The 144179-nt window shown below is 43.3% G+C and overlaps 3 protein-coding genes and 1 non-coding gene across 6 annotated transcripts; 3 read left to right on the plus strand and 1 right to left on the minus strand.

Moving 5' to 3' along the window:
* The first annotated feature begins 3217 nt into the window (after positions 1–3217).
* Positions 3218–67526, plus strand: LOC147637733 (uncharacterized). Of its 3 annotated transcripts, none has more exons than XM_086799576.1 (4): positions 3218–4496; positions 18118–18351; positions 18459–19935; positions 66211–67526. In XM_086799576.1, the coding sequence occupies exons 2-4, from the start codon at positions 18276–18278 to the stop codon at positions 66830–66832; spliced, it is 2175 nt and encodes a 724-aa protein (XP_086655702.1). In that variant the 5' UTR covers positions 3218–4496; positions 18118–18275; the 3' UTR covers positions 66833–67526. The 3 variants fall into 3 exon arrangements, with proteins under 3 accessions (XP_086655702.1, XP_086655701.1, XP_086655703.1); XM_086799575.1 differs by having other exon boundaries at positions 3856–4496; positions 18436–19935; XM_086799577.1 differs by having other exon boundaries at positions 3856–4496; positions 18436–19935; positions 66257–66442.
* Positions 6130–7267, plus strand: LOC147637734 (uncharacterized). Its single transcript, XM_086798940.1, has one exon. It carries the CDS (start codon positions 6454–6456, stop codon positions 6916–6918), a length of 465 nt encoding a protein of 154 aa, XP_086655066.1. The 5' UTR covers positions 6130–6453; the 3' UTR covers positions 6919–7267.
* Positions 67527–73407: 5881 nt separating the features above from the next.
* Positions 73408–99952, minus strand: LOC147637735 (pentatricopeptide repeat-containing protein At3g57430, chloroplastic-like). Its single transcript, XM_086799578.1, has 2 exons — positions 99782–99952; positions 73408–76265 (listed from the first exon to the last, which is right to left on the minus strand). Exon 2 carries the CDS (start codon positions 76028–76030, stop codon positions 73880–73882), a length of 2151 nt encoding a protein of 716 aa, XP_086655704.1. The 5' UTR covers positions 76031–76265; positions 99782–99952; the 3' UTR covers positions 73408–73879.
* A 25870-nt stretch (positions 99953–125822) lies between these two features.
* TRNAE-UUC (transfer RNA glutamic acid (anticodon UUC)) lies at positions 125823–125896 on the plus strand. Its single transcript has one exon. It is a non-coding gene; the product is annotated as a tRNA-Glu (tRNA).
* Positions 125897–144179: the final 18283 nt, after the last annotated feature.

Here is a 144179-nt window from a genome sequence, read left to right on the forward strand (position 1 = left end):
ATTTGATGCCACAACCATTTGTAGTAAAATAGAGTGGAATCCCTTCCGATTAAAATAATTAGCATGGAATACCCTAGGAGCTATCACTGGAATATGACTTCCATCCACCGCATCGAAATGGTATGCCCTAAAATTCCTCAAATGTATTAGCCATTTTCTTCATCTTATGTGTGGAAGGCCACTTGATATAAGCATCATGCAACCTTGACACTTTCAAGGCATGGTAGAAATTAATGGTAATTGCCTGTGTAGATGTCGTGGATACACCATAGAGGTCTGCAACAACTTGCAAATTGGCTCCGGAAGCAAGCCTATTAAGTGCAAGGCTTGCATGCTTCTCTAAAGAAATAGCTTTACGGAGGCGTGTATCTCGCTTGCTCATGTGCGGACTAAGTTATCCAGAAATGAACTCAAACGTTGGCTTGCTCACTCGCAACCTAGCTTTGAACATGCAGCCTGAGTATGAGCTTATTAAAACTTGATCAGCATACCCCTATGGGCATGCATATGCCCAACATGCCCTATTCTCCTTGCACGACAATGTTTCTGTGCAACCAAGGCCTGAGCAACAGCAGTGTTGTTGTGCGCATGCAAATGTACCACCTTATTGTCTCCACCATGTGCATCACCTATAATTTGAACCATAAGTCTGAAGAAATTTGCACAAAGCAAAATGAACAAGAATAAGACTGCCTCAATATCTTCCATAGCCATCCAAAATAAGGCACAATTTTGATACGGAGTACATAACAAAAGCATTGATGAATAACATGTGGATGCAAATAAGATAAACAAGAATATAAACATCTAGTTTTTTTATTTTTGAGGTCGGAAGAAAAACTATCACATTAAGAAACCAACAAAAAACAAAGAAACCATGATCTCCACTAAAAAGGAACATCAAGTACTAAACTCTACAAAATGAGGAACCACTTCTTTAAAATGGCTTGCAAAATATCCATAAATCCTGCCATTGTGTTGCTGTAAGTATGCACCAGCGAGTTCAATGCAAACTCCCTTATAGCCTCTAATTCCTTCATGAATTCTAGCATGTCTTTGCTTGACATTGCCATATCTTTTATTGTATCCTCGTGACACTCTCTTTCTTTTGGCAAGAAGAGGATGGATGACATTGCATACCTGTGATGGCATGTCACTAGCATTTGTAGAAGCACTTTGAGTGCTTGTTGAAGCTCCTTCTTTGTCTCCCTCCACCCCATCCCTTGATGCATGGCTATAGCACTTTATATGTGCTCGGGCATGCATGTACTCATCAACAAGGTCATACCACTTGCACGTGGTTTGGTGATCATTTCCTAAAATGGAGTTGTGGTGGGCTTTGTCGCTTCGATAGTCTTTGTAGATGCATTGCCACTTCTTCCTACAACCCTTCGAGCCTTTATCGAAATTTGGATACATGTCAACCAATTGTGTCGCAACCTTCAACCACATGTCAACCCCTAACTTGGGTGGCTTCATGAATTCATCATTCATAGAGCCACGCAAATGCACTAGGCTGACTATTCAAGGATCTTTCCACATATCTTGCCTCGTCTTTGGTATCCTGTACTTCATCTTCCATGGAAGTTGTTTTGGTGGTTCTTCTTCTTCTTTTGGTTGCATTTTGGACCGGTTCAGACTCCTCTCCTTTGCCATCAGCCAAGACCTCTTTGCTCTTTTTTGCGTTTGTTTGCTTCCTTTTAGGTGGCTCTGTAGGAACCAAAGATGGGGATGGAACACCCAAGTTGGTTGGGCTTATGACACGATTTTGAGGTGTTGTAGGAAAAGGGTGAAATTGTGACAATGGGTAAGGGTGTGTAGTGGTGGGTATAGGTGGATGGAAAAGATATGGCGAGCTGTGGAGGGAACCATTCTAGAGGCTTTAGGTCTTGCAATGGGGGATGGAGTCATTGAGCCTCCATGGTTGAATGGATAAGAGGGTGGAGCCCAAGAGTGTTGTGAGGATTGAGTATCCATGACATTGGGTTGTTGGGGTTGGAACATTTCATGATACTCGTCAAAGGGTTGAGAAGATTGGTAGGAGTCCATTGGTGTTTTGGATTCGTGAGCATACACACCGAAGCAACAATGTAATAGATAAATTAAGGCAATGCAAAATATTATGAAACAGACCAACTCATGAATGTTGACCATGTATTAGCAAGTATATTAACAAATGCAAGGAGGAAGAGAGAGAGAGAGAGAGAGAGAGAGAGAGAGAGAGAGAGAGAGAGAGAGAGAGAGAGAGAGAGAGAGAGAGAGAGGATGAATGATTAAAGCACCAAATCAGCAAAGATAGATACACCAAATCAGTAAGGTACAACCTCTGGTTGGATCTAAAACCATGGATAGATACACCAAATCAGTAAGGTACAACCTCTGGTTAGATCTAAAACCATAGATAGATACACTATACTATGCCCAAGCTACAACATAGAATTGCTAGACCAAGGAGAAGTCAGTTAAGAAGGTTATTAAGAAGGTAAGTCTGAGCTTACGGAGGAGGCATAATGGAGGGGCTTTCATTTAGCTGTGGAGGAGGACGGGTCAAAAAGTGTAATTTCGGGAGTTGAGAAAGGTGGGTAAAGGAGGAAGGAAGGACATGGGGGCTTGGTAGGGGGAAAAAAAATTGTAGCAAAGCTGGCAGAAAGGGGGGGATGCAGACGAACCAACTCCTTTTTACAAAGTCCACACATGTCTCTCTCTCTCTCTCTCTCTCTCTCACACACACACACACACACACACACACACACACACACACACACACACACGCACGCGCACGACAGTGGTGACTGTACACAGACACAGACACAGACACACATGCTACATACCCTAGCCCTAGAGGGCTTGGGGGGGTTGAGGAAAGGTTGAAACCAAATGATGGCCATTGATCCCCAGCAAAGGGGGGCACTGTAGTAGATTACATATAAATGCATATGAGAAAGGGGTTGGAACTTGGCATGAATGTTGCAAGAAGGTAAAACACGAAGATGATGATGAAAGTGCGCACACACAAAGTACCCCAGCAGCATAGAAGAAGAAGATGTGTATGATGTTTGTAGCAGAAGCAAAGTGTACACTAATGATGAGAGAGTGTACACTAATGATGTGAGAGCTTAACAGTTTGCCTATAAAAAAAAGGGGGACAGAGAGCCCAAAAAGTAAAACTAAAAAATTAGATTGTATACACACATAGAGTACCCCAGCTTTGTTCCTTCTCTTAACATTTGTGAGCAGAGAGTATGGTGATCCAAGACTGGGAGGCTTGAGAGCTGTGTTGTATGTGAAGACAATATGCTTTCAGGGGGAGAGAAGCGCCATAACTTGCTACTGCAACCAACCGTAGCTCTTTGGAAGCAATGCAATGCTGTTCAATAGGAGGAAGACTCTGTGTGAAGATATGGAGATAACAAAGCTCAAAGAAAAGTTGTTCAGCTGTGGGTAGGAGCCTATGCGAAGGAGCCTCTGCATATATTGCCGGTTGCAAGCTTTTAGCATGGTGGGAGAAATGAAACGTTTTGCTACGCGTAAGGTAGTTGGTGGTGCGCTGGTTCGTGGTGGGCAAGCTGTAACGCCTGGACCTGGAAAGGTGGTTGTTGGGCCCTAGTGAGCAACATTGAGGGTTCATGGGCGTGGTTACTATCTGTAAAGCATTGTCAGATAGGCGGGTGTTTGATTGGTTGGGAAAAAACATTTTTGGTGGGCTTCCACCCAAGTGTGTAAACACCCTAAAACTATGATTGATTGGTTTGGAAAAAACATTTTTTTGTAGGGTTCCATCTGTGTAAACACCCTAAAACTATGGATAACAACAACTGAAACCTTCAAATTTCAGGCCAGCTCGTAAGAACCCCTGAACGAGCTGCCTGCGGTTGGCTGGGTGATCACCTGCCCCATGGTTTGCTGACTGCTCACGTTCCCTCTATTCAAGGGGCAAGACGTGCCGCCGTTCCCTTTCCACGGTTTTTTATTGGTAGATTGAGGGTATATTACATGCCTGCCTTAAGTCAGTGTTAAGAACACTGCCAAGGCAAGGTACAACGAGAGAAACAGCGAGGCACTGAGATCGGATGTGCTGAAAACGAAGCAGAAGAAGCGAGAGCTGCAGATAAGGAAGAAAAAGAAGGAGGAGGTGGAATGACGAAGACGATTAAGGCAGATGCAGAAGCAGGTTTACCTGTAAGGGTTAGGGTACGGAAACATGAAGACAACTGGATTGGAGAAGGAGGTTCACTTGCCAAGGTTAGGGTTTTGTGCAGACAGAAGGAGGAGGAGGAGGAGAGAGAGCAGAAACATAAAGACAACAGGATTGTTTTGGCCATGGTGCACTTGCTAACTATAGCTTCCAAGCCTCTTTTACCTTCCTCGCGTTGCTGGAAAGCTGCCATGGCTTCTTTTAGAGCCATTCAACGCTTCCTCTCTTCTTCTACTGAACCATTGCCGAACCTCGTCATGCAAGGATTACTGGCTGGCATGCCTGTTCTTCTTTGCCACAAGTAAGTGCTTCCCTTTGCACAAAGATAATGGGCATATTATACAAGGAAGAAGCACATGTCTTATTTCTCTGAGTTTTAAAGATTTTTCCAGATTCAAATATGATACCCTTACATTGTAGAATGATAAAATAGTAGAAGAGGTTTAACATCAAGTGATGAACGTCCTCATTGGTACATCCTTGGCATGGATTGGCTACGGGTTATAGTCATTATTCTATAGGACATGCATGGTAGGTCATGCATGTGTTAGTATTTTTGCTATTGGAAAGTAAAAAATCCCAGAAAAGTAGGGATAGCATAGTGCTTGGGGCTTATGAAACTGAGTGGGTGGCCACATAGCTAACTGTTGAGCGACCAATTCGTGGGTCTAAATCTATTTAGCAGTGGGTGGTGGGCTCTAAACCTCCCTTTTGTTTGTTGGGTGTGGTATGGGCATGGTGGTCTATGTGAGACTAATAGTGCTGTGAAAGTTCTAACAAAGAGAGATGTGCAACAGAAGACTTGCAAAGACAATCACACACAAGTAGAAGTGACCTTATCGTTGTGACATCTTCTTTTTGCTTTTCCAATCCTGAGTAGCCGTGATTATTCAAGAGGCCTTGAGATGCAGATTATTGATGATGCTGGGGTGCTCGACTATAGATCAAGGTTGATTCCGTACGCACGTACGGATCCGTACAGTACGGTACAGCCTTACGGTACGGTACAGTACCGTACTGTACGGATCCGTACGGGTTTTAAAAAATAATAATAATAAGTGGCGTGGCGTGGCGAAACGTGTGTGGCGACCATGCGCTTGCGGATAAGCGACCAGATTTTGGGCATTAGGCGACTAAATTTTGGGTCCATGTGAATACTTGCACAATCGTGTGTACCTGCAAAACTCTGCAGAGTAGCTTCTTCGCTCTTCTTCGCTCTCTCTCACGCCCAGGCTTCATCATGCCGCGCAAGACTAACCCGAACTGGGCAATCCACACCAATGTCCTGAGGGTTGTTAACACCCCTTCTCAGCAAGGGTCAGGTACTCGGCTATGGGCATGCAAGTATTGCGGGGAGCAGTACACTAGCACCATAACTCGCGTCATCAAGCACATGACAGGTATCGGGTGCATCAATCAATGTGGTCCATGTGATAAAATACCACAAGCTGTGAGGGACCAATTGATTGCGGAGAATTTTCCTGCAATGGGTGGTGCAAGCAGTGTTAGAGGTGGTGAAAGTACGCAAGATGCTCTCCATGATGCTTTTATTGGAGATGTTACAGGTTCAGGTACAGTAGATGAGGGTGAAAGTCTTTCGGCTTCAGCCCAATCCACCACAGGCAGGAAGAGGGCACGTATTGCTGATGATGAGGACCTCCTGCCACAAGATGCGAGAGGTACAGGGGAGGCATCAAAGCAATCCACTCTGCGTTCTTGTATCTCATCACAAGCTTGGGTAAAAGAGCGGCAAAGGGTGGCAGAAATGGAGATTTGTCGCACTCTACATGAGTGGTATTGGTGCTTCATTTGCGAGACCTGTGTCATTGAGGAAGGAAGCCATGAAATTCCCTTTGACATGGTGGCACTCTTATGGAAGGGTTGGTCTTCCAAACCTTTCACGAGTTGCTCTTCGTGTTCTATGTCAGGTAACTTGTAATTAATCTCTAAAGTATACTCTTCGGAAATGAAGATTGATGTTTTAGCATTGAAAGATTTACAAATTTGCTCGCATTGCACTCATTTTTGCACAGGATTGCTCAGCTGGAGCATGTGAGCGGAACTGGAGCTCATACTCCCTTATACACACTAAGATTCGGAATCGCCTTAGTACTTCTCAATTAGAGAAGTTGGTGTATTGCAGAGCTAACATGAGGCTCGTGCGAAGCTACCATCCTTTGGGGTCACCGAAGCAGGTATACATTGAAATTTGGACTCAATAAGAACTTAGAAGTAGAAATTTTTTTGTAGTTCAATGGATGTCCATTGTCCAATATGCAATTTGTGGCATGTTTAAACAAGTTGATCCAACACTACTCAAAATGGTAGATGAACCCAGCCCGGAGCTTGTGGATCGGCAGATTAGAGATGAGCAAGAGGAGATTTTGAGAGCTTTACATAGAGAGCTTGAGAGCGTGGATCGTTGTGTGACCCGCTCACGTGCACGATCTCTCAGCATTCCTCTACGCCCGGCAGCTCCAGATCCAGGCTCTGTGAGACGAGAGAGCATTCGCAGGGGAAAGCTTCCAGTTCGTCGCACCCAGCAGAGGCGTGCAAATGAGGCTGTCGAACTCATTCACACTCAGATTCCCGAGGCACATGATGAGGATGCACTGGAGCTTGTTGCTACTGAGCCAGAGTTCGATGAAGAGGGCAATGGTATCAATGATGGAGGCATGCTCTCTTTAGAAGACTCATCATCTTCATCTGATGATGAGATTTGAGACTCTTGCGTCTAGACTCTAGAGTCTAGACAACTGTGTAGTGTTTCATTGTTTTGCTTTTTGCACTTGTGGACCAGGACATGTGCTGGCAGCTGTAGACATGATATTTGTACTCTCTTTTATTATCTATGACTTTCATGGTTCTTGCTTATATCACTATGACTGTTTAATGTTAACATGAGGTATTGTGTAATGGGCTTGGTAACTGATAATTGATTTAAACTTTAAGTAATGAGGTTCAGTCTCTTTATTTTAAGTATTTTGGTTGCTATGTCTACAAAATATTCAGGTTTCTAGGACTGTTTACAAATGGTACGTACTGCTTACGTACCTTAAAATTTGTTCCGTACAGAAGTACATTCCGTACGTACTGATAGCGTACCGTACACTACGTACCTTACCACCTTGCTATAGATAGATTCATGTCAAGTTGTCCTGCTTTGCAAATCCTACAAAATTGTCATTGTAAAGCCACAGGCTAATAGACCCTGCGATTATGCAAAACATGGAAACACATAGACATTGGCATCTAGCTCACCACCCAGCCACTCCCGAGCATGGAGGCTAGTAGCATCCGAGACGTGTGAATACGGCATTTTTCCCAGCCCTCAAAAGGGGGTTTTATTTGGGTCTTGCTGCTGGCCGACAGCACCTTTTCTGGGCCGACCAGCAGTCCTCCCCTATATATAGCATTTGCCTCATCATTCCACATCCAGTACCACTTCAATGATCATATCTGGTACCACACCTGCTGGTTGTTTGCTGCTGGGGCCTGCACTACATCTGGTTCATCATTATCGCCTGTCAGCTCCAGCACATCAGCGTTTACATCAGTTCATGGGACAGCAGCCCTCTCTGCTACACAGTACAACACCTCTGTTTTATCATCAGCACATATCTTGGGACAGCAGCCCACTCTTTGCTACAGTACTTCATTGTTTTTCTTCTACAGTTTACCTTGGGACAGTAGCCCACTCTCTGCACACCATCTCACACCACTCGGGATGGCAGACCTCTCTGCTCCTCTCCATCCCTCAAGTATTGCAGCACCCTTGTCACCAGAGCTTGCACCACTTCCACCACTCAGGATGGCAGCCCGACAGCACCTTTTCTGGGCTGACCAACAGTCCTCCCCTATATGTAGCATTCGCCTCATCATTCCACATCCAGTACCACTTCATAGATCATATCTGGTACCACACCTACTTGTTGCTGTTGCTGGGGCTTGCACTATATTTGGTTCATCACTATCGCCTGTCAGCTCCAGCACATCAGTGTTTTACATCAGTTCATGGTACAGCAGCCCTCTCTGCTACATAGAGCTCGCCAGTGTTTTATCTCAGCTCATGGGACGGCCGCCCTCTCTGCTACATATAGCACCTCAGCGTTTTTATCTTCAATTCATGGGACAGCAGCGCTGTTTGCTACACAGTACAGCACCTCAACGTTTTATCATCAGTACATATCTTGGGACAGCAGCCCACTCTCTGCTACAGTACTTCATGGTTTTTCTTCTAGAGTTTACCTTGGAACAACAGCTCACTCTCTGCTGCAATTCATCATCGTTTTTCTTCTACAATTTACCTTGGGATAGCAGCCCAGTCTTTGCTCACCATCTCACACCACTTGTGGCAGGAGCCCTCTCTGCTCCTCTCCATCCCTCAGGTTTCGCAGCACCCTTGTCACTAGATCTTGCACCACTTCCACCACTCGGGATGGCAGCCCTCTCTGCTGCTCACCACCACTCAGGTAATGCAGCACCCTTGTCACTAGAGCTTGCACCACCACCACTCAAGACAGCAGTCCTCTCTGCTCTTCATCACCCCTGAGGTACAACAACACCCTTGTCACCAGAGCCTGCATCATTTCACCTTCCGCTGCCCTAAATAGAAGGGGCAACTGAACACGGAAAATCTAATCAATCATGAAATCTGAAAATACACATATGCATGCTAGATAAAACAAGATGGCAAAGCTGCATAGTACACCACACTAGGGGCCAGAAGATGGGCCCACTCCCTCTCCCCCCCTCCCCGCCCCCTCCCCCCCCTTATGGTTAGATTACGAAAAAGAAGTCTGCTGCCAATACAACTTTGCGGGTGCCGAGGATTCACCACTGGCTGCACCCATTTCTTCCAATACAATATGAAAACAAGAAAAACATCACAATATCTGAATTTGCTGACAATTTCAGCACAAGTGAGCGTTCCCGGCATCAAGCATATGCAGGACAACTATGGACAGCCCATGGCACTCCCATATCAGCCCGGGACAACTCAACATCATCATCTTCCTCCTGTCTGGCTCATAAAGCAAGTCGACCAGCCCTCAAAGGCTGTTTTCAGCAGTCGACCAGCCCTCAATAGCCACAGAAGAAAGCGACCAGCAGTTGTGCACGAGCCTGCAAACCTCCGGTCGGAAGGAAAACTGTCTAGAAGTCCACGACCAGCTCTTCCTCCCCGTTTTTAACCTCAAGCTGTAAATCCGCTGGCCAGCAGTGGAGAACATGCAGAAGGTGTCGGCCAGCTTCTCCCATGCATTTGGTGAACTTCAGTCACGATGGATGGCTGTAGAAACTTGTCAACAGGTTGAAAACCAGTCGACTAGCCCTTATGCACTCTTGAAAAGCATGCTCCTCCCTCCAATCTGGAGTTTCTTCAATAATAGAGGCTTCCCCCCTGAAAATAGCCCATACGTGTGCTTTTTTTGGTCCAGAAAGGGGCGCCTACATGAAGGGAGTCCAAATAATGTCCAGTGCCCAATCTTTGGCCGCCACGTGTATTAAATAAGTCCTGCTCAATGTGTACTCACTTATAAGTTGTCCGGTCACTTATAAGTGAGTGAGAACCTGCATCCATAATTATTAACATGTGAACTCGTAAAGCTGTAAATTGAGTTTTTGGGAATACTCACCACCTGAAAAACACATGTAGACCACCTGTCAGTCCCAAACAGGTGTGCACATACACGTCCACAGGGTGCCCAGGCGTCCCCGATCCCATGGACAACACAGGGAGAAATCTTCAGGCATTGTCCAGGCAAACAAGACAAGTCATCCAAAGATAAAATCAAAGTCATGCACACACATGAGTGCAATCATCTGCTCAGTTGTATCCAATAAAATGTCTAGGGCTCATGATCGTTCCGGAACCTTCCCAGAACATAAATACACAAGATCTCCAAGATAGCTAGTCCCAGAGACTTTCATCATGTCAGGCTCCATGGCCATACATGTACACCATGTCAGGCTCCACAAGCCACACATGTACTATCATGTCAGGCTACACCAGCCATACATGTACTGTCATGTCAAGCTCCATATGCCACACAGACACCCCATGTCAGGCTACACCAGCCATACATGTATGTCATGTTAGGCTCCACATGCCACACATGAATAGTAGAAAAATAGAAGTTGTAAGGAATTTTGTGACATTCCCCTCGGCTTCTAAGCAGTTGACCGCAAGTGAAATGCTTCCAAGTAGGCCTTCAGAAGTTCCGGATAATCCACAAATAATCCTCGTCCATCCATTTTGCATCCATAGCTGAATAGTTTTTAAACTTCACAAGATACCTGCGCACTAGCTTGTCACCTGCATGCTTATGCTCTTTATGAAAAACTATTTGCTCAGGTTGCAATACCTCCCCAAGTTCATCCACTTCAGGTGGATCTTCCAAAATTGGTTCCATAGGAGGTGGTCCCACATAAGGCCTTAACAAACTGACATGAAAGGCATTGTGGATTTTCCAGTGATCGGGCAATACCAATCTATATGCCACTTCATTTATTTTCTGCAAAATTTGGAATGGCCTGTAATACCTGTTTGAAAGCTTAGGAAACCGGCCTTCCTTACCTAGCTGCTTCTGAAGACGTGCTTTCTCAAACTTTAGTAATTTCCAATCACCTTCCTTGAAAACCACCTCTCGCCTGTGTTTGTCAGTTGCCTTTTTCTGCTTAGCTTGAGATCTTTCTATGGCTGTCCGAACTTGTGCAAATGCAATGCATGACACTCTTCCATAACCTTTTGGCGTAATTCACGCACTACACAAATATGATTCTGTATCATAAAAAACCTATCTCTAATCGAATAAGATGGGACAGTAGTACCATGATTCAAATCAGGCCAAATAAGCTGAAAATCTGTCCAAAGCATACATATCTAGCATCCCTGATGAGTCTTGGTCATAGAAACATGGGACGGGGAACGGGAACGGGGACGGGGCAAAAGGCCGTCCCGAGGACGGTGGAAAAAACGGCAATCTGAAAACGATTGTTTTTTTGCAAATTTTTTTTAACACACTTGATTTACACTTAGAAACCAAGACATTAAGCACAAAATTATAAACTGACCAGAGTTGCTCTAGGCAACTGCTACTGCAAGCCTGTGAGAGTACGCGCACAGCAAATTCCTGCAACTTTGGAGTTTCCGCACCATAATCCTCCCACCAAAGTGCAGACCCTACCTTGAAGCGGTCCGCCTGTGCATTTGCCAAACCAAAAGCCCCCCGCGTCTCTCTATAAATCTGCAATTGGTCCTTGATTGTGCGGCGATCCTCCTCACTAGTGTAAAGGCGATCCAAGGTTTGTCGAAGGCCTTTGCTCACCTCTTTGTCCTTGTGTTGCCCTTTGCCTTGAAACTCAGGATCAACAATGTAGGCAGCAGCATGGAGGGGAGAGTGGTAGGCTTGCCACCTTTTCAAACATAGGGATTTGACTTGTTTATAGTGAGGCTTGACTTTGAACATTGCTTTTAGCTTCTCTGTCATGTGATCCATTGCCTCGTACACTTTGCCAATGCATGGTTGAGTGGAATCCACTACCCTAAGGAGATCAATAATCGGTTGCACCATCTCCACAAGCGCCTTGGCCTCCTCCCACCATGCCGCATCATCCGCCCTTTCGCTGCAAAATTTGCCGACCGTCGTGGAAGCCTTTGAAGTGCGTGCAAACTCATCACTAAGGAAGAGTCCCCTCAATGCCCTGCTACATGTACACAAGCGGCCTAGCATGAGAAAGTTGAATGCAAACCTCGTCTCGGAATACTTAAGAAGAGAGAGGCTTGACTTCTTGGAAAACTCGTGCTGCACCCCTTGATGGTTGAGGACAAAGGTCACTATTTTGTTGGCACCCTTAATGACAGGTGCAACCCAATCCAAGGCCCCTATGTCTTTGATAAGGTTGTTGAGGCAATGGGCCATGCAAAAGCACACGGTGATGCGAGGATAAGTTGCTTGGAGAATTGTCCCCGCCGCCCTATTTGCCGGTTCTCCATCCGCACATATGGCAATGACATTCTCCGCCCCCACCGTCTCTCGTGTTGTTGCCCACTCCGCAGCAAGTATCTCGGCACTCTTCCCCGTCCCGGAAGCATCATGGGAGTCGACAAAGTATGTCTCCCCTCGTGAGTAGGCAACAACTCCATGGATGGAGCGCTTTCTAGTGTCACTCCACCCATCAACGACGAGGGTAACACCATTTTCAGCCCATTGCTCTTTCATGTGGTTGGCCGCCACCTCCACGCTTGCCTTCTCCTTGTCAAGGGGAGAGGTGCGGATGGTCTCCGAAGAGGGGGGAACATAAGAGGGTCCATACTCCGCTATCAATTTGCACATGGCCCGAAAGTATGGAGATCTATCCAAAACACCATATGCAAAACACAAACAAAATTCAGATTTTTACCATCATTTAGTCTTTTAAGTTTTAGTCTTTAGAGCATGATATTTGAATTTTGAATAGTACATGAGCATAGTGCCAAGGACTTACCGTGCCGCCCGAAATGCTATGTGGTCATGAAAGAAGAATCGTGCCACTGCCATGTCCACCTCCTCTTTCAATTGAGGGTTCCAATTCTCATCAAGAGTACTTTGGCGTCCCCGGGAAGCGGGTGCCTCTCTCGATGAACGAGGTACATGCGGGGTTGATGTCCTCACAAAGGATGTGGGGTCGACGGCCACTTGAGGATTGCGTTTTGCCAACTCGGCCGCCTCATAAACCACAAGCTTTTCAAGGAGCTCCTTCTTCTTCTCGGCCGAAACCTCCTTGCAAAATTGCACTTCGTTGCCGGGCTCATGCAAGAAGTGAGCACGCACTTTGTGGGCACCGCCGGTTCGCTTGTAGCCGCAAAGCTTACATACCCATGGTCTTGAACCACCCCCTTGACCGTATTGCGAGCACTCTACCTCATCCCACCAACTCCATCGATGTACGGCGGGCCTCCTTCTTCGTGATGGAGCGGGTGTTGAAGTGGTGGAGGCGGCGGCGGACCCGGGTTGAGGAGAGGAAGGGGTTTGAGAAGAGGATGCCATAGTGATAGAGCAGAGCTTGAGATGGATGGTAGAGCTTGAGAAAGAGTCAAGACGGAGAATCGGGATGGAGATGTTGGAGAAGGAGAGCTTGGACAATGGAGAGGGTGAGCTTGGAGAGGGAGAGCTTGGATGTTGGAGAAGGAGAGCTTGAAGAGGGTGAGCTTGGAGAGGGAGAGCTTGGATGTTGGAGAAGGAGAGCTTGGAGAGGGCTTGGAGAGGGAGAGCTTGAGCGTTGGGTCTTGGAGAGGGAGAGCTTGGAGAGGAGATGGCTTGAGGAGAGCATGGAGGTCTCTTATATAGAAGAAGAGGGGAGCCATGTGGGAGAGAGAGACTCAAGGAAGAAGCCTTGGAGCCTTGGAGAGGAGATAGCTTGAGCTTGGAGAGGGAGAGCTTGAGCCTTGGGTCTTGGAGAGGGAGAGCTTGGAGAGGAGATGGCTTGAGGAGAGCATGGAGGTCTCTTATATAGAAGAAGAGGGGAGCCATGTGGGAGAGAGAGACTCAAGGAAGAAGCCTTGGAGCCTTGGAGGAGTTGCGCATCACCAAACGGCTAGGACAGATAGCCGTTGGCGCCTCGCCAACGGTCAAAAACTGCCGCCAACGGTCAGTTTGATCGTCCCCATACGGACAGGGAACGCCGTTCCCGGAACGCGTTCCCGGCGTCCCCGTCCCGCAGTCAGGCAGCCGTCCCGCGGACGTCCCGCCCCCGTCCCACGCGTTCCTCGTCCCTAGGGTCCGTTCCCCCCGTCCCATGTCACTATGGTCTTGGTGGTAGGCGGTAGTTATGGCATGCCCTTGTGGCCTGCGTGACAAAGCATCCGCCACCAAATTCTTCTTGCTCGGGGTATGCAAAATCTGAAAATGAAACATGGACAAGAAGTTTGCTCACCTTAGATGCTTTTCCGAGAGTTTAGGTTGTGTAAGAAAGTGTCGTAAACTTTGGTGGTCTATTTTTACCATAAATTCAACCCCCAAAATATAATGCTTTCATGTTTGAAGGGCATGAATAACGGCTAACAACTCTTTCTCATAAACGTGCAAATACAATTCTGCATGTTGCAGGCGGCGGCTTTCAAAAGTCACTGCATGTCCCTCTTGGTTCAAAACAGTCCCCAAGCAATCTCCACATGCATCGCACTCGACCACAAAAGGCCTTTGCAAGTCTGGAATAATAAGAACTGGCCTTGATATGATGGCATCCTTTAACTTCTGAAAAGCTGTCTTTTCGGGTTCCGACCAACGGAATGCTGTTAGATCGTGTAACGGTGAAGCTAAGAAAGCAAAGTGTCGAATGAATCGACGATAGTACAAGCATAAACCAATAAAGCTCCTAACTTGATGCACATTCTGCAGTTCTGGCCAATCCTTGATTGCTTGAATCTTTGCGGGATCCATGCATACTCCATCCTTTGAAACAATATGCTCTAAATAGTGAATTTTTGACAAGAAGAATTCACTCTTCTTCCCATTGACCTTAGCTCTTCAAAAACAATGGCAAGATGTTCTTTATGTTCAACCTCACTCTTTGAGAAAATGATAATATCATCAAAGAAAGTTCTTGTGAACTTGCGGTGAGGTCTAAAAATTCTGTCCATCATTCTATTGAAAGTGGCAGAAGCATTCGTAAGTCCAAATGGCACAATCAAATACTCATATAATCCAAATGATGTTCGAAAAGCCGTTTTGTGCACATCTTGAGGTACCAATGCGACTGAAACAAGCAGCTCTCTCAAGTTTATCAAGAATATCATCGATTCGGGGAATCGGAAACCTGTTCTTGATAGTAATCTTGTTAAGGGTCCTATAATCAACACACATCCTGTATGTCCCATCCTTTTTCTGCACAAGTAAAACTGGAGAACAATAAGGTGAAGAACTTGGCCTTATCAACCCCTTCTCAAGTAAATCATTTACTTGAGTCATGATTTCCTCCTGTTGGGCAGCACTCACCCTATAAGGAGGTCGGTTAGGAGGAGAGCTCCTAGGGATTATGTCAATACAATGATCCTTTGGTCTCTCTGGAGGTAACTGTCTTGGAAGTGAATCGGCAAAACAATCAGCATATTTACTTAAGAAATCAATCTTATCTTGATCTACGGGAGCTACAGCATCATGCTCAACATTATTACGTACAAAGACCAAGTAAGAACAAGCTAATTTCTTTATTGCCTTTGAAATAGATATATAGCTTACAACAGGTATGGTACTCGCAGTAGTATCTGCATCAATACAAACTTCCCTACCCCTATGAGTAAACATAACTTTCTTTTCTTTGTGTAAAATCTTGGGATCCAAACGGTAATGCCAAGGCATCCCAAGTAACACATCACATCCTGTAAGTGGTGCCACGAGGAAGTCTTCATGATCCAAATATCCCTGAATCTGTATGCGAAGCTTCCCAATGATGGGAGTGACGGAAGAAACTGATCATAAAATTGCTCTTTGAAAGCACTCCATGTACGGGCAGTTGTCCTATCCAAAAGCTTTGCCATCCACCAATCACTTGCAGTCTCTTTAAGATGCATACCCACATACCTCGGCATACAGTTTATGCATACAGACGATGGCATTGTTATGCAGCAAACTAAGTACATAAAAAGTTTGCTAAAAAGGTTTCACATGGATGAATGTAAGTCCATTTCTACTCCGGTAGAACCAGGTGTACGGCTTACTATGCATGATATTGGAGAGCCTTTTGAGGCCGGCATTTACAGCCAGGCAGTGGGATGCCTCATTTACTTGTGTAACACGAGGCCAGACATATCTTTTGGGGTGTCTTTGTAAGGCAATTTCATGCACAGCCCAGGCACAAAGCATTGGCAAGCAGTCAAACGCATCTTTCGTTATCTTAAGGGTACCCTGGATCTTGGTTTGTTTTATCTCAGGGGGGGCAGCTTGCAGCTTTATGCATACAGTGATTCAGATTGGGCTGGTGATTATGATACCAGGCAATCCACTAGTAGGAATTGTTTTTTTCTTGGCAGTTCATGCATATCTTGGTTGAGTAAAAAGCAACCCACTGTTGCTACATCTACTTGTGAGACTGAGTACAGGGCAGTCTTTACAGCTACAGTAGATTGTGTATGGTTGAGGAGACTATTGGCTGATCTTCGTGAGTGTCAGCAGACACCCACCACCATTCTCACTGATAGCCAGAGTGCTATGGCCGTGGCACGAAATCCAGTATTTCATGCACGTACCAAGCACATAGAGATTCATTATCACTATGTCAGAGAGAGGCTACATGCAGGGGAGATCAGTTTATCTTATTGTCCTACACAGGATAATGTTGCAGATCTATTCACAAAGGTTTTACCTTGAGAAAAGTTTGAAGCTTTCCGCAAAGCTTTGGGCTTACTCTCATACAGAGAGTGATCTGCTACCTTGTACAGGTTCACACTTCCACTCTACAGGGGGGATTTATAGGCATATGCTCACTTATGGTAGTGCTATGTGTGAACAGGGCTTAACCAAGGGCACTTGTTCCCATGTGGTTTTTCCCCTTGGACATCAAGTGTGAAAGGACACTATAATATTTTGTACTTCTATATTATATGGATGTGGCACACATGCAAGGGTTGACTTGCATTTTGTGGATACCACACTTTTGGCTCTCTCTCTCTCTCTCTCTCTCTCTCTCTCTCTCTCTCTCATTTCTGTGTGTGAGTTTCTCTACCATGCACCTAACCCTAATGTGCAGGTTTGTGTGTGTGAGTGTGTGAGTCCAACACCCAACATTGTTCACACCCAAAGAGGGTGTTCACAGCAACTAATTCCAGAATACTCAACAGTACCAATGTGTTGTACTTGATGTACCAATTGCACCGGACGTCCTAAGTGCTGTACTAGCTGAACTGGATACCCCACGTATTGTATCAGCCTGTTGTACTTGCTGCACGAGCCTTTTGTACTGGATCATGTACTGGCTGTACCGTCTTCTTTATGGATGAGGTTATGTGGATTTTCTATCTTGATTATTATTTGGCATTTCCACCTTTGATTATTGGCAAATGTTGGCCTATGTGCATTGAGGGGAAGAATCAGGACCCTCATAGGATATTGGCGAGGTTTTATTAGAGCAGGATTTATGGATTCATTGTATAGGATTATGATGATATGGTATTGTATCTGGATAATTGATTTTGCCCGAATTCGGGAAAACCCTCAAAGCATACCTTTCGAGGGGGGTCGGTCCATTCCGACCCCCGTGTCGTGTCCATTGTGCAAGTTTACATTTTCAGCTTTGTGGATTGCGGTGAAGTAATTGTGGCCATGTTTCCATTTCTCAGGGGTGGTTTTGAGCTGTCTTATGGCTCGGTTGGTGAGTCTGCAACTACTTTTCATGTTGTCTTCATGTGTATGTGCGCGTGTCTTTGGTGCTTTGGATGGAGGTTGATTGTGGGTGGTTACAGGGTTGTATTTATGTGTTGTGATCATCTTACAATGCAGAAATGTGCGCCTGTCTTTGGTGCTTTGGATGGAGGTTGATTGTGGTTGGTTACAGGGTTGTATTTATGTGTTGTGATCATCTTACAATGCAGAATTACCAAGAATAATCAATTAATAGAAGGGCTTCAGTACAATGTGATGAACACCTTAAGCCTTTCAACTTCTTGCTTATTTACTGAGAATTTCAAGTAATTATAAGAGGTTCAGTTTAACATGATTAAGGGCTCAATTATTTGGGTTAGATTACTTGGCATGGACTTCAAATGGACATGTCTATGCTAAACTTACCTTTACTCTTATCTCTTGAGGCATGATGTTGTAAAATATGTATGTCATAGCTCAGGTTGTATGCTATGCATGATAAATTGATTTTGGTTTTTGTTACTTTTCCAAATTTTATGACACAGAACTCATATAGGCATGTTTTCTATCTTTGTGCTTTTTCAGTCAGAAATCCGTGGCCATCAAGAGTGCTGCACTGCTAGGAGCCATGGCTTTAAATTCTTACCAATCAGCGCTGCAAATTGTGAATGACAAGATGGTATTGAGGAGATTACTTAATCTCCTGTCCGAAATGGACACAGAAACCCTAATGGAGGCCTGTCATGCAGTTACAAATCTGGCCACTAGTGGACCAGGACAGACAGCCCTTTGTGATATTGGAGCAGTGGAAAAGCTATTGTAAGTATCACAGATTTAAGTTAAAAGATGCACGATGTTGATTGGCCATTTTTGAGGGGTCTTTCACACTAAGCCTCTAGACAGGCATTTGCTCTCTTTGATTGCAGGGTCTATTGCGAGCTCTTTTGGAATGGAAGAAATTAATAGATCAGATAATTGTGCTGGTGAATCACATGATCCAGGTCAAAATCAGCTTGTGCTGCTGTGTGAAATCTTGGAAACCCTGGATATTTTAACCTGCAACACCTTTTGCCAGAGTCTCGGAAGAATTTCAGTAGGGCTAAGGACTTCTATTTTGAAAAGTTTGCAAGTTCTGTGGAAAAGGTTGCGGGACCAAAGTCATCCACTGTTACACGGTGGTAGCATTCGTGTGCTTTCCAAGATGATAGTATGGCTTGCAATGGAGCAACAAGATTTTGAAGGTGTAGATGGTGGCTATAAAAAACTGGTCAACTGTTTATTTGGAATGGAGGTTGATTTTGAACATTTTTGGGATGAGCACTGGGAACGTTTGCCTTTTTTGATGGAAGAGGGTGTTCATGGGTGTGAAGTGCGGGCCAATTTATTTGGAAAAGCATGGCGTGCAGGAGGTGGTTCTTTTGTTTTGAAGGAACTTTTGACGAGATCTCTGGCTTGCCCTCTGTTCAGGTCTGATGAACTTGAAGCTTCACAAGTATACAAAGAGATAGAGGAGAAGCTTGGGAAACCACTGATCTTTGGGCAAGACATTAGGCTTGTGAAGTCTGCAGGTACAGAGCACAGCTCAATGCAAGCAGTTAAAGAAGAGGATTATCACAAGATTGCTTCAGGTGCAAGCACTAAGAAAGGCGTTTCCATGTACGCAGATGTTCAGACTTGTGTGGATGCATATGAGTTAGGGTATACTATTGCTTTAAGAGGTATGGAGTTTCGGTGCCCTCAGGTTGCTGCTATAACAGAAGCGTTGGCAATTTGCTTTGGACAGGTGACAGTGGGGGCAAATCTATACATGACACCCCCAGATGCTCAAGGTTTCAAAGCTCACCTCGACGATCACTGTGTGTTTGTCTGGCAGCTTACTGGATCCAAAGCCTGGAAAATATGGTCTCCAAAAAGTTCTCTCCCACGATTGTACTCACAATGCGGAAAACTTGAAAATGGTCATACAGGTGAGGAAGATTCATGGGGCATTTTGCTTAAAGAAGGGAGTGTGTTCTATATTCCAAGGGGTTTTCCTCATTCAGCCACTACCAAGATGCAAACACACGAACTTCAGAGGCCTCTACAGTCATGCTATGGATGTAGTAAAACTAGTGAAACATACACGGACAACAGTGGTGATTTAGGAAGAAGTTTACAAAGTGACACCACACTTAATGGGATTGTCATGAATGATGTGAAAAATGAAAGGGTTTTAACCAGCAAGGAATCTAAATGGCAGGTTGAGCTCTCGTCTGCTGTTGTGCTGGAAGGCACAGATGCAATAACATCTAGCAGTGGCAATCACATGAAGAAATGGAAGGATTGTAATGGGATAATAATTGGAAGTGATACAACCCAATCAATACATATCACATTTGGAGTGGAGGTTGAACCGCCTTTTGAGTAAGTAAACAGAATATTAGGTGCTTTTTACGCCTGGTTAAGGATATACCTGCATTGAGATCATAGTTTCAGAATATTGTACGTATAAAGTACTTTGTGTGCTCTTCTTTTTCCTGAAAGTTCTTTGTAGGCAAGTTTCTTTGTTATGAGGCATGTTGGGCTGGGTGCTCTTTTAGGATGGTCATATGACCTCATACGTTGGCATTTCTCTACCTACCAATATTACGTGTATTGATAATAGTAACAAGGCAGATGGGGAAGACAGTCAAGTTGTGTATTGGACTCTTCAACTGTATTGATGGGAAGCAAAACTTGCATTGTAACTTATCAGGCTGAGATGTGCCACATTGAAGAAAACACTCATCTTGCTGTGGTCTTGCTTGCAAAACTTCATGTGATCATCTAAGGTTATAACATGCTAAACCCCACAGGGGCAAGAGTTGTTGAGATCCAGGTCCTAGAGTGTTTCAACTATCCCTTGAACAGGCGTGCTAGAAGAGGTTCAATATGAAAAAACTAAAAAAAACTCTCAAGGGTAAGGGCTACTGAGTTCTGTACTCTATAACTGATATGGGCACTTGAATTTGCTTGCTGCATGCTTGGCAGGCAGCAAACTCCACAAGGGGCAAGTACTTCTCCTATGCTGATTTTTGTTCATTTACATAGAATTTCAGCAAGTCAGGTACTACTGAAATTGCTGTTTCATTCTGTCTATCCATCTATGGATGATAAGTGGAATTGTGCCCATTTCTCAAACAAAGCTTTCCAAAACAAGCCAGTGGTATTGAGATCTCGGTCCCCCCCATGGACTTTGCTTTGGCATACCATGATTCTTGAAGGCCATTGCCAAGAATATACATGCCATATGTTGATCTCTAATGGTCTTTTGAATTGAGTGGACTTGCTGAACTGTTTCACAACTGTCCACATAGCATCATTCCCATATGGTGTTCGAGGCAGCTCCATAGTGAAATTATGACAATGCCCTCCCATGAACAAGGCTAACATCTGCGTACATAGGCATCTATGTCCTTACGCATGCAAGGCCAAAAGTAGCATTTCTCTAAAACTTGTGTGGTGGCCATAATACTTGTGTTTTTGATTGTAAATTCAGCTTCTCAAAGATACTTCTTTTAGACCGTTGGGGCATGAATCACAGCCAAGAGTTCTTTTTCATACACTCCCATAGAAAGCTTTACAGCGTGCAAGCTTTTGCTTTCATAAGCAATTGCATGACTTTCCAGATTTAGAATAGCCCTTCTACAATCACATCATTTCACTGCAAATGGCCTATGCAAATGTGGAATGATGAGTACGAGCCTAGAGATGATCATATCTTTGAGTTTCTGAAAGGCATCTCTCCCAACTTTGTCCATCTAAACATTTCTTTTTTCTTGGTTAAGTCATGTATTGGGGAGGCAATGTGCAAAATGGCAGATAAACCATCTTTAGTAAGAGAAGGGATCGAGAAAGGTGTACACTTTTCAGCTCTTGCCATTCCTTGATTGCCTTGAACTTCTCACGATTCATTTGCACTTCATCCTTGGAAACAATGTGCCCCAAATAATGGATATCTAAGAGAAAGAACTCACACTTTTTGCGATTCATGTAAAGCTTATGCTTTTTGAGTTCTTCAAACATTGTGGCTAGATGTACCCTATGTTTTTCTTTTGCCTTAGAGAATACAAGAATATCATCAAAGAAAGTAGTAAACTGTGATTTTGGAAGATAGATCTCTTATATAGTAAATGTTGCTAATGCATTTGTTAGTCCAAAAGGCATTACTAGGTGTTCATACAACCTTGATATCCACTCTTAAGATCAATGTGACTAAAACAAGTCGGAACCATGAAGCTTATTCAAGATATTTTCAATCCTTAGTATGGAAATTGATTCTTGATGGGTAATCTTGCTGAGCGTTGTATGCTCTACTCACATACGGTAAGATCCATCCTTTTTTTTTTTCTGCACGAGGGCGAGGAGCTTGTCCCTTCTCTAATAACTCATTTACTTGAGTCATAATCTCTTCTTGTGGCTAGCACTCACTAGTTATGGTGGCCAGTTTGGTGGAGAGCTGTCCAAAATGAGATTCATTGGATGATCCTCAAGTCTCTCAGGTAGTAGCTCTCCTGGCAAGGCTTCCACACAACAATCTTTTTACATTTGCAATGAATTGAGTCTATCCTTAGTTAAGTTATCCACATGTAGATTTTTATCCTCTACATTATCACGGACAAAACCAAGCACGAGCAAAGGAATTTTTCAATCTTTTATCCATAGTTGTTGGTATACAGTTGTATAATATGGTACGGTACGATACTTTACGGGAATTCACTATACCGTATGAAATTTTGGAATACAATACCATAAAGTATAGTTTTTTTAAAAGAAACACTTGTAAATTTATAGATTATCAATTTGAAAGGATGGAGAGCTCAGAGGTTGTTACAAAGCCAAAATTCCATTAGAAACAAGTTATAAACAAAAGTACAGAGGGAGAGAGAATGCGTGGAGACTTGGAGTTGGGCACCTTGCAAGTGCCAAGGCCCAAGAGAGGAGAGCTTGAGAGCAATGAGAGCTTGAGCTTGAGAGGCTAGAGCTATGAAAGTTTGAGCTTAAGGGCTTGAAACTTGTGATGGAGAGAAGGTTGGAGGAGAGCTTTTTAAAGGGAGGCCAAAGAGTCCAAGGCACCCACCCAAGGCCAAGGCACAAGCCCCATAACAATCAAAAACAGCCATAAGAGCCATTTAAAAAAAAAGGAAAAAAACAGTCAAAACAACAATGATCAAAAAATTGGTGGGAAAATGTCGATGTTTTGTACCGTACGGTATCGTGCGATATCATATGGTACCGTACGACTGTGTCACATGGCGTATGACAACAACTATGCCCTTATCAATCTATACATGACTTACAATTGGTATGGTATTACCATGAGTGCCATCATCGATCACATGCTCTTGGCTTCTATGCATAGAAGTTACTGTTGCATGCAGAGAAGCTTTATTGCTAAATCCACAGCCCTAAGTTTGATTAAGAACAAGATGCTGATTAATGAAATGATTAAGACAAAGGAGAGAAGAGAGACAGAGTTGGTGTTAGGGTTTTATTTGTATTATGGTACAAAAAGACACGAGGTTTGTCCTTTTCCTCTCCAACGTGCTTTGCAAAGGCTTCATAATCTTGGGCAGCCTTCTTCTTGGTAGCTAGAACCTGTTGTATGTCGGGATCTTTGAGAATGGCTTGAAGCTCATCTATTTCTTCTCGACTATGCCATCTGTGGCGCCTTAAGGTTTCCATCTCTAAAAGTTCCTCGTGGGCATTCTCTTGATTCCTTCCACGGTCTGGTGTGGAACTAATGTGGCTTATTGAGCTTCTAGCCATTGAGATTTAACCAAGCTAATGGTCAAGTTTCCAAGATTGGACTGTCTTCCAACACAAGAATGGAAGCCAGGCAGAATACACTTGCTCTTTGCCAGGGTTGGGAAGAAGTCGTGAGCTTGGGGCTGTGTGCTCCCCCCCCCCCCCCCCATCGCTTTGCATTTTGCTGGTGCCTCCTCCCCTTCCTTGTATCCTTTTCCCCAGCACCCCTCTCCCTCGTTGCAAGCCCCTTCTGCGCCTCCTCCCCCCCGCTATCCCGCTTGCTGCCTCCTTTCTCCCCTCTTTCCGCCAGCGTCCCCCTGACCCACATACGCCCACCCCCTGCAGCTCGATACCCCCCCCCCCCCGCGGCCCCTTTCAGCGCTTCCTCCTCCTCTCTCTCGCTACCCCCATGCTTGAGCCCTGTGCTCGTCTGCCTCCGCCAACGTGCGTCTTCATTCAGCAGCGCCTTCAGCTCTTGGGCATTTATCATTTGGCAAGTCTCGACCTCTTTTGGTCTTCACCCTTACGAGGATTCCATGGCAGCCGCTCCGTCATCCCTGACTAAGGCCGCTGAAACTTGCTTATCTTTCTCTGAAGTGGACCTTCAGCTTCTCGCTACAACTGTTGCATCCCTAGTGGCCTCCACTGTGGTATGCAAGTAGTCGCTCTGCGTATGGACAACTCAGAGATCTTCTTCAGGCTAGCCTCCTTGGTGGGCCTGCAAAGATCAAAGTACTCTGCATGGGAGGAGTTGATCGTGGCACTCAGGGGACAGGACCCTTGGCATCTCCTAGAGTTTGGGCACAGCCTTAAGAGCCTGTGCTTCTGTTACGAATAATAATATTGACTATTTATGTTCAGTGACCCAAGTGTGAGTAAAGAATAAATTGGTCGTAAGTGAATCCAACCAACTGTGACATGTGTGACACATGTAAGAAATGTGTGAGTTTGATTGTGAATGAATCCGATCAACTCCTCTGATTAATTCTTGTGAGAGTAACCTAGTGTGATATAAGAATTAAGAGTGAGTCTGATTCTTCAGAGAGTGACCCAAGTTGGTTGTGAGTGAATCTGACGAGGTGTGACAGGTGTGAGACGTGTGGTGTGAGTTTGATCAACCCTATGAATATGTGCGACACATATGAAGACATTGTGAGTGAATCCAATGTGGAAGTTTAATTGTGAGTGAATCTGATCAACTCTAAGACGTGTGTGATGTGTGAGTTTGATTGTGAGTGAATCCGATCAACTCTGTGACACGTGTGATGCATGTGAGGACATGGTGAGTGAATCCAATGTGGAGTGAAATTGATTAATTATGTGTGATGCATGGTATGTGTGAAGCATGGTAGTGAATGATTTCCTTTTGTCAGAATTATTTTTGTGAGTGATTCCAAAGTAATTGTGATCTAATATTGTGATCTACTATTGTGATTTCAAAGTAATTGTGATCTAATATTGTGGACTATGTTGAGCATAGATCATGAGTTTGGAACAACCAAGGTGGACATTGGACGAGATTATCTAGCCGAGTATGTGTGTGCTAAATATTTGATTTTGTATGGTTTGGCCCATTGTATATATGTTGGGCAAGGTTTATTTTTAATGAGGTACTTTAAAAAAGCATTGGACTAAGGTTAAATTTTGTAAAAAGTTCAATTTTGGTAAAGCTATGCTATTTATGGCTCCAAGGGCTAAATTTATGATAATATGATTTAAATACCACGTGTGGGAGTGGAGCCACACACGTCGGGGGGGAGATTACACCCAATCTTGTGTTCTTTGATTTTTATGCTCTAGAGTTATGCTATGGTGTTTATGGTTTATTTCTTTTATTATTCAATTTGTGGAATATTCAGATCTCCATGTATCATGGTCTTGTACTAATAGCTTCTCGCAGTCTGAGAGGAGCAGCACCGGTCCCAACCTCTCTCGACTTGACAGGTTTTATGTGGATGAGTGGGCTTGCGGTCGTGGGGGTATGATCGGCGTCTTGGCGGGCATTACTTTTTCTGATCACATTCCAGTCATTTTGTCCTTAGAGGACTTCTAGAGATAGGACAACCATGCGAGCACTAGGATTCCAGATAGCCTCATATAGAACTCCAAGCTTTGCAGTAGAATAGAGTAGATATGGGTGGGATTGGATTTTATTTTAGGCTTTGCCGTGTGCACTTTGGATGTGGGCCTTGGTGAGATCATTAGGTTTTTGCAAGAGGCAGCATAAAGAAGATTGGAGGGATTTCGCGAGAAGAAGAGTCCGAGGAGGGATTTCGCGAGCAGAAGAGTCCGAGGAGGGGTCTTGCTTCTCTCTAGTTGCTTCGGGAGAGTTCCCGTGATAGCCCGTGTTTTGAAAGTCAGCTTGTTGTCGCCCGTATGGAGATCAAATCCATCGAGGAGAGGGGGATGGAGTACAAGTATCATGCTGGAGCTTCCTTTTGGATGTGGGTGATAGAGTCGTAGGAGACTTCTTTGAGATAGCAGGTCCCCACAGGTGGGGAGATGGTATTCGTAGGTTGCGTGGCCAGGATGGAGCCATTGTTTCAGACCCCCCATGTGAGAGCCATCGCCATTGATTTTTTTTCGATCTCTCCTCACGGGTGCCCCATTATCCCCACATGTGATGGATGCGTGCAAGAGGAGTTGGCGGAGGCATTGATAGGGTTGATTGGAGCTTTTTGGAGGGCACGATGCGCCGGATGGGGTTCCCAGTGGAGTGGATCCGTGGTGTTTCAGAACTCTGCTCAGCTTTCACAGTCAGGTTCTCATTTAGGGAGCTTGAGGCGACAGATTTCCTCTCGCTCGGTGCGGTAGGACTGTCCTCTGGTACCTTACCTTTTCCTATTCGTTGTGCTGAGGTCATGAGCAATTTCTCTTAGCTGAGGAGATGGGGCTCCAGGGATTGCGTCTCTTCCTTCGTTTTCAAGAGGAGTTGTTGGACTCAGAGTTTGTAGATGACACAGCAGCATACCTATCAGGAGACGTGGAGAATCTCCAGAGATTTGCTAAGGCGATCGAGATCTTTTGTCGCGCATCAGGAGCGCAGATCAACTGGAACAAGTCATGTGGTTTCTGGATAGGCGTTGCACCACCCCGACTTGGTGCCCAGTTGAGGCTTTCCAGTGGATCCTGAGGGGCACTCCAATCTGCTATCTTGAATGCCTGGTGGGCATTGATATCTCTTTGGAGCAGCAGCTCACTCCTCTTCTTCTGAGCTTTCGGAAGAAGCGTTTGTACTAGAGTTTTGTGAGGCGTCTCCTTAGCTGGTCGAGTGGTGGTGGCGAACCAGGTCCTTCTTGCCACCATGTGGTATGTTACTTCTTGTTGGGCCTTCTCTCGAGCATGCATTGGTCAAGTACAACGGTTGATCCGGAACTTCTTGTGGGCCGGCAGAGGCCTGGCCGGGCCAAGGTGGCATGAAGAGTGATCATTCAGCCATGACACAGAGGGAGCCTAGGCATCATTGACCCCGCTATTCGGAGCTCCGCCTTGCTGGGCAAGCTAATTATTAGACGACTCCTTCCCGGTGGGGAGCCTTGGAAGGACTTCCTCTTGGCCCGGATTTCAACTCGTATCCTGAGCCTAGGGGGTCCCTGGCCATAGAATACCAAATGGCTCTTCACAAAGATGCGGGCTCGCAGATTTATGTAAGCGTCCCATACAATGTGGTATGCTTAACAATTAATATTCTCTTCTATTTTCGATGGTTATTCCACACTTAAAATATATTAATAACAAAACTAACTCCAAACAACTCATTGCTGAAATTAGTAACAACACATGTGCATAAGATAGCAATACATATTGGAAGTAAAGTTGAGAGATATATGATGGAGCTAGATTGAGGGTTGAAGATGGGCAACCCCCCCAAGATGGGAATTTATTTCTACTCAATCCAAGTACTTAAGGATTGAGTTCAGTTACAATCAACTTGAGAGTGAAGAAGAAGTAATCTTCACTCAGTTGAGAGATATATGATGGAGCTAGATTGAGGGTTGAAGATGGGCAACCCCCCCAAGATGGGAATTTATTTCTACTCAATCCAAGTACTTTAGGATTGAGTTCAGTTACAATCAACTTGAGAGTGAAGAAGTGAAACCGATTCCGTCAAGTGGGAAGACTCCGTTGGACACCCAGACGCTTAATAGCACAACTTTAAAACCACAAATTGAAATGGACAACTTAATACAACTTGAAATTGAATTGAAATGAAATGGAAAGATGGACACCAGCACTGGGGCCGGAACGGGACGACCCCCCCCCCCTCAATATATGATATATTTATTGGGAGTATTTAATAAATACAATGCTCCATGGGTTCCAAGAACCAGATGATGTCCATGTACATATGAAAACAGTACCAAACAAATAGGTTCGAAGTCGAAATTCGATGTAGATGCTCGAAGCAGAATGACCACTAGCGTGGTCCAGTCTCTACGGTCCTGTGCTTTCACTGGACTCCGCGGAGAGCGCCTCACTGGTGTTCCGAGACCACGCACAAACAGGCGCTCTCGTACTAACGCCTGGCTCTCCCGATCTCAGCACCTTTGGACCGAGGTTCTCCAATAGAGCTTGGACTACCCGGCACCGAACGGGTGTTGACCGTATAGGGAGTCGAGAATCCCCTATCAGATTTAACACAAAATACTTTTACTTAAATCTGAAATTCACTTACTTGTGGATGGCTGATAGAGAACCAATACCCGTGGTATTTGTGTAGAAGATGCCACCCAGGAGATGTGAAGTCTTCTTGTAGTCGCCAGTGGAGAAGATGTGCAATCTTGTTGAGATGGCACAGCCGCCTTGTAGATAAACTTAGTGTTGCCACTAGGACAAGTACCACCGCAAAGATCACAGCCGCCTGCTGTGAGAGGAGGAGTACCCACTTGCAAGCCTTATTGGAGATGGAGTGCACAGCCGTCTGTAGGTGGTGATGCTGTGCATAGTCGCCTATAGGTGGTGGGGATGCAGTCGCCTGCTGTGAGAGGAGGAGTGCAGCCGTCTGCTAAGAACCGCCTGCTGTCTGCCAGCCAGCCGCCTGTAGAAGTGCATGCGCAGCTAGCCGTTGCATAGACAGTAGCCAGTAGAAAAGCATAAACAGCCAGCAGTGCAGAGAGTACACAGCCTGCGGTGCAGAGAGTATACATCCGCCGGTTGGAGGAGGTCATACAGATACGCAGCAGTCCTGGGAGTGAGAGAGTACACAGCCGCCGGTTGGAGGAAGAAGAAGCAGCCGCCTGAACGAAAACAACCGCCTGCAGTCTTCGTGAAGATGGCGCCATTTGTAAAAAAAATTGAATACAAAAATATGATCGCCAGCCTGTATACGATGGAGGTGATGGTTTCCTTTTGTAAGGTTTGGAGAGGGAGTTTAAACTAATAGTGCTGGCTGGCTCCCCACGCTTGCATGTGGATGGCCAGCTCTAAGGGGATGTGGGTAGGTGACCATGCACCCACCCCCCTACACACTCACTTAAGTGGGGCTCCCCACCTTGGCCCCTAAGTGGGTGCCCACTTTTAAGTTTGTGAACATTAAACCTTATAAAACAAAGGGTTAGAATGTGAAACATTAAAACAACATGTACCATATACTTACCACCTGTTCACATGCACTAAAACTCGTCAGAATACAGAACAGACTTCACGACTCACTGGCAGGCGTCTCCGCTCAGTAAGTAACACGTCAAACAGGCAAACACAAAAATACATGTCATGCGAAAACAGTTTCAAACATGCAAATCATGTGTGCATGTGCAAATAGTAACATGGACATATCTCCCGTTCATGGAACAAGTACAAAATATCTGTCGGCACAAAACTGGCACGACGTAAAACATAAAAACCTGGTCTTCCTATGGAGTGACAGTCCCATAGGTTAGACACAGTTCCAAGCACGAGTCTCCCTATGGTGTGACAGTCCCATAGGCGAAACACGGCACGAATACTGGCTCTTCCATGGCGTGACAATCCCATGGGTCGAACACAGTCCAGGTCATACACGGGTGGCACCAGTTTGGCTCCCGTCCATACGACACCATCCTGCTAACACACGGGTGGCACCAGTCTGGCTCCTGTCCATGTCAGCAAAATACTGGCCTCTTCACATGAGACACCGGCCTGGCCTCAAGTGAACGAGACACAAAATCTGGAGATGGACCAAATGGTCGGCCAATTGGTGACATCCCCCCGGGCTTCTAAAGAGTTGTCCTCAACTGAAAAGCCTTAAGATATGCCTGCAACAATTGCGGATAATCAACAAAATAGTCCTCATTTACCCACTTGGCATCAATAGGCAAATAATTCTTAAACTTCACAAGGTATCTTTTGGAAAGCTTCCCTGCAGGTAGCTTTCTCTCCTTGTGAAAAACAATCTGTTCTGGCTGGAGGATCTCCTCAAGCTCTTCAATCTCTGGCGGATCTTCTGTGACAGGCTCATCAGGATCTGGCTCCACATATTTCCGAACTAGACTCACATGAAAAGCATTGTGAATCTTCCAGTGACTAGGTAAAGCAAGCTTGTATGACACTTCATTGATCTTGTGAATCACCTTGAAGGGTCCATAATAGCGAGGAGAAAGCTTAGGATATGATCCTTCTCGTCCTGGCCTCTTCCGAAGCCTAGCCTTCTCAAATTTCAGCAATACCCAATCACCTTCTTTGACTTCCATGTCCCTTCTGTGATTGTCAACAGCCATTTTATGCTTATTCTGAGATCTTGCAATGGCTGTCCGGACCTGACCAAAGGCAACATCCAAGTCACGAACATGTTCATCAGCTGCAAAAATCTCATCCTTAGTACGAAGGATGGGTGGCAATACCACTCTGCCATAGATAATCTCAAACGGAGCCTTTCCCGTGGAAGCATGGATCGTATTGTTGTAGGCAAACTCAACAAGTGGAAGATACTTCTCCCATGCACTCTTTTGATCTGCCACATAATACTTCAATAAATCCAACACGGCTGAATTTGCAGCTTCACTTTGGCCATCCGTTTGGGGATGATAAGCTGATGAAAACTCACAAGAAAAAGCTTTACCATATGATCAGCTTTGATGGTTTTCTTGACGGGCAAGAAATGAGCTTGCTTGCTAAACCTGTCCACAATGGTCCAAATAGCATCATTCCCATGCTGGGATCTAGGCAAGTCCATAATAAAATCCATAGTAATGCTTTCCCAAGGTTGCGAGGGAATAGGCAATGGCTGAAGCAAACCTGGAGGTTTTTGCCTATCAAATTTCACCTTTTGGCAAGTAATACATGCATGTACATAAGCCTCAATGTCTTTACGCATGCTTGGCCAAAAGAAATACCTCTGAATCATGCGTGTAGTGGGCATAATACCTCTATGACGAGCATAAGGTGGAGCGTGACATTCGTCCATAACCTTTGGACGCAAATCCTTCACCACATATAGGCAATTATCCTTCATAAGATAACCCTCGTTGATAACATAAGAGACATGTGAATGACCAGCCATCAAATCAGTCCATATATGGCAAAAATCAGCATCCAAATGATACAAATCTCGTAGAGCAGATAAGTCTCCATGAGAGGCCACTGAGACTGCAGCAACATAAGGCCTCCTGGATAGTGCATCGGCAACCACATTTTTCTTTCCTGGAGTATGCACAATCTGAAAATGAAACAGCTGTGCTGTGTTTCGAGTTCTCTTCTGAGAGACAATTTGGGAGTCTGTGTTGTGATGCAGAAGCACTGGATGTGTCAGGGTGTGATGCTGTTCATAGGGTGAGAGGCTATGGATGGTTGTGGCAGCCCTGATCATGGGAGAAAGCTTCTGTATGCAGACTCAATGTGTGGGAGTGTTTTGATATGAACAATGGCTGGATTTGTTTGTGGATGCCGTGTGGACAAGAAGCCATGATGCAGATTCTTTGCAGGCTTCAGGAGTTCTACTATGACGGCTGAGTTCCCAGCCTCATTGTAATCAAAGCTCTTATAATCAATTAAAGAAATACCGCAAGGGGCGCCACTGCGTTTTAGGGCCAATCGGTGTCCTTGTACTGTTTGCAGGAGCACTCTAGCTTCCCCTGTTTGTTTTCCTTTTCTAGGTTCTCAATGGCGTTGAAGTGTTTTATGTGCGAGTGTTTGTTTCACCGCCCGTCAGGCCGGTTTTCAAAGATCCCCATCTGCAAAGTGCTATTGAAGCCAGGAAGGCTGATGCAATGGTAGATGTAACTTTTGAATCAATGGCACGGGAAGTGGGCAAGAAACCAAGGGAGTTGGCACTTGCCTATCTTCTCCGCAAAGGTGATATTAGAGAGGGGGATGGCGGAGAGCTGAAATTCAAAAATCCACCTCGTTTGAAGCATGGAGATCCCGCATCTCAAAGGCTGAAATCTTTTATGCAAAAGAAAGAGGTGACAGTCACCTCTCGACATGCATCTTCTCCACAAGGCACAAAGCCTGACAGATATATGTATGCCAGTGCTCATGGAGGGCATGAAAGTCACATGCATGCAAGACATGTATCCCATGGTAAGAGTGACAGGTCTGCTTCTAGAAAAATTTTGCCTTCTGAATTGTCTCATGGAGACATTGCCATATGTAGGTAAGTCACATGCATCTGAGTTTCAAGTTCGTGGAGCACATGCCATCGTGCCTCATGAAACTTCTATGACGGCCCATGGAGCCCATGCAGATAGGGCTGCCCCGTTGGATAAGGCGAAAAGAAAAAGAGAAGACCATGAGCCTCATGCCAGAAAGCTCAAGGAATTCAAAGCAGGTGACAAATCTGTCAAGTTTGATGTCTTTCATGGTGAACATGATGCTTCTAAAGTGTTAGCACTTGTGGCACAGTTCGACATTGCTTTTAGCGATGAGAACTTTACTGAAAAGTCAAAGGTACGCCATGGCACATGCTAGCATGTTTTTGAAAGGGACTGCTGCTCATTGGTGGATCACTGAAAAGATCACCAAGGATCCCATTTCCACTTGGAAGGAATTTAAAGACAGATTCTATGCTCAGTTTTTGCCACCAAATGCGGAGTAAACTCTCACTCAAAAGTGGGACAGGCTGGAACAAAGAGACAATGAAAGCGTGCAACAGTATGTTAACAAGTTCTGGAAAGTGTTGCTGGAAGTGACTCCCTTTATGCAAATCAGTGAGGATGAAAGAAAGAGGAAGTTTCGTTCTGGACTGCAACAACTAGCATATCGTTCGGGCATAGAATTGCACCCGAAACATACTTTGCAACAACTCACAGCTTCTGCTCTTGCTACGGAGCAATTGGTGCTCAAGATTAAGCAGGATCAAGGAGGTTCCAAGGGGAAAGACAAGGCTGTCCCAAATCTGCAAAAGGGTGGACAGCCACCTAAAAAGAACTTCCGGGAGCCCTACAAGGGTGGTAAAGCTGAAAATAACACATCTAAAGATCAGGGCCCAAGAAAGAACAAATTTGGCTTAACTCCGGAGCAAAGAGAGCAATATGGCAAGGATGGAAAATGCTTTTCTTGTGGTAGCAAAGACCACATGTTTCGACAATGCCGAGATCGCAAACCAAAGCACGAGGACAAGCAGACCACGGCTAATGTACATGCAGTTCTTGATGTGCAAGGAAATACAAGTCATGATGCAAAAGAGCGAATGGTTTGCAAGGCTTGGGGGCAAATCAAGGATCAGCCCGCCTTATTCATGTTTGATGACTGTGCAACTGACAACTTCATCTCTATGCAAATGGCAGCTGCATTAGGTATTGAGGTTGAGAACATGGGACCTCAGATTGAAGCCGAAGTTGCATTTATTGGTAAAGAGGTGCAGGTTACCCCTTTGATAGGGAAGTTGCGCATCCATATCCAGGGCTACCTTGATAATGAGCATTTCCTAGTTGCTCCACTGAATGGATGCGATGTATTGTTGGGCAAGCCGTGGCACCATAGGCTTGAGCCCCGCAAAGACTATAAGTCCAATATGATTTCTTTTATGCATAAAGGCCGCATGCATTTTATTGATGCTGGCAAGGAAGGGGATTCCATCCCACTTGTATCACACATCCAAATTAATAAAGCAATGAAAAAGAGTCTTTCAGCGTACTTGGTTTTTGTTCGTGATAGCCTTGTGCCAAATCATCAAAATGTGGATGCTATGTCTGATGATAGGCTGAATTTTATTAATGCATTCAACAACTGTTTTGCTGACTCATTGCCAGGTGAATTACCTTCCTAAAGGCCCGAAGATCACCGTATAGATCTTGTGCCAGGTAGTTCTCCACCTAACAAACCCGCATATCGAGTGAGTGCTGCACAACAAGAAGAAATCATGAAGCAGGTAAACGAGCTTTTAGAGAAAGGTTTGGTTCAGCCCAGTTCCTCACCTTACTGCTCTCCTGTGCTTCTTGTTCAAAAGAAGGACGGATCATTCCATATGTGTGTGGACTATAGAGCATTAAACAAGCTTACCATCAAGAACAGATTCCCAATTCCACGTATTGATGATATTTTGGATAAGCTTGATGGTTCGGCTTGCTTTAGCAGACTTGATTTGAAGAGTGGTTATCACCAGACACGCGTGGTGCCACAAGATGTCCATAAAACTGCTTTCAGGACAGTCTTCGGACTATATGAATTTTTGGTAATGCCTTTTGGTCTCACCAATGCTCCTGCTACTTTTAATCGAATGATGGATAGGATATTCTGACCCCATTGTAAATTTACAGGAGTATTCTTTGATGATATCTTGGTTTTCTCCAAGAATGAGCAGGAACACAGAACTCATTTGGTCACAGTATTCGAAGAGTTGCGGAAGCATAAACTTTTCATCAATGCCAAGAAAAGTGAGTTTTTTCTTTCAGAGATTCATTATCTGGGTCATATTGTATCCAAAGATGGAGTTACAATGGATCCTGCAAAGATAGAGACCATTCGGAATTGGCCCGAATTGCAAAACGTACATCAAGTATGTAGTTTTTTGGGATTATGCTCGTATTACAGGCGTTTCATAAGGCATTTTGCTATGATTGCCACTCCTCTACATGATCTCACGAAGAAGAAAACTGCTTTCAAATGGACTTCAAAGGAACAGGATGCTTTCTTGCAGCTCAAGCATGCTATCATATGTGGACCCGTTTTGATTGTTCCTGACTTGCACAAGTCATTCATGGTTGAATGTGATGCTTGTGGTCATTGCATAGGAGCTGTCCTAAATCAAGAAGGGCATGCAGTTACATACTGAAGACAATGAGGGTTAGGGTTAGGGTTTACACAGGTTCAAGCAAGCGTGGAAAACCAAAGAGAGAAGTACACGACTTCCAATATGCTTCAATGATAGAAAAATCAAGTACAATAGCCACATGATAGTGACCCTAAAGGATAAGTGTTCACATGTCCGGCCATAAATGTGCCGGGTGGACCAAAACACTTATAAACTGCATATAAGTGAAACTGAACTAAACTGGGGGAAAAACCTTCCACTAACTGAAGTAAAAAGTGCCCCAGTAACCTACTGATGATCACTAGCACTCCTCTGGGTGCATACACAGCATAAAACCCAACAAACCCCCCTGGAGTGATATGTGATCACTGTACATCATCCACCAAAAGGAAACAAATTCAAAGCATTGCGGAATGCTTCAAATTTCGGACGTGGTAATGCCTTGGTGAAGATGTCTGCCACATTCTGATCTGTAGGACAGTAGATCAGACTGATATCTCCTGCCTGGAGTCTCTCTCGAACAAAATGATAGTGAATCTCAATGTGTTTCGTGCGAGCATGAAACACAGGATTCCTGGCCACAGCAATGGCACTCTGACTATCAGTATAGATAGGTGTAGGCTCCTCCACTGAAATATCCATATCAGTCATTAGTCGACGCAGCCAAACACACTCAACAGTAGTAGTGTAGGCTGCTCTGTACTCTGCCTCACAAGACGAAGTGGCCACTGTGGTCTGTTTCTTGCTTAGCCAAGAAATGCATGAAGCGCCAAGGAAGAAACAATTTCCACTAGTGGAATGTCTGGTATCAAAATCACCAGCCCAATCTGAATCACTGTAAGCATGTAACTGCATGTCACCCCCCTCAGGATAAAGCAACCCAAGAGACAAGGTACCCTGTAAATAACGGAATACACGCTTCACAGCTTGCCAATGTGACAACCGTGGGCTGTGCATGAATCTGCTCAACTGAGAGACTGCATACTGAATGTCTGGCCTTGTATTACACAAGTAAATGAGGCACCCAATAGCCTGAGCATATGTAGTGGCATCAAAGGAAACACTGTCATCTTGTAGTGACAGTTTCATCCCAGGCTCCATAGGAGTACTAATAGGCTTGCAATCCTGAAATTTAAACTTCTCCAGAAGTTTAGCAACATAACGTGATTGCATCAACCCAATGCCTCTGTTATCTTGCACAAACTGTATGCCCAAATAGTAATGTACAAGGCCCAAGTCAGACATGTCAAATGTCTGTTGCAGTATCTCCTTAAAAGCTGCAATTTTGTCATCATTTGATCCCATGAGCAAGAGATCATCCACATAAAGACTGATGACCAGCAGATCTGTCTCTTCTTTCTTCACATACAAAGTGGCCTCTGATGGACTGTTCACAAATCCCTGAGTGAGTAGAAAAGCATCTATTTTTGCATACCAAGCTCGTGGAGCTTGTTTCAAACCATACAAGGCCTTTTTCAGCTTGCATACTTTCCCCTCATGACCATGTTCTGCAAATCCCATGGGCTGAAATACATAAACTTCCTCCTCGAGGTCCCCATGTAGGAATGCAGTCTTTATGTCCAACTGGTGAACAACCCAACCATGATGTGCAGCCAATGCAATGACACACCTAAGTGTCGACATACGGGATGTAGTGATGGGGAGAAAACAAGAATTAGGGTTTAGAGTTCATTCATGGGAGACATACACAGAGAAGCAAGGGAGAGAGAGAGTGAGAGAGTTGTGGGGATAAGTCAACTCATGAGGCATGAGTGTGTGACTCCCCTATCACACATGTATATTGCACTAGTACACATAGTGCACTTAGTACATTAAAAGTACTAAGTGTACTATGTACTATAACTTATGGGCTTGTACACACTATAAGGGTGGGCATAACGCCTCAAGAATTAGGGTTTAGAGTTCATTCATGGGAGACATACACAGAGAAGCAAGGGAGAGAGAGAGTGAGAGAGTTGTGGGGATAAGTCAACTCATGAGGCATGAGTGTGTGACTCCCCTATCACACATGTATATTGCACTAGTACACATAGTGCACTTAGTACATTAAAAGTACTAAGTGTACTATGTACTATAACTTATGGGCTTGTACACACTATAAGGGTGGGCATAACGCCTTTACCCCAACAACCTCCCACTTAAAGGCAAAGTGCCCTTAAGTAAAGGGAAAGAAAAAATCAGCATGTACATGATAATATACAAGGCCATATCAAGGCTGAAACTGGCCTCATCCAATGCCCATCAAGTGTCTGCAATGAGCAAACCGCTCCGGAGGCAAACTCTTCGTCAACAGATCAGCCGGGTTGTCATCCGTGTGAATCTTAACAAGCTGAATTTGCTTGTTCTCTATCACCTCTCTGATGAAGTGATACTTCACATCCACATGCTTCGTCTTTGCATGAAAGACAGGGTTCTTTGCCAACTGGATGGCACTCTGACTGTCACAATGCAACAATGGAATATCCCCTGTATATCCCAAATCAACCACTAACCGAGATAGCCATAATGCCTCCTTGCAAGCCTCTGTGGCTGCAATATACTCGGCCTCTGTAGTAGATAAGGCAGTGCACTTCTGCATCCTGGATATCCATGACACAGCACCTCCTGTGAATGTAAACACATAACCGGTAGTAGACTTCCGGTTATCTGGATGACCGGCATAATCCGAATCCGTGTAACCATGCACTAATGCATCCTGTTTGCCAAAGCAAATGCACAAATCCTGTGTGCCCTTCAGGTATCTCATGACACCTTTCACTGCTTCCCAATGCTTCTTGCCAGGGTTGGCCATGTATCTAGAAACCACTCCCACTGCAAATGCAATGTCTGGCCTAGTAGCAACCATGGCATACATGAGACTGCCACAAGCTGAAGCATACGGAATCTTGGCCATATCAGCCCTGTCTCTATCTGACTGTGGGCTGTCCATAGCACTGAGTTTCACATATGGAGGCAAAGGAGTACTAGCTTTTTTCCCCCCGTCCATATTGAACCTCTGCAAGACTTTGCCAATGTATTCCTTCTGAGACAAATACAACACATGCTGATTTCTGTCCCGAAGTATCCGCATACCCAAGATGTGATTAGCATCACCCAAATCCTTCATATCAAAGGTTTGATGCAGCCTCTGCTTCAAAGCATCCATCTCTTTACGAGATTTCCCGGCAATCAACATATCATCAACATACAAGATGAGGATCAATAGACTGCCATCCAAAGCTTTTTTGGTGTACAAGCAGTGATCTATGTCACTTCTCCTGAATTTCTGAGATTTCATGAATGTATCAAATTTATGATACCATTCCCTTGGTGCCTGTTTGAGCCCATAAAGACTCTTTTTCAGCTTGCATACAAGCTTCTCCTTTCCACTCACTGCATAACCCTCTGGCTGCTGCATATATATCTCCTCATGGAGATCACCGTGAAGAAAAGCAGTCTTCACATCCATCTGAATCAAGTCCAGATCATCATGCGCAACCAAAGCCAACACAGCTCTAAGTGTGGTCATTTTGACCACTGGAGAGAAGATCTCATCAAAGTCCACACCATATTCCTGCTTAAAGCCCTTAGCCACTAACCTGGCTTTGTATCTTGGCTTAGCATCTGATGCAACTTTGAGCCTGTATACCCACTTGCATGGCAAAACCTTCTTGCCTGCAGGCAAAGGCACCAACTTCCATGTTCCATTTTTATGCAGAGAATCCATCTCTGACTTCATGGCACGCTCCCATAGAGCTTTGTCTGCCCTCTGTAAAGCCTCTTTATAACATGAGGGCTCCCCACAGTCAGTGAGCATCAAGTAGTCAACCCCTGGAACAAACCTGTCAGGGGCTCTGGAGGGTCTAGTGGACCTCCGTACCCAATGACCATCATTTGCAGGTTGCTGTCCAGCCTGCATATCACCCATTGGTGGCTCCTGTTCCATGCCATAAGGCTGAAAAATCATGCCCGGTATCTCCTCCAACTGTGGTATATCCATAGGGATATCTTCTGCCATCTCTGGCTGTCCATTTGGACCATTTTCAGCACCATTTAAGGGCTGGTTTTCCTGCTGTAATGGCTGATTTACAGCCCTTTGTTGTTGTCCATGATGTCCATCATCATCAAAGATGACTCTGCCAGGCTCCTGTTGCCTTGCAGGCTCCTTATACATGCATGTTTCATAAAAAATGACATCATTGCTGCGTATGATCTTTCTATTCATGGGATCCCAAAGTCTATACCCCATTTCACCTCTGTCACCATATCCTAGGAATATGCATTTATGAGACTTAGGATCAAGTTTGGTGCGCATTTCCCTGCGTATGTGCACGTACGCAACGCAACCAAACACTCTCAAGTGCTTGTATGACGGAGGCTTCCCTGTCCATACTTCTTCTGGCACTTTCCCACCAAGCCTCGTGTTAGGTGACCTGTTTATAAGGTGAACGACTGTCATAACAGCTTCAGCCCAAAAACCATGAGGTAATGCAGCATGTGACAACATAGAACGGACCTTCTCCTGTATGGTCCTGTTCATCCTCTCTGCTGTCCCGTTTTGTGGAGGATCATAAGGAGTAGAGAGCTCCCTCTTGATGCCTTTAGCATCACAAAAGTCCTGAAACTGTTTGGACGTATACTCTCCACCATTGTCGGAACGCAAAGCCTTCAGTGTTTTGCCAGTTTGATTCTCAACAAGAGCAACAAACTTCTCAAACACTGAGTATGTATCACTCTTCAAACGAAGAGGATAGACCCACACCTTGCGTGTGGCATCATCTATAAAAGACACAAAATATTTTGCCTCTCCCAAAGAAAGCTGAGGCATCTCACATACATCTGTATGCACAAGCTCTAACTGAGCATCTTTCTGTCCAAGAGCTTTCTTGTGGGGGCACTGTAGTTGCCTACCATATATACAATGCTCACAAAACTGAAAACTTGAAAACTTTAGAGAAGGCAAGTAACCCAAACGAGACAATTGCTCCATTCCCTTGACACTCATGTGTCCCAACCGGCTATGCCACATAGAAATTTCCGGCAGCTCGGTTGCATTTACATTAGCATGGTGACAAACACCTGCATGCATAAAATAAAGAGTGTCCACTTTAGAGCCTCTGGCAACAACCAGTGAGCCCTTACTAATCTTCCACTTTCCACTACCAAATGTGGTGACATAATCAGCATCATCAAGCTGTCCAGTAGAAAGTAGATTCTTCTTGATCTCAGGCACATGCTTGACATCATGGAGCATAAGCTGTGAGCCATCTGAAAATACAAGCCTCATGCATGGTTATCACCCAAATAAACCACTCCTTCATTGCCAGCAGTATACCTGACAAACAAGTCTCTGCAACCTGTGACATGAAAGGAGGCACCTGAATCAATGATCCATGAGTGCATACCATGACCACCTGTAAGAAGTGAATGGGCATCAAGTGAAGACGTAAAGAGGACCTCATCCTCACTGCCACCTGCATGTGACACATTGATTTCTTCAATCTTGACTCCACTTTTGCCCTTTGGCTTTACATCTTTGGCTTCATCCTTCTCTTTGTCTTTGCCTTTTCCCTTTTCCTTTTGATCATTTTTCCATTTGTAGCATTGCTTTTTAATGTGTCCCTTCTTGCCACAATAATGGCATTCCAAATCCTTTTTGGAGCGAGACTTGCTCCTTCCCCGTTCTTGGCTTTTTCCCCTTTGCTGGGATCTCCCACGTGCATTCATTGCATTGGACTTTCCAACAGAGTTGTTTTTCCTGTTCATCTCTTCTTGAAGAAGAGCACCCTCAACATCTGCATATGACAGCATAGCATGCGAATTGCTAGTGGCTGTCCTGAATGTGTCCCAACTCTCTGGCAAAGTGCATAACAAAAAAGTGGCTTTGAACTCATCGTCCATTGCCAACTTTTGATTGATGACCTGGCTGACAATACCATTAAACTCATTTAGATGGGCTGTCATAGAAGCCCCTTCCTTCATCTGAAGACCTATGAGTTTCTTCAACCAATACACTTTGCTTGAGGCACTTTGTTGGGCATACAAGTCCTGCAATCTCTGCCACATTCCCCAAGCTGTTTTCTCTTCACGAATGCTGAAAAGTAATGAGTCTGACACAGACAACATGATAGTAGATCTTGCCAGCTCATCCATATCTTCCCACTCTTCAGCTGTAAGAGAAGCGGGCATCACACCCCTTTCTTTGATAGGCTTGTGCTGCTTTTTCTGGAGCAACACATTGTAGCACTGGGTTTGCCAAATATCATAATTATGCGAGCCTTCAAGCTTCTTGATGTGAAGCAATGAAGAGCTCTCACCTGTGGTTGCCATAGCAATATGCAACCTGTAAATGCCTGACTCCCTGCAAATGTGCAAACACTGCACCCTAAGCACACAAAGTGCTCACAAATGTTCTCCCAAGCTTTATCTCCCACTGCGGAAGCAAGAATGCAACTTTTCTCCCACTTTTTGTGATGAAAACACCAAAATCTGGTTGCTGCAGATTTTGGACAGCACCTTAAATGTGCTCTTTTGCCCTTCCAAAGTACTGTACAGTAGTACCAAGTGCTCACCAATGATGTACCAAACCTGTACCGGCAATTTCAGCAGCTGAATTTGAACCTTTTGATCACTCAAAACAGTGTACAGCCATGTCAAAACATGCACAAAGCTGTGCCAAATCTGTACCAGCAGGTACAGTAGCAATAAATGCTCTCCTGGCTGTCCAAATGAGTGAAAATCAGATTTTTACAGTCCCGTACACTGCATACAACAGTCCCGAACAGAAATTGGGCAAAAGCCCCTTGACTGCAAGCTGATTTTTGAGGATTCAAGGCATAAATGTTTTGCCTGCTGCTTTGCCAAGCTCAACAAGCATACAAACTTGAAAAGCCCCTTGATTTGAGATCAATTTCTGATCATGCATGGTACATTGGCGCACATGAAGGCATCCAGAGTGTTCACGATGCTTCCCCCTGGCCACATATACATCAAATACATGAAAGCCCCTTGATTTACAGGCACATTGAGTGCTTGTAAGGCATCAACACATTACCACAGCATCAAATGCGATTGCCTGCATGCAAATCAACCAAATCGGCACAAAAGCCCCTTGATTTGCACTGCAATTTGCTGCAATTTTGCCCAAATGTGCGATTTTTCACATCATACAGCATGTATGAGTGCTTAATTGCACAATTACATCAAAAGCCCCAAATTTCGACATCCAATTTTTTGCAAATTGATCCTGATTTGACCAATTTCCTGCAAATTGATCCTGATTGTGACCAATGTCACCCCAATTTTGCCAATTTTGCTCAAAAATTGAGCAATTGGGCACCTGTACCTGCTCAATTGATTTAATTGATAAGAAATTCGCAAAAATTAAAGGCAAGTACCTATGAAATTTCTGATTTTTCTTGCAGGAAAGGAGAGCGTCGATTTTGCTGTTGATGCTGCTGCTTGCAGGCTTCTGTGCAGGTGGACACAAGGGAGTCTTGCCAAGCCTTGTGCAGAAGGCTTTCATTCAGCTCTGCGACTCCAGCCCAGCGGTCTTGAAGGACCCTTCTCTGTTGTTGTTACCTCCAAGTCTTTTGGTGTGGGGAAGCGAGAGGCTAAGTGGCAGGCAGCGAGCGATGAGAAGCAGCGGGCACAATGGCAGACGCTCTGGACTCCTCAGGCGATTTCGTACTGGGCGAAGACGGCTAGGAGAAGCGACGCGTTTGCCTCCTCTCGCGTAACACCGCTTTTGGTTTCCGGGCGCCAAGTATTCTGCGAGCGCTGATATTACGCCTTGGCCTAGTAACGCTACGATGCGCTCGCTCACGCCCAGCAGCAAGCCTACGCCCAACGCCTTGCTGTGCGCTGACTCAGGCCTTGTGTGTTCGCTATGCTGCCTTCGCCTAGTAGTCGACTGTGCTGATGACGCTTCTCACCAGCGATGGCCCTCCCTCTAGCGCCAAGCTTGGCCAGCCACATTCACACGAGCAAGCCTGCTTGCACATGTACACTGTTTTGCTGCAAGCCTACAACTGGCTGTTGGCTACCTTTTGCCACCACGACCAATTGAATGGGAGAGTCGAGCTGCTGTCTGCACAGAGATTCGAAGGGCACCGGCTCTGATACCAGTTGATGGGGAGAAAACAAGAATTAGGGTTTAGAGTTCATTCATGGGAGACATACACAGAGAAGCAAGGGAGAGAGAGAGTGAGAGAGTTGTGGGGATAAGTCAACTCATGAGGCATGAGTGTGTGACTCCCCTATCACACATGTATATTGCACTAGTACACATAGTGCACTTAGTACATTAAAAGTACTAAGTGTACTATGTACTATAACTTATGGGCTTGTACACACTATAAGGGTGGGCATAACGCCTTTACCCCAACATGTAGGAGCAAATGTCTCCTCATAATCAATGCCCTTCTTCTGTGCATAGCTCTTTGCAACTAGACGGGCTTTGTACCTGTCAATGGATCCATCTACATGTCTTTTCAACTTATAGACCCATTTAGTACCAATGGCTTTCTTGCCTTTGGGCAGATCAACCAAATCCCATGTTTGATTCTTTTTAATAGAATCAATTTCATCCTGCATGGCTTTGTTCCAATGCACATTATCTCGTGCATCCACAAATGAATCAGGCTCATCATCATGCTGTAAACTGGCTGCCATAACCAGATTCAAATCCATGATGTGTGCATGCTCATTGGTCCTTGTCTCCCTACGAGTACGACCAGCAAGAGGACCCTCTAAATGGCTGTCCTGTAATGTCCTCAAATACCATCTAGGTATATGTCTGACCTGTGGTGCCTGCTGTCCCATATTTGGTTCAGCTTCTGGCTCATTTGGCTGCTGAATTTCTGCACCACCTACATCATTTGCTGGCTGTCCAATACCCTCATGAGTTGGATCACCAACTGTAGAATGAAACTCCATGGGTAGTAGACCTTCAAACACATCATTTTCAGCCTGATTTGCCTCATAACCAGCCATGGATATTTCTGATTTTTCATCAAAAATCACATCCCGACTGATGAATATCTTCCTGGATAGTGGGTCATATAACCTGTAGCCCTTGCTCTCACGGCTATACCCAACGAAAATGCATTTTGTGGCTTTATCATCAAGCTTCCTCCTCAACTCTTTGGGTATGTGTGCATATGCAAGACACCCAAAGATACGAAAATGCGATACAGAAGGCTTGCGGCCATGCCAAGCCTCAAAAGGAGTAATAGAAACCAATGCCTTTGTGGGACATCGATTTAAAATATGACAAGCACACATTACTGCTTCCACCCAAAAGATATGTGGTAGTCTTTTTGCCTTTAGCATACATCTGGCCATCTCCATGAGTGACCGATTTTTCCTTTCTGCAACCCCATTCTGCTGTGGAGTGTAAGGAGTAGTATACTGATGTTTTATGCCTCTACTCCCAAGAAAGGAATTCAGCACATGTGACATATATTCCCCCCCTCGGTCAGAACGGAGAGTCTTCACCTTGCATTCTGACTCTGTCTCAGCAAGTGCTACAAAGGCCAAAAATGCATCATATACCTGTGATTTCTGTGTCAAAGGATAGACCCAGCATATACGAGAGAAGTCATCAATAAATGTTGCAAAATAAAAGCAACCACCTAATGACTTCGTCTGCATGGGACCACAAAGATCACTGTGTATAAGTTGCAACTTTGCAGTTGCTCTTAGAGCCTGATCACGTGGGAAGGAAAACCTGTGCATTTTTCCCAAAATACATCCTTCACAAATGTGATCTGGAGGCTTCTCCATGAGAGGTAGATCTGTAAACATATTATGTCGCTGCATAAGCATAAGACTACCAAAATTTGCATGCCCCATGCGAGCATGCCATAACTCCGCATCAACCATAGCTGGAGTAAGAGTGAATGCATGATAAGCAGACTGATCCACTGGCTGAAATGCATCCAACTCATAAAGTCCATGACATAATGTACCAGTAAGCATCAAGGTCAAGGCATTTGCTTTGTCTCTGACCATGCATTTATCATCATCAAAGTAGACCTGCATTCCACAATGTGCTAAAGAAGAAATGGACAACAAATTCTTCTTTATCCTTGGTACATATAAGGCATCTGTAAGGCGGAGAATGGAGCCATCAATGGCTGTAAGCTGAATCTCCCCAATGCCACAAACTGGATATGAAGCATTGTTGGCACACTGAACAGTTTTGCCAACAGGGGCAGGGCCAACATGACTAAGCAAATCCCTGCGAGATGTGATATGCTTTGAGGCACCACTATCAAAATACCAAGTACATGCATGCTCTGTCAAACTGAGTGCCTGTGAAGACCAAGAGGCATCATAGCTGCATGTAAAAAAACAGTAATCCCTGTCCTCAACAAAAGAAGCAGTCTCTGGAGGAGCTTTAGGAGCATCATTAACAGACATCCCAGCTTCCTTTGCCTTCTCTTTGGCAATCCTCTTCCTACATTCCGTGATGTAGTGACCTGGCTTCTTACAGTAATGACATTTGCCCTTCTTCTTGGGCTGTCCATCACCTTTCTTGGTATCCTGTGAAGAACCACCATCACCTGAATTTTGATTTGCACTCTTTGGCTGAGATTTCCCTTTCCCCTTTTGACCTGTAGTAAATGCTTGTTCAGCATTTGTGTTCATATTCATATTCTTCCTCATTTGCTCCTCTTGTAGTAAGAGAGCAACAAGTTCCTGATACTTGAGGGGTTCAACAGCATTCCTCATGCTGAGGTTCAAAGAGGTATGGAAAGCCAAGTAGGATCTTGGCAAAGAGTGCAAGATGGTGGATACAAGCTGTGTCTCAGGAATAATCTCATCCACATTGATGAGTTGCTCTCTCAAATCCTGCAGCTTGTTTAAGTGGCTAGACATATCATCTCCTTCATTCATTTTCTGATTTTCCAGCTCTCTTTTCAAAAATGAGATCCTAGCCTCATTACGAGCAGCATACATCTGCTCCAAAGTCACCCATGCATTCTGTGAAGAGCCAGCTGAACGAATATGAGGTATAATGGACCTCTGAACTGACAATGCAATGAGTGACAAAGCTTGTGCATCCCTGGCATCCCATGTCTTTTGAGCATTTGTTCTCTGAACAGGCAATGGCTGTCCTGGAGCCTGTACCTGTTGTCCTCGTCCACGAGCACCCCCTTGGGGAGGAGTCTCTGGAGCCAATGGACCTGGACGTGGTTCATCACCACTAACAAAATCCCAAAGACCTTTTGCCACAAGCACATTTTTCAGCATAAAACTCCACAAGGAGTAGTTCGTGCCATCCAATTTGTCTTCCTTAGACAAATATGTGAATACATCACTTTGCTGTTGATTTGCCATTATGCTTTACGCACAATGTTGTACCTGTTTACCAAAAAACCCAATAGCAACAACCCTGATAACAACTGTACTCCACTGAATACAGTTCACCCAAATCTGCCTGCACTCTCAATCCTCTGAATGTGCAGTTCAATGCACCAATGACTGAATAGAGCAGCAAATGGCGTACACAATGCCAAAATGCCCCAAAAATGCCCAAATTTGCTGCACCCAAACTGTGCAAAAAAACTGTATATTTTCTTGCTAGAAAATCTGCCTGTTGTGCCTGTATATTTTTCACAGAGAAAATAAAAATGCCCAAAAACTGAATTTTAATGCTTACCACTGAATGACTATGTAGGTTGTGGTATTTCTGCAGGTACTGATCACCAGAGTGCAAGTACAAATGACTGTACTTCACAGGCTGATGTAGGTGGAAGTACTGTGCAGGTAGCGTTTACTGTACGGGCAGGTACAGTTCTGTGTTGGGCGAGCAGGTACACGTCAGGTAAGTGTTTGTACAGTTGCCAGGTGCAGTCGCCAGGTACACAGCACTTAAAGCTGCACGTTCTCTGTGCAGGTGACGATTAGCGCTGACTGGGGCTGCAGGCGGCGTCTTGCAGGTGGCGCACAGGTACACGGGCTGAAGGCGGCGCTGTACAGTAGTTGTAGGCGACGACTTGCAGTACCCGACTGAAGGCGACCAGGTACGGGCACCAGGCGCGCAGAGGTTACCTGACGGCGCACAGGTGATGTAGGTGGCTGCGCTTGACTGTACGGGCTGGTACAGCTACTGAAGGCGATGCAGGCAGCGCAGACTGAATGTACGTATGCTGTACGGGCAGATGCAGCAAAGGCTTGGCAGTGTACGGACAGGGCAGTGTAGAGCTTCAAGGCTCTGATACCAATTGAAGACAATGAGGGTTAGGGTTAGGGTTTACACAGGTTCAAGCAAGCGTGGAAAACGAGAGAGAGGAGTACACGACTTCCAATATGCTTCAATGATAGAAAAATCAAGTACAATAGCCACATGATAGTGACCCTAAAGGATAAGTGTTCACATGTCCGGCCATAAATGTGCCGGATGGACCAAAACACTTATAAATTGCATATAAGTGAAACTGAACTAAACTGGGGGAAAAAACCTCCACTAACTGAAGTAAAAAGTGCCCCAGTAACCTACTGATGATCACTAGCACTCCTCTGGGTGCATACACAGCATAAAACCCAACACATACGAGAGCCGTCGTTTGCATGATGCCGAGCTTCATATGGATATCTATGAGAAAGAGCTCTTGGCTGTAATTCACGCCTTAAAGATATGGAAACATTATCTTCTTGGGGCTGAATTTGTAGTCAAGACAGATCATCAAAGCTTGAGATACTTTCTATCTCAAACAAAGCTTTCAGAGACGCAGATGAGAATGGCAAACTTTCTTTCCATGTTGACTGTACCTGCTGTCCATACAGGCCTGCAGTTACTGCCTGTACCAGCCGCCAGCCCAAAACCTGCATAGTAGGCGCCAGAACATGCAGCACCCATACCCTGGTCGCCAGCTCCGTCTGTACTTTCAGCCGCCAGTAAACATGCAGCCGCCTATTCCGTACAGTACTCAGCAGCTTGTTCTGTACGACCAACAGTTCTATAGAGGTACTCTCCACGCAGGTGTGGTTCTCTTCTCCTCCACGCAGCCAACATGCCCGCCTTTCCAAAAGCAAGAGAGAGAAGCAAGGGAGAGACGTGGGCCTCCAAAAGTGGAGTACTCTAAAAATTGCCTTGGGGTCTCTCTAGGCTTTAAAACCTTTATAACTTTAATTTTGCCCCACCAAAGGTTATAAAACCTTTTTAAATTAAAGTCTCTTTGTCCCCTTCACACTTGGGGTTGTCCACACATGGGCTTACTTTTTGACTCCAACCTGATGCCATTCACACTGTCCACCATGTCCCCGTGCACACCTGCATACTGTCGAGAGAAAAACACAGGGTCGTGACAATCTTCATGCAAAAACTTTAACTCTTGCTCTTGAGCCTGCAAAAGTTCTCATATGTTCCATTTCAGCCCTCATAGCATCAGGCTCTTGTTCAAGCATAACTGTCTTTCCTGGAGACAGTTGACCCTTTGATTCACTATCATTAATCCTTTCAAGGGGCTTGTGTCTACCTCGTAGGGCATCAGACCCACGAGAGGCACTAGATGGACCCCTCGAATCAGGCACTTCCAAAGGGTTGCCTTGGCTGTCCATTGTGTTTAAAGTGTGCTAAAAGCGGGGTGTCCAGTACACAAGTTCGTTTTCCCACTAGGAAGAGGGAAACAACCGGGCTCTGATACCAATGAAACCGATCCCGTCAAGTGGGAAGACTCCGTTGGACACCCACACGCTTAATAGCACAACTTTAAAACCACAAATTGAAATGGACAACTTAATACAACTTGAAATTGAAATGAAATGAAATGGAAAGATGGACACCAGCACTAGGGCCGGAACGGGCCGACCCCCCCTCAATATATGATATATTTATTGGGAGTATATAATAATTACAATGCTCCATGGGTTCCAAGAACCAGATGATGTCCATGTACATATGAAAACAGTACCAAACAAATAGGTTCGAAGTCGAAATTCGATGTAGATGCTCGAAGCAGAGTGACCACTAGCGTGGTCCAGTCTCTACGGTCCTGTGCTTTCACTGGACTCCGCGGAGAGCGCCTCAGTGGTGTTCCGAGACCACGCACAAACAGGCACTCTCGTACTAACGCCTGGCTCTCCCGATCTCAGCACCTTTGGACCGAGGTTCTCCAATAGAGCTTGGACTACCCGGCACCGAACGGGTGTTGACCGTATAGGGAGTCGAGAATCCCCTATCAGATTTAACACAAAATACTTTTACTTAAATCTGAAATTCACTTACTTGTGGATGGCTGATAGAGAACCAATATCCGTGGTATTTGTGTAGAAGATGCCACCCAGGAGATGTGAAGTCTTCTTGTAGTCGCCAGTGGAGAAGATGTGCAATCTTGTTGAGATGGCACAGCCGCCTTGTAGATAAACTTAGTGTTGCCACTAGGACAAGTACCACCGCAAAGATCACAGCCGCCTGCTGTGAGAGGAGGAGTACCCACTTGCAAGGGAGGAGAGGCCTGGCTGCAACGTGGGGAGAATGAGCAGCTTGCTGGAGTTAGAGCACACAGCCTCCTGCGTTATTGGAGATAGAGTGCACAACCGTCTGCAGGTGGTGATGCTGTGCACAGTCGCCTATAGGTGGTGGGGATACAGTCGCTTGCTGTGAGAGAGGGAGTGCAGCCGTATGCTAAGAACCGCCTGCTGTCTGCCAGCCAGCCGCTTGTAGAAGTGCATGCGCAGCCAGCAGTTGCATAGACAGTAGCCAATAGAAAAGCATAAACAGTAGCCAGTAGAAAAGCATGCGCAGCCAGCAGTGCAGAGAGTACATAGCCTGCGGTGCAGAGAGTATACAGCCGCCGGTTGGAGGAGGTCATACAGATACGCAGCAGTCCTGGGAGAGAGAGAGAGTACACAGCCGCCAGTTGGAGGAAGAAGCAGCAGCCGCCTGAACGAAAACAACCGCCTGCAGTCTTCGTGAAGATGGCGCCGTTTGTAAAAAAAATTGAATACAAAAAGATGATCGCCAGCCTGTATACGATGGAGGTGATGGTTTCCTTTTGTAAGGTTTGGAGAGGGAGTTTAAACTAATAGTGCTGGCTGGCTCCCCACGTTTGCATGTGGGCGGCCAGCTCTAAGGGGATGTGGGTAGGTGACCATGCACCCACCCCCCTACACACTCACTTAAGTGGGGCTCCCCACCTTGGCCCCTAAGTGGGTGCCCACTTTTAAGTGTGTGTGAACATTAAACCTTATAAAACAAAGGGTTAGAATGTGAAACATTAAAACAACATGTACCATATACTTACCACCTGTTCACATGCACTAAAACTTATTAGAATACAGAACAGACTTAACGACTCACTGGCAGGCGTCCCCGCTCAGTAAGTAACACGTCAAACAGGCAAACACAAAAATACATGTCATGCGAAAACAGTTTCAAACATGCAAATCATGTGTGCATGTGCAAATAGTAACATGGACATATCTCCCGTTCATGGAACAAGTACAAAATATCTGTCGGCACAAAACTGGCACGACGTAAAACATAAAAACCTGTTCTTCCTATGGAGTGACAGTCCCATAGGTAAGACACAGTTCCAGGCACGAGTCTCCCTATGGTGTGACAGTCCCATAGGCAAAACACGGCACGAATACTGGCTCTTCCATGGCGTGACAATCCCATGGGTCGAACACAGTCCAGGTCATACACGGGTGGCACCAGTCTGGCTCCCGTCCATACGACACCATCCTGCTAACACACGGGTGGCACCAGTCTGGCTCCTGTCCATGTCAGCAAAATACTGGCCTCTTCACATGAGACACCGGTCTGGCCTCAAGTGAACGAGACACAAAATCTGGAGATGGACCAAATGGTCGGCCAATTGGTGACAAGAAGAAGCAATCTTCACTCTCACAGACCATGCAAAAGTCTATGCTAATGAACATGCAAAAACAAGCAGGTATGCAAATGCATTTTCTTACAACACATAGATAGTGAGAAGCCTGAATGGGAGAGAGAGTAATCAGCCTTTTTGTTGATGTAGAGCTGTACAATGGCTGCAACTTTCTACTTGATCCAAAGACTTTGTAAAGCTGAAATTGGAGTAATAAGAGAGCTGAAATCTCATTTACAAACTTGCTGCAATAATGAACAGCATGGGAAAGGGTGGAAGATGGAGTAGTTACATCATGTGGAAGCATTGATGGAGAGGTAGGAGTTGTACCCAAGTGGTGTGGCTGCTTTAGGGTGAGTAGGGATTGATTTACAGCAAGGGAGATGTGTGTAGAATGAGAGGAAAAGGATTGTATTTATAGGAAAAGAGAGCTTCAAGGCTTAAGAGGGAAAGTAAGGCTGAAAAAGACAAGTGTCGAGCCACATGTTAGAAGGTGGACAAGTGGAGGGACACTTAGCAACTCAAGTGACAAGTGTTGGGACACTTGTCCATTCTTCTAGAACACTTGGAGCTCAAGTGACAAGTGTTGGGACACTTGTCCATTCTTCTAAAACTTTCTGTGGTGAGGTGTCAACTGCCAAAATAGAAACCTCCAAAATTAGCAAGCACAATTAGAATGCAAAAATTACTAAATATAGTAAGTGATTCCTAAATTATAGAAAATCTCTATTTTTAGGGTTAGCCTTCTTAGGGCAAACCGAGGTCCGTACTTTTTTAGGATCCGACCCTCGATTTTAGGGATCCCCCAATATGGGAGTCAAATGAAAGCTCTTTCCGTCCACATTCACAAAACAGTAATGCTTTTTCAATCTGATGCATCTATACTCATGTAAAATGAAAATCAAGCAATCACTCTAACATAGAATTTAATTGGTCATGCTGTCTTATCGATTGTAATTGTCTGTTCTGGCGGATCTAGCCCACACTCCCAGGCATCAATCCTTTCTGTGTGCGAGCTTGACCTTGGTATGCTTGAGTTTCGGCCATAGGCGTCCAATTAGGTCATATAGGTGGAAGTGTGCACTATCCATGTTCTAGCCCATTTACTAGACCCACCATGACCTATGGCCACTCACGAGTAGCCAGCTTCTATACATGAATATATCTAAATGAATGGATTTTCTTGCTTATCCAAATTCAAAGGAAAACATGAAATACATAGAAGAAAGTATAATTATTACAAAGGATACAAAGAATTCTTTCTTTCATTTTGTGTTGAGTCATGATAGCCCTCTGGCTTTCATTCAGCTGTCCTCAGCTGAAAAGCTTCTTCGTATGGTTGAAGAATCCTTGGATAAGATTGTATGAACTTTTCATCTACCCATTTTGCATCTGTTGAGGGTAGATCTTTGAATTTAGCAAAAACTCCCGAGTCACAAGGCCACTTCTAGTGGTCTGGTCCTTGTGAAACAATATCTATTCTTAGGGCTTTAGCGAACTTACATGAAAAGCATTATGTATCTTCCAATGAGGTGGAAGATCAAGCCTGTAAGATACTTCATTGATCTTATCAACAACTTTGAATGGGCCATAATATCTATTGGACAACTTTGGAAAAGATGAAGTTTGGCTGGTTCCCTGCTTTAGACGTTTTTTTAATCAAATTTCAGCAAAATATAGTTGCCCTCCTCGAAGACTAAATGCCTTCGACACTTGTCAGCTTGCTTCTTTTGTCGCTCCTGAGCGGACCTGATTGTGAAGCGGACTTGATTCATTGCTGTTTTCAAATCTAAAACAAACTCATTAGTAGCAAAAATCTTATCTTTGGTGTGAACAATTGGTGGTGGTCACTTTACCTTGTATAACCTCATTTGGAGCTTTTCTTGTAGATGAATGCATTGTATTGTTGTAAGCAAACTCCAGTAAAGGAGGTATTTCTCCCACTGGGTCTTATGTTCACTAACATAAGCTTTGAGCATATCAAGGAGTGTGAGATTCATGACATCTGTTTGCCCATTAGTTTGAGGATGGAAAGAAGAAGAAAACTTCAAGGTAGTCCCCAAGTTTTCAAATAAAGCCCGCCAATGGCTAAATATTCCTCCTTGTCAAAGGACCTCTTCTTTTCATTCTTTTGAAGCACTTTGTTGTTGCCATGCTCCATTCCCCATGTCTCTGCATGGTCTACAAGTTCTCCCAAATTGGAGCAGTGATAATGATTGAGAGCAGTACAAAGTCTGAAGTGTAGGCCACCTTGGAACTTTCTCATCTTTTCGGAGTTACTGATTTTCTTGAAGTGTTGAACCGTCAAGAGTAGCTCCCAAAATCTATTCGTATAATCATCAAGAGACTCAACCTTTTTTTGCCAAAACCGATCCCACTCCATCTTCTCATCTCTTTTGAAATGAACGGGAAGGAACTGGGCCTTCAGCATTTGAATAAAAGACCTCCAAGATTTTGGGGCAGCATGGTCGCATTCCAACCCCGTCCACCAAGTGTGAGCTAAGTCGGTCAAATGAAGAGCTGCAAACTTGATCTTTTCTTTTTCTTTATAGTTATCACGACTATGTAAATTTGAAATTGACGAATAAACTTAAGAAGAAGATTGGTGTTACGAGAACCATACGTATTGAATTTGATCTTCTTTTCAAGCTGGGATAAGGATTTGGTCTTCTTTGATTGCCTTCTTCTATGCCCAGAACTTGATGCTGAAGAAGTCGAAGAGGAAGATGGAGAAGAAGATGGTGATCGACAATGTTTGCGAGGATGTTGATGAGACTGCCTTTGATAGCTTCGCCCACGAGAATGGTGTGAACTTTCATCTGATAAAGAAGAGGAGGAAGAAGAAGAAAACTTTCTCGATGAAGAAGAACTTTGACGACATCTTTTTGATTGTTTTGAGATTGATCGGCCTCTTTCCTTCTTCATACTATTCTTCTTAGTAGCCTCCATATTTGAGAGTTGCTGACGAATCAATTGATTATCCTCCCGAAGGCTTTCTATTGCTCTCAAAAGAGTGCTCTGCTCTCCCACATGGTTTTCGTGGGTAGCTTGAGTCTCCATGTGGATGAGTATGATTATGAAAACAAGCAAATGCAAAGATGAAAGTCACACTACACATGTAACTAAAGAAAATACTAATTGTAAGCGCTACCAGTGTAGGGGGTATAGGATCAAGCCAAAGTTCTGATACCATTGTAAGTGCCTCGTACAACGTGGTATGCTTAACAATTAATATTCTCGTTTATTTTCGATGGTTATTCCACACTGAAAATAGATTAATAACAAAACTAACTCCAAATAACTCAATGCTAAAATTAGTTACAACACATGTGCATAAGATAGCAATACAAATTGGAAGTAAAGTTGAGAGAAATATGATGGAGCCAGATTGAGGGTTGAAGATGGGTAACCCCCCCCAAAGATGGGAATTTATTTCTACTCAATCCAAGTACGTTAGGATTGAGTTCAGTTACAATCAACCTGAGAGTGAAGAAGAAGTAATCTTCACTCTCACAAACCATGCAAAAGTCTATGCTGATGAACATACAAAAACAAGCAGGTATGCAAATGCATTTTCTTACAATACATAGATAGTGAGAAGCCCGAATGAGAGAGCTAGTAATCAACCTTCTTGGTGATGTAGAGCTGTACAATGGCTGCAACTTTGTACTTGATCCAAAGATGAAGGGAAAAGAGACTTTATAAAACTGAAATTGGAGTAATAAGAGAGTTGAAACCTCATTTACAGACTTGCTGTAATAATTGACAGCATGGGAAAAGGTGGAAGATGGAGTAGTTACATCATGTGGAAGCGTTGATGGAGAGGTAGGAGTTGTACCAAAGTGGTGTGGATTGCTTTAGGGTGAGTAGAGACTGATTTACAGCAAGGGAGTTGTGTGTATAATGAGAGGAAAAGGGTTGTATTTATAGGAAAAGAGAGCTTCAAGGCTTAAGAGGGAAAGTAAGGCTGAAAAGGACAAGTGTTCAGCCACATGTTAGAAGGTGGGTAAGTGGAGGGACACTTGGCAACTCAAGTGACAAGTGTTGGGACACTTGTCCATTCTTCTAGAACACTTGGAGCTCAAGTGACAAGTGTTGGGACACTTGTCCATTCTTCTAGAACTTTTTGTGGTGAGGTGTCAACTGCCAAAATAGAAACCTCCAAATTAGCAAGCACAGTTAGGATGCAAAAATTACTAAATATAGTAAGTGATTCCTAAATTTTAGGAAATCTCTATTTTTTAGGGTTAGCCTTCTTTGGGCAAACCGAGGTCCCTACTTTTTTAGGTCCCGACCCAAGATTTTAGGGACCCCCTAATATGGGAGTCAAATGAAAGCTCTTTCCGTTCACATTCACAAAATAGTAATTGGTCATGCCATCTTATCGATTGTAACTGTTTGTTTTGGCGGATCTAGCACACACTCCCAGGCATCAATCCTTTCTGTGTGCGAGCTTGACCCTGGTATGCTTGAGTTCCGGCCATAGGCGCCCAATCAGGTCATATAGGTGGAAGTGTGCACTATCCATGTTCTAGCCCACTGCGTGGACCCACCATGACCTATGGCCACTCACTAGTAGCCAGCTCCTATGCACGAATCTATCAAAATAAATGGATTTTCTTGCTTATCCAAATTCAAAGGAAAACATGAAATACATAGAAGAAACTATAATTATTACAAAGGATACAAAGAATTCTTTCTTTCATTTTGTGTTGAGTCATGACACTTTAGTCCAGCTTTTGAGGATAGATTCCAGCTAGCTTACTCCGAGCTTGGGATCACCTTAGGCCGGCTCGTAGGTAGTCTTCAACCGCCACTGATCTGGAACCCCTTGATCCGTTTACCCAGTGGTCATATGTTGGGGGCTTGACCTCATGTACAATGAGGCACGTTGAGCATAGGATCTGCCAAGTCTCTTGGAGATTGGCTTGCACACAGGCAGCTGCCCTCAGAGGTTTAGGAGAGAGGCCTGACAGGGATCCGGAGTAGAGACAGGCTTAGCCTTGACATTGACTCTGCTATTCCTTAGGAGTGTCTGACACCTATCCCAGACCCAACTCTCCCACAACTGCTAGGCATGTTTACTAGGCATGATATCCTATTGGTAGTCCATGGAGCGGATGAGGGTTGTGGTGTGCTCACTTTTTCTATTGGTCCCCATGGCAGATTAGAGAGATCAGAGCCCCTCTTGGAGGATTTCAGTGGTTGCACCTTACAGAGGGTGAGGGTGATTGGATTTTAGGCACATGAGTGGCACATAGACTCCTTGTTGGCCAAGGTGGCCAGGGAGAGACTCTGGCTGCGATGGATTTGGGAGAGCCGACTTCTCATGTTACGACCCTGTGTTTTTCCCTCTGGACAACGAGCAGGTGGACACGGGCACGGGCACGGGCACGGGCATAGGACGCACAGTGTGGACATGCATCAGTTAGATATGAAAAGGAAACTCATGTTGGAGGCCAACCCAAGTGTGAAAGGGGACAAAAAGGAACTTTAAAAGTTATAAGGTTTTTAAAACCTTTGATGATTAAAAAATAAAATAATATAATATTATTATTATTTGAAAAGCGTGTGTTTTTAATACTTTACTTTTTGGCGTTTTTATGAAAAACGCATCCTTTCTTTATATAAGGGAAGGTGGTGGAGATTCAATGGGGCGGGGTGGTGGAGAGGCCGTATGGGAGATCGTCGTATGACCCTTCACAGGTGGTGCTACTGTGCAGGAGCTAGGCGTTGCTACATGGGTACTGCAGCCGTCATCGGGTACTGTTGCCACCACCGTCGGGAACTGCTGCCACCACCGTCGAGAACTCCTGCCTCCACTGCTAGCTCGCCGCCGCCGCCGGGCGTTGCTGCTGCTAGATGCTGCCGCCGCCGCCGCCGCCGCCGTCGGGTGCTACTGCCGGAAGTTGCTGCTGCTGGGCGCGCTAACAAGGTGCTGATGCACATGGCCTATAGCAGGGCGCTGCTACGCATGGGCAGCCAGGCAGGTGATTAGGTGGTTGAGCATGGGCTACCACCAAGTAAAAAGCGACCAGGCGACTACGTCTATGGGCAACCAGCAATAGGCTACAGCTAGGTAGGCGTCAAGCAGGAATTTCTCTGCAGATAGTTGGGCAGCCAGACGAATTTCAGATGGGAGGCTCTCTACGCCAGGTGGTTGCATGTGTGCAAGCAGTCAGCATGGGTCTCTCTCTACCTCTCTTGAAGAAGGTGAGCTGAAGGAGGCACCAAGGGGCTAACAGCCAAGGGGTCTCTCTCTCTCTCTCTCTCTCTCTTCGCAGGTAGGCTTTGTTTACGAGATTTGGATACAGAGGATCAGGTTAAGATGCAGAGGATGATGTTCTTGGAAGAGAGGTGTGTTGCTCTTTGCCTTGGACCTATGTGTATTCAGGGATTGCTTGACACATCCTCTATCTTTCTCTCTCTCTCTCTCTGAGTTTTTGGCATCGTGATTAATGGTGCACATGTGGATTTATCTGTCATGGAAGGACATCGGTCTTTCGAGAAGAAATAGGACTTTGGTATCGAGGATACAAGACTGTGGTTTATAGATATAGGTCTATGGTTTATCGGATACAGGTCTTTGGTTTCGTGTGGAAAGCATGTCTCTAGATTCATGTGAACATGTTCTAGTTTTCTCAAGGTTACACGCAAACTGTGACTATAGGAAGGACATATGATTTGGTACAGCCCTACTGCATGTCTAGGAAAGGGTTCGCGAGATCCATGGTAGAGATGGGGAAGACCTTTTCTAGCAGGAAGGTGTCGTACAGGTGTGCCTTCTCTATGGAATGCTTTGCTGTAATAACAAGAGATCTTATCTGGAATGTCCTGGGTGAAAAGCTATAAAGGATCCTATTGGTAAAGGATTTGACAAGTTGTACTTTGTACTCATATTTGATCAAGTAAAGAAATACCGCAAGGGGCGCCACTGCGTTTTGGGGCCAATCGGTGTCCTTGTACTATTTGCAGGAGCACTCTAGCTCCACCTATTTGTTTTCTTTTTCCAGGTTCCCATGGGTGATGAAGTGTTTTGTGTGCGAGTGTTTGTTCCACCGCCCGTCAGATTTTTGAATGCCGGTTTCATCTCACGCCCCTCCAATGGGACCCAAGAGAGTGGACTTGGCGTGATCTTACTGATCGGGAGGAGACTTTGGATACTCCCTTTTTCGCATACACAACGCGGCTAGGCTGCAGGATTCAAATGCTAGATATTGATGGCACCTCGGCAGCAACAATACATTGGCAATCACAAGGCCTCTCACAACGATTTCTCAGATTTTTGAAAGAGGCTTTGGGGAAGTTTTCGGCCTCAAAAGATCACCTTCTTTCTTTGGTTGATGGCTCACAGAGCTTGGCGGTTGGCACGTGGTTAGCCATCCATTCGTGGTCAACCAGTAGCCTGTCCAAGGTGCGGCCACCCTTAGGAGTCTCAACGACACTGTCTTTGGGATTGCCCGAAGACTCAACAGGTTTGGTAGTGGCCACGTTTTTGTCATGTGCAAGAAATGCCATGACCATTCTTAGAGGCTAATCCATAAGGGGCAGCCAAGAAAAACATCATTAGAGCTTGAAGTTGGAGCACACAGTGCTGATTTGGCAGTAGTGTGGACTTGGAGCATGGAAGACATGGGAGATGCTATCATAGGACCTGGTGGCTGCGTTGGAAGAGGCTGTCGGCCGAGCCAGATGGAGTCGGTTGAACCGTCGGATGTAGGGGCGCTTCAGTTTATGTGGAGGAATGCTAGTTGGACAGCGTTGAAGCCTTTATGCACTGTAGGCTGGCCGACCAGCAGTCGGCCAGTATGCCATGTATTTAAGAAGACGATAAATAGGCATGTGGTGCTACTCAATGATTCATTCATTCCTTTATGGAGTGGATCCTTAGGGTCCAAGTAGGGACTAGATTTTGGTGTTTATCACCTTTTTTACAAGGCAGCCTAGGGCTGTGGACCGAGAACCTTTTTGTACCATATTAATATACTGAATTTTCCAGCCATATCTCTCTCTCTCTACTCTCTCTTCATGTCTGCGTTTTGCATAAGCATGTTTCCAGGAGTAGTTTAGGGCTGAAAGAAGACCCCCAGAGCTTCTGCGTGTTACAATTTTCATGATGGAGAGGTCCTTGATCCGTATCATTTCATGGGACATTGTTGCTTGGGCCACAGAGGCTGAGGTTGTCATGGCTTATGAGGAGGAAGGTGGGAGGCTAGCCATAGTAATAGGAAATGGCCGTTTCCTAGCCCGAAAACGGTGAAATGCCGTTTCTTGAGAGTCGTTGTGTCCGTTTTCGTTTCTCCGTTTCCTAATCTCCAATAAAAAATCACCCATTGATTTGTCTCATCTAGTGCTTGCTTAGTGATTTTCTACAAATTTTGCTCACTATTTATTTCAAATTATGGTGTACTCAAACTTTCCCTAGTTATTAATTTTCTCATTATTTTTATATTATGTATCATACATCCATTGTTTCCTAGCCGTTTCCATTTCCTAGTTTTGAACCGTTGCCGTTTCCCAAAGGTTGACAGTTGCGGTTGCCGTTTCCGTTTAATGCAACCATGGCGCTAGCCCTTTAGGTCTCTCACCTTCGCATTTTGGCAGTACTAGTTCTAGTCGCATCTACTGATCACTGGAGTCCGGGCTCGTGCCAAAGATGGAAGATTTGCAGTAGTATTACATCTTGACACACATGGAGAGCTAGATCCAGCGAAGCCATCGAGGGCACCCATACTTTGCCTGCGGAGCATTTGGCTCGACATCATTCATACCCTCCGCGATCAGTGGGGAAAGTTGTAGGGTGGCTTTGACTACATGCGACAGTGGCGGGATGCCTTCTTGAGGCTCTGGTGGCCTAGCCCTTTTCTCACAAATAGAGGTGGTGATCCCACTTGGCACTACAGACCACCTGTGTGGTTTACCTCCCCCCCCCTTCCTCCCTTGTATGAGATAGCCTTCTCCTCATAGAGCGGCCAGCCGGAGGAGAAGTGCATCTTTCTCCACCTTTTGATTCTCTGATCCTCGCCCCGTACATGGAGGCGAGTTTGTATCTAGCCCTTTGTGGTTGTATTTAGCCCTTGAGGCTGCCACATGCAATTCACGAGAGATGTTGTCTGGTGCGTAGTTGACACCACTGCTCTGATACCGATTTGTAGGTTATTAGGGTTAGCTGCAAATCAAAGCTAAGAAGGATTGAAGATGTCCATGATGGGGATGTGTGCAGACAGTAAGAAACAGAGAGGTAGAAAGAGAAACTCAATGTTTTAGAGAGATGATTCAAGACTCAATGTAGATTGATTAGATTGATGTGTTTTGAAGGACACCAAGTACATACCTTTATAGATTGGAAACCTTATCTTTTGACTCCCACAAATCACACTAAGCAGTGACACACGGCATGGCCATTGACATCACTGCTTACTACACACACATAATATCTTATCCACCTAAGGGTGGGTTTACACACATAAGCACACTTACACATAAGTGAGTGTTCACACCCCTTTAGGGGCTGTTCACACAAACACACACGCATGGGTACATAGACAAGGGATACACGCACACGTACATGAGACTTCGAAATGCCCAATAGGAATCAAGGAGAAAATTTAGATAATCACTTTATGGGAATATTCTTGTATCTCTTTGGCTATTTAAGAGCCATAAAGCAATGCAAAAATACAAGGGGTTGTTTTGAGTTTTTCTTGCTAGACATTCTAGTACATTTTCATCTGGTTATTCATGTTGTTCCTTTAACAATGGCTTCACTAGTTTTAGTGTTTGACCCTCCTTAGACTCTTCTATTTTTTTAAAACCAAATATTGATATTAGGGTTTCCTTCTCTCAGGTTAGGTCTTCACAACTTTGTCATTTTTCCACAAATGGTATCAAAGCCTAGGTTTCTCTCTTCCCCTGTCACGTGCACACTCTCTCGAGTGTGACATGGACATGCTTCTATCCATTGGCCACCTTAGAGGTCGAGTACATGGTTGGATTCATGTGTTTGTAAGAGCTATTGTGCCAGATCATTGTAATATTGTCAAAGTGTCCCATGAGCAACCCAGTGTGGTTGGGTTATTGTGTGAAAACACTTAGTTGGACATGATTATTAGGGTTGGTAGAGTGAGTTGGTAGCCAACTCACCCACATTAGACTCTCTAAATAGAAATCTAAGCTTTTGCCATATTCATTCATTGAATATTCAGTTATCATTGAGTCATTGAGAACTGAGGAGCAGTGCTACCATTGAGTATCTCTATTCAAGATTGTACATATCTCATGTTAGTAATACAGGGTAGATCTCTCCAATATGTACTGAGAATGAAGAAGCAGCAGTTTGTACATGGGTTTAAGTCTCTGATTAGACACTAATCGCAATCAATCAATACATAAACACACTTTAACAAGCACCCTGTTACATCCACAGATATTAAGTCCAAAACAAGCCTTAGGTTACAAAGCGACTAGTTGTTGTTGTTGGTTGAGTTTAGGTTGAGTGGTGCAAAGCCACTAGTAGTTGTTGTCGGTGTTGAGTAGTTGTGATAGTTGAGTTCGTGAATGGTGCAAAGCCACTAGTTGTCATTGTCGTGTGTCGTGTTGAGTTGAGTCGTCGTTGAGTGCTCTACAATGGCTAAGCTTGTGGCAAGATTTTACATCCATGGAGATTTTTGTTTTTTCTAAACCTCTTAGTTTTGTTTGTGTTTTCATTTTCCTTATGCAAATAAAAACCCTCTTTTCAGCAAGGGAGGAGATTAGGATCTCTTCGGTTTTCCAATTGCTATATCCTTGGTTTCTCATGGTCTCGTACTGAAGGTGTGATTAAGGTGTTTTTCCTTAAGTGACATTCATGTTCCAGTTGGTTGCAACTTATCCTCGGCATTAAGTTCCATTCCCCAACATCAACTCATTGTCATCATGCTCCATCTTACGGTGGATCTTGCAAGCTGGTGTGGAGTGTTCTGCTTCGACTCACTTGATGTCACGTGCACACCCATCAGGTGTATAAGTGGCATGGCATCATCAAGCATTAAACAGGACATCTAAGTATTATTCAAGCATATATCAGCATAAGCATGGGGGTGTTTCAGCACCACCATCAGCACCTTAATCTTCATGAGCATGTAAGGCATTTAGTTGCATCAGGTCGGGGCTGTTAGCACCAGCCGACAGCACATGATGACCAGCCGACATCACAGGATGGCCAGCCGACAGCCTTCAGGGTATTTATAGCAGGTCGTGAGCATATAGGGGCTGGCCAACTGCAGCACACTGGCCGACTAGCATCATTCCCACATATATATAAGAAGCGCATCCATTCAGCCCATTATCTCAGTTCAGCAGTTCATAGATCATCCATCTCCTCAGTGTTTCCTTCCCAGGAAACAAGGAGAGCATCAGTTCAGCATCAGTACATCAGCGTTTCAGCATACAGATAGCATCGCATCAGTTCCAGGCATTCCCTTCAGCGTTTCCTTCCCAGGAGACAAGGGAAAGTCAGTGAGACAACAATTCATCCAGCAGATAGTCATCAAATCAGCATCATAGGCAGCATATTCAGCGTATAGTTCATCATTCCTACCTCCTACATAGAGGGAAGCCGGCATCGAAGGGTGGACCTCAGCATTGGAGCAAGGATCCTCCTACATAGATGGTAGGTGAAAGGATTCCACAGACAGGTCAGGGGTGACTCAGGTATTTCCAAGCAGTTTTAGCAGCATTTGCCATTCAGTTCCCGCAGTAGGCAAGTCTTTGGCTCAAAGGGTTCAACTCCTACAGTCTACCTCAATCTCGGCAAAAGAAGTCAGAAGGGGGCAGTGGTTTTAGTGGAGAAGGATCACCAGAGGAGTTGAAAGGTTGCCAGGTATACCACCTAGCAACAGTTTAGCAGAGGGGAATGTCACGTGCACACCCATTAGGTGTACAAGTGGCATGGCATCATCAAGCATTAAATAGGACATCTAAGTATTATTCAGGCATATATCAGCATAAGCATGGGACCAGCCGATAGCACAGGATGACCAGCCGACAGCCTTAACGGTATTTATAGTAGGTCGTGAGCATATAGGGGCTGGCCGACTGCAGCACAGTGGCCTACTAGCATCATTCCCACATATATATAAGAAGCGCATCCATTCAGCCCATTATCTCAGTTCAGCAGTTCATAGATCATCCATCTCCTCAGTGTTTCCTTCCCAAGAAACAAGGAGAGCATCAGTACATTAGCGTTTTAGCATACAGATAGCATCGCATCAGTTCCAAGCATTCCCTTCAGTGTTTCCTTCCCAGGAGACAAGGGAAAGTTCGTGGGACAGCAGTTCATCCAGTAGATAGTCATCAAACCAGCATCATAGGCAGCATATTCAGCATATAGTTCATCATTTCTACCTCCTACATAGAGGGATGCCGGCATCGAAGGGTGGACCTGAGCATTGGAGCAAGGAACAGTCCTCCTACATAGATGGTAGGTGAAAGGATTCCACAGACAGGTCAGGGGTGACTCAGGTATTTCCAAGCAGTTTTAGCAGCATTTGCCATTCAGTTCCCGCAGTAGGCAAGTCTTTGGCTCAAAAGTGGCATGGCATCATCAAGCATTAAACAGGACATCTAAGTATTATTCAGGCATATATCAGCATAAGCATGGGGGTGTACATCAGCACCTTAATCTTCATGAGCATGTAAGGCAGTTAGTTGCATCAGGTCGGGGCTGTTAGCACCAGCCGACAGCACATGATGACCAGCCGACATCACAGGATGACCAGTCGACAGCCTTCAGGGTATTTATAGCAGGTCGTGAGCATATAGGGGATGGCCGACTGCAGCACACTGGCCGACTAGCATCATTCCCACATATATATAAGAAGCGCATCCATTCAGCCCATTATCTCAGTTCATAGATCATCCATCTCCTCAGTGTTTCCTTCTCAGGAAACAAGGAGAGCATCAGTTCAGCATCAGTACATCAGCGTTTCAGCATACAGATAGCATCGCATCAGTTCCAAGCATTCCCTTTAGCGTTTCCTTCCCAGGAGACAAGGGAAAGTCAGTGGGACAGCAGTTCATCCAGCAGATAGTCATCAAATCAGCATCATAGGCAGCATATTCAGCATATAGTTCATCATTCCTACCTCCTACATAGAGGGAAGCCGGCATCGAAGGGTGGACCTCAGCATTGGAGCAAGGAACAATCCTCATCTTCAGTAGTCAACCCATCCTCTCATCCCGAGAAGGATCTTCATCTAGGATAGCATCATAGATCTATTTAGATCTCATTGTAAACCCATTCATCTAATATAGCTGCATTGCATTGCATTGACACTATTTGTCTATCTCTTAAGCATCATTAAGTGAAGTTTAGTTAGCATAAGGTTGTTTTTACGATGGTAAATCTCTCACATGTCACACATGATTGGGAGAATCCTAGTCGGCGCTATTTGATGGCAGCATCTTCTCTCAAAAACTATCAACACATCTAGTGGGAGAATCTTGGCTGGCGCTATTTGATTGTCTCTCAACAACTACGAGCACATCGTCTCCCAGCTCATATTCATTACCACCTTAGTCTCCTACTTCACGAGCTCTGCAATGAGTCCTCGCCATCGCCTACTCACTCTTTGAGCTACAACCGGTCACCCACCCTTGGACCAACTCTATAGCCATCTGACAGATTTTTTGGATAAGTCTTTTGTGAGCAAATGTTCTCACCACTCATGTGGGAATGGATTCTTGCCCTCCGCTTCTCACGCTGCCATGTGGCAGCCTTTTATCTCACATAGTGGGTTGATGTCAACTTGACCCCCTCTATATAGGGCTAAATGCCCATTGGTCTCCCCTCATCCCCCACCTTTATGGTGGTTTCATGGGATCTTCAAGTGGGGCGAGACCTGGCCGGTTGTTGGCTGCCTTCCGCCTACGCCTTTGCTCCGCTCACGTGCTCTATTGTTCCGCATTCTTTCATGGTATCAGAGCCTCATCGGCTCTTGCTCGGCTTCGGGCTTCACATTTGAGCCTCATGAGCTCCTCCTCAGCTTTGGGCTTCACATCCGGGGGGGTTGAAATGGACTCTGGCCCTCTGCTTCTCACGCTGCCATGTGGCAGCCTGTTATCCCACATAGTGGGTTGGGGTCAACGTGACCCTCTATATAGGGCTAAATGCCCATTGGTCTCCCCTCATCCCCAACCTTTATGGTGGTTTCATGGGATCTTCGGGCCGGGGGGGGACCTAGCCTTTCGCATGCTGCACATCTGCTCCGCTCACGTGCTCTGATGTTCTGCGTTCTTTCAACTTGCTCATGCAGGATCCGTTTAGGAGAACTTTGCTTGGTCCAAACTAGAGATGGACATGGTACTTTCATGTTTTGCTTCTCTTTTGTTACCAAATGATCTCAGCACTTCCTCATGCAAGTTCTATTTTCGGAGAACTTTGCTTCGTCCAAACTAGAGATGGACATGGTACATTCATCAATTTGTCGAACCCTTCCGCTTCCTCCGAGATTTTTGGAAGCGTCTGTGGGACAGCTTTCAGCCAAGGAAGGTCACACTCTTCCTCTGGCAGTCCCACTGCAGCCTCGTTGCTGACACTTGGTTGGCCATCGGAGGACGGCTGGCACAGTGTGCTGCAGCCACCCCTTGGAGTCGCAATGGCATTGCCTTTGGGACTATCCCAAAGTGCAACACGTTTGGCAGAGGATTCTTTGCCTCCACACGGACTGTGCAGTCGGCTCTGCACATTAATATTTAGGTGAAGTTCCCCTCCAAGAGCGGCCAGCTATGGAGGGAACCACCTTCTTCCCCAGCTATTCTCTTCACCTCTTTTGAGGGCTCGAGCTAGCCTTTGGCTGCATGATTTATAAACAATGGAAGATCTTTTTTCCGGAAAAAAATAGAACAATATCTAGTGGGGGTGTGTAGCAGAAACAACTCTCTCAGAAGAGTTCCGAGCTAAGTGGCTGGCCTGTTAATGTCTCAAGTGTGAGTCCACTGAGCACATTGCAAAGGATTGTCCTGGAAACATGAAGGAGCAGTTCGAGGAGACGGCTTCTTCAGGACGGGAAGGGTGCAAGGTTGTTTGAGGCCGTAGGAAACTTCGTTTTGGGATCTGATGAGACCACCCTGTAATCAGGGGAATCATCACTCCGACTATGCCGAGTGCATGCATAAGCTGGTCGAGCGGTGGAGTTTTCTGCCAACGGTTTCCCCAGGTCATGGTTGTGGAAATAGGAAGTTTTCAGCTAGGTGTTTCAGGGAGAGTCTTCACAGCCACCATCAGAGGTGTGGTGTGAAGATTCTTTGGTTTTAGTGGTAGGAGGACGCTTCAAATCTATTCCCAGAGTTGGGTGAAGTGTCTTCGGTTTCTGCTGTCATTGTAGGACGGTAGGGGACATGGTGATGGATGTGTCTTCATCTCAGGAGGGAATATTGATGGATGTGTCTTCACGTAGGAGGATGTGCTTGGTGGTGTGTCTTCACATGAGGCAGATTTCTTTGATGCTGTATGGTTAAGGGCTGGAGTTTTTGTTTTGGTGCATCACATGATGTATCTTTTGAGTATGTTGGACAAAAAGGTGTCTAAGACTGTCTGCTTTTATTAGTCGATTCATTGTATACAAAAAGGAGAGGGAAAGGATGCATCATAATATTTGTGTTGGTGTCTTGTTCCCTGTTATTATCTAGAAGTTGTGAATGGTCTGACTGATGGCATGACTGAATTGGAAGTGTGTAAATGCAATGTTTGTGTTGGTCTCTAGTTCCCTGTTATTATCTAGAAGTTGTGAATGGTCTGACTGATGGCATGACTGAATTGGAAGTGTGTAAATGCAATGTTTGTTAGGGATTTTACTAGCCAATGTTTTTTGTTGTTGTAAGTAACTTGCATTTATTTCTAAGCGTACCACTTTTTTGGTACAGCTGGGAAGGCTTGGTTCATATGTCGCTTCATTGTTGGGCTGAACAGCAGAACTGGGAGGATATTGTTGGCAGAAGAAAGCTAGTAGCAGGGGCATGCCAAAATTCTATCAAGAGGTTAAGTGAACTATACACAGGGTTGCTGCATGTGGCTGTAAGGAATTGTGGTGACAGATGCAGTGCATTCAGAAAAGCGTGCTTGGTAGCAGCAAAGCCTTTACATCAAGAAACACACAATCTTCGTAGACTTGAGTCATTTTTCAAAACACTGGTGCAAAATGTGGGCCAAACTGCTGATTTTAAAGCAACCTTTGACATTGTGTTGACTGCTATGGACACCTCAGAAGGGACCTCCTTGGACTGGATGCATTGGCTGCGGCATCTGTCTTGCAAACAAGAACATGAGCACTGGACTGAACCTGTGGTTTCTTTTTATGATAGATTAACTGACCATGGTTTGGCTGAAAGACTTGAAGACATGGAGGTCAAGTTCTTGAGAGCAAAAGATAGCTTTGTTTCACATGCCAGTTTTGCAGATGCATGCGATTTGTTTGTTGCCCTCTTGCATAAATACAGGAGTATCAGGAAAAGATTCGTAAATGGCATGCTAGCTTTGCAGATTTAGATCAGTAACACACAGGTTTGCCTCTTCAGTAGGATCCTAAAGATGGCCAATGAAGCTGCCAGAAATCCAACCTTTTGTCTCTCCACCCTTTACACACAAAGGAAGGGTGGCATCCGTAAAGTTGATGTCAGGGATGCCAATTTGTGCCCATGAAATGGAGAAACTTGGGCGAACAAGCGAGGCAAGGGCAGGCATGGAAAGAACCAATTCAAGTTCAGGGCACCTATGCAAATACTCCCAACTTTTTGAAGGGAAGCGAAGCAAAGTGTCTGTGTAACTAACCTTAAGTTTTATACTCATGGGCCGCAAGCTCCTGGCTCATGTAATCGGTATCTGAAAACCTGGTGTTGAGAACGGGAACCGGCGTTATATAGCTGAAAATGGTTTCAATGCTAAGTACAACGGTAATTGGTGGCATCGGGCTTGGTCCATATGCTGAGCAGGGTCCTTGGACCTTAAATCACCATCAATATTATAGTTGAAACCTCAGGTTTATAAGTGATCACTACCTCAATAATTCCTATGCTTAATAATGTTACCCTGCACTATTTCACCACATTCCAGTGAGCCCACGACTTTGTTACCTGATTGCATCAATGAGCTACATCAACGCAGCACAGTCCCATTCATGCTGAACGTTCTCCATGCAGAATCACAGTTTTTCTTTCTTAAATATTTAGGGCTTTCATTGTTTTTGTCAAGGGGAGTATTAAATTGCAATTTTCTTTTAACTCCGAGGTCCTAAGTAACGATTAAAGAAACTTTTTGAGTCTGATTTGTGTAACATAAATTACTTACGTGAAGATGAGTAATAAATGCCTTTCGGCACCTTTGTATTTGATCTTGATGATATTTGAGAAATTAAATGTTACTTCGGCCTTATTGGTTAGTCGGATCAAAGTCAGTTTTGCCTAGTTAAAATTTAGAGAAACTGGAAATGCAGATAAGTTTGTCTTCATCACTAAACTTATATTAGATCTCTATGGTGTTTCTTTATAGTTGTTACTTGTGTGTAGCCTCTTATGCTACACATGTTTTTGGAGGTGCAATGGAATAAGGGAGTGAGTCTTTAGGAGCAAGTACATGATGCAGACAGTGCAATTGATAAAGAATGGGGAGCAGCATGTTGAAAGGAAGTTTCCCACTCATTGGCTCATATGTGCACACACTATGTTGACCACAACACGAGCTACAAGGAAGCTGAAGTTGTGGTGTTGGGTACATGTTCAAAAGAAATCCCGACTCAAGGTTTCTATGACCAAAGAGGGTTGCATAAGAGAGAAATCATGACTCAAGGTTTCTATGAAAGAGGAGATAAATCTAGGCTTGCTTTCATGTGCCATGGCAATTGCTTGTATTTGTGGCAATATGCTACATCTCCCACAACGATTCATGTTTTTATAATGGCTTAACTTGTTCTTTTGAGTTGAGAATAAAACATCAAAGAACTTAGATGCACTCGAAACGTATTGGTTTTGGGAGGTGTGTGCAAGCATCTGTCAATTTGCAGTAGATATGGATGTTTTAGCATGGCTCTCAAACCATAAGGTGGTCGAGCTTCAAGATTTTAGAGTTGAGATGATAAAAAGGATGGGAGAGATGATTGATTGGTGAAATGGGAAATACCTTTGATTGACAAAATGGGGAATACCTTCAAGTGCACAATGCAACACACAGGATCCCCACGGCCCTGATGAATGGACCATGAAATGGATAAATCGTTAGATAGAAATAATTAAGAATCAGTTAGGATGAGATGAAGCTCTTCAAGGTCTTTATTGAATGCAAACTTGGCACATGTTTGGACAAAAACAAAAACCAAGCATTGGGGCTAGCATATTTCAAACTTGCACGTTAATGACTACGTTAATTTTGAGAGTTCTCTTGAAAGAGACTCGAAGACATTCCATATTGTTGCTTTCTAGACTTCAATAAATCCTTTGCCATGGTTCCACTATGGAGAAGGGAGGATGAATGAGGGTTTTTAGGTGAACTAGCGCTTGTCACTACTTGAGGTGGGTCAAATACAAGGCATTCATAAGAAATTGAATCTTAGAGATGCTCAATAGTAAATAAAATTGGTATGAAATAAGGATGCTTTTCCACCCCCTCTATTTTGGCTTGGTATTGATAGACTCGAAGCCATGGTGCTTGTCTATGTTATAGGCAAGAGAACATATCTAAGCCATGCATCAGGACAACATTCATTCTTCTTCTTTATGCTAGTGATGCGGTTCTCATGAGTTACTTTGTGGAGGATAATTAAAAACTAGTGGATATTATAGATTATATTTTTGTACATAGTGAACTTATGGTCAATATACAAAAACAAAAAAATAATGTTGAAGAAAAGCTTAAAGGGCCAGCATGTGATGGACACCTTCACCATAAAAATATCTTCAAACCATGGACGACAGAAGAACATGATGCACTAGGCAAGACGATATAAATAGGCACCACATGAGTGAATAATGAACGAGAGAATATTTTTATTGTACTCTATATATAGGCACCACATGAGTGAATAATGAGCAAGAGAATATTCGTATTGTACTCCATATATATATAGGCACCACATGGGAGATAGGTCTAGGTCAGACATGATTGGCCCCACCTCAAACCTCACAAGTTTAATGCAAAGATGGATGGCAAGCCAGGTATGGGAGATGTTCATCATTGCTTTTGTTGCACCACTAAGCGATTCAAAAGTGTTTCAACTTCATCTTGACTAAACTGCATTCACAAGCTATAGTAGGGTGGTTGAAGCATGCCATGCAAGATCCCCAAGCAACCACAACACGAGCTACCTTGTAAGATCCCCACACCAAGATGTTAGTAGCTGAAGGCTACTATATGAAGGGAATCCACACCAAAATGTTAGTATCTGAAGGAGGCTACTATATGGAGGGGAATCCCTCCATCTGGGTCTTGCCACAGTGCCACACTCCTAAGTCGAGGAAAGTCAAGTGGCAATCCCCATAGGATCCCCATTGGTGGGGGGTCACCTCAACATCAAAGGAACCCTCACCACAAGCCTCCTGCAAATGTTAAGCCCATTTTGAAATTATCAATCGCCACCACTAATATTCTACACCAAAGAGAAAAGAAACACTAAAATAATGTTAATTGATCCTTCCCTAGGAGGTGGTGCCTTGGAATATACTAAAATAAAGTCGCCGATTATCACCTTAGAGAAAATGTTTCAATGACTATGGTGACCCATGGAAGGCCAAATTTCTCCTTCGAGTAAGTCCTCCTTCGCCGCATCATCTAGCAGTGTGGGGTCTGGTTAGATTGGATCAAGATGCAGAGACTCCAAAACTGGCTTCTTTTATAGTCTTATGAGAGAATAGTTATGGGTTTGGTTAGGGCCTTTGGCACTCTTTGAGTCACTAGTTCTATGATTGGTTCTGGGATAGGCTCGGGAATACGCTTAGGCAAGGTCAGTGGCTCATACTCGACCAGATCTAACATAGCTTGTACCTTTCTCTCACAAGCTCTTGTGCTTGTTTCATTGTCTCTTTCTCCAACATGGGGTTGGGATACTGCTTGTGCTTCTTGGGAAGCTTCTTTTCCTTGGGAGGAAGAGTGGATTTGTGCGAAAGATTGCTTGTTGTCTCTACAAAGGAGGTAGCTTCATAGCTCATAATAGTCATAACATCATTATCCTTGACATATGTTCATGCATTACATTTCTGTGTGAAGTCATGCTTAGAATCTTTTGGTATAAATCACCTAGAATTTGGTCAGTCTTATTAATTTGGCTCACGTTATGGTCTAATCAACATCTAACATGTAAATGAGTCTCATATAGCATGCTTGAGTGCCTTGATAATAATGAGGTTTTGAAGGTCTGAATTTCCACATCCTAAAGAACACCCACCAATGGTCTAGCTATGTTCTTGTCGGCAAGCTTTACCATGTGACTAGCGCCTAGAAGTGGTGTGCTTCCCTACCTCCAAGCAATCCTTGGTGATGCTCACACCAGCACCACCACCATCCAAGATTGTGGTGGCCTGCTTGCCCTTAGACATAATAGTAGCATGACGTTCTCATTTCATCACTTTTGAAATAGTCCCAACTAATTCCTGGGCACTTTTGGCAGTCCTTTGGTTTTTGGTATGGAAGGAGAGTGCTCAATGTGGCATGGCTCATCCTCTACTATGGAGATGGAGTAGGACTTGCAATCGTATATGGAATGTGCATTGGTCTTCTAAAATCGTGTCCCAACTTGTTCACTGGAAACGTTTGGTAGTCCTTTGGTTTTTGGTATGGAAGGAGAGTGCTCAATGTGGCATGGTTCATTCTCTGCTATGGAGATGGAGTAGGACTTGCAATCATATCGAATGTGCATTGAGTCTTCCCTAGGAGACAGTGCCTCTGAAGTGGATGAAATGAAGTCATCGTTGATGATCATCATCTCAAAGAAAATATTGGGTTGACCCATTGGAGGCAAACTTTGACCTTTCTCTAAGTCCTCATCGTCCATCTAGCATGGGGTTTGGGTAGTTTGATTTTGGGCCCAGAGCCTTTAGAATGGTCATTGGTTCAATCATGGTTGTTGGCAGGCTCTAAGGTTCCCTTACTGATTTGGTGACTGCCTCGAGTCTGGTATATGCTCATGCAAGTGAGTGGTTTCATAAAAAATAAAATTTAATGCAAGGCAATCACAACACAACTACAGTAAAGTGAAGATAGAGTGCCTTAAAATTTGAATTGATATAATGTATTGTCAACTATGGTCTTGAGATCTTTTTCTAACCATTTTCCCTTGGTTTTGAATTTTCTCAACTTGCTTTTCATTATGACAAATTGAACCTCTAAAGAGAATTAGCATTTTTATCTACTTCCCAAGCCATGATTTCTTTTTGAACATCTAGTTCCTATTTGTTGGACCAAGCCTTCTCAACCAATTTGTGTGTTCATTTGTGTCATTCTATCTCTTAATCCTATTACAAATCATAGTCAATCTTCTTATATCTACAACAATGCAAGGGAAAATTGAAATATTGAATGTTTTTGGGATGGAAGCATAGTTTTGGAAATAATTACTCATTAGATACTTCTTTTCAAGGAGGAAGGGATCTTTTGAAGTTAATCCCTCTAATAGCTAAGAAAAAAATCATGAAGGCATACATTTTAGTTATAGAAGAAATATGATCATGAAGGCCCACCATTATGTGATTCTACACTTAGACTCCATCTTCCCCTTCACCAAAGTGTGCACCATTAAGTCCAACTTTATGGATGGGTGAAATTTTTACATTATTTATGTTGTATCTAAGTTGTCCCTATATTGAAATTTATAGTGATTACATCTATTGTCTTTTGTTGTGTCACCTATAGGGCTCATAGGCCTTGTGCATGGAGGTATGATGGTTACATTTTTAGCTCTTTGATTGGTTCTTCAATCATGTGCATCTCCCTCTAATTTGTAATTATCTTTGTTATTGCAATATGATCTTTTTTGTGTGATTTTAGTTCTTGATTTTCTAATAACCTTTATTTTTTACACTCCATGTCTATTATTTTATACGGCCTACCTAACCGCCAAAATGCATGTGTTTTTGTGTGTGTGTGTACATATGGTTGTTTAGGTAGGCAAAGCAAAGGCATGCTTGGGATTCAATCCCTTAGGTCTCATAGATATAAACCTTCCATAAAGAATAATGGCCGCCCATTTCTTTGGTTATAAAGAGTGCGACTATTGTTTTTTTCACACCATGAAAAGCATAAAGGAAACCATGCAATGGCCACCATTTATGGTAACAAGATGTTACTATCCCTTACCCAGAGAGAGAGAGAGAGAGAGAGAGAGAGAGAGAGAGAGAGTTAGGTATATTAAACGTCTTCTAAAGGCCTATGAGACCAAAGTTATGCAATGCTAATGGCCACCATTTATGGTAACAAGATGTTGCTCTCCCTTACCTAAAGGAAAAGAGAGAGAGAGAGAGAGAGAGTTATATTAAACGTCTTCTAAAGGCCCAATGGGTCTATGAAACCAAAGTGATGCAATGATATCCATGGTATGTCTCATCATGGAAAACAGAAACAAAACAAGAAAAACAACATAGCTCTTTGAAAACCGAGGTTGATACAATTGATCATCATGGGTTTAAAAGAGGATTGCCTGCTCGTATGAGCCCCTCATACTCTGCAGCTGCAAAGAATCCAAGATGGTATCATGAGTAAATGGTTCTCATCCTCTAACCTCTCTCAAGTATGTCAAGCATGGGGTTACTGAGTCAAGAGGCACCATCCTTAGTTTACCTGTTGGCAACACCGATCCGCATTGTGCACCTTCACCCCTAGACCAACTACAAACCAACTGGATTCCATGTACATAGGTGCTTCATTTTCCCATCCATCGAAGGCAATAATCCCATGCAAGGTGAAGAAGGGAGCCCACTATTGCTGGCTACATCTTACAACAGTTGTACATAATTTCTTAATTGAAGTAACTTCATTTCTATTGCAATTCTTGTTAGTCAATCGTTTAAATCAGTTTCTTTAAATTTTTCCACTACTATCCCAATCTTGGACACTGCAAGATTCGACATGGGCTCATTCCCACATTGTGAAACACACTAGCTTAGGTCTATATAAGATAAATAGGGGTTCATGGCTCACATGGTCCTTTGTGTAGGTCATTCTAATCTTTTTTTGAAGGCCTTACAGACCTTATTTTAGGTTTCTTGTATGTACATAGGCTTTGACTAAGGGGAAATTCTTAACATGGGAGGCAGGATTGTATGATTGAGAATGAGGAATAGTCAGAAAAGAGGCTGAAGTAAGGTTTTTTTAGAGTAATCAAAAGGTAAGTACGGCATGTTAACTAGTGTGTCAGGGGAATTAGGGGTGGTGAATTGCACCCTCCAAACCCAAACAAATCCATTATCCCATGGCTTTTGCATCGAGTTATCCAAGGAGAAGAGTCAAGAGTATGCATTGAAGCATGCCCCTTCACGTCAGTACAATTACCTCTCTTGTTCAACGACTCCAAAAAACGCATATATGCCAGCCCTCAAGCTTACACACTTGGATATCTCATGTGTAATCCACCTCCATTTTCATTGAAGTTAAGCGCAACAGCTTCAAATCCTCAGTCAGTAAACAGTCCATGAGCTTAAGGGTGTAATCCTTCATGCCAGAAACAGCATAGATGTTAGACAAGGTTATGTAGGTTACTGTATCACTTGTATCCAGCTCAACACTAGACTTTGCAGCGAATTGTCCTCTCATGACATCAGCTGAGCTTCTGCAAGCACTGAGTAATGTCGTCCATGAGAGAGCATTAGGCTGGACGGGCATCTTGTTAATCAAACACTCTGCTTCATCTAATTGTCCTGTTCTGCCCAACATATCAATCATGCAGTCAAAATGATCCACTGTAGGCAAAATGTAGTGGTCTTGAATCATGGATATCCAGAAACCAACGCACTCACTCACAAGCCCCGCATGGCTACACAGAGAGAGAAAACTCGTCAAAGTGGTCTCATTTGGAGCCATTCCCTGCCATTGCATGTCGAAGAAGAGTTTGAGGACCTCTTTCCCATTACCATGTTGAGCATGTAATGCAATCATAGAGTTCCATGAGACCAAACTTCTCTCCGGCATCTTGTCGAACATCTTTTGTGCATCATCCACACATCCACATTTCCCATACATGTTCAAGATGGCATTAGCCACAACAACGTCTAATTCAAATCCGTTTCGTAGAACATATGCGTGCATGCCTTTGCCTCTAGCCAGCGACGCAACAAGCGCACATGCAGATAGAACTACTGATGCAGTCAACTCGTCCAGTGTCACCTTTTCCTGTTGCATTTGATCAAAAAGTTGAAGCGCCTCCTTGCCATGGCCATTGTGGACAAAACCTGTCATTATTACATTCCAAGAAATAATATTGCGCTCAGGTAACAAGTCAAAGACCCTCTGCCCGTCTTGTAAGCTGCTACACTTGTTGTACATGTTAACAAGAGTGGTCCCCACTATGACATCCATATCAAACGCGTACTTAGTCATCAAAGCATGCATTGTCCGTCCTTCATCTAGGGACCCCTCGCTGGCACAAGCATCAAGAACACTGACAAAGGTGACCTTGTTTGTTGCCACTCCTTCCTGTTTCATCTGGTGGAAAAGTTGCAGTGCCTCTTTGCCATACTCATGTTGGGCATACACAGTAATCATGGCATTCCATGTCACCACATTGCGTACAGGCATTTGGTCGAACAGACGCCTTGCATGTTTAAGGCTGCTGCACTTACCGTACATGTTGGCAAGAGCAGTAGCCACGACAACATCCATCTCTAACTCCTCACATTGTAAGGAAGCATGGATTCGTTTGCCATATGTAAGTGCTGTAGGACTAGCAAAAGCACAAAGTATATTGACAAAGGTAACCTTGTCAGGAAGAAAAGTTTCCTGATGGAGTTGTTCAAATATGTGGAAAGCCTCCTTATATCCCCCTTGCCGTGCATAGGCAGCAATCAAGGCATTCCATGATACCAGATCTCGTTCTGGCATGCTCTCAAAAGTGCTCCAAGCAAGCTCTAAGTCATTACACTTTCCATACATGTTCACAAGTGCAGTTGCCACAATGAAATTCGAATCAAGTCCCATACAGAGGATGCGAGTGTGTATCCGTTTTCCTTGTATCAGTGCTGCCTGGCTGCTAACATATGCAGACAGAATGCAGACAAAGGTGACTTTGTCAGGAATGGTATTCTCCACTTGCATTTGCTCAAAAAGAAGCAGAACCTCCTTGTAGTGCCCAAATCCATCATAAGCTCCAATCAAAAAGTTCCATGTGAAAACATTCCGATCCTGCATTCTATCAAAGCAGAAGTGTGCACTCTTAAGATCCGTGCACCTCGCATACATCTGTACAAGCAAGTTTCCCAAGTATGTGTTTTTCTCATGTCCATGTTTCACAATGTAGTGATGCACTTGCCTGCCATCAGAAAGAGCCCTTGTGATTCCGAAAGACCGCAAGAGAGTGGCGTAGGTGGTTGGAGGTGTGTTTCTATCAGGCCTGTCTAGGCAACTCAGTGTGCCTTGCACAAAGAGGTCATCGGATGCATGATCAGTTAAGATTTGTACACAAGACTGTTGCCTTCTCTTAAAGAATCCTCCTTTCTTTGAAACTGAGATCAAAGTTGTTCCACAGATAGCTTTGCACAAAGTACGGCTCCACATAAAAGCTGAACTTAACTTTTGTTTTTGCTAATGGAAGTTGAACATTCAAAAAAAGAAGTATGCCCAAATCCTCAAAGGACACGGAGGCTCCTGTCATAGTTTGCTGAGGACACACAATACAGCTACATGCGCACAACCGCGCTCACACCCTAAAGCTACAGCTATAGTTAGTGGTTGTACTCAATTAACCCTTGAGGCTGGGCATAAAGCATAGCCTTTGAAGCTTCATATCCATCTGTAAAAAAGACACACACAATAGGCGCACAATTTTATTATCATACTGAAACCAATGAGCACAAACCTAAAACCAGCACTGAGCATACATTAGCAGGCTAGCCTCATTATGCAACTTGAAACGATTCTACAGGTTTTGATATGATCATACTCAAGCACAATGAAGCATATTTCTCTAACTGGCTGGTGTTACTGTTAGCACATTCATCCCCAGTTTCTGCTCATATTTGGAGTCCCCTTTTGGTCCCTTTTCATGGCCCTTGGTTGTGGGCTGGCCACCCTATTTTTCTGTATTTTTCTGGCATTTTTTCCCGGTCGCGTGCTTCATGCCCAGTCGGCCAGCTACATGGTGTCCAGTTGACCAGCCCTACTCACCTATAAATAGGTGTGCCTTGCCTCCCTCTTTTTTCATAGTCTAGTCTTCCTTTTGCTTCCCTCACTTGACTATTTATGTCTCACGCTTGGGACTGTTTTCGTGCAGTATGTTCAGCATAGTTGCTTCATATTTCTCTCTCTCTCTCTCTCTCTCTCTCTCTCTCTCTCTCTCTCTCTCTCGCACTTTCTCTCAGCACACTCTAGTGCTTGTATGCTTCCGCTCTGTGCACTCTTTCATGGTATCATTGCTCCTGGTTCAGCGTTCCTCTGCTGCCCCTGTCAGTGTTTCTCTGCTGCCCCAACTTCTCCTCAGTTTTCAGCACCTTCAACTCTGCGTTTTTTTCTTCTCTGTTCTGCTGCTAGTCGGTTGGCTTCTTTTGGCACTTCTCCATTGTAGATTCAGGTCTTCCTTCACCGGTTTGATCTCTGAGAACCCCCTTCACACCTGTCGGTTGCTCCTTTTCAGGGCAGCATTATCTTTTGTGCTGTGTTTTCTCCCCTACAGGTGTTCTTTGCAGTTGATGGTGTTTTGATTTGAGGATTGGTGGCATCCGGTACCTGTGGTCGACACCCCTTCCGAGATTGTGCATTTTTCTTCTGAGATTCAGCTCAAGCTTTTGTGATGGCTGCCCCGACTATACTTCATGTCACCAGCCTGGACATTCCCCAGTATGAAAGGGGTCTTGTGGACTCCAGGATGTCTAAATATTTGGAAAGTACAAGCTTTGGGAATGGGGGATTATCCTAGAATACTAAGGACCACACTCCTAAAATTTAGGAGAGTTGCTATTTTTGGCTCAACTCTGATGGAAATTCTGTTCGCGTCATTACATCTGGAATTGAGCAGATACCAAGAGTTGCCAAAGTACCTATGAAAAATGGGCTACTAGTTGGGATATTTTTAGAGGTAAAGATTATGGAAGAACCCATCTCTTAGATTGGGACATGTGGCAAGAAAGTGAATCAAAGTGAGATAACTAGCCTCACACTAGTCAGAAAGTGGATGAAAGTGAGACAAGTGGCCTCACACTTGTCACTTTAGCTATTGTGTGGCTCTCCACTTGTCATTATAGCCTTCTCTTGCCATTTTAGCTCATGGGAGGCTCAAATCTATGAATTGGAGTCCTTTCTCTTCATTTGGAGGAGGCTCTCTTGCTGCAAACTAGCCTCTACCACCGTTACAGGTTGCCCTAATGATGGCTACTCTCTTTCTCTCTCTCTTGAAGGCTTAATATGCATTGATGGTATCAATAAGTGTATCAAAGGCCCTAGCCCTTGGAAGCGGAGGCTTCCTTCTATCAATGAGGAAGAGAAAAGATCTCAAGTGGGGACCACACTTACTATCATTGCTATTAAGCATGGCCAACCACTTCATAGCCTATGAAGCAAGAGCATGAGCAATAGACAGCTTGGTCTAAGGATTTATGAATTCACAAAATTTATCTTGGAAGTATGGAGTTGGTTTTATGTGCATACGTTTAACACTCTTTCCATATGGATATTGTGGATTATATTATCAAGCTTACAGGCAAGCTATATGGAGATATATCTTGGGATATCTTAAGGATATAGTGACGAGATATTTCTTTTGGCTTCATGACCAACCTAGCAAAGAAAAGCTAAGTATACTTTGAGTCTGCAAAGTTGGTGCTTTTGCTATTTACTATGAAGTGTTTTTGATGTTCACTAACCCTTGTATAGCCATGCAAGGAGAAAGGTGGTGTTGTTTGCCTTGAGATGGTTTCAGGGAAACATTGTTTATGGCTCCCTTTATTGGGATGGATTATATCTATGGAGATTTCTTTCTTGGATGAGATTTATATAGATATTGGACTTCACAAGCAATTTCTATGGACGAATCTGTCCCAGTTTATAGAGAAGAAATATTTGGATATCTCATGGATATGATGCTTTTATGGATAAAGTCCACCTCTACTCCAAGGTGTGTGGTCAGCATGGAGCATGTGGTAAGAGTTATGGTATACAGGTCTGGATTCTTGGACTTCTTTTCTAGGGATTTGGATCCATCCTCAGGTTTATGGATTATGTTTATGACTCCCTTTTACTGGGATGGATTATTCTTTTTGGCTCCCTTTATTTGGGATGCATTGGACTTATGGAACTCATGGTTCACATACCATGTGTAGTGTTCTCTTGTCCTACGTGCTCTCTTGAAGATTGTTTCTACCATGTGTGGGTGGAACAATAGAGAGCAAATGGAAGGGAACATGGGCACTTCAGAGGGTAGTGTCAAGCACAACATACCATGTGTAGTGTTCTCTTGTTCTACATGCTCTCTTGAAGATTGTTTCTAACATGTATGGGTGTAACAATAGAGAGCAGATGGAAGGGAACATGGGAACTTGAGAGGGTAGTGTGAGTTGGTGGCCGAAATGCCTACAAACTATTGGTGGCTGAAATGCCTATAAACTATGTGTGGCAGAAATGCTTATGGAACACCAGGCTATCTATGTCTGCGAGTGATTGTTTTATCTTGTTACTTGAGCCCACCTCTCATCCAAGGTGTGTGGTCAGAGTACCAAATATAAAATCCATGGCAATGCTCTCCCATGGTCTATCTGGAATAGGTAAAGGCTGACGTAACCCTGGTGTCTTCTGACGGTCATACTTCACCTTCTGACATACGATGCATTGCCTAACAAAAGCATCAACATCTCTTCTCAAGGTCGGCCGATAAAAGAAAGCCTCAACTGCCTTTACCGTGGCGTCAATACCTCTATGACCTGTACATGGCGGAGCATGACTTTCAATCATAACCTTGAGTCGTAACTGCCTAGTAACACACAGTCTACCATGCATCAACAAAAAGCCATCCCTGAGAGTATAATGATCATGCCGTGGACTCTCAGACATCTGATCATAGACTCTTCCAAAATCCTCATCCTGGGCATACTGCTCTTTCATCTCATCAAGCTCATGATGATAAGCAAGTGAAACTGCTGAGACTTGTGGCTTGCGTGACAAAGCATCTGCCACAACATTCTTTTTGCCTTCCACATGTACAATCTGAAAGTGGAACATAGACAAAAAGTTGGCCCATATCATATGCTTCGCAAAAAGTTTAGTTTGCATGAGGAAATAACGTAAGGTCTGATGATCTGTCTACACAGTAAAATCAGCCCCAAGAAAATAGTGTTTCCATGTAGAAAGAGCATGAATGACAGCCAACATCTCTTTCTCATAAACCTGTAAATGCTTCTCTGAATTCTGTAATATACGGCTCTCATAGGCTATCACATGTCCTTCCTGCATGAGAACTGCCCCAATGTTATTCCCACATGTATCACACTGGACAATAAAAGCCTTTCGGAGATCCGGTAATACCAATACGGGATCCGAAGTAAGCTTTTCTTTAAGCTTTTTAAAGGCTGCAATTTCTTGATCAACCCATCGAAACGGAGTTCTCTTCTTTGTTAAAGCATGAAGGAACGAACCAATCTCAGCACAATACCGTATGTACCGCCTATAATAGGAACACAACCCCAAAAAGCTGCGTACATCATGCACGGTCCTCAAATCTGGCCAATTGAGAATTGCTTCCACTTTGGAAGGATCCATACGGGCTCCACCTTTAGACACGATATGCCCCAAGAAGTGTATCTCTTCCAAGAAGAACTCACTCTTCTTGCCATTAATGACCAACCTATGCTTCCGGAGTTCTTCAAACACAATGGCCAAATGCTTCCTATGCTCCTCCTCTGAGCGTGAATGCACAATCATATGATATATCATCAAAGAATGTGCCCACGAACGCTCTATGAGGCCGGAAAATCCTATCCATCATCCTGTTAAAGGTGGCGGGAGCATTTGTCAAACCAAAGGGCATGACCAAGAACTCATATAGCCCAAAGGTGGTTCGAAATGTTGTCTTATGCACATCCTCGCGTCTAATGCGTATTTGATGATACCCGCTTTTCAAGTCTATCCAAATAATGACTGTGGAGCCCTGTAAGTGGTCCCAAATGTCATCAATCCTCGGAATAGGAAATCGATTCTTGATGGTGTTCTTGTTTAGCGCCCTGTAATCTATACACATGCGCCAAGAACCATCTTTCTTTTGCACTAAGAGCACAGGTGAGCAAAAGGGTGATGAGCTAGGCTAAGTCAACCCCTTTTTCAACAACTCTTGAATCTGGCTCATAATTTCCTCTTGTTGGGCTGCACTAACACAGTACGGCGGTCTATTTGGTGGGGTACTCCTTGGAATAAGATCAATAGCATGATCTTCTGGCCTTTCTGGAGGAAGTTCTCTTGGCAATGACTCGGAAAAACAATCTTGGTACTCACGTAGGAAATTAGTCCTGTCCTTACCTAGCATAGACAAATTAGATTTAGACTCATTATCTTTTGCATCCTTTACAAAAACCAAGTACGCGGAAAGATGCTTTTTCATTACTGATGAAATGGCCGAAGCTGATACAATAGGAACATATTCCCCTTTAAGCTTTACATCCAAAATATGCTCTTTCCCTCTATGAGTCAAAGTTCTTGTTATATGTATCCACCACCGCATGTACTCTAGGACACCGTGGCATATCACACCCATCAAGTGGCATGATATAGAACTCCTCACTGTCCACATAACCCTGCACATGAAGCCTCAACTTCCCAATAATAGGGGTAACGGATTCTGCATACCCAGGACAAGCCATATTAGCCTCATACAACGGCTCCATCTCCTCTGCGCGGATCCCCAATCTGCCAGCCAAATCTAGTGAGATAAAGTTGGCTCTAGCACCTGTGCCAAAGAAAATTCAAAGCATTCTGATCTCTAACTTTGCCCCATGCCCTGCACAACTCAGTCTCCTCACCACTTGGCTGTTCCCCAAGATTAGGAACTAACCCTGCAGAAGGTTTTGCTTTCTTAGGCTTGGGCTCCCCTTTAGTGTTAGAATCCTTTTGGGACTTTCGCTTGGGACAATTGAAAGACATATGTCCCTCCTCAGTACAGAACAAGCACTTCTTAGCATCCATCAAAGCATGTCTCTCCTCAGGAGTTTTCTTGGGCATTGGTAACTTCTTATACCGCTTCTCTGCAAGCACTGTTGCATCACAAGAAGCATATCCTGACTTTTCAGTTTTCTCGCTTATGCTTTTGCTGCCCCTAAATCCAGATGAAACTCCAGTGAGTAACGCATTTGCTGTCACATTCTCTATCATCTGCGACATATTTGTTACTCGAGTCTTTATGCAATAGTCGCGCACTTTCTTGGGCAACCCACAACAATACTTCTCAACCTGCTCAAACAATGGCACTGCACAATAAGAAGTAGTTGGGAGTAAAACTTCCCAAAACTTCTTATTATAATCCTCAAGATTCTCACATTTCGATGCATCCAACTAGTGCCATGCTGTCATTACATCCACCTCAAATGTAGATGTGAGCCACACGGAAGAGAGCACCTGTTTAAATTGTACCCAAGTAGATGGTGCTATGCCCTGCGAAAGAAGAGTGGACCACCACTGCAATGCATTGCCCTTGAGAAAAGTCGCGGCTTTTCTCACTTTCGAGAATTCCGTGTAATTTCCACCAAAAAAAGCAGCATCAAGCTACTGTAAAAAGGTAAGTGCCTTGAGCTTGTCTTTCACCCCACTGAATGTGTCAAATTTCACTGTAGCTCCTCCTTCCTTATAATCCTTCGTCTTACCCATAGGCGTTAGATTATCGTAAGGAAGTGGCCTCACACGATTGCTACCCCCTTCATTCATGCCCATCATAGGGTCAACATTGCGAGTTCCCACACCTGGCATACCATGCATTCCTGCTGATCCTCCTATGTTTCCATACATACCACTATGCATACCGGGCTGCATACCCCCATACATGTTTCCTTGCATTCTGGGCTGCATGTCCCCATACATATTCCCTTGCATTCCGGACTACATACTACCATACAAATTACCTTGTATACCAGGCTGAAAATTAGCTCCAATATTCCCGTGCATTCCCATGCCTCCCTGAGGGTAACCCCCAGTCATAGATTGGAACACGGAACGACTGCCAAAATAGCCTGGATTCATAGACTGCTGCGGAATAGGTGGCTGTCTGAAAAAGGAACTCTGTGGGTTTGCACCATAAGTGTTTCGCATGTTAGGAAATGGTCCAAAAGCAGGATCTTGTGGGAAGGCACCACTATTGCCTTGAGGTGGGTTCCTAGAACGCTCTTTCTTCTTCTTCTTCTTCTTCTTAGGCTCAGAAGGGGTTCTCATAAATTCAGCAAACTTCTCACTTTGTGTGAGCTGCATAAACACATCCACTGCCCCTGCCAAACGAGCTTTAAACTGGGAATCATCTTCCTCTTGACTTGGCATGTCTTTTGGCTGCGTTACATCCTCATAACGTGCATCTTCTGTAGCCTGTTCTCTTGCAAGTACATCCTCATATTCAGTCCTCTCAAGAGTGCTCTCTTGCTCTTCCTCATCATCATAAAAATAGTCATCTTCTATGTCTGACATCTTGCTAAAATTTTCAGCAATGGCTTTCCTCGAGACAACCACGAGCTCACCCCCTTAAGAAAGTTGATGATGGTCCCGGCAACGGAACCTTGAAACCGGCCTCTGGTAGAAACCAAAGTGCGGTAGACTAGCAGTCACCCAATCCAATTGTAGTCCAGCTAATAAACAAATAAACAAGAGCTAGAGTGCTCCAAAACAAGAAAGAGAATGACACCTGATGGCCCCAAAGCTTGGCGCCCCTTTCAATATTTCTTTATTCAATTTCAATGGAAAAGATTTAGATGATTACAACATGGCCATTCATGGCTCGTATGTCTGCAAGTCCAATCTGCCAAACCTCAGGACCTCTTAGCATAGAGGTTATACAGCATTGTGTCCCAAGAACACCACACTGATACCTCCTCTAATCTGCTAAGACTGTACATCCATGAGGCCTTAGAAATGCATCTGACTGAACCATGCACATAGCCATAAACTCAGCCATGAAAATAGTCCACAAACTCATCCAAATCAGCCCACAATCTTATCCTGTTTCCACCCTCTGAACTGCCAAACCCTTCCTCTCACAAAGGGCCAGAGAGAACCACTCTGGAACAGTCACGAGCCAGTAAAAAGAGAGACTCCATAAGACAACACCTACAGTCCCACTTGCTCACAAGTGAATCGTCAACTGAGTCGCCTACAGTCAGCCTGTTTGCTTCCAGCTTCTCAAGCAAGAGAGAGTTAGAGAGTAATAGCAATTTAGCTTCTGCATGCCGCCCTGCTGTTCACTTGTTTGTGCGCTGACTGAAAACAGTCCGCTGCCCTTACTGTCTCTCCTATGCGCTGCCTGCAAACAGTCCGCCTGTATGTTGCCGCCCCTGCTCCTCTGTCCAGTCCGTGAGCAGCCTCACACGCTTTTTCCTGCAGCAAAACTGTCGCGAGAGAGAGAGAGAGAGAGAGAGAGAGAGAGAGAGCAATACTCCTACGCTGCCTGTAGCACCAGCCGATTCCTCCTCTTCACAGGCTGTTTTTCCACGCCAGATTCATGTGCAGCCCTTCAGCCCTTCACTTCTCCAAAAAGCAAGAGATAGATAGAGAGAGGGAGGCGTGTACTCCAAAAGTGGAGTACCCCCCCCCATAAATATCCTAGGGGCCACTTATGGTTTGTAAAACCTTCCTAGGGGCCACCCAAGGTTATAAACCTTATGAACTTTAATCCCTTGGTCCCCCTTCACACTTGGGGTTGCCCACACATGGGTTAATAAACCTTAGCCCCAAGTATGAATCTTTAAAATATTTATCCTGCTCACCGACCACCATGCTCACACTTATGCTGCACCCATTTCGCAGGGTCATGACACATGCCATGCTATAACATGCAGTGGAATATGTGTAGATGAAAGGACTTGTCACACAAAGTCTCAAACCGTCTTTTGTATCCTGAGTTTCATGAGTCTTTAGCAATCCACTTTATCACTTCAAACTTAGAGAGAGAGAGAGAGAGAGAGAGAGAGAGAGAGAGAGAGAGAGAGATCTGTACATAGTATGGGGTCCCAATTACCCACTGAAGGGCCCCCTCCTATTGCTATAAGTATTTGCTTTATTTCTTTGAAGAGAATGAATGCGGGACTGACTTGGACGTGAGGATGAATCCCTGCGTAAGACCTTTGGAAGACCAAACGATGGGCTGACTGCACACTGCTGTAGAAACACCAAAGATGACTGATCTCGATGCCAATGCACTCTTCCAAGGGGCTATAGGAGGACTGTAAACTGTGATTGAGAAAGGAGCTGTTTGGGGACTGTTTCTAGGGCTGAATATGCAAGCGAATGATGGCTGTATATGCAGGCTGAGTGCTGCGTCTTCTGCGAGAGAAGGAATCATGGAAGAAGCTGCGTTTTCTGCAAGAAAGGAGCAGAGAGGGGGATGTGTTTCAGCCTGGATGAAGTGATGATTGATTGATGAGAGAAACACCAGGTATATATGTGCATCTAGGGGCTGGTCGGTTTGCTTAAGCAAGTAGGCTGGCTCTTAAATACTACATGACCTGGAAAATAAACTTTAAGGCTTGAATATATTTAAGGCTGCCGACTGGATCTTGAGGGTACAAATGCTAAGGAAAGGTTCACATGCACATGAAATGAATGCTATGCAATGTAGACCATGATCTAAATGCAAACCCTTTGGATTCTAATGATTGCTACATACATGAATGATTCTCTTCAAGTGGGTTAAGAGAACTGGACTGACTAACAGACCTTCTATGGCTGAGGAAAGACCTACGTACCTCGTGCCTGACATGTCTCAAACTGGGGCTTACAATGGAGCCACAGCATACAACAAAATCGTATCCTAAAAGGGTTCCTATTGATATACAAGATGCACTAGTGATGAGCCAGCTTATCACCATGCACTACACTGCAGAGTGCATGTGATATTCCCTCCAGCTTAGCTTGGTGGCAGGTTCATGGCTTCCAAGTAGTCCGCCGACAACTGGGGGTACTCTTGAAAGAACTCCTCGTCTAGCCAAACTGCTTCATGGGTGCTCGATCTCAAAACTTCGTGTAGAATTGTCAAAGTCTTCGACCAGAACCATGCTTCCAACGATGAAGAAGAATTTGCTCAAGCTTCATCAACCACGTTTGGCTACTGCTCGTCTGAAACATCAAAAATTTCTAGACCAACATATGGTTTTAGCCAAGAAACATGGAAAACACCCAAGGGGGGTTCTGTTACATGTGCTAACAACTCCACTTATGCTATCATGGGAGTTGGTTGGATTGTGCATTGTGCTCACTGCCGCCAATGGTGGGACAATCACTCTCTCTAATGCATTGTATGTGCGAGGAATCACCGTGAATTCCCTCCCATTAAGGAACTTTTTCCAATGCTTGAGAGCTGTGATCACCCCTAATAGCTCCTTGTCATATACCGATTAGTTTTTTTCAGCAACATTTGACTTTCGAATGTAAACCCACTAGTCTTCCATCCTACTATAAAACAGCTCCAATGGAAAGATTGCTAGCATCAATAATAACCTCAAACGGGTCATCCCATGATGCCAGCTTAAGAACTGGTGCTTCTAAAGCCACTTTCTTCAATGCATAAAATACCTCAAGAGCCTTGCCTGTAATGCGCACACTTTCCGGTGATATGTTTTCACCCCCTTGAGCAAATATGTAAGAGATGTTGCAAGGTCAGACTTGTCCATATGCGTACTATAGGCCTGGCAAAGACCCACAAATTTCTGAGCAGTCTTGGGAATTTCCCAATCCAGTATAGCTTGCACTTTTTCAGGATCAAGGCCAAACTGGAAGCACTAATAACATATCCTAGTAATGACTTTCTAATAATCAGAATGCGCTCTTCTTCTCATTGATATAGAGCTCATTATCTCGCAAAAATTGCAAGACTTTCTCCACATCCTACTCACGCTGCTTTGCAGTAACAGAAAAAATAAGTACATCATCTAAAAAGATGAATAAGCACTTTCCAATGAACTCCATGAACACTCGAGACATCATCTTATTGAACATCGTCGATGCATTGGTGAGTCCGAACAGCATCACCACAAACTCATAATGGCCACAGTCGGTCTAGAAAGCCATCTTTGGAGATCCGCACTTGACGGTAGCCACTCTTGAGATCTATCTTAGAAAATACTTTACACCATTCAGAATGTACTCAATCCTGAGCATTGGAAACTTATTCTTGATGGTAAGCTTATAAAGTGCCCTGTAGTCCACACAAATGTGTGGACTTATCTTTCTTCTAGACAAATAATATGCATGCAACTAATAGCGCGGATGATGGCCGGATAAATCCAGCCCGAAGTAGCCGAGAAACTTACTTTTTTTTTGGGGGGGGGGGGGGGGGGGGGGGATTTAGGGGGGGGGGGGGGGGGGCGCTCTTCCTCTGGGATCAACTCAATCTAATAATATGCATGCAACTAATAGCGCGGATGATGGCCGGATAAATCCAGCCCGAAGTAGCCGAGAAACTTACTTTTTTTTGGGGGGGGGGGGATTTAGGGGGGGGGGGGGGGGGGGGGGGGGGGCGCTCTTCCTCTGGGATCAACTCAATCTAATGATCCTTAAACAAATGGGTGGGAGTGTGGGCGGGAGGTCGATCTTCAACACCATAAATTGAAATTGCGAAGGAGACCTTCCATCCGTGGCTCTGAGGGTTTTGTTGTCTCCGAACAATGGACTATGGACATAGATCAATGCACACTCAGCTCCTTTTTTGATTGCTCGTCGGGCCTAGACATGAGAAATAAGTGGAATCCCAAGAAAGCTCATATCCCCACGAATTATGACAGGCTCAAGTGGACCGTATTATTTTCAAATTGATTGCTTCTAAGGTTTTCACATCAAGGCCCAACACAATTCTCAAGAGCAGCTTAGGAGTTCGCGTTTTCACATGACCTTGCTCGTGGTTTCGATTATGTTAAAGGTTTGACTTAGTCAACCTTAGAATAAAATTAGATTTAGGTTAGAATAGGTTTTACTATTTCGTTAATGGTTTAAAACCGTTTGTAACCGAAATTTTTTGTATATATCTCCCTACGGGTTTACATTTAAAAAAGAACATCACGTCGAGCTTTGTGTTTGTATGTTTAAGCTTTTCCTAGTTTCTCATGGCATAAAAGCTTATGGAGAAAAAAAATATAAAAGAAACATGCTACCTGGTTCTTAGTAGAATAATACCATGAAAAATTTGAGAGAAGCTTCACGCGAGAATCATTGGGTGGAGGTGGTGAAGAAGCACAAACCCCCACAGAGCATCATACATGAAACTCTCGAGGAGGACAAACGCAGGAAGGATAGGGCCCTCCATGTGCGAGTACAGGGGCTATAGGCGGGGGCTTCCCTAAAGGAGGATGCCATGACGCTTTGCCAGATGCTAGGAGTGGACGGGATCTCCCCCCCCTTTGCAGATACATGGAGGGCAGGAAAGGATATGACACGAGAGCGACCCCTCATCATTAGATTCCCTGATGCCACCAGCAGACAGGCCTTCTTAGACAGGCAGGCAGGGCACACAGGTGTACATGGGAGATGATCTCACTCCAACACAGGTGGCACACCGGCGTGAGGCGATGGTGACTGTTCATGAGGCCCACAGAGCAGGCAAGTGGGCTATCTACAGAGATGGTAGAGTCATTATCACTGAGTGCCGTCCCAAATAGGGACACGGGGTCTATGAGACCAAACACCTGGGGTTGGCTGTATGGAACTGCATGCTGTGGTCGAATCCAGGAGGCTTGAGCGAGATTCTCACAGGCAGGAATGTCATTTTTTATACAGAGACTCATCAGAGCCCTGAGAGGGGCTTACCATACATAGCCGGGTATGAGTGGGAGTCAGCTTTTCGAGGCGAGACCCGCACATCAGAGGAGTACGTGGCTCTAGGGGGTGGCTGTCCTTTTTAGATCCCATCTCCGACAAATTCTCAGCATTGTCCGGAAGGACGAGGATGCACGATATCTTTGGGTGCGGCTACAGCTTAGCAGTGACAGAGTCATCCACATTGCTGTGTGTTATTTGCACCACGCCACTCCCCTTACGCCACACAGCATGGCCAGTCACCGTACTTACCATTATATGAGGATATCATGGAGTTCTCACAGTTGGTGGAAATCCTCTTGCTTGGGGATTTCAATGCCAGGAGGGGGAGTCAGCAGGTCCCACTACTCAATCTAGACGACCCTATCACACTACAGGAGCTGGACATCATTGACACAGGGCTGCAACGATCATCACAGGACTGTGAGGAGGTCACAATGTATGGGAGATATTTCTTAGAGCTGGGAGTTGCACATGGTCTTGTTATCTATAATGGGATGTCCCGATGGCCCTCCTCCGGCGCCCTCACCTCCTTCCCTCACTCAAAAGGTACTAGCACTGTGGACTACCTTATGGGATCTCCGGCTTTGGCACACCTTATCCCCGACTTCTCCATTCCGCCACCCCCTTTTGAAGCTGACCATGCCTACCTCTCTTTCACTCTTACCTGCACACCACCCGTCCCTCCACCCCCCCCGTCTCACATTACACTCAGGTCCTCTTTGATCACGAGCTTGACCTTGTTTACTCCAACCACATCTACCGCCAACTCCAGGATATGGAACCTATTGTCCCCCTATCCACCCACACAACACAACTCACCACCATACTCCACACATCCGCCACAGCTTCTTTCATCTGCACGCGACGGTCTACCGCCAAGCCACCTTGTGGTTCCATGCCCCAAAACGGTTGGTATGATGACGAATGTCGGGCCACACGCTCCCGTCTTAAGCATGAGGTACGGATTGGGCAAATCACGAAGCGCCAAGCGCAACAAATTTCTCAACGGCTCACCCAACGCAAGAAACGGGAGTTCTACGCTCGGAAAGAGGATGAGTTATACCGACTTTTCTTAGGCCCGAACTGCAAAGAGGCATGGAGGAAACTCCGAGAACATCGCCCTCCCACACCTATCACCTGCCCGGACACATGGCACTCCTATGCACGCTCCCTCGTATCATATCCCCCATCAGCCACCCCTACCTCCACCACCTCCACCTTCTTCACAAAGGGCATGGTCCTCAAGGCCATTCGTAGACTACGCAACGGGCGAGCCCAAGATCATGAGAGACTCACTGCCGAGTACATCTCGCATGCACATGATACCCTAGCGCCCCTACTAGCCTACATGTTCAATAGAGCCCTTTGTGAAGTATTTCCACCCTCTTGGTCCAACACCATCACCCCCATCCTCAAAGCCGGAGATCCACTTGATCCTAATAACTACAGGACGATCATGATTGGCCACACATTGGCCAAACTCTATGGATCAGTGCTAGAGGCGGAGCTCAGTTCATTTGCAGAGAGCCAGGAATGCAGAGCCTCAGGACAGGCTGGTTTTCGGAGGAGCTACTCTACCCTTGACCACATCTTCACCCTCCGTGCCATCATCGAGGAGGGTAGAGCACGACACCAGAGGATTTACTGTTGCTTTGTGGATTTCCGCAAAGCTTTTGTTGATACTGTACCCCGAGCCCGCCTCTTACACCGTCTACAAGAGATCGGAGTCCCATCTGACATGGTTTGGAGCATCATCGCCCTCTATGAGTCCGTCACCGGACGAGTGAGAGCCCCAGGAGGTACATCACAGGAGATTCACAGCACTATTGGGGTGAAACAGGGCTGCCCTCTATCACCCAAACTTTTCGGCCTCTACGTCCTGACGGACTGATCTGGTCAGCTCAAAACTCGGCCCCCGTCCTCCTGCAATCAACACCTGGCTGCGAGCTGTGGAATACAGAGCCGCCACCCCTCTGATCCATCCTGGCTCAAAGCCCAGGCGAAGCATAGTGCCCTCTAAGAAACCCCAATCAACTCTATCGTATGCCTTCTCAAAATCGAGAAGCATCACGACCAAGTCCTTGCCAAGAAATCTAGCTCGGGCCGTCGCCTCCCAGAAAGTAAAGATGTTGTCAAGGATACTGCGCTCCTTGACAAATCCTGTCTGAGTAGCATGAATCAACTCCCCTAGGAACGGCTGGATCCTCAAACTCAAGGCCTTTGCTAAGACCTTGTAGACAGTATTGAGGATCGTAATAGGCCTCCAATGCCTAATATCATCTGATACTCCCTCCCCCTTGGGGATAAGATAGATCAAGCCCTCTGAAAAGCTCTGCGGCATCACCCCAGTGTCCAAAACATGCTGAAAGCCCCTGCGGAGGCCTGGCCCCAAAAGGTCCCAATAGCGCATAAAAAAGGCCGGCGTCAGTCCGTCCTCCCCTGGGCAACTATGTCGCGGCAGGACCCCCAAGGCCTCGGCAAGCTCAATCTCTGACAGAGGCGCACCTAGAACTGTACGCATGGTGTCCCCTCGCCCCTTTTCTTTTTCTCTTCTTTGCGGAGGCTATGAGCATGTATTTGACGGCAGAGGAGGTCGGTTTGAGAGGACTTCAGCTCCCAGTCCGGGGGGAGGACCTGCTTGATGCTGAGTTTGCAGACGACACAGGCTTATTTTTGCATGGCCAAGAGGCCAATCTTCTTCGGGCAGAGCAGTCGCTCCAGGTTTTTAGTGCAGCTTCGGGAGCATTGATCAATTGGCGCAAGACCGTGGCCTTTTGGATCAGTAGTGCTCCCACTCCGGCATGGAGCCCGGACCCCGGTTTTAGATGGATTCCTCCAGGCACAGCAGTGCGGTATTTGGGATGCCAGATTGGCCTAGATTTGTCACCTGAGCAGCAGATTGCCCCGCTTCTTCTGAGCATTCGGAAGAAGCTTTTGTATTGGAGTACAGCTCGACTATCCTTGGCTGGGAGGGTGGTGGTGGCAAATCAGGTGCTGTTAGCGACCATGTGGTACATTACGTCTTGCTGGATCTTCTCGAGCTCTTGCATCAGCCAGGTACAGAGGCTGATCAGGAACTTTCTGTGGTCTGGGCGGGACGGTCAGCCAGCTCGGGCTAAGGTTGCATGGGCAGTTATTACACTTCCGCTGGCTCAGGGAGGTTTGGGCATTATAGATCCAGTCGATCAGAGTAGAGCTTTATTGGGGAAGCTTATCGTTCGGGGGTTGCTTCCAGGTGCTGAGCCTTGGAAAGAGCTCCTCTTGCAGCGGCTACAGGCTCGGGTGCCCCCAGCAGGGGGCACTTGGGCACCAGAGATTCGCTGGATCTTTATAGAGATGAGGAGGACAGGCCTCAGTAGCGGATGGGAGGACAGATTTGCTTTGAGTATCCTGAGAGCTTGGGAGCTGCTGAGACCGGGGCTCTCTCAGCGACCTCCTTCTTGTGTTGAGGAGCGGGCCAGACAGCCGCTCATCTGGGGCCAGCGGTTCGCACAGAGCAGGGTCATATGCTGGGTTCTCGGCCTCGGCTAGCCTGGGGGCCTTTAGCGGCAGGCCCAGCTCGTAGTTTTGGAGACTGGCAGGCCTTCTGCAGCCTACCAGAGGAGATCTAGGTGGAGAGGCTGAGTCACTTCAGAGGGGGGTTGATTATGAGGGATGATATTCAGGAGGCACTCACAGAGGAGTGGTTCACGCCTCTCGAGCCAATGGCCCCACGGTGGATGGGAGCCTTTACACAGTTGGAGATCCTGATTGCTGTCAGAGCTTGCACTGAGGATGGCAGTTGCCTCTACTATGAGATTCAGGATGAGGGCAGACTCCAGAGAGTGGAGGTGGAGTCGCCTTTGGTTGCAGAGTGCACCTTTCAGAGGATTCGGGTAGTGGCCGCCGCTTCTTGGAAGTGGCATATTGACCCCGACCCTGCTGATGTGCTCCCGGATTGGCGCATATGGGCATATGCAGCGCGCCCCTTGGCCCGGCTACAGTGGGGCCCCGGGGAGTACGAGTGGCATGATCCTTATGCATCCCTTGAGGCCACAGAGATCACCTTTTTCCAGTATACTGTTCGGCTGGGGCGACATATTTTGACGGCGAGGAGGACGGTCTCTCCAGCGGGGCATTGGCGACTACAGGGACTCTCACAGGAGTTCCTGGAGGATTTTTGGGCTTGGCTCTGGGCTAGTCGACAGGCCCGCAGGATCTCGACTTTTCAGTGGGGCTGGTCGCCCACAGGGGCTCAGCAGTTGGCAGTTGGCACTTGGCTTGTTTACAACGGTCTTCCGGCGGCCTGCGTCTGATGCGGCCACCCTATGGAGACACAGAGACATTGCCTTTGGGATTGCCCTCAGGCGCAGCAGATTTGGCTGCGGATGCTGCGTATTCTGGCCCCCCTCTCTCCAGAGGGTATGTTTACGTGGGGTGCCGCTCCTTGGTCGACTTCGTCAGGGCCTGCTATGGGCTATGAGATGGAGCAGGGCAGTCAGGCCATCAGATTTATTAGGGGCCAGCCTCGCCTGGTTCTGGCACCGGATTTCTCGTCCGCCAGCTAGACACAGGAGAGGGATTTACGATGGGAGCTCCTCAGCAGCCTCACCATCTGGTTCACCTGGAGGGCCTGGTGCTTTTCGGCCTTTGAGGGGAGATTGGAGCCACCAACAGAGACTGTACGGGGGATTTGGCAGGAGTTGATCCACACCCTGCGAGGACAATACGACCGCATCCGGGGAGACAGGCGATCTTACGGTGCCAGGCCTTTCACACCACTTGGCGCTGTGGCCCTTTCTACACCTTACACACGGGATCCCCCCGTTGGCACTACAGGCCACCTGTTTGGCTCTTCCCCCCCCCCTATTGTATGATTTAGCCCCTCAGTTCTTTGTACTGATGCTTGTATTTTGCAGCACCTAGGGAGAGTCTCCCGGGCTGCCATGCTGTATTCACTGCTCTGTCTCTCTTATGAGCAAGCGAGATCTTTTGTAGCCCTACGGGCGTTTTTTATATAACTAATGAAAGGATCTTTTCTCGGAAAAAAAAAAGCTTTGAGGGCCTTACTCTCCCCACGGGAGATGAGGGCCTTACTCTCCCCACGGGAGATGCCGGATTATCCATATACAAATGCCATAACATAGCCCAACACGAGGCTACCAAGCAGGAACACCTGTAGAAATGTCTTCCCCAAAAACCACGGGTCTTCATGCAATAGAGCTGGTACAGCAAGTACAACTCTCCATTCAGCCGGTACAACAGGTACAATGGCTGGTACAGCAAGTACAGTGGTTGGTGCGACAAGTACAGTGGCTGGTACACTCGGTACGGTGGCAAGTACAACAAGTACAAATGTTGGTACAACATGTACAGTGGCTAGTATAGCAAGTACAAAAGCTGGTACAGCCAGTACAATGGATGCTACAGCGAGTACAGAAGCTGGTACAACCGGTACACGGGCTGGTACAACAAGTACAATGGCTAGAAATCATAATAAATGATTAAATACCCTTGCCTTCAGTATTTCTTCGCGATGGAAGCCTCCAAAACAGTCCCCAACAGCCGGTATTCTTCATGGGCAGCCATCATTAGGGCAATCTGTAACGGTGGTAGAGGCTAGTGTGCAGCAAGAGAGCCTCCATTAATGAAGAGAGAGGGCTCCAATTTATAGATTTGGGCCTCCCATGAGCTAAAATGGCAAGAGAAGGCTACAATGACAAGTGGAGAGCCACACAATAGCTGAAGTGACAAGTGTGAGGCCACTTGTCTCACTTTGATCCACTTTTTAACAAGTGTCAGGCCACTTGTCTCACTTTGGTCCACTTTCTTGCCACATGTCCCAATCTAAAAGATGGGTCCTTCCATAATCTTTACCTCTAAAAATATCCCAACTAGTAGACATTCTGTCATAGGCACTTTGCTAACTCTTGGTATCTGCTCAATTCCAGATGTAATGACGCGAACAGAATTTCCATCGGAGTCGGGCCAAAAATAGCAACTCTCCTAAATTTTAGAAGTGTGGTCCTTTGTATTCTAGGATAATCCCCCATTCCCAAAGCTTGTACTTTCCAAATATTTAGACATCCTGGAGTCCACCAGACTCCTTTCATACTGGGAAATGTCCAGGCTCGTGACACCATCTCTCCCCAGTTGGCTACCAAAATGAGATGTACATTAGTGCCCTATCATTTGGATGTGGATGGGTTTACACTTAGTCTCCGCATCCACATTTCTCAAAAGACACAACAGTTTTCCTTTCAAGTTCAAAAGGCCCCATTCCAATGAGATTTCATTGTCTCGCGTCTTTTGGGGTGTGACATGATTTTAGGAATCTAGTGGTTTCGTCAGTATGAGCCTATTCCTGATTGGGAGCAAGACACTTTTACTATCTGTAAAGGTTTTCCTGAGCCCGTCATGATTCGTGGGGGATAGGAGCATTCTTGGCATCCCTTTGATTTCTCATCTCCAAGCCCAACGAGCAAGGGAAAGGAAGAAGCATTGATTTATGTCCGTGCTTAGACAGCCTCTACCTCATCAATAGCGGCTATCTCATCTTTATCTCCAGTCCCGCAGTTAGCAGACCTCCTGTCTCGACACCATGACATTATGCTTAGGGACGATCTCCCACCCAATCTCCCCCCCTCTTGTCCTGAGGACCATCATATCGATTTGGTCCCTAGAGAAGAACCTCCTAGTAGGTTCCCCTATCGTCTTTCCAAGACTTTAAAGGGCAAGCTAGAAAATAAGTTATTTGAGCTCCTCCAAGCCGGATTCATTCGGCCAACTTCCTCACCATTTGCTGCATTCATCCTATTTGTCCAAAAGAAGGACAAGTCTGCACACCTTTGTGTAGACTTCAGGGCATTAAACAAACTCAACTCACCATTAAGAATAAGTTTGCTATGCCAAGGATGGAGTACATTTTGGACAGTTGAAAAGGTGCAAAATTTTTCACTAAGATTGATCTCAAGAGTGGTTACCATCAGGTCCGCATTTTTAAAACCGACATTCCAAAAACAGCTTTTAGGACAGAGAGTGGTCACTACAAGTTCGTAGTCATGCCCTTTCGGCCATAGTCACCAGAAACGAGAAACGGAAACGGAAACATTTGAGGAATGGAAACGGGAAAACGAGTTTTTTTAGGAGTGGAAACGGCCATTTCTTGTGACAACTTGGCTTGGGAAACGAGAAACGGCCATGGAAACGGATGGGGTCCTGAAACGGAGAAACGCGTTTCTACGGGCTGAAACGGCCGTTTCTTGTGACTATGCTTTGGGCTTACCAACCCACTAGCAACCTTCAATAAAATGATGTCCAAGATTTTCGCAGTCCTCATTGGTAAGTGTGTTTTCATACTTCTTGATGACATACTTATATTTTCAACCACTGCGGGGAGCAGCATGAGAAAGATGTGGAGAAAGTCTTGCAACTTTTGCGAGATAATGGGCTCTAAATAGGTCTTTGCCAGGCCTACAGTACGCATGTTCACCAGTTTTCCAACCTTGTAGCACCTCTCACACCGACTTGCTCAAGGAGGTGAAAACTCGTTAACAAAAAGTCAGTTATAGGCAAGGTGCTTGATGCATTCCGTGCACTCCAGAAAGCAGCCTCAGAAGCGCCTGTTTTGAAGTTAGCACCTTGGGATGAACCTTTCGAGGTCATTACCGATGCCAACAATGTAGCTATAGGTACCGTTCTTCAATAAGACAATAGACCCGTGGCCTTCTACAGTAAAAAGTTGGATGTCGCCGCCGAAAGGAATTATTCGGTTTATGACAGAGAGCTTTTGGGTGTGATCACAGCGCTCAAACATTGGAAGTCTTTCTTTTATGGACAGATTTTCATAATCAAAACAGACCACCAAGCACTTAAGTCGCTTCAGACCATGCCAAATGCCCAGTGGAGTGATCGGCAAGTTAGATGGAGTCAAATCTTCCAACAATTGGAAAGAATGATCGAGTACATCCCTAGTAAGTATAACCCAGTAGTAGCAGATGCTCTTAGTCGAAAGACCAGCACCCAGACCATGCATGAGTCTACCATTCTCGAAATCACTGGAAAAGACTTGGATAGCATGAAAGATCAATATGTCAATTCCGTAGAGTTTGATACTCAGTATACTTTGACCCTCAATTCTGAGCTTCGCCATTACTCAAAGCAAAACGGTTGGTTGTTTTACAAGAACCGTCTCTATGTCATTCGGAAAAAGCGTACAGCTCTTCTCCATAATGTCCATGACTCCTTGGAAGCTATAGAGGTATCAATAGTACCCTCGAGAAATTGGAATGGTCCTTTTATTGGCCAAAAATGAGGCGTGATGTTTATTCACATGTTCAAGCCTGTAAGATTTGTCAAAAAGTCAAGGTTTCACATACGAAAAAGGTTGGTTTACTTAAACCTTTTGCCTATCCCTGACAGACCTTTCATCGACATTTCTATGGACTTTGTAGGGCCTCTACCAGCATCCACCAAATCTCGTAACACTCAGTGTTTCACCATTGTGGATCGCTTTAGCAAGTTATGCATGCTCATCCCATGCAAGCATACGGCCACAGCTGATGACGTCGCCTACCTTTTTCTCAAGCATTGGTATCCCATTTGTGTTTTGCCTAGCACCATTACATCAGACAGGGATTCCAAGTTCACCTCACATTTTTGGAGAGCATTATTTGAGAACTTTGGGACTAAGTTACAGTTGTTTAGTACATTCCAACCACAGACAGACAGCCAGACAAATCTATAACCAGTTTGCCTTTGATGTTCTCAAGTCACTCTGTCATGACCAGTAATCCCAATGGGAACATTTTCTTCCATTGGTTCACGCCATCTTAAACGATACTCATTCAGCCAATTATGGCTCATCATTAGTGCATCATTGTACAGCAGTAGGACCCTTTAGGATATATGATATTATTGTATGTCGTGGCCCCATTGTAATCCCCAGTCCAGGATATGTCAGGCACGAGCTACGTAGGTCATTCCTCAGCCTTAAAGAGTGTCAGTCAGTCAATCATGTCCCTTAACCCACTTGAAGAGAATCATTCACGCATGTAGAAGGCAGTAGAAGCTTTAGGGTTTGCATTAGAAAGCATTCTGCATTGCATAGCATTCATCCCATGTACATGTAAACCATTGCAGAAGTCTTAGAACTTTATTCAGCATTATTATTAGCATTATTCAGCATATAACACTTTACCAAGTCGTGTAGCATTTAATGCTACAATCGGCCAGCTCTGTAGCCAGTCGACCAGCCACATAGATCCATATAAATAGCAATAGCTTGCATCATTCCATCCATCTCAGCATTCAGCCATCGGATCATCATCGCTTGAAGCATAAAAGCATTCATCCCCGCACAAAATGCATCATCATAAATCATCCTAGATCAGAGATGCCTAGGGCTCTTCCTTCAAGAGCTTCGCAGACACAAGGAGTCACTATTGTGGCCTAGACCATCAGCACCTACCCACGGACCAGTGCAAAGAGCTCTCACTGATTTCTTCCAGACCCGAGCTCTGAGGGCAAAGCACCCACCCTACCTAGACCCTAGGCTGATGTAAAAGCCTAACCCAGAGAAGTGACACTAGACAAAGCCACCGAGCTATGCAAAGGTCAACGACCTCAACCCACAAGCCCCCCTCCCACACCCACACCACCATAGGAGGATCAGGGCCATCATCTTAAACCATCACAAGACTTCCTCACGCCGGCTCATGTTGTGGTGCCCCATGCGGGATATCTTAGGATGATATGCAAGCCTTATGGTCTTTGAACATGGATCAGCCCTAGCATCTCAGCTTTAGCATTTTAGCTTTGTCATTTTCTTTCATTTTAGTACCCATGATGATGTATTCCATGGACATGATGTAATCCTTTCCTCTCATAGGTCATTTTGGCCTTTTGTAGACATTAATATAACTTTTTCTTTTCTTTCTCCTACAATCTACTATGAGATCAGAGGGAGATTTCACTGTCTAATCAGAGAGGGAGGGCTTTGGGTGGCTGGACCCTTATCCCAAATCATGGAGTACCCAGATCAGAGGTGCCTTGGACTCTTCCTACTAGAGCTCAGCCAACACAAAGAGTCGCTACTCAGAGATCCTCACCCCCAAAAGTCCTCCTCTTAGCTTACCATCACCAGTTTTTTCCAGCCTAGAGAGGTGGATAGGGAGGCTCCTTTTGTCATTCATTGTTAGCTTTCACACACATTTGTCAACTGTCCAGATCTATGTGCATGTGATTAGCCAAAATCTTTATTGCTTGTGTTAATCACAATCAGCTTCTGCAAGCATGTTACAACATCCCAGGAGAGCTTGGAATTCCAAGCCACAATCTGTATTCCACCAATTACCAACAACGCAGGTTGCAAGAAAGCCACAACCACCTTCGCACCATTGCATTTGGAGTTTCTAAGCAGGAGGCGCAGCCAAAACCCCCCATTCTCCGCAGGCTTATAAGGGTGACCACTTTTTGCTCACCTCTCAGATAAGCCACCACCGTCAGTCTTCACTGTGGGTCTTGAAAGTCAACTACTCCACACACAAGGCCATAGAAGAGGATCTTTGCACCGGTGAAATAAGTAGTGTTGGAAGACCCAATCACCCTGACGACCCTCTCTTCACCTCAGCATGGTTAGGGTGTCCAAAACACCTCCATCAAATAGTCTCACCATGTGAGACAAAGCATGCCAACCCAAATCCTCGTTGAGCAGCTTCCGTCTCCACAAGGTCATCCTCTTTCTATGGCCATCGATGAATTAAGGCCTTGCCATGGGCTACTAGCTGGCCACTTATTGGCATTGTGGTACGTAATTGGAATTTCGATGTTACAACCTCTAGGAATGACCCACAGCAGTCCAAGTGTGTCATAGAATTTCCCTGTAGGTCAGCCCCACACTAGTTCATCACCTGGGTGACATAGCTTTGGGCCATGGGATCGAAACCAGACCGCCAAGGTGCAACATCTGGATCTTCATTGAATTGTCGCAATGGAGATCAGCCATGCCCCATGTCCTTCAAATGTGTGGAAATAAGCACTGTAACCCTCATTGGTGGGCTGACACTCCCCTAAATCTACATTCTCTTTGAGGCTCTTAAGAGAGCTGTGGTGATGGGGATGCGAAAATATTACCTCACCAACTCGATGATAGCTGGCCACTTACCCCAACAACCGGGTTTCAAATCAAGCTCAGGAGGTCACGCCAATGGTAAGAAAGAATGCACCTGATAAAAAAACCTTTCTTCTTTCTTTCTACCATAACAATCACTTGCTCTGATTATCAAAATAGATACAATCAGGTACTTAAACGTAAGTTTGTATTAATTCACAAGGCTGCATGTTATGTTTCACCTGGTGGTATATGATGAGCGGCTAATCTTGTTGAGCTGCACGACTGAGACGGCCGCACCATGACCAGGTCGACCCCATTGATTCTTTGTTATGTTATGTTACGAATGCAGATCATTGTGGATCGGGATTTAGAAAAAAATTTAATAATTTCAACAACAAAAAAAGATGTCTAAGCTGGGCCATTTGAATATTTTCAATAGAATATTTTCACCAAGTAGTCACATCCACTGGCCCAAATCATCTCACCAAGTAGTCATTGCCACTAGCCCTATTTTCAATTGAATATTTGAATTTTCAAAACACCCATGGAGGCACATATGTCCCTATTTTCCATCCTTAGTTTGGTAAATTTTTTAAATCTATCATCCTTAATTGAGTTATTCCTACTTTACCTTTCCAAGTTTACTAGTTTTCTTAGTTTACTCAATTACCTAGTTTATAATTTTTCCTAGTTTACCAATTTCAAAACTATAATCATCGATTTTAATAACCCTAGTTTACTTTTCTTAGTTTGCTAGCATCCAATGGTATGGACTTCTTGTCTCTCTGCAACCCTAGTTTACCACCCCTACTTTACTTTCTCGACAACATAAAAATGATAGCTATCGATGGAATCATTAGTAAGCACATAAATCCCATCTACACCCACATTTAAGTGGAGATGAGACGATAGCAACACACACAGATGCAGCAAGCAAGGAGACATAAATAGAAGCACAACACCTCAAAGTAGATTGATGAGAATAAGTGAAGTACAAGTGAAATGACATGATAAGGTCACTTACACACACTCATAAGAGTGCGTACATACGCTCAAGGGAAAAAAAACTCCTAAAGAGAGAAAAATTATACTGACCCATTATTAGCCTACGTCCACACATCATTATTATATAAATGGCTACAAATCCCCCTTGTATTGATGACATGAACATGTATTAAGATAATTTGGTTGATCAATCCCCAAGTGGTAATAAGTCCAAAGCTTTGTGACTTCTCTCGTGAGAGAGTCTTCATGAACATATCTGCCACATTGTCATGTGCAGAGACATAAGCTATGCTAATCTATCCTATGATGAACCTCGCTCTAACATAATGGTAATGCACCTCAATGTACTTTGTGCAAGCATGAAACGTTGGGTTCCTTGCTGTGCACAACAGCTAATGCACTCTGGTTGTGAGTGGAGATGGAGGTGGGGGACTCTTGTCCAACACAAAGATCTGCCAAAAGGCATTTGAGCCATTCACACTCCAAAATCATTGTAAAAGCTTCCCTATGTACTTAGCTTCATAGCTTGAAGTGGCCATTGTCGGGTGCTTATGTTGTGCTGAGCCATGATATACATGAATCACCAAGGTGAAAGCAAAAGCCACTAGTGGACACTCCATTCACACTCCACAATCATTGTAAAAGCTTCCCTATGTACTTAGCTTCATAGCTTGAAGTGGCCATTGTCGCTGTTGTGCTTCTGTTGTGCTGAGCCATGATATACATGAATCACCAAGGTGAAAGCAAAAGCCACTAGTGGACACTCACGTATTCATAACATCTAGCCCAATCGTATTCATAACATCTAGCCCAATCGGAATCAATAAAAGCATGTAGCTGAATATTACTCTCCTTAGCATAGAATAGGCCAAGGAACTGCTTACCCTATAAGTATCTAAATACTTGCTTGGCAGCCTGCCAATGCTTACTTCCAGGATTATGCATAAACCTACTCAATTAGGAGACCCCAAACTGAATTTCGAACCTTGTATTACATAGATAGATGAGGTACCTTAACAACATGCTGATAACGTGATGCATCAAATGATTCACTTGTATCCTGGAGACTAAGACTAACACCTATCTTTAATTGTGTACCAATAGGCTTACAGTCTTACAAACCAAACCGTGTAAGTGGTCTCTGTATGTACTTTGACTATAACATCATAATCACACTGCATAAATTGTATGCCCAAATAATAATGTAATAAGCCTAAATTTGTCATGTCAAATGACACATGTAACTCAATCTTGAAGGCTAAAATATTCTCTTTATTGGAGCCTATGAGTAGCATGTACAACGTAGAAAACAATGATCAAAAAACAATCTTTACTTCTCTTTACATATAGGGTACTCTCAACTAGACTATTGTAAAAATCATTTACAACCAAGTATGTGTTTATCTTCTCATACCGTGCTCTGGGAGCCTGCTTAAGACCATATAAAGCTTTTTTTAAATTGCATACTTTAGGCTCTTGCCCTTCTCAACAAAACCACAAGACTGAGATACATAACCCTATTACAAATCAATATCATTCAAGAAAGCTGTCTTGATATCCAATTGATATGCACTCGAACCATGATGTGCTGCCAATGCAATATCACACCTGATCATAGTCATATGAGACATGGGTATAAAGGTCTCATCATAATCTATACCCTTCTCCTAAGCAGAACCCTTTGAGCAAGCATTGCCTTGTAGTGGTCAACACTACCATCAGCTTTGCTTAAGCTTATAAACCCACTTCGTACCAATTACCTTTTTACCATAAGGTAAATCTTCTATTTACCAAGTGTCATTTTTTAGGATTGAGTCATACTCATCCTACATGGCCTGTATCTAATAAGATCATTTTCTTGTGCTTCCCAAAGGAAATAGGATCCTCTTCATTGCATATATTGGTAATGAGAGCATGATCCACAAAAGAATAAGATTCATGATGAGACATACGCGTGTCCTTGTAGGTAAAGAAGTAGCTAAATTGATATCCCACAATGTCTACACCACCACCCATCTTGGCATACTCTTGGACACCTCTATGGCTGCCCTTTCCTCATCCACTACATCATCCACAATTGCCTCATCAATTGGTTAATTTGTGTGTTGAAATTCGAGCTGATTTTTAGATGGTAGGGACTGATTTGTAGCACCTTGTTGAGCATTCATTTGCTCCACATATGGCTACCTGACATTGTACAAAGGTAACAGTGTAGCAAAGATATTCTGTGAGCATACATTTTGTTGTTGTTTGCATAAAAACATGGGCTGAACTGAGTTCTTAACAAAGATAAAATCTCTACTCACCAAAAACCGCTATGTGGCCAAATGGTAGAGCCTATACCCTTTGTAATATGAGCTGAATCCCACAAAAATGCATTTTACTGCCTTATCATCCAGCTTATTGCGTCGTTGCTCAAGCACAAGGGCATAAGCAAGACAATCGAAAACACACAAATGAGCCACAAGGGGCTTCTTGCCATTCCAAACTTCCTAAGGGTGTAAGACCTTGGTGGTTCATTTGTTTAACACATAAGTGGCACACATAAGTGCTCTAACAAAAAAAAAAACATGAAGTCAAATCATGGCCGTTACAATGTGCCATCTCCATGAGATCTATTCTTCCTCTCAGCCATACTATTTTGATGAGATGTGTAAGGCACTGTGCATTGATGTTTTATGCCTCTTTCATATATATATATATATACATATATATTTATATTTATATTTATATTTATATATTTATATATGAAACTCCTTTGATATATAGTCACCCCCTCGATCTATGCGAAGGGTGACAATTTTACATGCAGACACATTTTTAGCCATAGAAAAGCTTTGGCAACTACACCATCTCTTGCCTTTTAAGGTGCAACAAACTACCAAAATTCAGGTGATCAAAGTGAGCATACCATAGCTCTATGTCACTCATAGCACATGTGACAATATTTGAACAAGCAGTATGTGCCAATCTCTCATACTGGTCCAACTTGTAAAGCCCATGGCTTAGAGTATTGGATTCCATAGACTGGAGTGATGTCTCCGTCAATTCAGTCATGAACTCTACGCTTATCACACTAGACCTTCTCTAGCAATGGCAGAGTATCTTTGCCATACAAGAGAATCAAAGTACCACAAGTGCTTGCATAAATTAAGAATTAGTATCAACTCCGTACAAATAAAAGATTCAAACGTATTAAGCATGGATATGAAAATAAACATAAGATAAAACCATAGACTTGAAAACAGAGCTTAGACGACATCACCATCAACAAAGGGTTGGGTTAAATCTCCCCCTCATGTGTGCTGGCTCCTTCCATGACATGAGCATGTATTACCAAAATAGCCCTTGAGCCAATGTGAAGCTTTGGCCAAAAATAGGGCTCTTTACTTTTTACAAAAATGACCAATCCTTCTAGAGGATGCTCACACACATCTAGTGTGTACCAAAAATAATAGTGAAGCTCTAGTTCACACGCAATACACACGTGCACATTGGTGTACATAAATATTTGAGTACAAATAAATGGCACGCGGCCAACCAAAAATAATGAAGTATAACTCATAAATGTCGAGGCGATGTAAACGTCCATGCACATAACAAAACCTACACGACACCTCGTTCGATGACCCTCACGCGTGCAACACCTTGTTCGGTGACCCTTGCACACTCATGCCTGTGTGACACCTCGTTCGATGACCCTCGCACAAGTACGACGCCTCATTCGGCATCCTCGTACTCATCACCTATACTCAACAAGTCAACATGTTAGGTGAGGCAATCAAACACCAATATCAACAACACTAGCATGCGTACACATGGCATCACCCAATCACAACATACATAGCATAGAACCGTAAAGCATATAATCGCATCTTACAATGTAGTATTTATTATGATATCACTCACGATACTAATTGCAAGCATGTCATAATGGTCCGGGCATCCCCAATAGACCATAGAGGGCCAATAATGTAACACCCTCTAGCTTCGGTTAGCAACTGACCTCAATTGCGTGTTTGATAGGAGTGGATTAAGTCAGGATGTGTGCACAAAAACCGCTCGAGCATCTAACGAGCATCTTCTCGTGGATGGTTCTTAAAGGTCAAAAGATATCTGTTTTATAAACATTGCCAATTCTTGTAGTAGTCTGCTCATTGGTGAATAATTGCATCAGGTACTAATTGCTCTTCAACTAGCTCTGGAGTTTTTTCATAAACAGGATGATTAGGGATTGGTCCTTTAAAGGGTCTCAATAGACTAATATGAAAGGAGTTATGAATCCTCCAATGGGACGGAAGATCTAGTCTATAAGCGAGGTCATTGATTTTGTCTTCTATCTTGAAAGGACCACCATAGAATCTAGGTGCTAGTTTAACAACATGATTCTTTTCTACACTCTTAAGCCTCCTCTTTTCTATCCTCAAAAGTACATGGTCTCTTTCTTCAAAAGTCATGGGTTTCCTTTTCTTATTAGCATGTTTTACATACTTTTCCTGAGCTTTCCTAATAGCCTCTTTAACTTGATCATGAATAGAGTTTAAGTCTCTAGTAAATTCATAAGCAGCTTCTATAGTGAGGGAAAGACGAGTCATCGAAGTGGGAAGGGTCTTTTCATACACTATCTCAAACGATGCCTTCTTAGTGGTAGAGTGAGGAGTGTTATTGTAGGCAAATTGGAGAATATATAAATAATTATCCCATTGCCTAGGCTGTGATGAAACATAGGTTCTAAGAAGGTCTAGGATAGTCTATTGGTCACTTCAGTCTCGCCGTTGGATTTAGGATGAAAAGTAATAGAGAAATCTAATTTTGTGCCTAAATTATCAAACAATGTTCTCCAAAAATCACTTCAGTCTGGCCATTGGATTTAGGATGAAAAGTAATAGAGAAATCTAATTTTGTGCCTAAATTATCAAACAATGTTCTCCAAAAATTGCTACAAAATTTAGAATCTCTAACACAATGACTTTAGGCAAACCATGATGCACAAATATATGCTTTAAAAATAAATGAGCAGCTTGATGAGCAGTTAGTTTCTTTTTCAGTCTGGCCATTGGATTTAGGATGAACACAATGACTTTAGGCAAACCATGATGCACAAATATATGCTTTAAAAATAAATGAGCAGCTTGATGAGCAGTTAGTTTCTTTTTACATGTAATGAAATGAGCCTATTTGCTAAATCTATCAACTACTGTCCAAATCATGTCATTCTGATTAGTAGTAATAAGCGAAAAACCAGTGATAAAATCCATTGAAATCTGCTCCCATGGTTCATTGGGAATTGGGAGTGGCATAAGTAATCCCTGAGTTTTTCCCTTATAGCTTTTAATCTTCTATGTAAGTAACGCATTCGGGCACAAACTTGGCTATATCTTTCTTCATAGATGGCCAATGAAAGTCTCAGGCAATGGTCTGTAAAGTAGAGGATACTCCTGTATGCCCTGCATATAGAGGTTGGTGCAACTCCTCCATAACAGACTGTCTAAAAGGTCTCGTGATGCATAATCTCCTCTGAAAGAAGAGATACCCATCATGATAAGAGTAATCTGATTGGGGAGTCCACCCATTATCTCTCATTTTAGTCCAAGTGTCTGAAAAGTCTAGGTCTTGGTCATGAGAGTCTTTCATAGCATCGAAAGTCGAGCTATCTACAATCGTGATGAACACTAGGCTATCATAGTCGTGATGAACACTAGGTCTTGGTCATAAGAGTTTTTCATAGCATCGAAAGTCGAGCTATCTACAGTCGTGATGTGATGAACACTAGGCCGTCGACTAAGGGCATCAGCGACTACATTCTCTTTTCCAGGCTGGTAGAGAATAGTAGGCTGGAAACTTTGAATAAAAGCAGCCCATTTGATGTGTTGGTCAGATATCAAAGGTTGGGTAAGCAAGTGCCTGATACTCTACTGATCTGTTTTAATGATGAATTCTGATCCCATCACATAATGTTTCCAAACCTTTAGGGCATGGACTACAACAGTCAATTCTTTGTCATAAGTACTGTACTTGCACTTGGGGGTATGAGTTTCCTACTCTCAAATGCTACGGGGTGACCATCTTGCATTAATATTGCCCCTATGCCTGTACCACTAGCATCAGTTACAACAATAAAGAAAGGTCTAACAAAGTCTGGTAATTGCAGAATTGGTGCTTTAGGGAGTGCTTCTTTTAAAGCATTAAAAGATTTTTCCTGTTTATCAGTCCACACATACTTGTTTGCTTTCTTTAAAAGAAAAGTCAGATAATGAGAAATGTAAGTAAAATTCTATAGTAACTGCACAAACCAAGAAATGATCAGAGTTCATGAATATCTTTGGGTCTCGGCCAAGTCACTATAGTCTCTATCTTTTTGGGGTCCACACGAATACCATCAGGAGAAATAATGTGACCAAGGTATTCAATCTCTGTCTAAAAGAAAGAGCTCTTCTCACAGGATTAAGATACAACTCATTCTCTTTTAAGAGATTAAACACTATCTCCTGATGTTTCTCATGCTTAGCAACACTATCACTGAATACAAGAATATCATCGAAGAAAACTACCACAAAGTTGTGATATTTAAGGAAGATGCGGCTCATCATGTGGCTAAAAGTAGCCGGAGCATTAGTGAGTCCAAAGGGAATCACTAAGAACTCATAATGACCCGTTTGTGTCCTAAAAGCAGTCTTGTATATATCTTCATCGACCATCCTCACTTGGCGGTATCCGGATTTCAAATCTATTTTACTAAATACCTTTGCTCCTCACAATCTATCGAGAAGATCGTCCACTCGAGGAATAGGATATCTGTTTTTAACTGTGATTTTATTCAGGGCTCTATAGTCAATGCATAGACGGTAGGTTCCATTCTTCTTTTTTACTAGAAGAGCTAGAGCTCCGTAGGGTGAACTACTAGGCCTGATTAGTTGCCTCTCTAAAAGGTCTTCTATATGTCTCTGGATTTCTTTCTACTCAATCTGGTTCACTCTATAAGGTGCCTTGCAGGGAGGTATACTGCCATGGATAAGGTCAATCTTATGATCCTCAGGTCTGGAGCCAGGAGGTAGGTCATCAAGAAAATAATCGAAAAACTAAGAAAGGAAGGAATCATGCGAGGTGTCCTTGGGAGGTGGTTCATGAGTAGTAATCTTGTTCACAAAGACAAGAAACGTTTTCTCCCTTTTCCTCAGTGCTCTCTTAGCCTGGGTGCGGCTACTAAAGAAAGGTGCAGTCCTGTCTTCCATCATTCCCCTAAGACACAGATGCTGATCATTGAACATGAAATACAAGGAATGCGTGTCATAATCAATATATGGATCATATTGGTGTCGCCGTGGCATGCCAGTGCTCAGTGCTCTCTTAGCCTGGGTGCGGCTACTAAAGAAAGGTGCAGTCCTGTCTTCCATCATTCCCCTAAGACACAGATGCTGATCATTGAACATGAAATACAAGGAATGCCTGTCATAATCAATATATGGATCATATTGGTGTCGCCGTGGCATGCCAAGTATTACATCTACGCCTTGCAGTGGTGCAACCAAAAAATTTCGTTTTTCCTCATAAGGTGAAAGTGATATTGTTAAATTCCTTAATTCTTTGGTGCAGTTATATTTATGGCTTTGAAAAGCAAACCTAACCTTATAACGAGATGGAGTGATTTCAAGATTAAGTGCCTTTACCATCTTTTTAGAAATAAAATCGTGTGTGCTCCTGTCTCATCATGCAAGACTGTTGACAGATTCATTCTTAATCTTTCCTTTCATTTTCAACATATGTGGTTTGGACTTAGGCCGTGTAGATTTAGACTTAGCCCGTGTAGATTTAGACTTAGCCCGTGAAGATTTAGGCTTGCCTCCTGGGTCTGAGAGATCTTCGTCTTTTCGGAGTTACTCTCTTGCTCGGGCAGCTAGTCGTCCTCCTCCTTCTCCTCGATTATGTTGACACTAGCTTTCGGTGTATTCTTCTTCTTCTCCGGGCACTCAAATGCCACATGGCCTTCCTTGTTGCATTTGAAACACCGGATTTGACGCTTGGGCTCCTTTTTGTTTGTCTTCGAAAGATTGTCAGTCTTCTTGTTTTTTGATTCGTTGCTTTCTTTGTTTTTGAACCGACCAAAGTTGCGGTGCCATCCATGAGTCCTATCAAAAGGTTTAGATGAAGAAACATGCTTTTGAGATTTAAAGGGACGAGACTCCTGGGTAACACGATTCTCCTTCGGTCGAAATATTATTATTCTTCTCACAGTTAATGGCTAAAGAGATTGTTGAACTGAGAGAATGTAGATGGAACATGTTCACTTCGGCCCTAATGTGAGGTTTTAGACCCGCTATAAACTTTCTCTTTTGGTCCTTCTCATGCACTTTCTCAATGGCTTTGAGTTGTAGGAGAACTTGCCAAAACTTGTCTACATACATTTGAATGGTTTCTTTCTCCAAACTGACGCAAGCCATCCCACTACTGTCTACTCCTGGCCTTGTATTGCAGTGGCAAAAAGTTTTTCTTAATTGCCTTCTGGAATTCTTTCCAAGTACGAGGCTTATGATGGCCTGTCTTGGTAGCATTCCACCACAACGCACCTCCTTCAATCAATAAGATGATTAGCAGCACATTTGACTTTATCGTTTTCAGAGAAGTCTTCCTCGAAAAAGTAGTCATCTAATTGACTGAGCCAAGAGAGAACTAGCTTGGCATCCTTCTTCCTGTCATAATTTTGGAAGAAAAAGTCCTTCTGACTAATCTTTTTTCCTTTCTAGATTCCTGGGCTCTAAGGGTAGCTTCCACCGTATGCCGGATCTCATCACCCGAATCAGACTCCGCCCCTCTACTCCTCTTTCTTCTCAACTCCCTCTCCAGCTTCTCCCTCTTTTCCCTCTCATCTAAAATGTGAGCTTGAAGAGCTAGCAATTGCTCCTCCACAGTTGGGGGTTGCAGATTCATTTTAACAAAAGTAATGAAGTCGAGAGATAGAGAGATTGATTAATTAATGATAAAAATAATTCAGCAAAAGATGATAAATGGTGATAATACTTATCGTTGAACCTGAAATTTGCAAAGAGTCGAGTCGATTCGAGATTCAAGCGCACCGATGATACTTGTATTCTCCCAGACAATACCGTCGAGAGATATCGGAAACCACACACTCTTGCTCGACCGCGGAGAATTTGTTGAAGCCTTTGATTTGTTCGAAACTGCAAAATAAATTTTCGGGAGCTTTGACAGTTAAAAATTTTCCCCTCAAGGCATTGCGGAGAGCCTTGGCAGGAAAATTTTAATTTCAGCAAATCTTATATACTTAAGCCATAAGCTTGATTAAGCTTTTTAGGCCCAATTCCCTCACATAAATCCGTGCGCAGCGCAGTGTAGGAGTGAAGGAGAGCAGACAGCCATCCATTATAGACATCTCTGATGCTCAGGCTCTTCAGAATCAGAGAAAAGGTGCTTGAGTTTTGCATGATTATGATCAGATCCGTACGGTCGAGGGTCGGGGTGAGATGGTCTGCTTCAGAAAACAACTTTTCTTCATGTAGGCGTGGTTTTTAGGCTTCTTGTGAGTGGGTTATGCATGTCATAATTACCTTGCCAAACTATACAAGCTTTAATCCTTTGATTTTCTTCTTTCCACCTTATACAAAGCCTTTGCCCTTCATGTAATGCTTTTGCCCAATTTCTCCATCAAGTCTTGAGATTTATGCCTTCTCTTTGAGTGTGGTTGGCTCTGATACCACTGTCAGGATCTTTGCCACACAAGAGAATCAAAGTACCACAAGTGCTTGCATAAATCAAGAATTAGTAATCAACTCCATACAAATAAAAGATTCAAACGTATTAAGCATGGATATGAAAATAAACATGAGATAAAACCATAGACTTGAAAACAGAGCTTAGACGACATCACCCCATCAACAAAGGGTTAGGTTAAATCTCCACCTCATGCGTGCTGGCTCCTTCCACGACATGAGTATTTTAATCATGTATTACCAAAATAGCCCTTGAACCAATGTGAAGCTTTGGCCAAAAATAGGGCTTTTTACTTTTTACAAAAATAGGGCTTTTTACTTTTTACAAAAATGACCAATCCTTCTAGAGGATGTTCACACACATCTAGTGTGTACCCAAAATAATAGTGAAGCTCTAGTTCACATGCAATACACCCGTGCACATCGGTGTACATAAATATTCGAGTATAAATAAATGGCACACAGCCAACCAAAAATAATGACGTATAACTCATAAATGTAGAGGCGATGTAAATGCCCATGCACATGACAAAACCCGTGCGACACCTCATTCGGTGACCCTCGCATGTGCAACACCTCGTTCGGTGACCCTTGCACACTCATGCATGTGCGACACCTCGTTCGGTGACCCTTGCACACTCATGCATGTGCGACACCTCATGCGGTGACCCTCGCACAAGTAAGATCCCTCATTCGGCATCCCCATACTCATTACCTATACTTAACAAGTCAACATGTTAGGTGAGGCAATCAAACACTAATGTCAACAACACTAGCATGCGTACACATGGCATCACCCAATCACATCATACATAGCATAGACCTGCAAAGCATATGCCAATTGCATCTTACAATGTAGTATTTATTATGATATCACTCACGATACTAATTGCAAGCATGGCACAATGGTCGGACGGGCGTCCCCAATAGACCATAGAGGGTCAATAATGTAACAAATAAGTTCTTTTTAATGCATGGCACAAACGAGACTTCTGAGAGAGTGATTATCCCACCATTTGCAGTAGAGAACAACCTTACCAACTCCTTTCACTGGATATAAGGATTTGTTTGCACATATGAATATGCCTTCTTGAGGAGAAGGCTCAAGGAAAGAAAACAAATAATGTTGAGAAGTAATGTGCTTGATAGCACCACTGTCACTAACATACATACATATAATGTTGAGAAGTAATGACAGTAGTGCTTGCTAGCACCACTATCACTAACATACATACATATCATGGACACAAGGGTCATAATTATAGTGCATAATGAACGCCCAATCATCTTATGCATAGTTTGCTGACTCCTTCTTTTTAGCATTGGTGTTGGTGCATCAGCCATAGCTATTCTTGACTCTTTCTTCTCCTTTTCCTCTACATTCATTGATATAATGGCCAGGATTTCATTATTAATTACATTTGTCTTTCTTCTTAGGCTTATCACCCCCATTCTTGGTGTCCTGCCAGAAGACTGGGCTGATTCTGCCTTTGACTTATAGCCACCCAAAGAAAAGGCTTTACCTTTTTGGCTGGTAGCAAATGCCCGATTTCACACACATACTAGTTTGGTTTTGTCAAGATTGCTCTTCTTACAAGAGCATTGCAACCAACTCTCATCAAATGTAAGGGCATTGGGGTTACCCTTTAGTGTGAATGAAAAATCTTGGTATGAATCTGGTAAAGCTATGAGAACAGTAGACACCAACAAATTGTCTAGATAAGCCTCATTAATATATACAACTGACTCCTTGAGATTTTTGATCCTTGTGAGGAACGCATCCACTCTAACTGCTTGTGCAAGTAGGCCACTTGTGCCTCATTACACACTTGGTAAAGCACATCAAGCACATCCCAAGCGTGCTTGGTAGTTTTACATGAGCGAATATGAGGAATAGTGCTCCTTTACAAATCTGCATGTGCATGTGCATCCCTGCCATCCCACTTAGCTTATTCCCATGTGGGAGGCGTGGAGGTAGGTGCCACAATTATGTGTCACTAATGCAAACTAGTGAAGTGGCATGATAAGGTGATGAGGTCACTTACGCATATTCATAAGAGTGCATATATATGCTGAGGGGGGAAAATCTCCTAAAGAGAGAGAAAAGTGCCGGGTGGTTGCAAGATCAGGGTGCCCAGTTTTGTCCACTCAGGCACCCTGTAAACAGTAAAAAAACAGGCATTTGTTTACCTTTAGTGGCTAATCTCTCCTAGTAAATGAAGGAATTTCGTTTCAAGTTCTTTTGTTGGAACATCATATTCAAAGTTGGAAATATAGTTGCATAATTTGATTAAGCATTAGATAGTCAAAAGTCCTCATTTTCTTAGATACAAAGTCTATGTATACACCCTGTCCCAAATTTGAACTAATTCCATAAAATGCTAATATCTTTTGCATATAAACTCATATGAGATTCCCACTTTGTACCTTAGATCTTCACATAATATGGAGCTTAACTTGATTTTTTGAGAAAATTTTAAGATATTTGTCTATTTTCTTTAAATATTTCAAGGTCTTTAAAGTGTTATAATATACGCCACTTTTTGTACCCACAATAGCTACCACTTAAAATCCTCAATCTTGTAGATCAAAAGAGTGGGTAGATACTGAGACATTAGTATAATGTGGTGGTTAGTAAAAATTACAAATCCAATGGTTGGATTTTTAATGATCTCTTTTTTAAAATTCTTCCAGACTATCAAAAGGCCTGCAAATATTAATAATCTATAATGTATTAATGGGCTTAGCAAGTGCAAATTATTTAGCTACTTTATCCTTGATTGAGAAATGTATGTTATTCTAGGTTTCTTATACCTTTTGGGCATAAGGCTACTTTGTTTCTAATCATATCTTATCATCGATGAGAATAGTTCTACCTATGACTTGTTATATAAGAAATTATTTTTATGTAATGGTTATGCCTCATTGTTTCCTACCTATTTTTCCTTGCTTATTCATATTATTGTCCATGTTTTGTGAATATTTTGAGTATAGTAGGTAACATATATTGTTTTGTGTGGCTTGAGGATTGATAAAATGTATCCGCACTATTTCACTAATTTCATTGTTTGTATAACGTAAGAAAGAGTTGGTGTACCTGATTAACCAATCCATAAAAACACTAAGGTTAGTTATACAAAGCTTTACTAACATCATGCCAATTTTTTGTAATTTGCAAGAGTTTTCAATCCTCAAGTGTTTTTCTTTTGGGTTGGTAATTTGAAGTTTGTTGATATAATAAGGAATTTTTTATGATATAAGGACTTGTTCTATTGTCATTATAATGAATTTTTTTTGGTTGTGTTCATATGTTGACTTGTTATATGTCCTTTTAATGAAATTTGGTGGTATAGTAAGGACTTGTTTGTGTATTAAGGACTTGTTCTATTATTTTTCTAATGAAATTCTTTTGGTTGTGTTCATATGCTAACTTGTTGACTTGTTCTATTGTCATTCTAATGAAATTATTCTTTTGGTTATGTTTATATGCGGTTGCATTATTATAGAAGAGATGAGGGAAGAAGGGTTTAAACACATTTCGTTCATCATGCTCTTTATCATTATGAGTGTGCTTTCCTAATCATAAACCAATTTATCACATTAGCAAAAGGCAAGTTTGTGTTTTGTTTCATGGGTTCTTTCATCTCATAATATCTAGGTTTTGTTTACCAATAGCTATGTGTAAAATCCCCATTGAATCATTATCAATTTTTATAATCTAGGAGTATAAAATCCCCATTGAATTGTATCGAGTTTGAAAATCTAGATGTCTTACTTGCTACTTATCTCCACTGAACAATACATCAATGCCTTCAAAAAGTTTGTGATGGTTATGCATTATAGATTACAAACATTTATTTTTAAAATTTAATATGTTTTTACCTATTAAAAGTATTTTATTAATGATATAGTTTGGACCAATCTCTTTTTGAAGGTGTGTACCTTGATCTTTATAAGGTAATATATGTAGGGCACAATGTTATTGATCCTTGAATGATGTAATAACCTTTCTTTGTATATCTCATTAAGCACTAATCTTGTAAAGAAAAAGGCACCTTTGTGTCTTTTAGAGACTTTTATAAAAATATCTTTTCTCTTAGCATATATTGATTCAACATATTTCCTACTGAGGAAATACTCTCAATATAAGATTTTAGTTTAAAAAATATATTAAGCACCAAAAAAGTTAGTCTTCCATGGTCATCATTTAGAAAATCTTCAAGTTTGTAAACTTTATTTTGAAAATACCTTAAGGATCTAAGCATAATTTTGACTCCTTTGTCTTTTGTGTTGTTGTGGCTTTCTACAATGATAATACTATTTCTCCAAACAAAAAGATATCTATAGAAAGAGAATTAGGGAAATGCTAAAACTATATATATAGAAAGAGAATTAGGGAAATGCAAATATGAAAGACGTCCCTTACACTTAGTGGACCATTCTGAGGTATTAAGCGAATCTAGTGTTATTCTCAAGTTCTTCTTTCTAGGCTGTTCTGCAAATTATGTAGATTTATGTGTCAAGATTTTAATTATTGTTGCTAGGGGATTTTTGGAATGATAACACCTAGGTTTATCCAAATAAAAAGTACATCTATAGAGAGAGAATTAGGAAATGTAAATATAAAAGACATCCCTTACACTTACTAGACCAATTTGAGGTATTAAGCGGATGTAGTGATTTTCAAGTTCTTCTTTCTAGGTTGTTCATACAAAGAATGTAGATTTATGTGTTGTTCATACGATTTTGAGTGTTTTAAATGCATACAAAAATTGATTTGCGTAGAACTACAATCAATAAAATGTGGTCTAATACATCATCTTTGTATGGTTTATAACATGGATGCCTTAGTTGATACCAATCTTATCACTTGATAAAGGATGCATAAACATCGTCTGAGCGTGCTAAATGGCACAAATTGAATTGTCTACTTGGACAATGTGATGATCATGGCATGAAGTTAGTAGTGGTGGAAACTCAAGAATTAGCTTCACCTTGCTGTCATCAGTAGAGATGCTAGGTTAAAAAACAATGTGGCCTAGAATTACTCCATGCCTCACCCAAAAATGGCATTTGAGTAGGCTGAGTAGGTATTCTATACAAACTACATCTTTCTAGTACCTTCCTCAGGCACAGCAGAGATGTGCTTTCTATTTAGAATTGATGGAAAGGTCATTCATGAAAACCTCAAAGAACTCCCTAAGGTATTCCTTATATGCTATGCACATAAGCCTTTAGAAAGTGTTTGGGGTGTTGGGTGGATAGGCCAAATGGCATAACTTTGTATGCATAAGTGCCCCACTCTATGGAAAATGCAGTCTTATGTTGATCATTCAGGTCTATTTTCACTTGGTTATAGCCAAAGAATCCATCAAGGAAGCTATAGGCCTCCTTGCTCTGCTACTATCATTTTAGCACATGCTTTAGTGAATGCTAATGGGTTAACCTTTTTGAGGTTAATACAAACCCATATCTTTCTATTTTTATTTGGGATAACCATTTTGTGTGCTCTATCTCGTAAATGAATCGAGCTTCGATGAGTTTTTCCTTAACCACTCTAGAGTATTTTAGATTTATTTAATAGGCCCTATGCCTTGATGGTCGTTTTTCTTCCACAATGGGAATAGCGTGTTTGACCACCTTCAGGGGTATGCCCTTCATGTCAGTATATTTCCAAGAAAAGTAATCTTAGAATTCTATTTGTAAGATGTTCCAGGCTTCCCACATCAGGGTTTCTCTTTGCCTTCTCAAAGTGTATAAAATAGTCACCCACAATGTTCATTTTGAAACGCTCACACACCTATCTAAGGTCATCAGCGCAAGTGTTCTCTTGTTGTAGGACATGCTTAGTTAGCCTCTGCCAAGGCTTTATTCTTTTCCCTTCTTAATACGGAGTGAGAGAGATTTATAGACTCATTTTATCCTATAGGTTCATCTCTCTTTGTGGCCATTAACCTAGGATTGAGCTCCTTCTACCACCCCATTGATGGTAAAAGTTGACATGGGAGTCTATGGCTTCAATGTATCAAAGTCAATGGTCCCTCCTTAGAAAAGATATAGGTCCCTCCTTATAAAAGATATAGGTCATCCCTTTTTGATATTTTTGGGCCCTATGCTACCACCTCTTTGTAAAATAGGTATCTCCTTGCACATTCCGGTGCACGTTGCATTGCTACGGCGCTCAATATATATATGGAAGAGATTTCCTTACCATTAGCTATAGCTTATCTTGTGCCTATTCTCATTGGGAGGATGTCCATAGTTACAAGAATGTGTATCCAATTTTTAGAGGCTTCTAGCTCTAGAAGTGAGGCAAACTCCGAGCTCTCATATTCCTCATCTATGTTAAATTTGCAGCAATGTGATGAGCTATGGTGCATCAAATGCTAGAATCAACATCATTAACAAAGAGATTAGATGATAATTAAGACGTGATTAGTGAGCAATTAATTGACAGCTTAATGTAGGCATGGATAATCAAAAACCAACAAATTCTCATTAGGCCAATGCCTCAATTTATAGAGTTTACATCCAAGCATCTAATCCCACTGATTTCTTCTTGATTCACTCCACCTCTTTTGCTTGATTCTCTCCACCTCTCCCAGAATATCTCCACACCTCCTAAATCTCCTCATGCTACCCTTTATTCTCTCCACCTCTCCCAGAATATCTCCACACCTCCTAAATCTCCTCATGCTACCCTTTATTCTCTCCCAGTAGATACTTCTCACCTTTTCATAGGTTCTCTCACATTTAGAGATTCTCATTTACAGATTCTCTCCACCTCTCCCAGAATATCTCCACACCTCCTAAATCTCCTCATGCTATCCTTTATTCTCTCCACCTCTCCCAGAATATCTCCACACCTCCTAAATCTCCTCATGCTACCCTTTATTCTCTCCCAGTAGATACTTCTCACCTTTTCATAGGTTCTCTCACATTTACAGATTCTCTTTTACAACCTCTTGCTAAGGGCTTGTTCCCGCACACACCCCATTCACTTGTATATTTCAACAATCCACCACCACCAATGTTTTATAACACATTTGGCACATGTTTAGTTCAATGGTGTTGTTGGTGGTTATCAAGTATTTGACAAAAGGTCCACCACTCACATAGGATGAGTTTTCCATGTTTGTAAGTTTACTTTGAGGGATAAATTTCTTTTCCAAATGTAGATGTGGTATGTGTTCCAATCATGGACCATCGGGTTTCTCTCATGAAGGGTTTGCCAAGGATATAATTATAGGAATTAGGTTGGTATGCGAAAAGTTCATCACCACAAAAGAGAGGTGAAAACTTAGGCCAAAAGTTTTAATTCTTAGACTGACTCTACTTGGCTATCCTTGTATTTTATAGGGAGGATGGCATTCATGTCATCACTTTCAAAGTAGTGGCCCCTCCATCTAAGATGGCAGTGACTTGGCTGTCCTGATGCTGACTCCATCCTCTCCATCTAGGATGGCAGTGACTTGGATGTTCTTGTATTTTAGAGGGAGGATGGCTTATTCAACTGTACCTTTGGAAAGGCTCAATGAATTGCCTCTTTCATAGTGGGTTTGTTATTGTGTGACTCATATGAGGAGTCTTGAATCGATTATTCTTCCATTATTGCTTTTAACTTTCTATCCATCCAATCCTTTAAATCCTTCTATAGGCTTGGACTTCCTTGAAGTAAGGAGCCAATAAAAATTTACACTTGGGAGGAAAGGAAGGTGGAGAGTCCACCTATATCTCTAGGTATTTGTCCAATATCACTTACATAGCTTTCAGGGGCCGTAATGGCTTATAGAATGTGTATAGGCCCCTTTAAGTGTGGTACTATTCGACCATCACCTAAGAGTTTGGAGGCCATGGCCTCAAAGCTTTTTTTCCTCATCCCCTTATCCTTGTTTTGAGTTTTGTTGGGTTGTGGAATGGAATGTTTCCTTGTGTGATCTTCGCTTGAGTCAGGTGAAGTTGGTCTTTGCATTGGCATCCTCTCTAGTTATGGGGGCTACAGGAGGTTCAATGTTCCTTTATGCTTGGCATGCCCTTATTAGTTCCTGGGCTACTTCTAGTTTGCTTTTTTCCTCAATAGGATTGGGATATTTTTCTAGCTTCTTAGGCAGGTTGCTAGGGTCTATGACTAGTTCTTCTAGGTTTTTGGTGACAAGTTGAGGATGAAGGGATGTTGGAATCTATCACCTGATCCCTCTTAAACTATCACTCAATCCTCTAAGAGGATGAAGAGATGTTGGAAACTATGTCCTCACTTGATCCCTCTTAAACTGTCACTCGGTTGTCCTATCTTCTTGGTTCGTCATCTTCTAGTCTTTGGGGCAACTCTAGCATGTTCCGAAACTTTATCAGTTGGTAGGACTCGGGCCGGTTTTCACACCCTTTAAGTACGGGAAATCTGAAGCTTGTTTGGCTTTGTGAGTAGCACCACTCTATTCTGCATTCTAGTCATGACGTTGAGAGGAATAGTTTGTAACAACCCATCACTGACCCTCAACAAATTAAGGCTTGTACTTAGTTTGTGCTCTTAATTTGGACCTAGAATGGTTGCTCTTAGTGGGTAATCCTTATACATGTGGTTAATATCACAATTTTTATAGAGTGATAAAAGCAAGCTATGGGTTGGTCGGTGTGGGCTGCCATAGCCTTCTTGAGACATGACACTTTGCCACACCTGGTGAGGTCCCTTGTGATAGCACTATAGTGGCATATAGGATCCTAAGGTATTGATGTCCCTCACCCTATTTAATTGCATTACGAAGACTATATATATACAGGGTAGACATTATCACCATCTTGAACGTAGTGACTTAGGATTTGACTTGGGGGACTCTAGGCCTCTAGTGGTTCTAAGTAGTTAGTGTATCCCCTATTCCCTCTTCCTCCCCCCCTTAGGTATTTTCATCAGGGTTAATTGGTTTATTTGGTTCGTGGGTGTTACTATGGCAATGGGTGGTTATTATAGCAATGCTAGACATGGCAGGGTAATTCAGGGACTCTTAGAACTCCTCTTTGAGGCACATACTACCCTGGATGAGGTGCATTGGCAAGCATGGGTCTTATCGAAGGAGTCAGCAAAGCCAAGTGTTGGGCGGTGGAGTTGGTGTGCGATTACTAACTCTAAGGTTGACTCTTATAGTAATGGTTAGTATCGTGGTTTTCCATCCTCATGCAATACTCACACTAGATACCTCCTTGTATCGGTCTTAGGTGGGGGCATTCCATGCTTGTGTGGTTGAACACTAGACTAACTCACATTTGGGGTACAAATGCGAGATTGACCTATGTTATCTTTTCTTATTCCAACCTTCCACTATTCAATAATTTGTTGCATGATTGATGACGCTAGGTCTTCTATGGTTAGTGTAGCTTATGGCTCTTTTCCTTTGTCTTTCTGACCTTTGAAGGTACTGTGCCAAAGGATGCTTCAGAAGGAGTTCTTTCAGGGAGATTCCTTAAAGAAGTTCCCATGAAGTTATCATCAAAGTTTATGGCACTTCTACAACATGGCTCAAAGTTTTTAGTGCCCTCTCTTGGGGATGAGAAAGTTAGAGGGGAGCCGGTAGATGACGGCTTTCATGAGAGCTTATCAAAGGTGTGTATGGGATGGTACTAATGGTGGGAGGCAATTGATTGTCGATGCTATGGAAGTTGGTGTGATATGGGGTGTCCACGACACTAGCTCAATCTTCATTTATGTACCTATGTACCTATACCTATATCCTAACCTCAAAGAGAAGTCCATAATGCACTATGGTACTACCTGAGTATCCTCCTAGCCCTGTTTAAATGTGGCTTCCTTAGGGCTTACATAAACCGACTCACCAATCCAACTGAATAGCTTAAACCTAGCATGATAATCATGTAAATTATAGTACTTACTATATGTTTGTACATAGTAGGGTTCTCCAAGAGACACCTATATTTACAGGCAACCTCGTGTTCTACTCCAATGCCATTGAGATCAATTTACACCCTATCATCCCATACGTGGATAGCATGTCGAGATCATACTGCCTCTACAAAAGCCAAATCCCATTATGTGACCTAGTCATCTCTATACCTATAGCCCACCCAAATCTTCCATTTCAAACTTCTTCTAAAGAATTATCTTCACCTCATGAATGTCATCATCTTTCTCACCTATGATAATCACGTAATCAACATAGATGATGAACACTAGCACAATCCCCTTACCATTCTTTCTCACATAAACCCATTGTGGTCCTATATGATACATTATATGTATTGGTTGTCAAAGGGATTTGGAATGTTTTTGCTGGCATTGAGGCACACCCTGTCTTGCCCCAGCACAAGATAGTACATGTACTTCAAATGGTGATACTGGTTTATACATAATTGGGATGCTTTTCACAGAAGATAACCTTAACGGTGGGAAGAGTAAACAATGTTTACCTCTATCATCTAAATCATTGAAAACATTCAAGCACAGGACACCCAGCAGCCTTGTAGTTATCCTATGGACCTTTGTTGATACAGTCGGACACTTGAACCCTCTCAACCCGAATCAGGTGACCCACCAAAATGTCCTCCTGGGTTAGATCTAACTCTCAATAACTCTGATCTCTAATCCTAACACTTCAGCTAACCTCCTTTGACTATCTGTTGACCTAAACTGACCCCAATTGATCTGCCCGCAGCATACTGTAATTTAATTCAGCTAACTACTACTGACCTCTATTAGTTCTTGTCCTCTAGACTCACAAATTTTCCCCCAAAACCAACAATCCTCAAGTCTCTTGCTCTAGAACCCTACTGAACATGTCAACACCCCTCTTATGACTGTCAGCAGAACTCACAAATTTCCCCCCAAAACCAACAATCCTCAAGTATCTTACTCTAGAACCCTACTGAACATGTCAACACCCCTCTTATGGACTGTCAGCAGAAAGCTAATTCTTACTTGGCTGAGTTGCCTTAGCACTTTTCACTCCTGTGTCCTCTGACACCTACAAACCCCTAAATACCCTAGACTCCACAATGATCTAGCCTTGAGATTTGGAGGGCTCTACACCCCTGATAAATCTATGATAATGGAAAATAAATACTATGGTAGGGAACTTGTATCCTAATGTTTTAACTCGCCCAACCCTGATAATGGCAACTAGCCTGACCCTCCTCTGATTTACACATTCTTCCTTGGAATGGGGCTAGTTGCATTGTTATGATCCCCAACTTTTTTGTAAGGCTCTCTGACACTATTTCACACTAGACCCTCCATCCAAGATTACTTGGGACACCACCAGCCTCTTATGCTCTAATAGTCACTTCTTCCTGTAAGATACCTCCTAACTATATTATATTATTGAAGGAAATTTTTAAAAATAAATGTGAAATTTTGTATAAAAATATATAATTTAGTTAGCTTTTGAATCTAATAGGTAAGAACCTTAGAAAATTAATTAGACCCTTGGAAATGTGCACATGCACATTAACACTGAAAAATTAAATTCGTATTGTAAGGTTGGAATATAGGCTTAAAATATTATAAAAATAATAAATAATAAATTTGCATTAGGTTTTAGCATAGGGATGTGCAAAAATAATGTGAATACATGTGTAGCAAGTGCACACGTTCATTAATAGTAAACTATACTTTACAAGGATATTTTATTAAAGTGTAAGATTGAGTGGTTTTTAAGATCTAAAATGATTAAAATTGAGTCTATAAGGCCCTCAAGTCATAAAAGAGAGTTTTTTGTGGGAAGTAAATGGAAAGAGTGGAGTCATACACTCCCAACCCAAAAAGGAAGGGAGAAAGAATGGACACATGAATTTTCCAAAAATTAAGGAAAGAGTGGAGCCGTGCACTCCAAGCCAAAAAAGGAAGGGAGAAAGAATGGACACATGAATTTTCCAAAAATTAAGGAGATAAGGAGTGGTAAGTCTAAGGTAGGAAAATAAGCCAAAGGGGGGGGGGGGAAGTAAAGAGTGTGAAGAGTGTGAAGTAAAGCCATTCAAGTTCATCTAGGGGCCTGTACCTTGGCCAATTTGTAGAAATGGGGGGGAGGGATGATTTTTTTTCTACATGCCTACTTCTGCATAGATCCCAAGCATATTTGTCAAAATAAAAGAGTGTTGTACTTATATCTGAGCCTATTTATCCATACCTAGTAATTCATGCAAGTCCTTTTTGTGTCATAACCAAGTAATGCAATACTTTTGAGCATTGAAACGAGCATCAACTATAAGATTTTTTTTTTTGAGCTTGGGAGAGATGCATTACTCTTCAACATATTTCTACCCCCAAAAACTCAAATGAATTAAAGGTATTTATAGCCTTTGTCAATTCTGTAAATTTCATGCTTTATTTTCTATTATAAATTAAAATTTAATATTATAATGTAAACCTTAGCATAGCCTTATTTAGGATTCAAATATGTACACAGACCCCAAGAACAAAGAATACAAATCAACATGTGTATACCTTTGGTAAAATATGCAAAGGTATAATATATGCATGATAAGAACCATATCATAAGCCTAGTTGAATTTTTCTAGTTAAGTCTAGTTTCTGGAGTGAGTGTGATTAAATGACTAATTTTAAATGTAAATAAGAAATAAACTTTCTAGAATAGTTTTATTAGACCTAAATAACTTACAATAGAAGTCAATGGATTTTTGGTCCATAGGACTATGAGCATTTTGGAGAGAGAATGTTTTTCTAAAGATTATCCACATAGAGAAAATAGCTAGGATGATGTGGTTGCATGTGAATTAGACATAAATCTAGACAAAGAAATTAGGTTACCCATACAGAGAAAGATTGTCTAACAGTTAATTCTAGAGAGATAATAGTTAAAGCTTGTCATGTTATAGAGAGAAATACACTATAACATGACCTAGATGCATGTAAAATAGTAAATGTGGATGTTAAAAGTAAAAACTAACTTTATCTAATCCATATGAACTAATGTAGAAGAGAGAGAAGAAATAAACTTAGAGAGAGAAAATGATTATAGAGTTTAAAAATTACCATAGGAATAATGATTTGATACACAACTTAGATAAGGAGGATAACAATAGAAGAGGTCAGAATTTAAACAGTTAGTAAAAGTAATCTAGAGAGAGAAGGTAGAGATAATGCTCCCTATGCTCCGGAAATATAGAAAGATCAATAAGGGTTTGGATCGAATGGAGTTGAGTTATTGAAATACATACGAAACCAAATTTAATTGAGTTACCATGATTCTTAAATTGACCTTAGATTAAATTCTAGTGAGTAAGATTGAGCATCTACAATTATGTACCAAGTTATTGATCCATGGATTTAATAGAAGATTCTATGAATTGCAAAGTTATCTCAGATAAAACCTATGTTGCTTAGACTGATGAAGTCTTAAGGTTTATTGAAATCTATAGACCTTAGAAATGAGTAAGAGGACTAAGATGAATATGGGATTCCCAAACTAAGGTCTTGGGCAAACCAAACCATATGAATGGGTACTTAATGAGAATTCACCGAGGATGGAACCTATGTAAGTTCTCAATGCAAAAGGGATTACCATGTCGAGAATATTACGTGTGAATGCATTGTTTTCATATGCCTCATTATTTTCATGTTATTGATTTTTGAAATGGTTATATTGTTGGATTGACCAGTGGATGTGGAGCCTGTGGAGGTACCACATTGGCAAATATGGAGCCTATAAGGGTGCCACATGACAAACGTGGAGCCTATGAGGTATCACATGCATATTTGGAGGCGATGATGAATGTGGAGCCTATGGAGGTACTGGCACATGGACAAATGTGGAGCCCATGGAGGTACTGCACATGGGCAAATGTGGAGGTACCGCACATGGGCAAATGTGGAGGTACCGCACAACATGGGCAAATGTGGAGCCTGTGGAGATATCGCACAGGAAAATGTGGAACCTGTGGAGGTACTACATGAGCGAATGTGAAGCCTGCGGAGGTACCACATGGGCGAATGTGAAGCTTGTGAAGGCATCACACTAGCGAATGTGGAGCCTGTAGGGCTACACCACACTACCACACTAGCAATGTGGAGCATGTGGTGTTACCGCATTGGTGAATGTGAAGCCTATAGAGGTACACCACCCTGGCGATGTGGAGCATGTGGAGGTACCACCGAACGGGCTATTATTCCATGTGAGTTGCACTTAAGAGCGTGTGGTGCTTAACCAATTTAACACACCTAATTGTATGCCAAAGCATGAGTAATCTACATCAAAGGTCACGTTTTGATGGCAACTTGGGAAGAGAGGTGCCTATACATGTCCGAAGGATAATTAATGGCATTTCCTACCCCAAGAGCGTGTGGTGCTTAACAAAGTTATCACACCTAATCGTACGCCAAAGCATGAGTAATCTACATCAAATGTCAAGTCTCGATGGCAACTTGGGAAGAGAGGCGCGTATAAATGTCTGATGGGATAGTTAATGGCATGTCCCACTCCAAGAGCGTGTGGTGCTTAACAAAGTTACCACACCTAATTGTATGCCAAAGCATAAGTAATCCACATCAAATGTCAGGGATGGACACACCAAACTCATGTACAAACAAGCCATGAAGCAATGATGTCCGAATCTCAAACTTGGACAAGCACCCATAAAGGTCTAACGGGGATAATTAATGGCATTTCCCAACATGTATAGAAGAAAGTGCCACTGTAGGAGGCTGCTTCTTATCAACCCAGGATATAGTTTTGGACCCAAATCCGATGAAGGTATTGCCCGACCGATGTGTAAGTGATGCTATACCCAATGATACCTTTGATGTACTTTAACGCTCCAGTGGTTCACTCAAGCTAATTTAAGAACTTGCTAAGGACACAGTGCCTGAATTGGGAATTTCCACCGCCGTTTGCTTGTTGGCGGGGGTGCTCCAGCGCAATAACGGTTACTCCTTAGAAAGTATTGCACATCTGTCACACCTGTAGAAGTAACAACACGAGGGCTTTTTCATCGCAAAATAACGGTTAGTCCTTATAAAGTATTACACATTCGTCACACACCCGTTGAAGTAACAACAGCAAACACGAGGGGTTTTTCAAGAGTATGCTCTTCTTCAACTTGTCCATGTGCTGATCTCCATGGAAAGATGCCATAAACATCTTTGGGTGGATGGTTCTCTCTATATTATTGGGTAGGATGAAAGTTCAAAGTATGGCCACCACCATCAAGGTGGATCGAGTGTTCGAACACACACACAACGAAAACCTGCTGCATGCTGCGATTATTTATTGCAACATTTCCCTCCTCTCGATTTTGAAGAAGACATTTTAGTTAGATTTAATTTGGGTCAAAAAGGTGTAACGTGCTTTCCCCTTCCATGTAGCGGGGGTGGTCGAGACACACACACACAGTACACGATTGGGGTTTTGTTAATTGTGAGCGCCTGCAACGCCCCCTCCCCCCGCCCGCCTCCCACACAGACATGATCGTAGAACTTGCACTCAATGTTCTCTAAAATGTTCACCTAGTTATGAAATCGCCCGAGGTGCAAGGCTTCTTTTTTAAAAGCTTGACATTATCATTAAAATGTCGAGCTTATGGCAACACTTCCATTGTCGTCTAGTCCGGTTAGGATACCTGGCTTTCACCCAGGCGACCCGGGTTCAAATCCCGGCAATGGAATTCTTTTTGCCTTCCGCCTCCTTTCCCCCCCCCCCCCCCCCCGCCGCCCCCCCCTCCCCATTAGAAACCGTTCGAGAAACTATTTTTTCTACTTCTTTTTAAGTATATAAAAAACAACATACATACAATTTGAATTTCCAGCACAAACACCACTTAAGACTCTCATCACAAAACGTGCTTTAGTTGCTTCTTCTTCTTCTTTATCCTTTGCTTTTTATTAGAACCTCAAAATTTTCCCGCACGCTTAATTGAACCCATCCCAATTTGAATTTCCAGTACAAACACCACTCAAGACTTTGATCACAAAATGTGCTTCCATTTTCATAGTTGTTGCTTCTTTTTATTTATCCTTTGCTTTTGATTAGAACCTCAAAATTTTCCTTCACACTTAATTGAACCCATTGCTACCTTTGCTCCATGCTTACACCCATACACTCACTGTGTGGGGCTCTATATCAGTCATCATTTCTTCATGCCATGTCTTTTGCGTTGTAGCCGAGCTTTGTTCTTATTATTTATATTGCCCGGCAATATCTCTACTTTGTCTTCTACGTGAAAGATAGTATGGGGGCTCTATATCAGTCATCATCATTTCTTCATGCCATGTCTTTTGCGATATAGCCGAGCTTTATTCTTATTGTTTATATTGCTTGGCAGTATCTCTGCTTCGTCTTCTACGTGAAAGATAACCTCATGGTTCTACAAGAAAGGAACAAGAAAACTCTCAATTTTGCCTTTTACAATTCGCTTACCTTTGACAATTCTAGAGAGGCTCAATTTTGTCGACATGTTTACACGCCCTGTTTTGAATCCTAGGGGCAATGTATGGTCAAGGTAACCTCCTATCCCTATTTCCTCTTCTACGTGAAAGATAACCTCTTGGTTCTACAAGCAAGGAACAAGAAAACACTCAACTTTGCCTTTTCCAATTCGCTTGCTTTTGACAGTTCCAGAGAGGCTCAAAAATGAGGGCATGTTTACATGCCCTCCTTTTGAATCCTAGAGACAACCATGGGCAAGGTGACCTCCTATCTCTATTTTGTCTTCTGCGTAAAAGATAACCTCATGGTTCTTCAAGCAGGGAATAAGCAAACACACAATTTTGCCTTTACAATTCGCTTGCTTTTGACAGTTCTAGAGAGGCTAAAATAGAAGGACATGTTTACACGCCCTATGCATAGGCAAGGTAACCTGCTATCTCTATTTTATCTTCTACCTCTATGTGAAAGATAACCTCATGGGTCTACAAGCAAGGAGTAAGAAGAACACTTGATTTGGCCTTTTCTACTTTTGCTTTTGATAGTTCTAGAGAGCTCAAAAAAGTGGACATGTTTACACGCCCTATGTTGAATCCTAGAGGCAATGCATGGGCAAGGTCACCTCCTATGTCTATTTTGTCTTCTACATCTACGTGACAGATGTAGGAGTGGAGATCAATGAAGCAACACACACATAGATGCAGCAAGCAAGGAGAGACAGATGGAAGAACAACACTCAAAGTAGATTAATGAGCACGAGTAAAGTACAAGTGAAGTGACATGATAAGGTCACCTACACACACTCAGGGAAAAAGACCTCCTAAAGAGGGAAAAAGTGACCCGGGCCATTAAATTAGCCACATCACTACCATATAAATGGCCACAAATCCCCCCTATAGTGATGATGTGAACATGTACATTGATCATGTGGTTTATCAATCCCCAAATGGTAGAAGTCTAAAGCTTTGTTAAAATCTTCAAACTTCTCTCCTGAGACAGCCTTCGTGAACATATCTGCCACATTGTCGTGTGTAGAGGCATAAGCTAGGCTAATCTCTCCTACAATGAGCCTCTCCATGACATAATATGATAATGCACCCCAATGTGCTTTCATGGGAGCATGAAACATTGGGTTCCTCGCAAACAATGGTTAATGCACTTTGGCTATTAGTGAAGATGGAGATGGGGGACTGCTGACCACCAACACCAAGATTTGCCAAAAGGTGTCTGGGCCATACATACTTCACAATCACTGTAAAAGCTCCCTTGTATTTAGCTTCAAAGCTCGAAGTGGCCACTATCGAGGTTGTTGAGCCATGATATATACAAATCACCAAGGTGAAAGCAAAAGCCACTAGTGGTGGATACTCATGTGCCACAATATCCAATGCAATCGGAATCACTAAAAGCATGCAGCTGAATATCACCCCCCTTAGTATAGAATAGGCCAAGGGACTAAGTGCCGTGTAAGTGTCTCAATACTCGTTTTCTTGGCAGCCTACCAATGCTTAATTATGGGATTGTGCATAAACCTATTGGGACTATGCATAAACCTATTCAACTAGGGGAGCCTAAACTAAATATTTGGCCTTGTATTATATACTTAGATGAGGCACTACTGATAAAGTAATGTATCAAATAGCTTACCCACATCCCGGAGAGTAAGCCTAGTACATGTCTCTACTGGTGTTGCAAAACATGCTTATAGTTTTCAAGACCAAACCATTGAGAGCTGTTTCCAACTCCCACCCAAGCTATAGCTAGCTAGCACTGCAAGAAAGCTAGATAAGATTAGGTACACAAGACACCACTCCTAAACATTAAACAAACACCAATTTGAAGGTCTTGGCTTGCCTCTTTTTAGCTCAATGGTCCTCGCTTTCCCTCTTCAAAATCTAAACATGTCCAACATCCAACTCCTTAGACAAATCTGTCTAGAAAATACCCCTACTTGCTGAGGTGTCCAAATCAGCCTCTACAACTCTTAATCACACCAAATTTGATAGAGAGAGACCTCAACACCTAAAGCACATACACACCAAATCTCATCTCCAAATTCACCTGGTAAGTTCCCTGCAATCCTACAATATGTACGTAGCCTGGCAATTTAGGACTGCTTGTCCTAATCTCTAAATCCTCAGTAACTCATCCCATAATGATGAAAACTTGATGGAAACTAAACAATTAAATCCACACACATATCCCACATCTCCCTATCAAATCTCATTCATGACTCCACGAGGGAAGGCCTCTGAAACCATTTTAGACCTCTTGGGCACTATGTAGTCCAAAATGCAAATAACTTTCACGTAGCCCACTTGATTAGCCCCAAACCCTTGCTCCAAATGAGCATTGTCGTGTGTAGAGGCATAAGCTAGCCTACAATGAGCCTCTCACCATGACATAATATGAGCATTGTCGTGTGTAGAGGCATAAGCTAGCCTACAATGAGCCTCTCACCATGACATAATATGATAATGTATCCCAATGTGCTTTTGTAGGAGCATGAAACATTGGGTTTCTTGCAAATAATTGGTTCATGCACTTTGGCTATTAGTGAAGATGGAGGTGGGGGACTGCTGACCACCACCAACACCAAGGTCTACCAAAAGGTGTCTGGGCCATACATACTTCACAATCACTGTAAAATCTACCTTGTACTTAGCTTCATAGCTCGAAGTGGCCATTGTCGGAGTTGATTCTTGTTGAGCCATGATATATATATATATCACCAAGGTGAAAACAAAAGCCACTAGTGGATACTCGCGTTGTGTCATAATATTTAGCCTAATGCTAAGGAAGTGAGTGCCTTGTAAGTGTCTGAATACTTGCTTCTTGGTAGCCTTTCAATGCCTCCTATAAATGGCTACAAATCCCCCCTATATTGATGATGTGAAAATGAACAGGGTAAAGAGAATGCAGGGGAGAGAGAGAGCTTGAGTTCCTTACAAGAAAACACACACACACACACACACAAGAGAGAGCAAGATACAAGAGAGAGATAGATGGCTAAATTTTATTCTATGTTCGTCTCTTCTCTTTAACCATGTAACCAAAAGATAAGAGTACATACTATAAGGGAAAGTACTCTCCTACAATAACATACAAATGGTCAGTCCATAGTGTGAACTCGACTATATGAGCTGGTGTTATAACTATGCCATAACTTTAGTACACCAAAGTGGCTGTCACACAGCCTATTATCCACTCACAGCATATCAACCATAATCTTACCAACCATGCCAATGGCATAAGTGCAAAAGTTATCACCCAGGCGGGTCATCAATGTCTACAACACTAGTTGAGCTCGATATCTCAACAGCCTATTATCCACTCACAGCCTATTATCAACCATAATCTCACCAACAATGCCAATGGCATAAGTGCAAAAGTTATCACCCAGGCGGGTCATCAATGTCTACAACACTAGTTGAGCTCGATATCTCAACAGTGGGGCGGCATATCAACCATAATCTTACCAACCATGCTAGTGGCATTAGTGCGGAAGCTATCACCCAGGTGGGTCATCAATGTCCACAGCACTAGTTGAGCTTTGATACCATAAAGAGAATGTGCGGGGGGAGAGAGAGAGAGAGAGAGAGAGAGAGAGAGAGAGAGAGAGAGAGAGAGAGAGAGAGAGAGAGAGAGAGAGCTTGAGTCCTTGTTGCAAAAAGCGAACACACACACACACACACACACAAGAGAGGGATGGATGGCTGAATTTTCTTCTATCTTCTTCTCTTCTCTACAACCATGTAACTATTGAAAAGATGTAGGGGAGAAGAGAGCTTGAGCTCTTGCAAGCATACACACACTCACAAAACTCTAAAAGAGAACACATAAGGTGAGAGGCTGAAAATCTTCTTCTTCTTCACTCAACACTCAACACACCATATACAAAGATAAGAGTACACACAATATGAAAAGGTACTCAACCAAATACATACTAGGGTTCTCTATAGTGTGAACCCTCGGGGGGTCCACCACTAAGAAATCATATGTATCACGTGCGTTCAAGGGATAATAAAAAACCCCCTCTACCTACATGCTATCAACTAATAAAATTACCCCTCTTTCTTAAGGAACCTACGGGTTTTTTTCAAAAGTGTAATAAAAAACCCCCTCTTGTAGATGTAATCCTGTAGGTTTTGTCAATTAAAAAAACCCTCCTGATGAACTCACGTGCTACACTTACATTTTTTTAGGTGCACCCCCCGGGTGTGAACCCAACTAAATGAGCTGGTACTATAACTATGCCAGTCTCTAGAATGGCTGTCACACAGCCTGTCATCCCACTCGCTGCATATCACCATGATCTCACCAACCATGCCAGTGGTGTAAGTGTGGGGCCTATCCCCCAGGTCGGTCAGTGTCCACCGCCTCACTAGATGAGCTTGATATCTCAACACTCCCCCTCGAGCTCAACTCCATCTCATGTACACCAAGCGAAGCCCTGAATCTGCGGAGCTTCTCTGTACCCAATGCTTTGGTGAAGATGTCAGCGACTTGATCTTGTGTGCTGACATAAACAAGGTCAACGTCTCCTGCCAAAACCTTCTCTCTGACAAAATGGTAGTGGACCTCTATATGCTTCGTAGTACGAGCATGAAAAACTGGGTTCCTGGCCAACTGTATACTGCTAATGTTGTCACAGAAAATGACAACTTGTCTATCCACTGATAGACCCAAATTTGCAAGTAGCTTTCTCAACCAAGCTACCTCACATGCTACCATAGCAGCACCTCTGTACTCGGCCTCTGTGTACTGGTGGATAGAGCAACTGTAGGTTGCTTCTTTTGCTGCTCCAAGTTACAGCAGCACTCCCCAAAGAAAACATGAAGCCACTAGTAGATCTTCTATCTGAGATACTACCAGCCCAATCAGCATTTGTGTACCCATGTACACATATCTCTGTCCCAGTTTCATAAAATAGTCTATAATGCAAAGTAGACCTCACATACCTCAGTATGCGTCTCATGTATCCAAATGCGGCTTCCAAGGAACCTACATAAACTATCTCACCACAAATCTGGCCTGGTGATCGTCACTCATGTAGATCAAGCTTCCTACTATGCGCCTATACATAGTAGGATCCTCCAAAATCTCTCCATAATCTGCACTCAACTTGTCATTCTGATCCAATGGCACTGAGATAGGCTTACAGCCTGTCATACCATACTTGGACAACATGTCCAAGCCCATACTACCTCTGCAGTAATCCAATACCATGTGGGGACCTAATCACCTCAATGGCCAAGAAATATCTGAGCTCCCCCAAATCCTTCATCTCAAACTTCTGTCTAAGCAAGATCTTTACATCAAAGATCTCTGCATTATGGTCCCTCGTAATGATCAGGTCATCTACATAGATGGCAACAAGCACAACCCCTCTATCACTGTGTCTCACATACAGCGAGAAATCTGCATTAGCTACATGAAAGCCAATAGTGACAAGATATTCAGAAATCTTGTTAGACCATGCTCTTGGTGCTTGTTTTAAGCCATACAAGGCTTTCTTCAACCTGCAAACATGCTCGGGGTGACTCACATCCTCATAACCAGGTGGCTGCAACATATACACCTCTTCCTGCAAATCCCCATGCAAGAATGCATTCTTTACATCCATCTGATGTAAAGGCCATTTCTTTGATGTAGTCACTGCTATCACAACTCTCACTGTTGCCATCTTGGCAACTGGGCTGAAAGTTTCCTCATAATCAAGCCATATGTCTATGCATATCCTTTGGCTACCAATCTAGCCTTGTACCTACTTATGCTTCCATCACTGTTATGTTTTACTTTGTACACCCACTTGCATCCAATGGCTTTCTTGCCTTCAGGCAATTGTACTAAATCCCAAGTCTCATTTCCATATAGTGCATCCATCTCCTCATCCCCATAGGTTTCTCCCAACACACATTTCCAATAGCCTCATCAATGCATGTGGGCTCTACAACCTGTACAACTTTTGCCATGTATGCATAGTGATGTACCACATGACAATCATAGGTAAACCTCTGCACAGGATTCTTCACTCTCCCAGATCTTCGCAGCTTTGCATTCATGGCTTCCATAGCCTTATTTACACTAGGTGTTCTTATAGCTGGTATCCCAAGATCCTCATCAAGGCTCATCTTTGAGCCACTAGACTGTCCATCAACATGAGAATGCCCTGCAGAAATGTTAAGCATACTAAGGGGCTCAACCACTTTCTCTTTGCCTTTATGTGATGTACTAATCACATTTGCAGGACTGGTATTATGACGCAACCTGCCACTCCATGGTCTATCAACTGGACCACTAGATGAGGACTCTCCTGGTCTACTCAAAGACTGTGATTGCTGACTTGCATTATGTGCAACCACATTTCCACTCTCATCAGCCCCAACAACAGCTTCTTTTTCAGCAGCATAACAGCTTCTTTTTCAGCAGCATAACAGCTGCTCATCTCATCAAAAACAACATCCCTACTTACCCTCAACTCACGTGTAGCAGGGTTATAACACCTGTATCCCTTTTGCTCAAGGGAATACCCAATAAACACACATTTTTCAACTTTTGGACCCAACTTAGTTCTCAGCTCATCTCTCACATGCACAAATACATCCAAAGACTTTCAGATGAGACAAATCAGGTTTTCTGCCAGTAAACCTCTCCCCTCTGGAGTTACATCATATATGGCTGCAGTTGGAGTCCTGTTCATGATGTAAACTGCTGTAGAAATAGCCTCAGCCCAATAGCTATGCGGCATATTCTTCTCTCCCATCAATGCTCGCGCAATCTTAGCAATGTGCCTATTTTTTCACTCATCAATAACTCCATTTTGTTGCAGAGTGTATCTGCATGTCTCTGAATACCATTCTTCTGTAAAAATTCAGAGAACTCATTGGAGAAGTACTGTCCCCCTCCATCTGACCTTAGGCACTTTACATGTTCCCTGTTTGCTTTTCAACCATAACTCTGAAATTCTGAAAATGAGTGAACACCTCACTCTTCTCCTTCGTGAAGTATACCCACACTTTCCTTGTGTGGTCGATAAATGTCACATAATAATACCTGTAGCCTCCCATAGACATGGTCTTCGTAGGACCCCATACATCTGAATGCACAACATCTAGTGCATTTCTGCTCACATTCTGTCACGTGGAAATACATGCTTGTTTGCTTTCCAAATTGGCATACTTCACATATTTTCTACATACCTTCAACTTTAAACTTTGGTAGCCTTGTCACAATTCCTTTAGTCTGCATAGACTTCATTCTCTGCACAATCACATGTCCAATTCTTTTATGCTAAATGTCTGTGTCTGCAACAATTCCTGAGCCATTTGCAAACATTGCAGCCCTCACTTCAGGCATGTTTATATTCAATGTAAACATTATGCCCACTCTGTTGCCTTTTGCAACCAACCTACACTTGTCTTTAAACAAGTCTTCAACACATAACAACCATCAGGGTTAAACCGAACCTACAAACCTTGCTCAATCATTTGGCCAATTGAAACCAGATTCTTTGTTATGTTCAGAACATGAAGTACATCTGCAAGGTACTTCACTTTGCCATCTTGCATAGACAATGGCACATCTCCAACATGGGCAATTGGATGAGCAGTATCATCCCCTATTTCCACAAAACTTGGTCTTTCAAGGTTTTTCATCTCCTTAAACCACTCCCCATGACTTGTCATGTGGTTCGAAGCACCTGAATCAACATACCATACATCATCTATGGCTGAGGAAGAAGAACTCATAGCTCTCCTCAAGAAATTCAAGGATTTCTTTGCCTAGAAATACACAAAGATGAAGGGTGTACCACCCAAAGTGATACAACACACGTTTTCAATCATGAAAGGATTAAGGCCATCCAGGCAGAAGCCGTTGCCATATGAATTCGAAATACGCAGCGATTGTAAAGGAGGAAATTGACAAACTCAGGGGCGGATCCATGCGCACATCGATGCATCAAACTTTGCAATAGGTTGTATATTGGCACAGCCTAGGGAATTTAGATTGGATTACCCAGTTTGCTTTTCTAGCCGTCAACTAAATGATAGAGAGATAAATTACACCACCATGGAGCATGAATGGTTGGCCATGATTTATGTTGTAAAGAATTATTGACATTACTTACTGGCCAACAAATTTGTATTCTTTGTGGACCATCAAGCCCTATTATATTTGGTGAAAAAGCCTTGCACCACAAGGAGAATCACACACTGGTTACTTTTACTCTTGGAATTCGACTTCATGGTCATAGTATGAAAAGGGACACAACATGTGTTGGCCGACCACATATCTAGAATTCGAAATGGAGAACCTGCAAAATGGGTATTGATGATGATGACCTCTCAGATGCTTGTCTGTTCAAACTGGACATGGTGCCTGAGTGGAGTGAGGAGATATCTGACTATCTAGCTCATGGTTTTCTGCAAGAACGATCCTTAAACAAGGATAAAATGTGTCGGCTTATTAAGTTGTGGCTACACCTTATCAATTAATCGTTGGAGAATTATATAAGCTAGGCAGGGATGATATCCTAAGAAGGTGTGTGTGAGAAGATGAATTTGTCACAATACTAGAAGAAGCAACACTTAAGAATAGCCGGAGGACACTTTTCTAGAGAAGTTATAGCTCGCAAAGTGCTTCAAGAGGGACTGTGGTGGCCTACGTTATTCGGGGATGCCATAGAGTTTGTGAGAAGATGCAAGGAATGTAAAAGATTTGCTATTCCACAACAAAGAGACAGGATGCCGCTCACTCTCCTGTGATTGTTAGACAACTCTTTGAGAATTGGGGAATTGACTTTGTTGGACCCATTAGTCTAGCAGCGCATCCATTACAAGCTTGATATGTAATCGTGGCCACATATTATTTCACAAAGTAGGCAAAGGCAAGAGCCTCTAAGCAAGTTGATGCACGAACCACGGCCAAGTTCTTGTATGAACAGATCATTTCTAGATTTGGCTGCTCGCTTGAATTAGTCAGTGGACCGGGGTTCACATTTCATTAATGAGGTGATTGAACACTTACTAGCCGGATTCCTTGTAGTCCATCAAAAGTCGTCACCTTATTATCCACAAGAAAATGGTCAAGTAGAGAGCATAAACAAGATTTTATGTGCCATCTTGACTAAAACATTAGAAGCCAATCGCACGACAAAAAGATCAATGAAGCCAAAAAGATTTTATGTGCCATCTTGAATTAAGAAAGCTAACCAACGACAAAAAGCACTATACCAAAAAGACCCACAATACTGGAAGTATTCAAAAGCAATGGGCTCGAAAGGATTTACAAGTTGCACAAGGCTTTTGATTCCACACACATCCACTTCTACTTGCCTGATCACATCTAAACACTTAGCCTTGCTATTGTTCACCATCTTTGCCTTGATGCAGGGAATCTCATGGATCTTCAGCCCTAATTTATGCACAAGAATCTCAGGCATAAAGCATATCTGTACTCCTCCATCCACCAAGTTATTGGGTACAATCTTGCCTTTAATGTCACAATCTACAACAATAGGAGCCACATCTACAGGAGCAAAATTTACCTTAGCCATAAATTGAGGATTTGACTTATGAGACCTCACACTAAAGGTCTTGGCTTACCTCTCTTTAGCTCAATGGTCCTCGCTTTGCCTCTTCAAAATCTAAACCTGTCTAACATCCAACTCCTTAGACAAATCTGTCTAGAAAATATTAAATGTGTGTGAATGGACTTATGGTCCACTAGCTCACCTATTTAAAGGCAAAGCTAGAAGGCATTTTGTGTGAGCAAAGGCCAAGTTGTATTCATAAAAAACTTAATAAACAAGATGTGTTCTTGTATTTTGTGCGTCTCTCTCCTCCACATATCTTGATCTAGCATGAGCACCACGTTTTCTTAACATGGTATCTAGAGCTTGGGTAGATTAGGTCACATTTTGGTTAGTGTAGACTAGGTTATCCACATTTCACTTTTTGTGGAGAAGAACCCCCAGGAGGCCTTCCAGCTGCTTGTGGAGGCCATATCTTGGCTTGAGTCTCCAACTAAGAAGTTGTAGACGACCCCCGGGCGTTCATCTTCGTACTGCCAATTGCTGGTTTTCTCCTCTCTATGCCGCGCCATTACGCCTTGAGCAGGCCGGCGCACTTTTTCTACATCGCTGCTGTCGTATAGCTCATTCGCCGCCGTCGTGTGTAGGCAATGTGAGCTTGGGGCTTTTAAATCCCATGACCTAAGGGCCTACTACCTAAAGTTTCAGCCCCAATGGATGTGTGAAATGATTGTGGGAGGCAAAAGACCAGGCAACCTACTGATTTTCTCCATGAAAGCTTGCTCAAGAGCTTGATAATAGTGTTCATAAACACTAATAGTGTTGATTAACACTAATGATGCTACTAATCTAGCAAAGGGGAGCCATTTCTGAGTGTTTCTAAACACTAAGTATATTCTTAAACACTAATGGTGAATCTAATCACCAATACAAGTGTCATTTGATGTTAAAAATGTACTCTTAAGCACTAATAGTGTTGCTAAACACTAATGGTGATCTTAATCACCAAATAAAGTGTTCCTTAATACTAATGAAGCTCTCTCCATCAGAATTAGTGGTTGGGCACAAACCCTAAGTGCTAAACCATAAGCTTCACCATCTTAATCTCCTTTTTTATGCAACATCCTTAGCTTGATTAATTTTTGCCATTAGAAAATCGAGGTCTTATTTTCTTTCGAAGCCTTTTGTCATGTGTGGAACCAATATTCACTTTGATTCATCAACATATGCAATCAAGTGCTAAAGTTGCCAAGTGGTTTTTAGAATTACATGGCTATGAGTATACCTATCAAATGGAGGATAGTACTAGGGCATCTCTTATGATTTGTTGACCTGTAGAACTTTAGAGAAAAGATTTATCAAATGTGGAAAAAAATCCCAACAAATTTCATCTTGTGGAAACCCCTTGAGCCTTTGGAAAATACATATACTTTGTTATTTAATGGAGCCTGTAGGAGAGGGACACAAATGGTAGGTGGAGGTTATCTTTTATATGATCAAGGAGGTGTCTTAGTGTGCAAGAAACAAGTAGTGCTGAAGGATGTCACTAAGCAACAATAGTGTTGAGTATACAATTCTGATTTCAGCCCTAGAGGAGTGCAAAAAACATGGAATTCAGAGGATAATTATAAAGGGGATGCATTATTATTGGTGAAGCAAGTATTAGGCATTTGGTCATGTAAGTATGACCATTTGAAACAACTTGTCAGGAGATATAAACCTTGTTTAACTCATTTGAAGAAGTTCTGTTGGTGCATATTCCAAGAGCTAAAAATCAAGAAGCTGATCCAAGAAAAGATTTATCAAATGTGGAAAAAAATCCCAACAAATTTCATCTCGTGGAAACCCCTTGAGCCTTTGGAAAATACATATACTTTGTTATTTAATGGAGCCTATAGGAGAGGGACACAAATGGCAAGTGGAGGTTATCTTTTATATGATCAAGGAGGTGTCTTAGTGTGCAAGAAACAAGTAGTGCTAAAGGATGTCACTAAGCAACAATAGTGTTGAGTATACAATTCTGATTTCAGCCCTAGAGGAGTGCAAAAAACATGGAATTTAGAGGATAATTATAAAAGGGGATGCATTATTATTGGTGAAGCAAGTATTAGGCATTTGGTCATGTAAGTATGACCATTTGAAACAACTTATCAAGAGATATAAACCTTGTTTAACTCATTTGAAGAAGTTCAATTGGTGCATATTCCAAGAGCTAAAAATCAAGAGGCTGATCCATTAGCCAAGCCATCAATGGAGTAGGGTACTAGAGATGTATGTGTTCTGTTCAAAGTCTCTCTTTAGGAGCCTATGTGTCAAGGCATGGAAAAGCTTCAAGACATTATTGTGTATTTGCAATCTTGGATGCATGTATGGCTACCCTATCCACTACATTATCCATAATTGCCTCATTTTCATCATTCACAATTGCTTCAATAGGCTAATATGTGGGTTGAAATTCAAGCTAGTTTTCAAACGATATGGACTGATTTACAACACCTTATTGAGCATTCATTTGGTTACATATGGCTACCCAACATTATGCAAAGGTAAGAATGTACCTGTGAGCATAGATTTTGTTATTTTCTACATAAAAGTATGGGCTGAACTAAGTTATCAACAAGGCAACATCTCTACTCACCAAGATATGTTTTGTGGTTGGATGGTAGAGTCTATACCCTTTGCTTTTTAATTTGTATCCCACAAAAAAATCATTTTACTACCTTATCCACCTTATCATCCAGCATGTTGTGTGTTGCTCACACCAACTAAAAATGTGCAAAAGATCCACCTAGGGCTTCCTACCATTCCTAGATTCACAAGGGGTACTTATCTACATGGCTTTGGTGGGGCATCTACTTAGCACATGTTTAGCACATAAGTGGCACACATAACTACCTCTAACCAAAAAAAATCAAGGCAAATTGTGGCCATCTCTATGAGAGATTTATTCTTCCTCTTAGCCATACCATTTTATTAAGGTGTGTAAGGCATTCTACATTTATATCTCTATGAGAGATTTATTCTTCCTCTTAGCCATACCATTTTATTAAGGTGTGTAAGGCATTCTACATTTATATTTTATGCCTTTTTCAATCATATATGCATAAAACTTCTTTGACATATAATCCCCCTCTCAATCTATATGAAGGGTGCCAACTTTACATACATACACATTTTCTACCATAGAAACAATGTGTCTAAACCTATAACTTTTCCTTAAATGGTGGATACACCCAAGTGTGTCTAGAGTAGCCATCTATAAAGGTCACAAAGTAGAGATATCCCCCAATCGATGGTGTCCTTGTAGGACCACATACATCACAATGTATAAGCTATAATTTTTAGACATCCGTAACATTTTTTAGGATAGCATAACCATTCTAGAACATTTGGATAGGTAAATTACACTCCAAACTTCATTCTGTCAACGTGGAGGCTAAACACGTGAAAGTGCAGAAAATGATTCACGGCGTGAACCATGTCCTGCTGTTTTACGGCGTGAACCGCCTTTCACAAATCAATGTCGCAAATTTCGAGATAACCTTGCCAAAAATGGGGTACCTTATCCTGACACCTCTAACACAATGAATCTGAAGAAATCTTATCAGTGAGATAATTCATGACATGAAACACTCCCTGTTTCATGGCATGAGCCATTGACCACTTCACGGCATGAACCATCTGCTATTTTGTGGCGTGAACCATTCAAAACTTCATGACATGAATCATTCCCTATTTCACAGCATGTGAAGCCTTGCTTACTACTCCATGACGTGAACTATCCTCTGCGGTTTCATGGTGTGAACTGTCAGTTTTACGGACCTAGTTCACGAACTAAGGGCTGTCAGACTAAAGTTAGGGGAGTACCTTAATCGTACAATTGGAGTCTATCCGACTTAGATCAAGGCAACTTATACTTGAAAATTTGAAGTGTCTACTTAACACATGAAAGTGTAGTAAACAGCTCACAACGTGAATGATTTACGTATTCTACTACTTCATGACATGAGTTGCATCTATTATTTCATGGCATGAACCGTAGACTACAGTTTCATGACCCAAAAACTCAATTCGATAGAAACCTATGAAAATATAATTGGGGTAGTGATTTAGCCTGTCAAATTGCATTCTCATACACTTGAGGTCCGGTAAATTCATTGGAGACAATCATACTCCTGAGATGATAGTGCATCCAATCACCCAGGATCTTCCTATCAAAAGAGTGTTGGTTTAAGCCCAAGCACTCAATTGAGTGTTTCAGCTCAAAGGAATCTGACCACCATTGATACAAGTAGTGAATAGTTTATGGATGAAGGATTACGACTCTCTGGCTTTGGAGAGAAAGAAAAACCATCTTCCCCTACAAGATCTAGTGGAATCTTAGCTAGGGGATTTTTTGGTCTCTAACACAACACAGAAGACAACGTGCAATCTGCGGGCACGGGCCCATCAACCAACGCTGGACTTGGTCCAAGATCGAAATTACCAACCCAACCTTCAAGTTCCAAGTGGACTAACATTATGAGGATTAGTGGAACAACCCCTAGGGTTAGGAGGGATAAGGAAAGTGTGGCCAGGACAGGTCAAGTCTTTGTCCCTACATCGAAGGAAATAGAAATGAACTTGAAGATGATTGAGACGGAGCGACAACTACGATTATTGAGCTTAAGAAAACAAGAGCTCGATACTCAACAAACAAGGGTGGAATAGAGGGAAATGGAGAATGTTAATCCATTTCAATCATGTGGCAAGAAACTAGAAATGTTTAGAAATGCCACAGATAGCATGTGGATGGGCATGACTGAAGGAGCAATGCCAACTCTAGAACCCATCAATGAAGAGTCAAACACGAAGGAAAGCCTTGATAAGAAAAATGAGGAGGAAAATTTACTTAGGGAATCTATAGAGGATGAGGATTACCTTTATACAAGGGAAGACATATAAGAAATGATTAATGATCCCACATTCTTGCAGGGCATGGAGCTCTCAATCCAATAGATGCGGGTTGAGGTCCCTAATAATAAGGAGCCAGGCCATGAGGAGTTGGCCGGACCTAGCCATAGACCCGAATTGCCTAGAAGAACAAATGTAGGAAGAGGACAAGGTCTAGGTGGGGGGGAGTAACTCCTCAAAGACCAATGGTGGATCCGCCCTTGTGACCGCATTAAGGTCTTGTGGCTCAGCTCCATAATATTAAGCAAAAAGAAAATGAGTCCATGCAAGATTATGTATCTTGACTCAAGCACTTGAATTCAAGATGCAAGTTATGAGAGAGGCTAACCGATGATCAGTTATTGCCTTGCTTCCCGAGAGGAGTCCGAGATCAGAAAATGTATGATTATCTAGTATTAGCCTGATTGACTACCTTAGATGCATGATGTAAGCTGGCAATAGATTATGAAGACAATATGCTTGAACTGCCACAACCTGAAGATGACAAGGCAGCTTCAGTAGCATCAACATCGCGAGTCTCAAGTCAGGACACATGAGTCTAGAGCAAACAAGTTGGAAATATGACTGTGGATGAGCTCACTAATGCCATATTGGATAAATTAAAAGTCAAGGAAGGGAGAGAAGCATCAGGGCATGTTTATCTTTATCCCCAAAGAGATCTTGTTTGGTGCTCCCTTTATAGAATGAATCACACCACTACCAAATGCCCTTAATTAAGAGAGTAAGCTAGTTACTCTATTATGCTCATTGTGTGAGATTAGGGAACCATGACACTTCCATGTGCAGGTATCCAAGTATTATGGCTCGCCCTAACCCTCCTTAACACATCCAAAAAGAGATTACCTGGTGAACCGCAACTGTCGTGATGTGATGAGGATCTTTCCAATGGCTGAGCTCGTACCCTTGAGGTCTCCAAGCTTTACAGCTCCTTGAGAAGCAATTCCACCGCGTCTCTTTTGAGCGTATTCACACCGTCGCGTTGCACTACGGGTCCTCATCCCTCCTCTGACCTCACTTCACTCACACACACTCACTAGCATGCATTAGGGAGAGAGATTAGCAAGAGCAAGACTCAATTGCATAATGGAAGAGCATGTTGTATTATGAGAGAAATTCACTTATATACATGGCCATAAGTGTTCACACTCACTTAAATTATGGTCGACCGGGCACTTTAGGCTCCTAAGAGGCCTAATGCTATTACAATGACTACTCTCATAATATATCTATGAAGTACATCACTTAGAACTTCATCCTATCTTGCTACCACATGCTCTTGAAGCGGGAATCGCCATAAATACTCTGTCACACCATTACAAGCGCCCGTCCAAGTTATAGCTTTAGACACTATTGCTTCATATCATGAATGTATGACCCTTTGGTGTATCTACCGTGACTCCTTGATGTAAGATAATGGCAGTAGCTCTTATTAATTCTAGAATTGAATTAACATAACCCCTTCCTATGATGATGATCGTGTCTGCACATGATCGCATTGAAAACCTTTGTGTGGGGAGAATGAACAAGCTTTGTCGATGGCTTTGATGTTGAATGACGTTCAATGGTCTTTGTTCCTTCCGGGGGAAATAAGAAAAGCTAGTTAATGAATGAAAATGTTAGTTGTGTATTGGCAATTCCTAACGGGTGGGAGGTTTTTGTGAATGATTTCATTTTTATATTTGTGTGAGCTCCTTTTTTTTTTGGGTCCACTTTGTTTTTGGCAATCATCAGCAAAGTTACATGTGATTTTTGTTAGTGGGGACACTAAGAGATGTTAATAATGGGAGAGAAGAAAGAGAAGGATTCGGAGGAACGTAGACTTAATTATCAGAACGAGATGGTGATACTCAGTTTCTCATTTGATTCATTGAAGCGACATTTATCATTTGAAGTAATTGGATTGTGATGATGTCCCTTTGTTTGGCAAGATTCTTGTCATATGTTGTTGAGTTCTATCCATGTGCTTTTTATGTTTTTATGTATACTTAAGTGCTCTTATGAAGTAGATTTACATGAAGTACAAAAACTGAGTCATATAGACTCTTATTGAATTGCTCTGTGTTTGAAGTAGCCACTTGTTGGTGAGGATTGAAAGAATTATGTCAACTTGCGAGGCTAATATAGAGATCTTCACTAGGGATTGAAAATCATTGAGTTGTGAAGATTGTGGTGTCGTTTTGGAGAGGTTTGTAATTTGAAGGAAAATTCTAGGCGATGGGTTGTGAAGATTGTGGTGTCGTTTTGGAGAGGTTTGTAATTTGAAGGAAAATTCTAGGCGATGGGTTGTACCATTGACCAGGCTTTCGCCCACCATGGCCCCCCCATCCAGAGATGTACTTGGAAGTTGTCGATGGTGGTGAGGCTTTGGTGCAAATGTTCTCCAGTGCATGAGTATGGATATTTACTCATGGAGCAGTTGCTACATTAATTTAGCCAAAAGAATAGTAAGCCATAAGCTTAACAAATATATAGTGACTATTGTGCGATATGGATTAATCCATGATGAGGTTTAAATCGTGAAAGTGCAGGTTCTTAAGCCATGAGATGGAACTCCTTGATTTTGTAGATTTTGACTTTTTTTTTTTGCAAACAACTTCTTGTGTGCTCGTTTTGCATTCCCAGAGGAGTGACAAGAGCATTTTTATTTTGTTCTTGATGTGATTTTAAGTCTTCGTGTATTTGATCTTGAATTTGGTGCTGAAATGATGTCGAGGTAGTAGGAAAAACTGCTGATTGTTTGTTTGAACAGACAAGCTCTCGTGTTGGTGCTGAATACACGAGAGTGGTTAAGTGATTTGCTTGCTGTTGCTTGGGCCTCCATTTTATCGAACTTTAGGTGAAGTTGTTGGGGTTAACATCGATGGTGAGATTTTCTTCACACTGTTCGATTTTGGCAACCATATGATGGAATTACCACATAGTATTTTTGTTGTTGAAGCACATGCACAGGTACCCACCTTTGATGAACACTGTAATTTGGTTGCCGATGTGCTTGGTGTTGAGGCTTTCTTCTTTGTGCAAGCTTAGGGGACTTTGT

This window comes from Cibotium barometz, chromosome 6 (assembly GCF_041138505.1).
Source record: "Cibotium barometz isolate CiBa-2024 chromosome 6, ASM4113850v1, whole genome shotgun sequence".
In the NCBI taxonomy this organism is placed as follows: domain Eukaryota; kingdom Viridiplantae; phylum Streptophyta; class Polypodiopsida; order Cyatheales; family Cibotiaceae; genus Cibotium; species Cibotium barometz.

Bases quoted from the DNA above. Each gene is read 5' to 3' on its own strand.
- LOC147637733 (XM_086799575.1), top strand. From the start codon at position 4,138: ATGACGAAGACGATTAAGGCAGATGCAGAAGCAGGTTTACCTGTAAGG. The intron at 4,497-18,117 runs GTAAGTGCTTCC...GTGCTTTTTCAG, and splicing joins CCTGTTCTTCTTTGCCACAA to TCAGAAATCCGTGGCCATCA. The intron at 19,936-66,210 runs GTAAGTAAACAG...TTTTTGGTACAG, and splicing joins GAGGTTGAACCGCCTTTTGA to CTGGGAAGGCTTGGTTCATA.
- LOC147637734 (XM_086798940.1), top strand. From the start codon at position 6,454: ATGTCCATTGTCCAATATGCAATTTGTGGCATGTTTAAACAAGTTGAT.
- LOC147637735 (XM_086799578.1), bottom strand. From the start codon at position 76,030: ATGTGGAGCCGTACTTTGTGCAAAGCTATCTGTGGAACAACTTTGATC.